This window comes from Salvelinus fontinalis, chromosome 1 (genome assembly GCF_029448725.1).
Source record: "Salvelinus fontinalis isolate EN_2023a chromosome 1, ASM2944872v1, whole genome shotgun sequence".
Classification (NCBI taxonomy): Eukaryota; Metazoa; Chordata; class Actinopteri; order Salmoniformes; family Salmonidae; genus Salvelinus; species Salvelinus fontinalis.
In genome coordinates, this window is record NC_074665.1 from 88,973,346 (window position 1) to 89,117,524 (window position 144,179).

Sequence of the window (144,179 nt, forward strand, 5' to 3'; positions counted from 1 at the left end):
TGTTAACAAACTATAGTTTTGACAAGTCGGTTAGGACATTTTTATTTATTTATTTTTATTTAACCTTTATTTAACCAGGTAGGCAAATTGAGAACACGTTCTCATTTACAATTGCGACCTGGCCAAGATAAAGCAAAGCAGTTCGACACATACAACAACACATAGTTACACATGGAGTAAAAACAAACATATAGTCAATAATACAGTGAAAAAAATAAAAAAAAATAAGTCTATATACAATGTGAGCAAGTGAGGTGAGATAAGGGAGGTGAAGGAAAACAGATATATGTATAAATAAATAAAAATATAAAAAGGCCATGGAGGCGAAGTGAGTACAACACAGCAAGTAAAATAAAAACTAAAAAAAACACTGGAATGGTTGGTTTGCATTGGAAGAAAGTGCAAAGTAGAGACAGAAATAATGGGGTGCAAAGGAGCAAAATAAATTAATAAATAAATACAGTAGGTAAAGAGGTAGTTGTTTGGGCTAAATTGTAGATGGGTTATGTACAGGTGCAGTAATCTATGAGCTGCTCTGACAGCTGGTGCTTAAAGCTAGTGAGGGAGATAGGTGTTTCCAGTTTCAGAGATTTTTGTAGTTCGTTCCAGTCATTGGCAGCAGAGAACTGGAAGGAGAGGCGTCCAAAGGAAGAATTGGTTTTGGGGGTGACTAGAGAGATATACCTGCTGGAGCGCGTGCTACGGGTAGGTGCTGCTATGGTGACCAGCGAGCTGAGATAAGGGGGGACTTTACCTAGCAGGGTCTTGTAGATGACCTGGAACCAGTGGGTTTGGCGACGAGTATGAAGCGAGGGCCAGCCAACGAGAGTGTACAGGTCGCAGTGGTGGGTAGTATATGGGGCTTTGGTGACAAAACGGATGGCACTGTGATAGACTGCATCCAATTTATTGAGTAGGGTTTTGGAGGCTATTTTGTAAATGACATCACCGAAGTCGAGGATTGGTAGGATGGTCAGTTTTACAAGGGTATGTTTGGCAGCATGAGTAAAGGATGCTTTGTTGCGGAATAGGAAGCCAATTCTAGATTTGACTTTGGATTGGAGATGTTTGATGTGGGTCTGGAAGGAGAGTTTACAGTCTAACCAGACACCTAGGTATTTGTAGTTGTCCACATATTCTAAGTCAGAGCCGTCCAAAGTAGTGATGCTGGACAGGCGGGCAGGAGCAGGCAGCGATCGGTTGAAGAGCATGCATTTGGTTTTACTTGTATTTAAGAGCAGTTGGAGGCCACGGAAGGAGAGTTGTATGGCATTGAAGCTCGCCTGGAGGGTTGTTAACACAGTGTCAAAAGAAGGGCCAGAAGTATACAGAATAGTGTCGTCTGCGTAGAGGTGGATCAGAGAATCACCAGCAGCAACACTACATCATTGATGTAAACAGAGAAGAGAGTCGGTCCAAGAATTGAACCCTGTGGCACCCCCATAGAGACTGCCAGAGGCCCGGACAACAGACCCTCCGATTTGACACACTGAACTCTATCAGAGAAGTAGTTGGTGAACCAGGCGAGGCAATCATTAGAGAAACCAAGGCTGTCGAGTCTGCCAATGAGGATGTGGTGATTGACAGAGTCAAAAGCCTTTGCCAGGTCAATGAATACGGCTGCACAGTATTGTTTCCTATCGATGGCGGTTACGATATCGTTTATGACCTTGAGCGTGGCTGAGGTGCACCCATGACCAGCTCTGAAACCAGATTGCATAGCGGAGAAGGTGTGGTGTGATTCGAAATGGTCGGTAATCTGTTTGTTGACTTGGCTTTCGAAGACCTTAGAAAGGCAGGGTAGGATAGATATAGGTCTGTAGCAGTTAGGGTCAAGGGTGTCCCCCCCTTTGAAGAGGGGGATAACCGCAGCTGCTTTCCAATCTTTGGGGATCTCAGACGACACGAAAGAGAGGTTGAAGAGGCTAGTAATAGGGGTGGCAACAATTTCAGCAGATAGTTTTAGAAAGAAAGGGTCCAGATTATCTAGCCCGGCTGATTTGTAAGGGTCCAGATTTTGCAGCTCATTAAGAACATCAGCTGACTGTATTTGGGAGAAAGAGAAATGGGGAAGGCTTGGCCGAGTAGCAGAGGGGAGGGCAGTGCTGTTGTCCGGGGTAGGGGTAGCCAGGTGGAAAGCATGGCCAGCCGTAGAAAAATGCTTATTGAAATTCTCAATTATAGTGGATTTGTCGGTGGTGACAGTGTTTCCTATCTTCAGGGCGGTTGGAAGCTGGGAGGAGGTGTTCTTATTCTCCATGGACTTTACGGTGTCCCAGAACTTTTTTGAATTTGTGTTGCAGGAAGCAAATTTCTGCTTGAAAAAGCTAGCCTTGGCTGTTCTAACTGCCTGTGTATATTGGTTTCTGGCTTCCCTGAAAAGTTGCATATCACGGGGGCTGTTCGATGCTAATGCAGAACGCCATAGGATGTTTTTCTGTTGGTTAAGGGCAGTCAGGTCAGGAGAGAACCAAGGGCTATATCTGTTCCTGGTTCTAAATTTCTTGAATGGGGCATGCTTATTCAAGATGGTGAGGAAGGCATTTTTAAAAAATGACCAGGCATCCTCTACTGACGGGATGAGATCAATATCCTTCCAGGATACCCCGGCCAGGTCAATTAGGAAGGCCTGCTCGCTGAAGTGTTTCAGGGAGCGTTTGACAGTGATGAGTGGAGGTCGTTTGACCGCTGACCCATTACGGATGCAGGCAATGAGGCAGTGATCGCTGAGATCTTGGTTAAAAACAGCAGAGGTGTATTTGGAGGGCAAGTTTGTTAGGATGATATCTATGAGGGTACCCGTGTTTACGGAATTGGGGTGGTACCTGGTAGGTTCATTAATAATTTGTGTGAGATTGAGGGCATCAAGCTTAGATTGTAGGGTGGCTGGGGTGTTGAGCATGTTCAAATTTAGGTCGCCTAGCAGCACGAGCTCTGAAGATAGATGGGGGGCAATCAGTTCACATATAGTGTCCAGAGCACAGCTGGGGGCAGAGGGTGGTCTATAGCAGGCGGCAACGGTGAGAGACTTGTTTTGGCCTGCTGGAGGTCATTTTGCAGGGCGCTGGCAGTGCACCTCCTTGCACAAAGTCGGAGGTAGCGGTCCTGCTGCTGGGTTGTTGCCCTCCTACGGCCTCCTCCACGTCTCCTGATGTACTGGCCTGTCTCCTGGTAGCGCCTGCATGCTCTGGACACTACGCTGACAGACACAGCAAACCTTTTTGCCACAGTTCGCATTGATGTGCCATCCTGGATGAACTGCACTACCTGAGCCACTTGTGTGGGTTGTAGACTCCGTCTCATGCTACCACTAGAGTGAGAGCACCGCCAGCATTCAAAAGTGACCAAAACATCAGCCAGGAAGCATAGGAACTGAGAAGTGGTCTGTGGTCACCACCTGCAGAATCACTCCTGTTTTGGGGGGTGTCTTGCTAATTGCCTATAATTTCCACCTTTTGTCTATTCCATTTGCACAACAGCATGTGAAATTTATTGTCAATCAGTGTTGCTTCCTAAGTGGACAGTTTGATTTCACAGAAGTGTGATTGACTTGGAGTTACATTGTGTTGTTTAAGTGTTCCCTTTATTTTTTTGAGCAGTGTATATACACACACACATACACATATATATATACACATAGATATTTTTATATATAAATATATACAGTGCATTCGGAAAGTATTCAAACACCTTGACTTTTTCAACATTTGTTACGTTACAGCCTTATTCTAAAATTGATTAAATTACTTTTTTCCCTCATCAATCTACACACATTACCCCATAATGACAAAGCAAAAACAGGTTATTAGAAGCTTTTGCAGGTAGCCTAGTAGTTAGAGCGTTGGGCAAGTAACCAAAAGGTCACTGGTTCAAATACCCGAGTCAACAAGGTGAAAAATCTGTCGATATGCCCTTGAGGAAGGCACTTAACCCTAATTTGCTCCATGGGCACTGTACTACTATGACTGACCCTGTAAAACAACACATTTCACTGCAGTGTGTGAATTCAGTGTGAATATTTAAATTTTTAAGAGGATCTGATTGAATAGAGCCCTAAGTCAACATATTACACCGTTTCAGTGGCCATGGGGTCACATTTATTCTATGTAGCTAATACTGAAGGGTTATGGCATCTTCTTCCTGAGCATACACCGTTGATGGTTCGCATAAATGGTATCTATGTATGTGATCAACAACGGAACAATAAAGCAATTTAGAGGCATATAATGCACATATAGACCTCCTATATGCATGATGGATATGGGAGTGGCAATACATGTACAGTACCAGTCTAAAGTTTGGACATCTACTCATTCCAGGGTTTTTCTTTATTTGGACAATTTTCCACATTGCAGAATAATAATGAAGACATCCAAACTATGAAATAACACATATGGAATCATGTAGTAACCAAAAAAGTGTTAAACAAATCAAAATATATTTTATATTCTTTAAAGTAGCCACCTTTTGCCTTGATGACAGCTTTGCACCCTTGGCATTCTCTCAACCAGCTTCATGAGGTAGTCACCTGGAATGCATTTCAATTAACAGGTGTGTCTTGTTAAAAGTTAATTTGTGGAATTTTTTTCCTTCTTAATGCATTTGAGCCAATCAGTTGTGTTGTGACAAGGTATGGGTGGTACACAGAAGATAGCCCTATTTGGTAAAAGACCAAGTCTATATTATGTCAAGAACAGCTCAAATAAGCAAAGAGAAACGACAGTCCAAGAACTTTGAAAGTTTCTTCAATTGCAGTCGCAAAAACCATCAAGCGCTATGAAACTGGCTCTCATGAGGACTGCCACAGGAAAGGAAGACTCACAGTTACCTCTGCTGCAAAGGATAAGTTCATTAGAGTTACCAGCCTCAGAAATTGCAGCCCAAATAAATGCTTCAGAGTTCAAGTAATAGACATCTCAACATCAACTGTTCAGAAGAGACTGCGTGAATCAGGCCTTCATGGTCGAATTGCTGCAAAGAAACCAGTACTAAAGGACACCAATAAGAAGAAAATACTTGCGTGGCCCAAGAAACATGAGCAATGGACATTAGACCGATTGAAGTATGTCCTTTGGTCTGATGAGTCTAAATGTGAGATTTTTGGTTCATTCAAGACTGTTGGAAAAGCATTCCTCATGAAGCTGGTTGAGAGAATGCCAAGAATGTGCAAAGCTGTGATCAAGGCAAAGGGTGGCTACTTTGATTAATATAAAATCAAAAATATATTTAGATTTTGTTTAACACTTTTTTGGTTACTACATGATACCATATGTGTTATTTCATAGTTTTGATGTCTTCACTATTATTCTACTATGTAGAAAATAGTCAAAATAAAGAAAAACCCTTTAATGAGCAGGTGTGTCCAAACTTTTGACTGGTACTGTATATACATGAATATTATGTACAGGCATAATTCAAAGATACAGTACTCACATATGAACAGTACATAGCGCCATCAATAACAAACTAATCCTGTACATCACATCACATGTAAAAATCTATCGAGTAATTGGCAGTAAACTTGTGATCATGCATCTGATATACATTATGTACAAAAAATCCATAGAATGAGAAAAACATTGGCATGAATACTATGGTTCCCCTCCTATATTCTACAGCTGCCCTTAGCAGTCTGAAATGAATGTAAATTGATTGGTGCACCTCATCACAGAAATATCAAAGAAATGCTTCACATTTTATGACCAGGAAAAAAGCTCAATGGATTCATCTGGGACCGTAAAATACTAACATTTATCATATACTTTCAAACTACACAGACCATCCATTATTAACAGCTCAACCAATCTGAAGGGCAGACCAATGTGTTCTGAACTTGCTCTAAATTTGGAAAGAGAGAATGGAAGAATAGCCTACATAGATCAATAGGGTTCACTCTGCTCTGTCTCTGTAAAAGATATGCTCAATAATGGTAAGTGTTCCAGAAAACATGACAAAAACAGTAACGATACATATTCCTTACTATCTAGGCAAAATTCATGTTGTCCCAGCCACTTTGAGATCAGCATCAACAATCACCCCTTAAAACAAGACCCACACACCTTAATTTCCACCATCAAGACCACGTGGCGGTAAACGTAACCTTTTCTTCCTAACACCTTTCCATGCACTTCCATGATTACGTTAAGTTAAGGACTTTGTGTCTGATTTGGTTATATTTGTCATTTAACTGTTGAGGAAGCTTGCAAGTAAGCATTGCATTGCACGGTTTACGTTATATCCTGTGCATATCACAAATAAACATTGATTTGATTACTGTTACCTTTGGCTGGACTTGCCTAACCTACAACATTGTCATAGTTGCAAAACCATTTCCCTTCCAGTCCATGGGGACTTGGTCAGGGCCTGTTAAGGTGCTTTAGGGAAGCCAAAAAGTATGTGGGTAATGAAATCAGTGCTGTGTTACAAAGTGCAACAGTTTTGTCCTTCATGGATACTGGCCTCTCTCTCTGTCACTTTTCACACAGCACTAAAGCCCAGTCTGGTCTGTGTAAGCAGGTGTGGCCCAATGTAATCAACCTCTATTGATCTGTAGAGCTGGAGACAGGTTGGCCCTGGGAGACGGTGTCCATGTGTCCGTGCCTAGGGGCATCCAGGCCCCAGGCTCCGGGGAAAAGCCCGATGGTGAAGCCCGCAGCGGGGAGAGAGAGCCTTTAGGCAGTGCCGGCAGCTGACCAGCACCCCCACTGGAGAGAGAAATGCCTCAGGGCCGATGGAATCTGCCAAGGCACAGGGAAACAGACACTGTTGGATCAGAACTGCAGTATGCACCTTATAGCACACTGTTACTAGGCCTAAATCAAACAGCAGTTTATCTTGTGTGACTCATAATGAAGTGTAATGGCTGGGGATCAATAACGTTCAAGTTGTCATTACCTGGTAAATTGCTTGCTTTCTTCATGAACTTCCATCTCTTTGCTTTTGAACTCATTCAGTTCTTTACGGATAGCAGCCTGAGGGAATATAAACATTCAGTTCTATATGGATAGCAGCCTGAGGGAATATAAACATTCAGTTCTATATGGATAGCAGCCTGAGGGAATATAAACATTCAGTTCTATATGGATAGCAGCCTGAGGGAATATAAACATTCAGTTCTATATGGATAGCAGCCTGAGGGAATATAAACATTCAGTTCTATATGGATAGCAGCCTGAGGGAATATAAACATTCAGTTCTATACGGATAGCAGCCTGAGGGAATATAAACATTCAGTTCTATATGGATAGCAGCCTGAGGGAATATAAAAATTCAGTTCTTTATTGATAGCAGGATTCATAGATTAATTGTCAAATTTATGGATTCATTGTCAAACTATCAGACCATCAATAGCTTTAGACAGGCAACATATTTAATATAACTGAAGATGAAATGGTATATAACTCATTATCTGTGAATAATATATTTATAGCATTGTTCAGGTAGCTGGAATACACGAGGAAGAAAATGCTACAAAAAGTTTTTTAATTATGCCTTTTTATAACCTCTCTTATTCCAAGTATTTAATGGCATTGTGAATGTCAAGTGTTTTAGTCGCTTTAGCAATAACATTATACAGTAGGAGTCTGGAACCCACTTTGTCAGCTGGCGTGAGCCTGGCCCAGGGCTTGTCTGCGCGACGGTCATAGTCCTTAGCATCTGTGCACTCCACGTACTCATTGAAGCGCAGAATCCGCCGAGCCACCAGCTCTGCTACTGTCGGCCTCACACTCAACTATACAAACACACAAAATATACAGAGTGGACAAAACATTAGGAACAACTGCTTTTTCCATGACATACTGACCAGGTGAATCCAGGTGAAAGCTATGATCCCTTATTGATGTCACTTGTTAAATCCACTTCAGTGAGTGTGGCTGAAGGGGAGGAGACATGTTGAAGAAGGACTAAGCCTTGAGACAATTGAGACATGGATTGTGTATGTGTGCCATTAAGAGGGTGAAAGACCAAGACAAAAGATTGAAGTGCCTTTGAACGGGGTATGGTAGTAGGTGCCAGGTGCATCAGTATGTGTCAAGAACTGCAACGTTGCTTGGTGTGTATCAAGAATGGTCCACCACCCAAAGGACATACAGCCAACTTGACACAACTGTGGGAAGCATTGGAGTCAACATGGGCCAGCATCCCTGTGGAACGCTTTCGACACCTTGTAGAGTCCATGCCCTGACGAATTGAAGCTGTTTTGAGGGGGTGTTCCTAATGTTTGGCATACTCAGTGTAAGTAGCCAGTGATTGACAACTGTAAAGTGTGACTTCTAGACAAGACAGCTGCGGCATGGGAGATGGATAGAGAGTTGTTGGAAGAGTTTAAGTCCTTCCACAATGCCATACAGGAGCATTGTGTTGAAACTACACTCCAGTTCTCATTATATCTAAGGTCAAGCAGTGTTGGCCTAACCCTGGAAAATTCCCTCTTCCCCCTGCCACCACAGGGGCGAGCAATCAGAGGAATTTCAAGCAGCCTGATACTACACTGAAGCATGCTTCTCACACAAAGCTGGAATGCCCTACAGTATGCACTGTGGCAACTGAGTCATACAGTTGCTGAATTTTGGCTTGTCAAAAAACTCTAAAATGATGAGTTTGTTATTTTCTATTATACTTTTTGAAACAATGGAATAAACACAATAATCTGCCTCCACCTTCAATGTGGGTTCTGAATGTGACCATGTGTGCACCCCCTCACGTTGTATAACCCTAAATGAGTTTGACATTTGTTTGGTAATTCATAAATTAAGAAATTGTTTGGTAATTCAGTCAATGAGATTGACATTTTATTGGTAATTCAGAAACTAAGACGTTATCTGGTAATTCAGTGAATGAGTTTGAAATGTGTTTGGTTCCAGTTTATTCAGTTCCGGTTATGTCCACCAGATGGATATGTGTACCACAAATATCAACACAAGTCATCAGACATAAAATCAATGAGATGCAGACATTCAGCAGGCTTACCTAAACATAGAATAAATGACAGTACCTTTCGGGAGAGCCTCCTTTTAATCTCTTGTATGGCTTCATGTTGATCAGCATCATTTGTCTCTGCAGTGAAATTAAAAAGAAGTTGTAAGTTGGCTGGGGTGGTACTTTACTACCCAATATAGCGATTATTCATTGAGCAATGTGGTCATCTACAAATGGATGGAAAAGATAGATCTGGAAATTATACGGTGCTTATCTTTCCAATTGATGTTGGAGTGTGCCTTATGGCTACATCTACAAAACAGATGTCCTGGAATATGGAATTATCTCAACAGAAGTCTGCTTTTGAGGTCTGAAAACATCTTACAAACTTTGATTTTAGAGTTGTATTTTGTTAACCATACATAGTCAACCCTTTAAACCCAAGCCCAGCATAGACCATTGTTCTATTCTTCAACAGGTAGTTGTTGAGAGTCTAACAGATGTGCATAGCGTCCCTGAGAGGCTATGCGACCTTCGCCGTTAGCGGTTCCGCTGGAGGGCTACTCATCTGCTTTCAATAAGGCAACAGCCAGTTAACGGTTCTCTCTCTTAGCCACATGTATTATGATTCCACCATAAAGATCTCATAAATAATGCAGTAACACCCAAGCAAGATGACAACAACAAAATGGCCCCCTTTCACTGCTTCCTGTTTAATAGACAGGAAGTCTCCATGTGAACATTGACCGTATTACAGGAACATGTTTGTGCCTGTTCATCAACTGGTATTAGGATTTTTCTGTGAAGTGTTCCGATGCACTTCAGATAAAGTTTGATTTGATTAGAACAAAGTTAGCTTCTAGCAGATATAGAGAATGATCAGGTAAACATACATGTAGGATCTTTATTTGAGCCAGTTTGCTACAGCAGGAAAATAATCCTGCAGCAACAGAAAATGTGCATCCTCATGTGGATTACACTTAATAGACACTTTTCTAGGGGTTGATACATTTTTCGTAAGGGAAAATCAATCAGAAGTTTCAAAGTGGAAATTACAAACTTCAGAAACCTTTTAAAACCTAATATGCACTAAGTTCTACTGCAACTGGGTGATCAAGTTAAGATTCTAGATCTGTAAAGAACACATTCCTATTGACTTTTATCCTGCCATTCTCTGACCAACATTGTTTTAACTGTCTGGCACAATAAGAGCTCAAGATGTTGTCCTCTCAAATTGTTTTATTTTGACTGGTCATACTCAATCTGGCGCAATGTGTTTCCCCACATTGATTTACTAACCAATAAACTGGGCAAGCAGATGGGCCATCAGTCGATAACTGGCCCCCTCCATATCAATGGACCACAGGAGGTACGTAGGCACCTTAATTGGGGAGAACTGGCTCGCGGTAATGGCTGGAGCGGTTTCAGTGGAATGGTATCAAATACATCAAACACATGGTTTAATGCCATTCCATTTGCGCCGTTCCAGCTATTATTATGAGCCGTCCACCACTCAGCACCCTCTACGGCAATGCACCAATAGACTTTGATACACAACTATCCAAGCCAGAAGAACAACTTCACCTTAGTCTTGGATTCTAGCCGGGCTAATTCTTTCACATACAATGTCTTCTAATGAAAACCTGTAAGGCTAATTCATTCACATACAACCTCTCCTTATGAAAACCTATAAGGCTAATTTCTACACTACCGGTCAAAAGTTTTAGAACACCTACTCATTCAAGGGTTTTTCTTTAGTTTTACTATTTTCTACATTGTAGAATAATAGTGAAGACATCAAAACTATGAAATGACACATATGGAATCATGTAGTAACCAAAAAAGTGTTAAACAAATCAAAGGATATTTTACATTTGAGATTCTTCAAATAGCCACACTTTGCCTTGATGACAGCTTTGCACACTCTTGGCATTCTCTCAACCAGCTTCACTTGGAATGCTTTTCCAACAGAGTTGTTGACCACTTGTTGGCTGCTTTTCCTTCACTCTGTGGTCCGACTCATCCCAAACCATCTCAATTTGGTTGAGGTCGGGGATTGTGGAGGACAGGTCATCTGATGCAGCACTCCATCACTCTCCTTCTCTGTAAAATAGCCCTTACACAGCCTGGAGGTATTTTGGGTCAATGTCCTGTTGAAAAACAAATGATAGTCCCACTAAGCCCAAACCAGCTGGGATGGCGTATTGCTGCAGAATGCTGTGGTAGCCATGCTGGTTAAGTGTGCCTTGAATTCTAAATAAATCAGTGTCACCAGCAATGCACCCCCACACCATAACACCTCCTTCTCCAAGCTTTACGGTTGGAAATACAGAGCAGATTATCCGTTCACCCACAGCATGTCTCACAAAGACACGAAGGTTGGAACCAAAAATCTCCAATTTGGACTCCAGACCAAAGGACAGATTTCCACTGGTCTAATGTCCATTGCTTGTGTTTCTTGGCCCAGGCAAGTCTTTTCTTCTTATTGGTGTCCTTTAGTAGTGGTTTCTTTGCAGAAATTCGACCATGAAGGCCTGATTCACAGTCTCCTCTGAACAGTTGATGTTGAGATGTCTGTTACTTGAACTCTGAAGAATTTATTTGGGCTGTAATTTCTGAGGCTGGTAACTCTAATGAACATATCCTCTGCAGCAGAGGTAATTCTGGGTCTTCCATTCCAGTGGCGGTCCTCATGAGAGCCAGTTTCATCCTAGCGCTTGATGGTTTTTGCGACTGCACCTGAAGAAAAACTTTCAGTTCTTGAAATATTCCATATTGACTGACCTTCATGTCTTAAAGTAATGATGGAATGTCGTTTCTATTTGCTTATTTGAGCTGTTCTTGCCATAATATGGACTTGGTCTTTTACCAAATAGGGCTATCTTCTGTATACCACCCCTACCTTGTCACAACACATCTGATTGGTTCAAACGCATTAAGAAGGAAAGAAATTCCACAAATTAACTTTTAACAAGGCACACCTGTTAATTGAAATGCATTCCAGGTGACTACCTCATGAAGCTGGTTGAGAGAACGCCAAGTGTGTGCAAAGCTGTCATCAAGGCAAAGGGTGGCTATTTGAAGAATCTCAAATATAAAATATATTTTGATTTGTTTAACACTTTTTTGATTACTACATGATTCCATATGTGTTATTTCATAGTTTGGATGTCTTCATTATTATTCTGCAATGTGGAAAATAGTCAAACTAAAGAAAAACCCTGGAATGAGTAGGTGTTCTAAAACTTTTGACCGGTAGTGTACACCGTCTCCTTATGAAAACCTGTAAGGCTAATTCATACACCGTCTCCTTATGAAAACCCGTAAGGCTAATTCATACACCGTCTCCTTATGAAAACCCGTAAGGCTAATTCATACACCGTCTCCTTATGAAAACCCGTAAGGCTAATTCATACACCGTCTCCTTATGAAAACCCGTAAGGCTAATTCATACACCGTCTCCTTATGAAAACCCGTAAGGCTAACTCATACACCGTCTCCTTATGAAAACCCGTAAGGCTAATTCATACACCGTCTCCTTATGAAAACCCGTAAGGCTAACTCATACACTGTCTCCTTATGAAAACCTGTAAGGCTAATTCATACACCGTCTCCTTATGAAAACCCGTAAGGCTAATTCATACACCGTCTCCTTATGAAAACCCGTAAGGCTAATTCATACACCGTCTCCTTATGAAAACCCGTAAGGCTAATTCATACACCGTCTCCTTATGAAAACCTGTAAGGCTAATTCATACACCGTCTCCTTATGAAAACCTGTAAGGCTAACTCATACACCGTCTCCTTATGAAAACCTAACTATATACTCTAGGTTCTGTTAGTCGCTTTGGATGAAAGTCATGCGCACATGCATTTTTCCCGGGACTACCTCAATCCAGCCATTATTATGAGCCATCTTCCACTCAGCAGCCTCCACTGCAATGCAACATTAGACCTTGATGCACAATCCAGAATAACAACTTATTATGAGCCGACCATATTAATGGCTAGATTGAGGTAGTCCCGGGAATCGAACCAACTATCCTGGCATTGCAAACTAGAGGACCACTAGTCTAGCATCAACCTTTGAGTGAATGGGATAACGTCATCAGCCTATTAAGGTCATGTGGAACTGAACTGATCTATAATGACCAAAGACAAACAGGGACTGGGGCCAGTGTGGTCCTATTTGTCTGTGGTCTAACTGGGGCCAGTGTGGTCCTGTCTGTCTGTGGTCTGACTGGGGCCAGTGTGGTCATGTCTGTCTGTGGTCTGACTGGGGCCAGTGTGGTCCTGTCTGTCTGTGGTCTGACTGGGGCCAGTGTGGTCCTGTCTGTCTGTGGTCTGACTGGAGCCAGTGTGGTCCTGTCTGTCTGTGGTCTGACTGGGGCCAGTGTGGTCCTGTCTGTCTGTGGTCTGACTGGGGCCAGTGTGGTCCTGTCTGTCTGTGGTCTGACTGGGGCCAGTGTGGTCATGTCTGTCTGTGGTCTGACTGGGGCCAGTGTGGTCATGTCTGTCTGTGGTCTGACTGGGGCCAGTGTGGTCATGTCTGTCTGTGGTCTGACTGGGGCCAGTTTGTTCCTGTCTGACTGGGGCCAGTGTGGTCCTGTCTGTCTGTGGTCTGACGAGCCAGTGTGGTCCTGTCTGTCTGTGGTCTGACTGGGGCCAGTGTGGTCCTGTCTGTCTGTGGTCTGACTGGGGCCAGTGTGGTCCTGTCTGTCTGTGGTCTGACTGGGGCCAGTGTGGTTCTGTCTGTCTGTGGTCTGACTGGGGCCAGTGTGGTCCTGTCTGTCTGTGGTCTGACTGGGGCCAGTGTGGTCCTGTCTGTCTGTGGTCTGACTGGAGCCAGTGTGGTCCTGTCTGTCTGTGGTCTGACTGGGGCCAGTGTGGTCCTGTCTGTCTGTGGTCTGACTGGAGCCAGTGTGGTCATGTCTGTCTGTGGTCTGACTGGGACCAGTTTGTTCCTGTCTGACTGGGGCCAGTGTGGTGCAGTCTGTGGTGCAGTCTATGGTGCTGTCCGTCTGTGGTGCTGTCCGTCTGTGGTGCTGTCCGTCTGTGGTGCTGTCCGTCTGTGGTGCTGTCCGTCTGTGGTGCTGTCCGTCTGTGGTGCTGTCCGTCCGTGATCACTCACGTTTCAGAATGTTCCTCTGCTCCAGTTCCTCAGTACTGGGCCTCTGACTAAGTCGTCTGTGAGGGACAGAGAGGGAGAAGGAGGTGAGACAACACCACTGTGATTTGTTACCCAACAGCTTTGTAGCACTAGGATCATTTTAAGTCCCTTAGATGAAAGATGATTTTAGTGCTACCAAATTTTCAGGAATCTCACACCAGAACAGTTATTTCAGATTAGATACAATCTTGATGACAAACACATACTGTAGGTTTTGGAGACTTGGCTCCATCACAACTCATTATTCTATCCACAACTTTAATAGCCCAGGGTAATGTTATCAACCCCCCCACTGATGAGTGGAATCTTAGAAGAAGCCTCGGGTTTTACCCACAGCAAGGCATGCCGGGTCTTCTGGAGTGGTGGATCCCAAAGCTAGAGACACCTACTGCTGCTTCAGACAGTGGTGTGTGTCAGTGTTTCCTCTGGAAACATGTGTAGCAGTGGGGGAAAAAGGAGTGAGGGGAAAAGGTTGCGAGGGGAAAAGGTTGCGGAGGGGAGTGGGTCCCTCCTTTAATTTTTATGTAGAAGGACTGAGGAGCTCAGTTCTGGTAACTTTTTAAAAGGATTAATTCAAATAATTATGCTGACAGCATCTAAAATAGAATTTCCACCTCCAGAAATTAGCCCAATAACACATTAGTAAAATGATTTTAACATATTGGGCCTTGTACAGTATATAGCCTATGCATGGTCCATATTACCAGCTATGCTATTAGCAATAAACATTATCCCCTTTAGCCCAACTGATGCTGCCAAGCACAAATAAATAGGCTGAAGCATGGGTTTGCCTATCTGCATTTACCCTATTGGGCTAATCATTAGCCAGATCTCAAATGTGATCTTTTAACTAGTTATCATATTGATTCATTTTATGTCCCAAAAAACTTGCATAAACACTGAATATAATGTAGGCCTACCTGTTAGGGTAACTTAGGGTAACTTGCCACCTGGGGTAAAAAGCCCCCTGCCTGTACTTCTCACAGAAACCACTTCATGTCACAATTTTCCCCCCAACACTTACCCTGTTTCCACTACTCTTGCTCAACAAAAAATATTATCACTCATCACAATTTTTGTATGTCATTCCAAATAAATTATTTTGAGGTAGAGGCCTACAACTAACCAGTGTTACATTTAGCCCCACTCTCCCCTATGCACACTGTGAATTGCGGAGTGGTAATGTGTAACCATGCGTCTGTTAAAAACCCCAGGTTTAAAATGGCGTATTCCGTGCATATTTATGAGTTGAGAAATAAATAAAGTAGGAATGGAAAGCTGGGATTCCCAAACAAAAGCCATTAAAACTGTTGTTTTCACGATTGCAAGAATTGTTGTGCATTGACTACTTGTCAGAATGCATGTTTCCCTCCTTGTGGCACTTATAACATGAATGCACCACGAGAGGAATATTTATTTATCCGACTAGGTAAATAGATTTATCTAGCCGACTAGGTAAATAGATAAACTATTCTACTATGGGGTTGTTCGATTTTTCTATTAATTGTTCGTTTTGTTTTCACAGGAATTCATGTTCCATTGTTGCGTGGCGGCAATGATTTTGCCGTTGCGCAGCACCACAGGAAAATGAGTGCAGCGGAAACACCGGTGTGTGTGTGTCTGTGTGTGTATATGTGCATGACTCCAGGGGTGTACTCTGTACCTCACTAGCTTGGAGTGAATCTGCTGGCGGAGTTCCTGCCTCTCGGTCTCAGAGGTACGAGGCAGGATGTTCTTTTCCTCCAGCTCTCTCTTGCTGGGCCGGTTGCCAAGTCTGATGGCCAGGGTGTCCCTGCGGCGGATCTTACTGGCTAGAGAGCCTACAAAACCAATAATAATCATGTAAATCCAGCTAGCCCCCCAGTTTTATACTGTAGGAAAGTGTTCTGTGCAGACATATAATAGTACATATAAAACCTCCCAGAAAGAAACACAAGAAGTGACATTGTTTTCAATTGTGTTTTGGTTGTTTCTAGTCCATGTTTCTAGTCTCGTTTCAAGGGTGTTTTCCTTATTTCTAGCACTGTAAAAGTGAAATCTAAGCAAGCCTAAATATCTTATAGAGGGATAATTCACTTAAAATGTATTTTTTAGTTTTTTTACCAAGCTAAATTTTCTCACATCATTGGCAAATAATTTGTTGTTGTTAATTAAAATAAGCAAAATTAAGAAATGTTTCAAGATATTTTACCTTAAGACGATTCAAATATCTTGGTTAATAAAATAAAATAAGCAAAAAGATCTTCCGTAAGATAATTTAGCTTGGTAAGAAAAGAACAACACTTATTTGAAGTGAATTATCTCTCAATATAAGATATTTATGCTTGCTTAGATTTCACTTTTTGCAGTGAGTGCACTAGTGGCTATGGATTAATTTGTTGCAAAGGCTGTACAGCATAAATGAAGACTGACTGACTAAAGGCTAGAATACAATTAGCTGTAAGCTTCTATATCTGCGACGGATTCCTTACTTGTGGTATACTCGTCCTCGTCATCCTCGTCCTCTTCTTCGTCTCGGTAGAGGATGGGCCCATCTGAGTCGGAGTCGCTGACTGTGGAGTGGTAGTCAGACTCCGTAGTGCTGTCTGGGATGACTGTAACCTCTGGGCTCTCCAGGTTAACACTGTGGAGCTTCTCACCAATCCCATTGGTAGGCCTGGAATCATATCATCAAAACTCTGATAAAGCGTTCTTACTTGATTGATTCTTGTCTATTGATTGATTTATCATGTCCATTGTTGTCCTTGTTGCATAATGGAAAACGGTGATTAAAAAATCAGATGAAGGGTGTATAGACCAAAACGCTGGTGAAAACAGGCCTTTTCTTTCCCAAAAGGTTTTTCCTCATGAACCTGGCATCATGCAAGATAAACTATCCTCTTTCCAATGGTTGAAGGCATACATCACAGACAGGGTTCTGTGACTTACAGCAGGGGTTCCCAAACTTTTCACTCAAGCCCCCCTTCCAGCATTGGGGAACATCCCACGCATGACCAAGTGCAATACCCCTGGGAAATGATCCAGCTTCTCTGGGAGAATAAGTGTATATCAGTAAATTATACAGTACAATATTCCACACAGAATAGCTTTTTACACTGCTGTGCTGTCTTCTGAATCTGCAGTACTGTTTAACTCCCAATGCTGCTAACCATCAAGCTGGAAAACACTGACAATGAGGGAACAATGTTGTTATTGGGTAGGTTGTCACACCATGCTCCATCCCGTCATCCTGTTGGAACTGTCTGATCCATTTACACGTGCAGTAAGACTTACATCATGCCTTCAATGGAGTTTTGTAAAGGATACTGTATTATTATGGTAATCGTGATTGCGGTAAAGAGCTTTCCCACCAATACCACCTAATTTCATTCCAAAGTTTCGCAAGAGCAATCATGATGTAAGACACCCTTTTATTTTCTTCAGTTACTACCAGCATGGGTCAAATATATAACTCAACTACTTTCAAATACTTGAAATGCGCTTGATTTAATTGGCCTGGTTTGATAGAACCAATGGAATGATCCCAAAAGTGCAGAATTCAAGCTACATCAAGTGTACCTCATATACTTTGAAATATTTATGTGTTTGACCCAGGTCTGCTTCACTTTATGAACTCAGACCTGCTATATGGACCCAAAGTGCACAACTCAAAAGCCTTGTAGCAGGAGACAGCTAGAACTAGTTTCCCTTCCATTCCTGCATGTACAATATGACGGAGTGTGTTTCCCGCATACAGATGTAAGATCTTAATTTGAGCCAGTTTGCTACAGCAGGAAAAGAATCTTGCAGCAACAGGAAATGTGAAATATTATGTGGATTATAATTAATGGACATTTTTGTAGGGGTTGATACATCTTTCGTAAGGGATAATCAAGTCTGACATTTCTAAGTGGAAATTACAAACTTCAGAATACTTTTTAATCCTCAAGTACACTATAAGTTTAAAATGTCCTGCATTGTAAGAAAGTTCTCAAGTAACAGGGTGATCAAATTAAGACCCTATATCTGTAGCAGGATGCTCATGATTAACAAGGCCATGCTTAAATCAGATGCGTCTCAAAACTCTCAACCTTTTCTGATAAATGTCGTTCTGTGAGATGATGAACGAACATTGCCATGCCTCAATATAGATTTTCAGCAAGCATCTGTTCAGCTGCTCCAGTAGGTGTTTGGAGTACAGTAGCTAGCAGAATACCACAGTACAGCCTGGGAACATACTTCAAAAATAATGAAACTTCAACTATATGGTTCTGTCTGCAAGAATGTTCATACAATATAAATGTCATTCTAATTCTGTTGTTCATACCCTTATGAAGTGGCTTTGTGGCATTGCTGAACAATAACATTTTCTGTGCTGTTTTTTCTCTGTCTGAAACCCCATAAAATGGCTTTTCTGCACTAGAGACATACCTCAGATTTTTCTCTAAGTCATGGTCTTCGTCCCCCGACTGTTGCTCATGGTCACCTCCATCTTTCCCAGTCCCCAGGGCTTCCTCCGTGGAGCTCTCGTTTTGAGACTCAGTGAAGGAAGTGTCCTCAGTGGTGCTGTTGACAAGGGGCGCTTTCTCTCCAGGGTCCTGAGGGCCAGCACCTGAGGCATTGTCTTTATCCACCCCAGGCAGAGAGGAGTCATCCTGAGCAGCAGGCCTGCCATCTGGGCCAGAAGAGGGATCCTCCTTACCCCCCTGGTTCCCATCCCCAGGACCCGTGAGCCATCTTTCACCTGGTAGGCTGTCTGTGTCTGGGGAGGCCTTGGGGGCTCCAGAGAAGCGGGAAGGGTCAGTTGCAAGTTGGAGCTCGCGCTTGTTGGTCTTCTCTGTCCCGGTTGGATTGGCAGGCCTGTCCTTCGAGATCTTTCTGGTACACGGTGTGGACGATGAGGAGGATGAGGACTGGGCAGTGGTCTTGGATGTGCCTCCAGTTTTCTTAGGATGAGAGGATTTGGCTAAGAGGAGAGGAAACTGCATTAGGTTTATTTTAAACAACAGCAAAAACTGGCTGATGTCCTGTTGTATTTTATGCGCTTTTGTTTTTGCTGTCATTTTAAATGACGAGCCTAGGGACTTCAGACATGAGCCTTTTGTTTAAATCTGGAACATTAACAGTCAATGATATAACAAATATATATATACGTTCTATAGAATGTTGTGGTCATGTGATAGAAATAGAAGAGTAAGATAATAATAATAATAATAATAATAATAATAATAATAATAATAGTTTGGGTGTATTATAAGCACGCATTTTTTGCATATCCCAACTCTCCCTCCCTCCCTCTCCTTGAGACACTCTCGGAGAGTGGGGTCACGGCCAGGGTCAGGGTAAGATTATTAGTGGCTGTGAAAGAGTTCGCATTGTGGACAGAGTTCGCATTGTGGACAGAGTTCGCATTGTGGACAGAGTTCGCATTGTGGACAGAGTTCGCATTGTGGACAGAGTTCGCATTGTGGACAGAGTTCGCATTGTGGACAGAGTTCGCATTGTGGACAGAGTTCGCATTGTGGACAGAGTTCGCATTGTGGACAGAGTTCGCATTGTGGACAGAGTTCGCATTGTGGACAGAGTTCGCATTGTGGACAGAGTTCGTATTGTGGACAGAGGTCGTATTGTGGACAGAGTTCGTATTGTGGACAGAGTTCGTATTGTGGACAGAGGTCGTATTGTGGACAGAGGTCGTATTGTGGACAGAGGTCGTATTGTGGACAGAGTTCGCATTGTGGACAGAGTTCGCATTGTGGACAGAGTTCGTATTGTGGACAGAGTTCGTATTGTGGACAGAGTTCGTATTGTGGACAGAGTTCGTATTGTGGACAGAGTTCGTATTGTGGACAGAGGTCGTATTGTGGACAGAGTTCGTATTGTGGACAGAGGTCGTATTGTGGACAGAGGTCGTATTGTGGACAGAGGTCGTATTGTGGACAGAGGTCGTATTGTGGACAGAGTTCGTATTGTTGACAGAGGTCGTATTGTGGATAGAGGTATTTGTATTTGTAGTTATTATGGATCCCCATTAGCTGCTGCTAAGGCTGCAGCTACTGTTCCTGGGGCAAAATTAAGGCAGTTATACAATTTTAAAAACATGACAAAACATTCACAACATATTTCACAACCCATTAAGTGTGTGCCCTCAGGCTCCTACTCTACTACCACATACAGTTGAAGTCGGAAGTTTACATACACTTAGGTTGGAGTCATTAAAATTCGTTTTTCAACCACACCACATTTCTTGTTAACAAACTACAGTTTTGGCAAGTCAGTTAGGACATCTACTTTGTGCATGACACAAGTTATTTTTCCAAAAATTGTTTACAGACAGATTATTTCACTTACAATTCCCTGTATCACAATTCCAGTGGAGTAAGTTCAGATACACTAAGTTGACTGTGCCTTTAAACAGCTTGGAAAATTCCAGAAAATAATGTCATGGCTTTAGAAGCTTTTGATAGGCTAATTGACATCATTTGAGTCAATTGGAGGTGTACCTGTGGATGTATTTCAAGGCCTACCTTCAAACTCAGTGCCTCTTTGCTTGACATCATGGGAAAATCAAAAGAAATCAGCCAAGACCTCTGAAAATAAATGGTGGACCTCCACAAGTCTAGTTCATCTAGTTCATCTTTCCAAATGCCTGAAGGTACCACGTTCATCAGTAAAACAATAGTACGCAAGTATAAACACCATGGGATCACGTAGCCGTCATACCGCTCAGGAAGGAGACACGTTCTGTCTCCTAGAGATAAACGTACTTTGGTGTGAAAAGTGCAAATCATTCCAAGAAAAACAGCAAAGGACCTTGTGAAGATGCTGGAGGAAACAGGTACAAAAGTATCTATATCCACAGTAAAACAAGTCCTATATCGACATAACCTAAAAGGCCGCTAAGCAAGGAAGAAGCAACTGCTCCAAAACCGCCATAAAAAAGCCAGACTATGGTTTGCAACTGCACATGGGGACAAAGACTGTACTTTTTGGAGAAATGTCCTCTGGTCTGATGAAACACAAATAGAACTGTTTGGCCATAATGACCATCGTTATGTTTGGAGGAAAAAGGGGGAGGCTTGCAAGCAGAAGAACACCATCCCAACTGTGAAGCACGGGGGTGGCAGCATCATGTTGTTGGGGTGCTTTTCTGCAGGAGGGACTGGTGCACTTCACAAGATAGATGGCATCATGAGAAAATAAAATTGTGTGGATATATTGAAAAAGCATCTCAAGACATCAGTCAGGATGTTAAAGCTTGGTCGCAAATGGGTCTTCCAAATGGACAATGACCCCAAGCATACTTCCAAAATTGTGGCAAAATGGCTTAAGGACAACAAAGTCAAGGTATTGGAGTGGCCATCACAAAGCCCTGACCTCAATCCCATAGAACATTTGTGGGCAGAACTGGAAAAGCGTGTGCGAGCAAGGAGGCCTACAAACCTGACTCAGTTACACCAGCTCTGTAAGGAGGAATGGGCCAAAATTCACCCAACTTATTGTGGGAAGCTTGTGGAAGGCTACCTGAAACTTGTTACCCAAGTTAAGCAATTTAAAGGCAATGCTACCAAATACTAATTGAGTGTATGTAAACTTATGACCCACTAGGAATGTGATGACAGAAATAAAAGCTGAAATAAATCATTCTCTACTATTTTTCTGACATTTCACATTCTTAAAACAAAGTGGTGATCCTAACTGCCCTAAGACAGGACATTTTTACTAGGATTAAATGTCAGGAATTGTGAAAAACTGAATTTAAATCTCTTTGGATAAGGTGTTTGTAAACTGCCGACTTCACCTGCACATTTAAACTCAGTTTTTCACAATCCTGACATTTAATCCTAGTTCAAATGTCCTACCTGGATTATATTGGAGAGGCTTCCATTAAAGAACACCCTCTGTGTTCTGTTAGACAAGTAACTCTTTATCCACAATATAGCAGGGTGTGTAAAGCCATAACACATATGTTTTCCAGCAGCAGACTATGATCGTTAATGTCAAAAGACACACTGAAGTCTAGCAAAACAGCCCCCACAATCTTTTTAACATAAATTTCTCTCAGCCAATCATCAGTCATTTGTGTAAGTGCTGTGGTTGTTGAATGTCCTTCCCTATAAGCATACTGAAATTCTGTTGTCAATTTGTTTACTGTGAAATAGCATTGTATCTGGTCAAACACCATTTTTTCGAAAAGTTTACTAAGGTTTGGTAATAGGCCGATTGGTCGGCTATTTGAGCCAGTTAAAGGGCCTTTATTGTTCTTAGGTGAGAGAATGACTTTTGTTTCCCTCCAGGCCTGAGGGCACACACTTTATAGTAGGCTTAAATTGAAGATATGGCAAATGGGAGTGGCAATATCGTCCACTATTATCCTCAGTAAATTTCTTTCCCAGTTGTCAGACCACCAGTGGGTTGTCATTTTTGATAGACAACAATAATTTGTTCACCTCTTCCACAATCACTTTACGGAGTTAAATATTACTTGTCTTTCATAATTTTGTCAGATATACTTGAATGTGTAGTGTCATCGTTTGTTGCTGGCATGTCATGCCTAAATTTGCTAATCTGATTGAGCAATCTGATTCAATGAATGATGGAAGTGGGAATTTGCCTTTTTACCTCAAATTTCATTTAAGGTGCTCCAAAGGTCGTATTGCGGATAGGGGTCGTATTGCGGATAGGGGTCGTATTGCGGATAGGGGTCGTATTGCGGATAGGGGTCGTATTGCGGATAGGGGTCGTATTGCGGATAGGGGTCGTATTGCGGATAGGGGTCGTATTGCGGATAGGGGTCGTATTGCGGATAGGGGTCGTATTGCGGATAGGGGTCGTATTGCGGATAGGGGCCGTATTGCGGATAGAGGCCGTATTGCGGATAGAGGCCGTATTGCGGATGCAGGCCGTATTGCGGATAGAGGCCGTATAGCGGATGCAGGCCGTATTGCGGATGCAGGCCGTATTGCGGATAGAGGCCGTATAGCGGATAGAGGCCGTATAGCGGATGCAGGCCGTATAGCGGATGCAGGCCGTATAGCGGATGCAGGCCGTATTGCGGATAGAGGCCGTATAGCGGATAGAGGCCGTATAGCGGATAGAGGCCGTATAGCGGATAGAGGCCGTATAGCGGATAGAGGCCGTATAGCGGATAGAGGCCGTATTGCGGATAGAGGCCGTATTGCGGATAGAGGCCGTATAGCGGATAGAGGCCGTATTGCGGATAGAGGCCGTATAGCGGATAGAGGCCGTATAGCGGATAGAGGCCGTATTGCGGATAGAGGCCGTATTGCGGATAGAGGCCGTATAGCGGATAGAGGCCGTATTGCGGATGCAGGCCGTATTGCGGATAGAGGCCGTATTGCGGATAGAGGCCGTATAGCGGATAGAGGCCGTATAGCGGATAGAGGCCGTATAGCGGATAGAGGCCGTATTGCGGATAGAGGCCGTATTGCGGATAGAGGCCGTATTGCGGATAGAGGCCGTATTGCGGATGCAGGCCGTATTGTGGATAGAGGCCGTATAGCGGATAGAGGCCGTATAGCGGATAGAGGCCGTATTGCGGATAGAGGCCGTATAGCGGATAGAGGCCGTATTGCGGATAGAGGCCGTATTGCGGATAGAGGCCGTATTGCGGATGCAGGCCGTATTGCGGATAGAGGCCGTATAGCGGATGCAGGCCGTATTGCGGATAGAGGCCGTATAGCGGATAGAGGCCGTATTGCGGATAGAGGCCGTATAGCGGATAGAGGCCGTATAGCGGATAGAGGCCGTATAGCGGATAGAGGCCGTATAGCGGATAGAGGCCGTATTGCGGATAGAGGCCGTATAGCGGATAGAGGCCGTATAGCGGATAGAGGCCGTATTGCGGATAGAGGCCGTATTGCGGATAGAGGCCGTATTGCGGATAGAGGCCGTATTGCGGATAGAGGCCGTATTGTGGATACAAGCCGTATTGTGGATAAAGGTTGTATTGTGGATACACCATTTGGTAGATTTACAGAAGCTATTCAAAACCAAATGAACTACTGTCACTCAACAAGAGAGCAATGTGAACTCAATAAACTGCTGTCACTCAACAATAGAACAATGTGAACTCAATAAACTGTCACTCAACAAGAGAACAATGTGAACTCAATAAACTACTGTCACTCAACAAGAGAACAATGTGAACTCAATAAACTACTGTCACTCAACAAGAGAAAAATGCGAACTCAATAAACTGTCACTCAACAAGAGAACAATGTGAACTCAATAAACTGTCACTCAACAAGAGAACAATGTGAACTCAATAAACTACTGTCACTCAACAAGAGAACAATGTGAACTCAATAAACTACTGTCACTCAACAAGAGAACAATGTGAACTCAAACTACTGTCACTCAACAAGAGAACAATGTGAACTCAATAAACTGTCCCCAACGAGAACAATGTGAACTCAATAAACTACTGTCACTCAACAAGAGAACAATGTGAACTCAATAAACTGTCACTCAACAAGAGAACAATGTGAATTCAATAAACTACTGTCACTCAACAAGAGAACAATGTGAACTCAATAAACTACTGTCACTCAACAAGAGAACAATGTGAACTCAATAAACTACTGTCACTCAACAAGAGAACAAGGTGAACTCAATAAACTGCTGTCACTCAACAAGAGAGCAATGTGAACTCAAAAAACTGCTGTCACTCAACAAGAGAGCAATGTGAACTCAATAAACTGCTGTCACTCAACAAGAGAGCAATGTGAACTCAAAAAACTGCTGTCACTCAACAAGAGAGCAATGTGAACTCAATAAACTGCTGTCACTCAACAAGAGAGCAATGTGAACTCAATAAACTGCTGTCACTCAACAAGAGGACAATGTGAACTCAATAAACTACTGTCACTCAACAAGAGAAAAATGCGAACTCAATAAACTGTCACTCAACAAGAGAACAATGTGAACTCAATAAACTACTGTCACTCAACAAGAGAACAATGTGAACTCAAAAAACTGTCACTCAACAAGAGAACAATGTGAACTCAATAAACTACTGTCACTCAACAAGAGAACAATGCGAACTCAAAAAACTGTCACTCAACAAGAGGACAATGCGAACTTAAAGATTACTATAGCCAGAGGATAACAATGGACATAAAACAGAAATATGGAGAGGCCAAAATATGTCATTTCTTTACAGAAACTAATAAACAAACAAGTTTGGCAGGCATGCCCATCACATGCAACACTATTGGCCCTGAGTAGCATAGTTTATTGTAATGGGGTCAAATGAGACATGTGCACAGACGCTGGCACACAGACAGACAGACAGACAAATACAACCAGACACACACAAACACGAAATGGCCACACAGGACCTGGGGAACTCCATGAACCAGATCCTCATGCACCAAAGACAAAAAGAAACCACATGAGCAAGGGTTCTCAGAGGCAGAAGAAAGACAGAGGGCAGGCGACAGGCAGGCAGGCAGCAGGCAGACAGCAGGTAGGCAGCAGGCAGGCACCAGGAAGGCAGCAGGCAGGCAGGCAAGCAGCAGACAGGCGCAGGCAGGCAGAAGGAAGGCAGCAGGTAGGCAGCAGGCAGACAGCAAGCAGGGGAACACAAATGGGACACATTGTCTCATTGTAGTGCTCTGCTGTGTAAAAGTATTTGCAGGCAACACTCTGTACACACTCTTCTCACTTCCTTTTTACTACAAGAAAAAAAAAAACCTTTCAACTACTGTAAATCCTCAGCCTATTCTAGTATGGACACTACCATTCATTCCTGAGGGGAGACAAGGATGGATGGACGGAGGGAGGCCTTCCACATGCGAAGACGGGTTTTGCATGCAAACAGGCTTCTCTCTCCCAACCAACCAGCACCACTGATACTCACCGCTCCCACGGTAATTGTTTCGATGGTTTTGTTTGTGGGACAGAGCAGAAGCTTGCTTGCCTGTGCTTTTGGCCAGCTTTTTACCGCCCGTGGTCCCGTCCCTGCTCCCTGCTGTAACCCCACCAGCTGATTTGGGAGGTGCAGTGGTAGGGCTTTTTTGGGGGGCCTCCCGCATTCTGGTCTGGTTCGTTCTGGCCTGGTACCCATTTGGAGTAGCTTTGTTTTCATTTGTCACTACGAGGGTAGAGGGGGAGCAGAGCAACCTCTCCTGTCATTTACCAACCCCCAGATGGATGTAGTCAGACAGACACAGTCTCACTAATAATCGTAAAAGTGGGGAACATAAAGTGGTGCATTATGTGCATATCGGAGGAATGAAGAAAGGTCTAACAAACCCTGCAAAAGTATTCACCCCCTTGGCATTTTTCCTATTTTGTTGCATTACAACCTGTAATTTAAATTGATTTTTATTTGGATTTCATGTTATTGACATACACAAAATAGTCCAAATTGATGAAGTGAAAAGAAAATTTAAAAAAATTAAAAACTGAAAAGTGGTGCGTGCATATGTATTCACCCCCTTTGCTATGAAGCCCCGAAATAAGATCTGGTGCAACCAATTACCTTCAGAAGTCACATAATTAGTTAAATAAAGTCCACCTGTGTGCAATCTAAGCATCACATGATCTCAGTAGATATACACCTGTTCTGAAAGGCCCCAGAGTCTGCAACACCACTAAGCAAGGAGCACCACCAAGCAAGCGGCACCATGAAGACCAAGGAGCTCTCCAAACAGGTCAGGGACAAAGTTGTGGAGAAGTACAGATCAGGGTTGGGTTATAAAAAAATATCCGAAACTTTGAACATCCCACGGAGAGCCATTAAATCCATTATTAAAAAATGGAAAGAATATGGCACCACAACAAACCTGTCAAGAGAGGGCCGCCCACCAAAACTCACGGACCAGACAAGAAGGGCATTAATCAGAGAGACAACAAAGAGACCAAAGATAACCCTAAAGGAGCTGCAAAGCTCCACAGCAGAGATTAGAGTATCTGTCCATCGGATCACTTTAAGCCGTACACTCCACAGAGTTGGGCTTTACGGAAGAGTGGCCAGAAAAAATCCATTGCTTAAGAAACAAATAAGCAAACACTTTTGGTGTTCGCCAAAAGGCATGTGGGAGACAAGAGGAATACCTATGTAAGAATGCTGTTCATCGACTACAGCTCAGCATTTAACACCATAGTACCCTCCAAACTTGTCATTAAGCTCGAGACCCTGGGTCTCGACCCCGCCCTGTGCAACTGGGTCCTGCACTTCCTGATGGGCCACCCCCCAGGTGGTGAGGCTAGGTTACAACATCTCCACCCCGCTGATCCTCAACACTGGGGCCCCACAAGGGTGTGTTCTCAGCCCTCTCCTGTACTCCCTGTTCACCCATGACTGCGTGGCCATGCACGCCTCCAACTCAATCATCAAGTTTGCAGATGACTCTACAGTGGTAGGCTTGATTACAAACAACGACGAGACGGCCTACAGGGAGGAGGTGGGGTCCCTCGGAGTGTGGTGTCAGGAAAATAACCTCCCACTCAATGTCAACAAAACAAAGCAGATGACTTCAGGAAACAGCAGGGGTGGGAAGTTTTAAGTTCCTCGGCGTACACATCACGGACAAACTGAAATGGTCCACCCACACAGATAGCGTGGTGAAGAAGGAGCAGCAGCGCCTCTTCAAACTCAGGAGGCTGAAAAAATTCAGCTTGCCAACAAAAACACTCACAAACATTTACAGATGCACAATCGAGAGCATCCTGTCGGGTTGTATCACCGCCTGGTACAGCAACTGCTCCGCCCACAACGGCAAGGCTCTCCAGAGGGTAGTGAGGTCTGCACAACGCATCACCGGGGGCAAACTACCTGCCCTCCAGGACACCTATACCACCCGATGTCACAGCAAGGCCAAAAAGGTCATCAAGGACAACAACCACACGAGCCACTGCCTGTTCACCCCGCTATCATCCAGAAGGCGAGGTCAGTACAGGTGCATCAAAGCGGGGACCGAGAGACTGAAAAACAGCTTCTATCTCAAGGCAATCAGACTGTTAAACAGCCATCACTAACATTGAGGGGCTGCTGCCAACATACTGACTCAACTCTAGCCACTTTAATAATGGAAACATTTATGTAATAAATGCATCACTAGCCACTTTAAACAATGCCACTAAATATATAATGTTTACATACCCTACATTACTCATTTCATATGTATATACTGTACTCTATACCATCTACTGCATCTAGCCTATGCCGTTCGGCCATCACTCATTCATATATTTTTATGTACATATTCTTATTCTTTCCTTTACACTTGTGTGTATAAGGTAGTTGTGAAATTGTTAGGTTAGATTACTTGTTAGATATTACTGCATGTTCGGAACTAGATGCATAAGCATTTCTCTACACTCGCATTAACATCTGCTAACCATGTGTATGTGACAAATAAAATTTGGTTTGAGAAGATACTCTGGTTAGATAAGAACACCATCATGCTGTGGGGATGTTTTTCATCGGCAGGGACTGGGAAACTGGTCAGAATTGAAGGAATGATGGATGGTGCTAAATACAGGGAAATTCTTGAGGGAAACCTGTTTTAGTCTTCCAGAGATTTGAGACTGGGACGGAGGTTCACCTTCCAGCAGGAAAATTTAATTCCAGGTTGTAAGGCAACAAAATAGGAAGAATGCCAAGGGGGGTGAATACTTTCGCAAGCCACTGTATATCGGAGGTATGAAGAAAGGTCTAACAAACCTTTATTATGTGACTTGACCTCCAACCTAACGTGTGTGTTTATATCGGAGGGGACAAACGTCCATCTAGTATGGACTAATAAAGTATATCTTATGGGGTCAACATAGGAGAATTTCTCTCCACATTCTTACTCATCTGAGCTGACACGACCATGCTCTCGATGCATTCATTAAAGCAGCACATTATTATTGCCAGGCAGTGCCCTCAGTGCTCGGGCACTGTAGATGAGGCACAGCCTGGGTATCTGCCCTGACAGGGCACCAAATGGCTCTGTAATGAACTGAGAACTCAATTGAATCAGTTCTCCTGACCTGCATTGACCAGCTGAACGACTCTGAATGTGTCGTTGGAGAGAGATCTAGCCGGTCATTCCAGTTTTTTTTTGGTCTTAAGTAGGAAGCAGTGGAGTGGCTTACTATTGATCTGAAGAGGCCAGAGCTCTGGCTCCAGTGGTATGATCAGTAGAGTACAGAAGGCATTTGATCATTGCAGAAGTGACAGACTCCTTTGACCTGAAGGTCTTAAGAATAGGGGTCTCTACTCTTTCATTTCTCTATCCAAGCATCAAGGGGATTTAACATCTGGATACATTCTGCTGGAGTGTGCAGCCTTGTGCCGATCAGCCATCTGCTAAAAGATTAACAGCGATGGAGACATCTTAATGGCATGGGATGGAAAAACCAATACAAATTGAATTGAGAAACCCCCACAACACTTTAAAAGCTTCAGATGGCAATACTCCTGCAGGTCTAACAGGGTAATATTGGCCATCAGTGGATGGGTTATTGCTCTGTTCAGACTCATGCTTGGAGGTCAAAGCCAAAATAGGAAGCGCTAGTGGACACATTATTCAATCAATCACTGAATGGGTTTAGACCATGCCATTTCATTTAGCTTTGGCCTGCTTGCAGACAAACATGTTAAAAGCATTCCAGTATACCTGCTTTGTCTTCAGAATTCTCTGACTCTTTGGTCTTCTCCTCTGAAGGCGTTTCAGGAGACTCTATGTCAACTTTGACCTCCTCTGACCCCAGACTCAGCGTGGCATGGCCATTTAGAGTCTCAGGGTTCACTGGGTCCTCTGGTCCTAAGGAAACATTTAACAGTTAGAAGGGGGTGATATGAAGCTATTTTACTATTTTACATCCACTCAGTATACAGTACACACGAGGAATACAAGAAGGAGGCTTCTGGCTTGAGACATTTACGTTTACCATGAGATTAACTCCCTTAACCTCTCTGGGATATGTGGGATGCTAGCGTCCCACCGGCCAACATCCAGTGAAAATGCAGAGCGCCAAATTCAAAATAAATGACTATAAAAATTTTACTTTCATGAAATCACACATGCAATACACCAAATTAAAGCTACACTTGTTGTGAATCCAGCCAACGTGTCAGATTTCAAAAAGGCTTTACGTCGAAAGCAAACAACACTATTATCTGAGGATAGCTCCCCAGCAAACAAACACAGACAATCATATTTCAACCCTCCAGGCGCGACACAAAACACAGAAATAAAGATATAATTTATGCCTTACATTTGACAAGCTTCTTCTGTTGGCACTCCAATATGTCCCATAAACATCACAAATGGTCCTTTTTTTCCGATTTATTCCGTCGATATATCCAAAATGTCCATTTATTTGTCGCGTTTGATCCAGAAAAACACTGGTTCCATCTCGCGCAACGTGACTACAAAATATCTCATAAGTTACCTGTAAGCTTTGTCCAAACATTTCAAACTACTTTCCTAATACAACTTTAGGTATTTTTTTACGTAAATAATCGATAAAATTTAAGACGGTATGATCTGTGTTCAATACCGGAGGAAAACAAAGTGTAGCGAGCGTTCAGGTCATGCGCCTCTGATAAAGAGTACACTTCTATCTACCCTCATTCTGAACAGTGCTACTTCTTAATTTCTCAAAGGAAAAACCTCAACCAATTTCTAAAGACTGTTGACATCCAGTGGAAGTGATAGGAACTGCAAGAAGGTCCCTTAGAAATCTGGATTCCCAATGAAATCCCATTGAAAAGAGTGACCTAAAAAAAAACATCTGAATGGTTTGTCCTCGGGGTTTCGCCTGCCAAATAAGTTCTGTTATACTCACAGACATGATTCAAACAGTTTTAGAAACTTCAGAGTGGTTTCTATCCACATATTCTAATAATATGCATATCTTAGCTTCTGGGCCTGAGTATCAAGCAGTTTACTTTGTACACGCTTTTCATCCGGACGTGAAAATACTGCCACCTATCCCAGAGAAGTTAAGAACAAAATGTTCTTTTTCATCCTTGCAGATTTTAGGTAATGTTACATTAGAATATAACAATGTAGGGGGAGGGGGGTGTTAGTGTGTGCAGCAACAGGGTCCTCTCCTGGGCCTCATTACTCTTGCTCTTCAGTGACTACCAGGAGGACAAACAACTTAGATGGTACTGCAGTTTGGGTTTCTTCCCCATCGTAGCAACAGCTAACATCAGGGAGTTTTCCACTGGTTATAAAAACACAAACTTGTTGATGCAGGTAAATTGTTAGTAGAGGACAGCAGCTCTTGTGAGAGTGGTTTTTGGCATGACAATGCCACAGAGGGAAACAGGGCCTTTAACAAATGCACACTGTTAATTACATTCATTTTCCCACCGTAACTCTCACCTTGATCCGGAATGAGGACTCCTCGTCTTATCAGCTCCTCTCGACTTTGCCTCGTGGAGATTTTCCTCTCCAGAACTATGGAGATGAGCAAGGCAGAGTTAATCATTGGCCAGATGCAGTCATTCATTCTGTGATCTTTGCAATGACAGGGTAGGATATTACCCAGTGTGTACACACACACAGACACACTATATGTACGTCAGGGATGAAATAAAAGTCCAGGAAAAATGACAGAGGAATAAAATTAGAACAGACCATGTGACAGATGGACAGCTTAGGGTCATGGAGCCATGATGCAGTAGGGAAAGTAGACCATTACATATGTAAATTATGTAAAAAATAATAATAACAGCATTTGTGTTCGATTATCACACCAAGAGATGAACTTGAGAATTTATTTATTTTATTTTTCCGTTATTTTACCAGGTAAGTTGACTGAGAACACGTTCTCATTTGCAGCAACGACCTGCGGAGTAGTTACAGGGGAGAGGAGGGGGATGAATGAGCCAATTGTAAACTGGGGATTATTAGGTGACCATGATGGTTTGAGGGCCAGATTGGGAATTTAGCCAGGACACCGGGGTTAACACCCCTACTCTTACGATAAGTGCCATGGGATCTTTAATGACCTCAGAGAGTCAGGACACCCGTTTAACGTCCCATCCGAAAGACGGCACCCTACACAGGGCAGTGTCCCCAATCACTGCCCTGGGGCATTGGGATATTTTTTAGACCAGAGGAAAGAGTGCCTCCTACTGGCCCTCCAACACCACTTCCAGCAGCATCTGGTCTCCCATCCAGGGACCGACCAGGACCAACCCTGCTTAGCTTCAGAAGCTTCCATCGTTGTCAGGCCTTCCTACTACTAGCCAGACAGCTATGACACAGACGACAGAATTGGGTTCCAATAGTATTGTTTTCTTTAAATAGCTATTCCACCCAGCTATCCCACCCAGGCATTCAGACAGGCTCACTCAAATGGTCAAACTATTTGAAATAAAACAAACTATTTGAAGCCAGGTCTAGTATGACATGAATAGCTCAACATGATTGCATATAATGATCAGATATCACTTCATTTAGTTCTGTGTTACATCATACATAGTACAGAAACAGTGGAGGATGCTTGAGAAATTAAACCCATGATTACACTCACTCCTGTCAAACCTGCCCCTAGCCTGCTGATATTCTTTTAATCAAGCTTCAAATTTTAACATAAATGTCAAAACCACAAGATGTACTTTAGTGAGGGTATACACTATTTAGCTTGCCCGTCATGGCAGTCACGCAAGATGCAAACCAATAGATTAAAACTTTGTGGGGATGTTAATCATGTGAGGGGATAGTGAATGGCACAAGTTTCATGTCATGTTTGGCATGAAAACATGTGGAATGACAACGATGGAAGAGTTGGCTACAGCATAATACACGACAACATGTGGAATGACAACGATGGAAGAGTTGGCTACAGCATAATACACGACAACATGTGGAATGACAACGATGGAAGAGTTGGCTACAGCATAATACACGACAACATGTGGAATGACAACGATGGAAGAGTTGGCTACAGCGTAATACATGACAACATGTGGAATGACAACGATGGAAGAGTTGGCTACAGCATTATACATGATAACATGTGGAATGACAACGGTGGAAGAGTTGGCTACAGCATAATACACGACAACATGTGGAATGACAACGATGGAAGAGTTGGCTACAGCATAATACACGACAACATGTGGAATGACAACGATGGAAGAGTTGGCTACAGCGTAATACATGACAACATGTGGAATGACAACGATGGAAGAGTTGGCTACAGCGTAATACATGACAACATGTGGAATGACAACGGTGGAAGAGTTGGCTACAGCATAATACATGACAACATGTGGAATGACAACGATGGAAGAGTTGGCTACAGCATAATACACGACAACATGTGGAATGACAACGATGGAAGAGTTGGCTACAGCATAATACACGACAACATGTGGAATGACAACGATGGAAGAGTTGGCTACAGCATAATACATGATAACATGTGGAATGACAACGATGGAAGAGTTGGCTACAGCATTATACATGACAACATGTGGAATGACAACGGTGGAAGAGTTGGCTACAGCATAATACATGACAACATGTGGAATGACAACGATGGAAGAGTTGGCTACAGCATAATACACGACAACATGTGGAATGACAACGATGGAAGAGTTGGCTACAGCATAATACATGACAACATGTGGAATGACAACGGTGGAAGAGTTGGCTACAGCATAATACATGACAACATGTGGAATGACAACGATGGAAGAGTTGGCTACAGCGTAATACATGACAACATGTGGAATGACAACGATGGAAGAGTTGGCTACAGCATAATGAAGCAGTATGTGACGAGGCTACATCAGACATACATATGGATAGGTCCTGAAACTTGTCGCTGGTTTTCTTCTTGCGCCACTTCCAGGGTTTGAAGATCTTCCCTATAGTGGAGAGCTTCCCCTTCTGCTTAAGTGGAGGAGTCTGGGTGCTGCCCACCACAACATCACAGCTGGCAAGAGAACATTTTTCCAGTCCGTCAACTGTGGGGAATCACACAAGAACACCTGATCAGAAATAATGAACATATTTACTGTTCATTACTATGTGGAACATAAGGCTTCAAGAATCACTGAACACAAAATTAGAAATAGTGGATATTGAACAATGGTATATTCACTTCAGTACATATCAGTAATAAACTGTACTTTAATTTTACTTTCTAGGCCAATAATTCTGTCAACGATTATCCCAACTTTGGTGCATTTAGTAATTTCTCCTCTTTGCAAAACAAATTATAATCTCCATAGCAGAGCAAAATAACAGATGAAGTCTTCTCATACAGCGCTGCACTAGGGTAGAAAATGTAGTCTTCTCATACAGCGCTATACTAGGGTAGAAAATGTAGTCTTCTCATACAGCGCTGTACTAGGGTAGAAAATGTAGTCTTCTCATACAGCGCTGTACTAGGGTAGAAAATGTAGTCTTCTCATACAGCGCTGTACTAGGGTAGAAAATGTAGTCTTCTCATACAGCGCTGTACTAGGGTAGAAAATGTAGTCTTCTCATACAGCGCTGCACTAGGGTAGAAAATGTAGTCTTCTCATACAGGGCTGTACTAGGGTAGAAAATGTAGTCTTCTCATACAGCGCTGTACTAGGGTAGAGAATGTAGTCTTCTCATACAGCGCTGCACTAGGGTAGAAAATGTAGTCTTCTCATACAGCGCTGCACTAGGGTAGAAAATGTAGTCTTCTCATACAGCGCTGCACTAGGGTAGAAAATGTAGTCTTCTCATACAGGGCTGTACTAGGGTAGAAAATGTAGTCTTCTCATACAGCGCTGTACTAGGGTAGAAAATGTAGTCTTCTCATACAGCGCTGTACTAGGGTAGAAAATGTAGTCTTCTCATACAGCGCTGTACTAGGGTAGAAAATGTAGTCTTCTCATACAGCGCTGCACTAGGGTAGAAAATGTAGTCTTCTCATACAGCGCTGCACTAGGGTAGAAAATGTAGTCTTCTCATACAGCGCTGCACTAGGGTAGAAAATGTAGTCTTCTCATACAGCGCTGTACTAGGGTAGAAAATGTAGTCTTCTCATACAGCGCTGTACTAGGGTAGAAAATGTAGTCTTCTCATACAGCGCTGCACTAGGGTAGAAAATGTAGTCTTCTGATACAGCGCTGCATCAGGGTTTTCACAGTGATTCACTTGCTTAGGGACCAGATTCTTGTCCTTCCCTAATTCTTCTCTTTCCTGTTTGAGAGTAAGAAGCCAGGGGAATGGAAACAGACCGGAAACTCTGAGGCTGGAGGGGAAAGATAAGGTGTGGCATTTACTCATGCCTCACTTTTCAAGAATAGGGAGGTTCTATGGCCCATGGCTGCTGAATGTTTTATCTGCACCATTAATTCACACTGTACATACAACACTGCTACCACTGAGGACTGCCACAGAGGACTGCCACAGAGGACTGCCACAGAGGACTGCCACAGAGGACTGCCACAGAGGACTGCCACAGAGGACTACCACAGAGGACTACCACAGAGGACTACCACAGAGGACTACCACAGAGGACTACCACAGAGGACTACCACAGAGGACTACCACAGACACTACCACAGACACTACCACAGAGTACTGCCACAGAGGACGACCACAGAGGACTGCGGAAGTTCTCCACCTACTTTTTCAAAAAGATTAACACCACAAGAAGTGCAATCATCGCCTATGTAAACTCAGACTATGAGAATTTACAATCCGGTTTCAGGCCTAACCAATGTAGAGAAACAGCTAGGACCGGGACGATATCTGTATCGCGATACATTTTAGTATCGTGGCAATGTAACAAAACACAAAGTAGATTTAACTTCTCTAGGAAAAATGTTGGAAACAAACATCATCCAAATTCACAATTATTTATTTTCCAAGCTATAGCACACAATATTTTACATAAGGCAGGTTTTTAAGGATCAAAAAGTTTGGTCTGCTTCGTGTTTTCATTTTGCCATGGAAAAATATTGCAATACTGGTTTCGTCCAGGCCATAGAAATGGCCCTCATCAGCGTGGTAAACAACCTCCTCATGTCAGCTGACAGTGGACTTCCGAACATCCTCATCCTCCTTGACCTCAGTGCCGCCTCCACACGGTTGACCACAGCATCCTCCTGGGCCGATTGAAGGAAAAGATAGGTCTCGACAGTATCGTCCTACACTGGTTCACCTCCTAACTTTCCAAATGCACACAATATGTTGTCATAGGAAATGACAAGTCAGAACCCACCACGATCACCTGTGGTGTCTCTCAAAGCTTCATCTTAGGCCCGTATTCAAAAATTGATTAAATAAAAATAAATGTTTGCAAATGTACACTGCTCAAAAAAATAAAGGGAACACAATGTAACTCCAAGTCAATCACACTTCTGTGAAATCAAACTGTCCACTTAGGAAGCAACACTGATTGACAATAAATTTCACATGCTGTTGTGCAAATGGAATAGACAAAAGGTGGAAATTATAGGCAATTAGCAAGACACCCCCCAAAACAGGAGTGATTCTGCAGGTGGTGACCACAGACCACTTCTCAGTTCCTATGCTTCCTGGCTGATGTTTTGGTCACTTTTGAATGCTGGCGGTGCTTTCACTCTAGTGGTAGCATGAGACGGAGTCTACAACCCACACAAGTGGCTCAGGTAGTGCAGCTCATCCAGGATGGCACATCAATGCAAGCTGTGGCAAGAAGGTTTGCTGTGTCTGTCAGCGTAGTGTCCAGAGCATGGAGGCGCTACCAGGAGACAGGCCAGTACATCAGGAGATGTGGAGGAGGCCGTAGGAGGGCAACAACCCAGCAGCAGGACCGCTACCTCCGCCTTTGTGAAAGGAGGAGCACTGCCAGAGCCCTGCAAAATGACCTCCAGCAGGCCACAAATGTGCATGTGTCTGCTCAAACGGTCAGAAGAAGACTCCATGAGGGTGGTATGAGGGCCCGACGTCCACAGGTGGGGGTTGTGCTTACAGCCCAACACCGTGCAGGACGTTTGGCATTTGCCAGAGAACACCAAGATTGGCAAATTCGCCACTGGCGCCCTGTGCTCTTCACAGATGAAAGCAGGTTCACACTGAGCACATGTGACAGACGTGACAGAGTCTGGAGACGCCGTGGAGAACGTTCTGCTGCCTGCAACATCCTCCAGCATGACCGGTTTGGCGGTGGGTCAGTCATGGTGTGGGGTGGCATTTCTTTGTGGGGCCGCACAGCCCTCCATGTGCTCGCCAGAGGTAGCCTGACTGCCATTAGGTACCGAGATGAGATCCTCAGACCCCTTGTGAGACCATATGCTGGTGCGGTTGGCCCTGGGTTCCTCCTAATGCAAGACAATGCTAGACCTCATGTGGCTGGAGTGTGTCAGCAGTTCCTGCAAGAGGAAGGCATTGATGCTATGGACTGGCCCGCCCGTTCCCCAGACCTGAATCCAATTGAGCACATCTGGGACATCATGTCTCGCTCCATCCACCAACGCCACATTGCACCACAGACTGTTCAGGAGTTGGCGGATGCTTTAGTCCAGGTCTGGGAGGAGATCCCTCAGGAGACCATCCGCCACCTCATCAGGAGCATGCCCAGGCGTTGTAGGGAGGTCATACAGGCACGTGGAGGCCACACACACTACTGAGCCTCATTTTGACTTGTTCTAAGGACATTACATCAAAGTTGGATCAGCCTGTAGTATGGTTTTCCACTTTAATTTTGAGTGTGACTCCAAATCCAGACCTCCATGGGTTGATAAATTTGATTTCCATTGATCATTTTTGTGTGATTTTGTTGTCAGCACATTCAACTATGTAAAGAAAAAAGTATTTAATAAGAATATTTAATTCATTCAGATCTAGGATGTGCTATTTTAGTGTTCCCTTTATTTTTTTGAGCAGTGTATAAAAAAAAGCTTATTTACATAAGTATTCAGACCCTTTGATATGAGAGTCGGAATTGAGCTCAGGTGCATCCTGTTTCCATTGCTAATCCTTGAGATGTTTCTACAACTTGATTGCAGTCCACCTGTGCTAAATAAAATTGATTGGACATGAATTGGAAAGACACACACATGTCTATATAAAGTCCCACAGTTGAACGTGCATGTGAGAGCAAAAACCAAGCCATTAGGTGGAAGGAATTGTCCGTGGAGCTCAAAGACAGGATTGCATTGAGGCACAGATCTGCGGAAGTGGACCAAAAATTGTCTGCAGCATTGAAGGTCCCCAAGAACACAGATCATTCTTAAATAGAAGAAGTTTGGAACCACCAAGACTCTTCCCAGAGCTGGTCGCCTGGCCAAACTGAGCAATCGGGGAAAAGGGCCTTGCTCAGGGAGGTGACCAGGAACCCGATGGTCACTCTGACAGAACTCCAGAGTTCCTCTGGGGAGATGGGAAAACCTTCCAGATGGAGAACAATCTCTGCAACACTCCTCCAATCATGTGTTTATGGTAGAGTGGCCGGACGGAAGCCACTCCTCAGTAAAAGGCCCATGACAGCCTGCTTGGAGTTTGCCAAAAGGCACCTAAAGGACTCTCAGACCATGAGAACCAAGATCCTCTGGTCTGATGAAACCAAGATTGAAATCTTTGGCCTGAATGCCAAGTGTCATGTCTGGAGGAAACCTGGCACCATCCCTACAGTGAAGCTACAGCTACAGCAAACCTGGCACCATCCCTACAGCACAGTGAAAATATCACTGAAGCTGGAGACTCATATCACCCTCACAAGCTTTAAGCACCAGCTGACAGAGCAGCTCACAGATCACTGCACCTGTACATAGCCCATCCAACTACCTCATCCCCATACTGTATTTATTTATTTATCTTGCTCCTTTGCACCCCAGTATCTCTACTTGCACATTCATCTTCTGCACATCTACCATTCCAGTGTTTAATTGCTGTATTGTAATTACTTCACCACCATGGACTATTTATTGCCTTACCTCCCTTATCCTACCTCATTTGCACACACTGTATATAGACTCGTTTTATTTTCTACTGTATTATTGACTGTATGTTTTTTTATTCCATGTGTAACTCTGTGTTGTTGTATGCATCGAACTGCTTTGCTTTATCTTGGCCAGGTCGCAGTTGTAAATGAGAACTTGTTCTCAACTAGCCTACCTGGTTAAAGAAAGGTGAAATAAAAAATAAAATACAGAATGGTAGTGAAAGCATCATAATGTGGGGATGTTTTTCAGCGGCAGGGACTAGGAGACTAGTCAGGATCAAGGGAAAGATGAATGGAGCAAAGTACAGAGAGTTCCTTGATGAAAACCTGCTCCAGGGCGTTCTGGACCTCAGACTGGGGTGAACAATCAGGACAACAACCCTATGCACACAGTCAAGACAACGCAGGAGTGACTTCAGGACAAGTCTCTGAATGTCCTTGAGTGGCCCAGCCATAGCCGGACATGAACCCGATCGAACATCTCTGGAGAGACCTGAAAATAGCTGTGCAGCGACGCTCCCCATCCAACCTGACAGAGCTTGAGAGGATCTACAGAGAAGAATGGGAGAAACTCCCCAAATACAGGTGGGCCAAGCTTGTAGCGCCATACCCAAGACGACTCAATGCTGTAATCACTGCCAAAGGTGCTTCAACAAAGTATTGAGTAAATACTTACGTAAATGTGATATTTCTGTTTTTACTTAATATATGTGCAAAATTTTCAAGAAAACTGTTTTTGCTCTGTCATTGTGGGGTATTGTGTGCGGATTGATGAGGGGGAAAAAACTATTTAATCCATTTTAGAATACGGCTGTAACGTAACCAAATGTGGAAAAAGTCAAGAGGTCTGAATTCTTTCAGAATGCACTGTATCTACATAAAACAGCCCCGGACTCCCTCTCATTCAGAAACACCCTCAGCAGCTGTCTGGATGACATCAAGGCCTGGATGACAACTTCCTACAACTCAACACTAAAGCAGAAGCAGTCCTCATCTGCCCACACCATCATACCACAACCAGTTCCTTCACCACCCTTACCCTTGGCAGCCACTACATCCCACTGTCCTCCTCCGTCTCCAACCTTGGATTGTTACTGGACCCCTCCCTCACTTTCTCTGACCACAATTTTTTTTTTACATTTTACCTCAGAAACATCACCCGGCTCCGTCCTGTTCTTTCAAATTTAATCTGGAAAAACTGGTGAATTCCTTCTTCACCTCCCGACTCAACTGCAATACCCTCCTTGGTGGTCTCCCCTTAAAAAGCATGCACAGGCTGCATCTTGTGCAGAACAACGCTGCCAGGGTCCTTGCAGGAACCCAGAGGTCTGTCCACATCACCCCCATTCTAGTCTCTCTCCACTGGCTACTCATCCAGAAACAACTTCAACATCTTCATGTTAGTCTTCAAAACCCTCAGTGCCTCTGGTCCCTAATACCTCAGTGAACTCCTCAGCGCAAACACGTTCAATCCAGTCTCCTTGCAGTCCCAAAGACACGTTCTACGGTATCGGCCACTGGCACTGGAACTCAAGAATCACTTCTTCAAACTGTCTTCAGCTTAATGTGATCTACGTTGTGTTGTCTGTTGGTCATGTCCGTTAGTTTCAAGGTCTATTATTTTGTCCTTGTTGCCTCCTGTATTATTTAATGTATCTTGGAGAGTACTACTGTAGGCCACTAGCTATCTTTTAATTTCTCGCCTATTGTTTTTTTTAAGCCTTTTTAATAAAGTTTTTTTCTTTGAATGGTTGCTCTGAATGTAAATAACTTTTTTAGCAATTTCCACCTGTAAGTTAAAAGCGCTCCACAAATGCAATTTATTATTAGTATTACAGTTTGTTTGATGTTTGTTTTGATTGCTGAAAGAGCAGATCTTTGCTCAGGACTGTTAATAGCATACAACTGATTCATTCAAACTGAAGGAAAGAATAAAGGGGTGTTTGAACACATTGTGGGATAGAATCCCAGACCATCTCGAGAACAATGCAAGCTCAGTTCAATTTAATGTCCAAGTAGCTGTAAATAAGCAGAACTAATGATTATGAAACCGTTGGTCTCTGTCTGATGGAGGGGAAGTGGATGAAGGCCTGTCCAAATAAAGGAAACACAAGAGCAACACATGGGAGGTTCCCATTGACACAGAAAAAGATGCAAGATTCCAATTGACACAGCAAAACATGGGAGGTTCCCATTGACACAGCAAAACATGGGAGGTTCCCATTGACACAGCAAAACATGGGAGATTCCCATTGACGCAGCAAAACTTGGGAGGTTCCCATTGACACAGCAAAACATGCAAGGTTCCCATTGACACAAAAGAAACATCGACAAGACAGTGTAAAATAATGTGCTTGAGAATCAGGAAGTGTCAAAAATTCAAGCCATGGTACTTACAGCACACCAACGTCTCTGTTACACTTTACACTTCATTGTTTGATTTGCTGTTCAGTGCTGTTCACTGTTGTTCAGTGCAAAATGATGATGCCTGTAAGTAAAATGTTCTCAAGTTTTCAAAAGCAGAAGATAGGTTCAAAGGTCGATTTCTGGAGGCGACAACTTGAGCATCAAAAAAGGCTATATAGGTTAACATTATTACCTCAGGAGGATTGGCTCTCCAAAGATCATGCGAGACCAGAGGGGAATACTACAAACCAGGATCGATGAGTTAGCCAGCTTACTTGCCAAAATATTCAGAAATAACTTTTATTTTTTTAGAAAGATAAGCTTGAAATGGACATGATCTACTTGACTCAACAACCAAAAGCACATCTCTAAGATTAGCATTCTAAATGAACCAGAAAATAAGTGGTTATTTCTGGTTGTTTATCGGAGTTAGCTGGCTAACTCATTGATTCTGCTTTGTTGTATAGCCCTCTAGGGTATCTTTTCCCTAACAACGTCATTACCAGGAACCTTGTGACCGCCACCTTATGATAGATTTCATTAGTGGTTCTATGCTGTGTGAGGGGTCAGACATGGAGACTAAGCAGCACTCCTCCACACCAGTCTGAGAGGAACACACCCACATTCCCTCCCAAGGACACTCCCCCAAGAGCTAGTGAGCAGTCAATTCACCTGCCTGTAAACAACCATAGAGATAGTTAGAGGATGCAACATTGTATTCGTCCCATTATAGTGTCTGTGAGAGCATGGGCAGCGCCAATGAGGCCATCTTCATTTTGAAGTAATCCATTTTCTTATTCTACTACTTCGATGAGTTGGTAAACAAACTGAAAGGGTGTATACTGCCACCTGTAGTGTGTTCTTTGAACAGGTATAATGCCAAGATTGGTGATTTACTGCCAATTTCAGTTTTGGAATGTTTGCTCATGATTATTATGTGATCCTTCCTTAACCCATAGGAAGTCCCATCCAGTTGACTACTTTAAAATGGTGACAGTCCTCAATGGCCCTGCCCATGCTAAATCTGGCATTTGGGCACTAGAGTCCTCTATATATCTCTATGTAAACAACCCACTGCTGATCTAGGTTGCTTTCAGATTCCTAGGCTGTAAAATGTGACCTTATTTCTTTCAATATGACTTTACCTTGAACTAAAACATAATTTGGTTCAAGGTAAGGAACAGTCACAAGGAAAAGACAAGCAGAAAGATAATGGCATTTCAATTGATCAGATCATCCTTGTTCACTCCGTTCATTCAGTCACACACAACCTTATACATACATCTATAGAGTAGAACCTAGTAGTATAAATCTACAGAGTACAACTTAGTAGAATATATTTTATTTCTTTATTTTTCTTTATTTTTTATTTCACCTTTATTTAACCAGGTTGGCCAGTTGAGAACAAGTTCTCATTTACAACTGCGACCTGGCCAAGATAAAGCAAAGCAGTGCGACAAAAACAACACCACAGAGTTACACATAAACAAACGTACAGTCAATAACACAATAGAAAAATCTATGTACAGTGTGCGCAGAGTACAACCTAGTAGTATAGAGCTATAGAGTATAACCTAATAGTATACCTCTATAGAGTATAACCTAGACATATACAGTGTCTTGCAAAAGTATTCACCCCCCTTCGTGTTTTTCCTATTTTGTTTCATTACAACCTGTAATTTAAATGGATTTTATATAATGGACATCCACAAAATAGTCCAAATTGGTGAAGTGAAAGGAAATTGAAAAAATGTCAATGAAATGAAAAAATTCAAAAATATAAAAAACTGAAAAGTGGTGCATGCATATGTATACAGCCCCTTTGCTATGAATCCCCTAAATATGATCTGGTGCAACCAATTACCTTCAGGAGTCACATAATTATTTAAATAAAGTCCACCTGTGTGCAATCTAAGTGTCACATGATCTGTCACATGATCTCAGTATTAGAGGTAGACTGATTAATCGGAATGGCCGATTAATTAGGGCCGATTTCAAGTTTTCATAACAATCGGTAATCTGCATTTTTCGACAGCAATCATGGCCGATTACATTGCACTCCACGAGGAGACTACGTGGCAGGCTGACTACCTGTTATGCGAGTGCAGCAAGGAGCCAAGGTAGCATTAAACGTATCTTATAAAAAACAATCAATCTTAACATAATCACTAGTTAACAACACATGGTTGATGATATTACTAGTTTATCTAGCTTGTCCTGCGTTGCATATAATCAATGCGGTGCCTGTTAATTTATCATTGAATCATAGCCTACTTCGCCAAACGGGTGATTTAACAAGTGTATTCGCGAAAAAAGCACTGTCGTTGCACCAATGTGTACCTAACCATAAACATCAACGCCTTTCTTAAAATCAATACACAAGTATATATTTTTAAACCTGCATATTTAGTTAATATTGCCTGCTAACATGAATTTCTTTTAACTAGGGAAATGGTGTCACTTTTCTTGCGTTCTGTGCAACAGAGTCAGGGTGTATACAGCAGTTTGGGCCGCCTGGCTCGTTGCGAACTGTGAAGACTATTTCTTCCTAACAAAGACAGCCAACTTTGCCAAACGGGGGATGATTTAAGCGCATTTGCGAAAAATGCATAATCGTTGCACGAATGTACCTAACCTTAAACATCAATGCCTTTCTTAAAATCAATACACAGAAGTATATATTTTTAAACCTGCATATTTAGTTTAAAGAAATTCATGTTAGCAGGCAATATTAAACTAGGGAAATTGTGTCACTTCTATTGCATTCATTGCACGCAGAGTCAGGGTATATGCAACAGTTTGCGCCACCTGGCTCGTTGCGAACTAATTTGCCAGAATTTTACGTAATAATGACATAACATTGAAGGTTGTGCAAAGTAACAGGAATATTTAGACTTATGGATGCCACCCGTTAAATAAAATACGGAACGGTTCCGGATTTGATAGTTTCCGGATTTGACCATATTAATGACATAAGGCTCGTATTTCTGTGTGTTATCATGTTATAATTAAGTCTATGATTTGATATTTGATAGAGCAGTCTGACTGAGCAGTGGTAGGCAGCAGCAGGCTCGTAAGCATTCATTCAAACAGCACTTTTGTGCGTTTGCCAGCAGCTATTTGCAATGCTTCAAGCATTTCGCTGTTTATGACTTCAAGCCTATCAACTCCCGAGATTAGGCTGATGTAACCGATCTGAAATGGCTAGCTAGTTAGCGGGGTGTGCGCTAATAGCATTTCAAACGTCACTTGCTCTGAGACTTGGTGTAGTTGTTCCCCTTGCTCTGCTCGGCTTTTGTGGCGCGATGGGTAACAATACTTCGAGGGTGGCTGTTGTCGATGTGTTCCTGGTTCGAGCCCAGGTAGCGGCGAGGAGAGGGACGGAAGCTATACTGTTACACTGGCAATACTAAAGTGCCTATAAGAACATCCAATAGTCAAAGGTATATGAAATACAAATGGTATAGAGAGAAATAGTCCTATAATTCCTATAATAACCTCAACCTAAAACTTCTTACCTGGGAATATTGAAGACTCATGTTAAAAGGAACCACCAGCTTTCATATGTTCTCATGTTCTGAGCAAGGAACTTAAACATTAGCTTTCTTACATGGCACATATTGCACTTTTACTTTCTTCTTCAACACTTTGTTTTTGCATTATTTAAACCAAATTGAACATGTTTCATTATTTATTTGAGGCTAAATTGATTTGATTGATGCATTATATTAAGTTAAAATAAAACTGTTCATTCAGTATTGTTGTAATTGCCATTATTACAAATAAAAAAATTAATTTAAAAATCGTCCGATTAATCGGTTTCGGCATTTTTTGGTCCTCCAATAACCGGTATCAGTATCTGCGTTGAAAAATCATAATCGGTCGACCTCTACTCAGTATATATACACCTGTTCTGAAAGGCCACAGAGTCTGCAACACCACTAAGCAAGGGGCACCACCAAGCAAGTGCCACCATGAAGACCAAGGAGCTCTCCAAACAGGTCAGGGACAAAGTTGTGGAGAAGTACAGATCAGGGTTGGGTTATAAAAAAATATCCAAAACTGTGAACATCCCACAGAGCACCATTAAATCCATTATTAAAAAATGGAAAGAATATGGAACCACAACAAACCTGCCAAGAGAGGGCCGCCCACCAAAACTCACGGACCAGGCAAGAAGGGCATTAATCAGAGGGAAGAAAGAGACCAAAGATAACCCTGAAGGAGCTACAAAGCTCCACAGCAGAGATTGGAATATATGTCCATTGGACCAGTTTAAGCAGTACACTCCACAGAGCTGGGCTTCACGGAAAAGTGTCCGGAAAAAATACATTGCTTTAAAGAAAAAAATAAGCAAACAGCAATATTTAGACTTAGGGTTGCCACCCGTTCGATAAAATATGGAATGTTCCGTATTTCACTGAAAGAATAAACTTTAGTTTTTTCGGAATTATAGTTTCCGGATTTGACCATATTAATGACCAAAGGCTCGTATTTCTGTTTATTATATTAAGTCTATGATTTGATATTTGATAGAGCAGTCTGACTGAGCGGTGGTAGGCTGCAGCAGGCTCGTAAGCATTCATTCAAACTTTACTTCGTTTGCCAGCAGCTCTTAGCAATGCTTGAAGCACAGCGCTGTTTATGACTTCAAGCCTATCAACTCCCGAGATTAGGCTGGCAATACTAAAGTGCCTATTAGAACATATAGTCAAAGGTATATGAAATACAAATGGTATAGAGAGAAATAGTCAACGCGTCATAATTCATATAATAACTACATCCTAAAACTTCTTAACTGGGAATATTGAAGAACTGGGAATATTGAACCACCAGCTTTCATATGTTCTGAGCAAGGAACTTAAACGTTGGCACATATTGCACTTTTACTTTCTTCTCCAACACTGTGTTTTTGCATTATATAAACATTTACAAAAAAAAAAATATATATATATATATATATATATATATATATATATATATATATATATAAAATATATTTATTTTTTAAATCAGCTGATTTAATCAGTATCTGCTTTTTTTGGTCCTCCAATAATCGGTATCGGCGTTGAAATTTCATAATCGGTCGACCTCTACCTAGTAGTATACATCTATAGAGTAGAACCTAGTAGAATACATCTATAGAGTACAACCTAGTAGAATACATCTATAGAGTACAACCTAGTAGAATACATCTATAGAGTACAACCTAGTAGAATACATCTATAGAGTACAACCTAGTGGAATACATCTATAGAGTACAACCTAGTGGAATACATCTATAGAGTACAACCTAGTGGAATACATCTATAGAGTACAACCTAGTGGAATACATCTATAGAGGACAACCTAGTAGTATAGATCTATAGAGTACAACCTAGTAGAATACATTTATGGAGTAGAACCTACTGGAATACATCTATAGAGTAGAACCTACTGGAATACATCTGTAGAGTAGAACCTAGTAGAATACATCTATAGAGTAGAACCTACTGGAATACATCTGTAGAGTAGAACCTAGTAGAATACATCTATAGAGTAGAACCTACTGGAATACATCTATAGAGTAGAACCTACTGGAATACATCTACAGAGTAGAACCTAGTAGAATACATCTATAGAGTAGAACCTACTGGAATACATCTATAGAGTAGAACCTAGTAGAATACATCTATAGAGTACAACCTAGTAGAATATATCTATAGAGTAGAACCCACTGGAATACATCTATAGAGTAGAACCTACTGGAATACATCTATAGAGTAGAACCTACTGGAATACATCTATAGAGTAGAACCTACTGGAATACATCTATAGAGTAGAACCTACTGGAATACATCTATAGAGTAGAACCTACTGGAATACATCTATAGAGTAGAACCTAGTAGTATAGATCTATAGAGTAGAACCTAGTAGAATACATCTATAGAGTAGAACCTAGTAGAATACGTCTATAGAGTAGAACCTAGTAGAATACGTCTATAGAGTAGAACCTAGTGGAATGCATCTATAGAGTAAAACCTAGTGGAATACATCTATAGAGTAGAACCTACTGGAATACATCTGTAGAGTACAACCTAGTAGAATACATCTATAGAGTAGAACCTAGTAGAATACATCTATAGAGTAGAACCTAGTAGAATACATCTATAGAGTAGAACCTAGTAGAATACATCTATAGAGTAGAACCTAGTAGAATACATCTATAGAGTAGAACCTAGTAGAATGCATCTATAGAGTAGAACCTAGTGGAATGCATCTATAGAGTAGAACCTAGTGGAATGCATCTATAGAGTAGAACCTAGTGGAATGCATCTATAGAGTAGAACCTAGTGGAATGCATCTATACAGTAGAACCTAGTGGAATGCATCTATAGAGTAGAACCTAGTAGAATACATCTATAGAGTAGAACCTAGTAGAATACATCTATAGAGTAGAACCTAGTAGAATACATCTATAGAGTAGAACCTAGTAGAATACATCTATAGAGTAGAACCTAGTAGAATACATCTATAGAGTAGAACCTAGTAGAATACATCTATAGAGTAGAACCTAGTAGAATACATCTATAGAGTAGAACCTACTGGAATACATCTATAGAGTAGAACCCACTGGAATACATCTATAGAGTAGAGCCCACTGGAATACATCTATAGAGTAGAGCCCACTGGAATACATCTATAGAGTAGAACCCACTGGAATACATCTATAGAGTAGAACCTAGTGGAATACATCTATAGAGTAGAACCTAGTGGAATACATCTATAGAGTAGAACCTAGTGGAATACATCTATAGAGTAGAACCTAGTGGAATACATCTATAGAGTAGAACCTAGTAGAATACATCTATAGAGTAGAACCTAGTAGAATACATCTATAGAGTAGAACCTAGTAGAATACATCTATAGAGTAGAACCTAGTAGAATACATCTATAGAGTAGAACCTAGTAGAATACATCTATAGAGTAGAATCTAGTAGAATACATCTATAGAGTAGAACCTAGTAGAATACATCTATAGAGTAGAACCTAGTGGAATGCATCTATAGAGTAAAACCTAGTGGAATACATCTATAGAGTAGAACCTACTGGAATGCATCTGTAGAGTTCAACCTAGTAGAATACATCTATAGAGTACAACCTAGTAGAATACATCTATAGAGTAAAACCTAGTAGAATACATCTATAGAGTAGAACCTAGTAGAATACATCTATAGAGTAGAACCTAGTGGAATACATCTATAGAGTACAACCTACTGGAATACATCTATAGAGTACAACCTAGTAGAATACATCTATAGAGTACAACCTAGTAGAATATATCTATAGAGTAGAACCTACTGGAATACATCTATAGAGTAGAACCTACTGGAATATATCTAGAGTAGAACACACTGGAATACATCTATAGAGTAGAACCTAGTAGTATACATCTATAGAGTAGAACCTAGTAGTATAGATCTATAGAGTAGAACCTACTGGAATACATCTATAGAGTAGAACCTACTGGAATACATCTATAGAGTAGAACCTACTGGAATACATCTATAGAATAGAACCTACTGGAATACATCTATAGAGTAGAACCTACTGGAATACATCTATAGAGTAGAACCTACTGGAATACATCTATAGAGTAGAACCTACTGGAATATATCTAGAGTAGAACACACTGGAATACATCTATAGAGTAGAACCTAGTAGTATACATCTATAGAGTACAACCTAGTAGTATAGATCTATAGAGTAGAACCTACTGGAATACATCTATAGAGTAGAACCTACTGGAATACATCTATAGAGTAGAACCTACTGGAATACATCTATAGAATAGAACCTACTGGAATACATCTATAGAGTAGAACCTACTGGAATACATCTATAGAATAGAACCTACTGGAATACATCTATAGAGTAGAACCTACTGGAATACATCTATAGAGTAGAACCTACTGGAATACATCTATAGAGTAGAACCTACTGGAATACATCTAGAGTAGAACACACTGGAATACATCTATAGAGTAGAACCTAGTAGTATACATCTATAGAGTACAACCTAGTAGTATAGATCTATAGAGTACAACCTAGTAGAATACATCTATAGAGTACAACCTAGTAGAATACATCTATAGAGTACAACCTAGTAGAATACATCTATAGAGTAGAACCTACTGGAATACATCTATAGAGTAGAACCTAGTAGAATACATCTATAGAGTAGAATCTAGTAGAATACATCTATAGAGTAGAACCTAGTAGAATACATATATAGAGTAGAACCTAGTGGAATGCATCTATAGAGTAAAACCTAGTGGAATACATCTATAGAGTAGAACCTACTGGAATGCATCTGTAGAGTTCAACCTAGTAGAATACATCTATAGAGTAGAACCTAGTAGAATACATCTATAGAGTAGAACCTAGTAGAATACATCTATAGAGTAGAACCTAGTAGAATACATCTATAGAGTAGAACCTAGTAGAATACATCTATAGAGTACAACCTAGTAGAATATATCTATAGAGTAGAACCCACTGGAATACATCTATAGAGTAGAACCCACTGGAATACATCTATAGAGTAGAACCTACTGGATACATCTATAGAGTAGAACCTACTGGAATACATCTATAGAGTAGAACCTACTGGAATACATCTATAGAATAGAACCTACTGGAATACATCTATAGAGTAGAACCTACTGGAATACATCTATAGAGTAGAACCTACTGGAATATATCTAGAGTAGAACACACTGGAATACATCTATAGAGTAGAACCTAGTAGTATACATCTATAGAGTACAACCTAGTAGTATAGATCTATAGAGTACAACCTAGTAGAATACATTTATGGAGTAGAACCTACTGGAATACATCTATAGAGTAGAACCTACTGGAATACATCTGTAGAGTAGAACCTAGTAGAATACATCTATAGAGTAGAACCTACTGGAATACATCTGTAGAGTAGAACCTAGTAGAATACATCTATAGAGTAGAACCTACTGGAATACATCTATAGAGTAGAACCTACTGGAATACATCTACAGAGTAGAACCTAGTAGAATACATCTATAGAGTAGAACCTACTGGAATACATCTATAGAGTAGAACCTAGTAGAATTCATCTATTGAGTAGAACCTAGTAGAATATATCTATAGAGTACAACCTAGTAGAATACATCTATAGAGTAGAATACATATATAGAGTAAAACCTAGTAGAATACATCTATAGAGTAGAACCTACTGGAATACATCTATAGAGTAGAACCTAGTAGAATACATGTATAGAGTAGAACCTAGTAGTGTAGATCTATAGAGTACAACCTAGTAGTATAGATCTATAGAGTACAACCTAGTGGAATACATCTATAGAGTAGAACCTACTGGAATACATCTTTAGAGTAGAACCTACTGGAATACATCTATAGAGTAGAACCTACTGGAATACATCTATAGAGTAGAACCTACTGGAATACATCTATAGAGTAGAACCTACTGGAATACATCTGTAGAGTAAAACCTAGTGGAATACATCTATAGAGTAGAACCTACTGGAATACATCTATAGAGTAGAACCTAGTAGAATACATCTATAGAGTACAACCTAGTAGAATACATCTATAGAGTACAACCTAGTAGAATACATCTATAGAGTAGAACCTAGTAGAATACATCTATAGAGTACAACCTAGTAGAATACATCTATAGAGTACAACCTACTGGAATATATCTATAGAGTAGAATATGTCTATAGAGCAGAACCTAGTAGAACACATCTATAGAACCTAGTAGAATACATCTGGCAGGTGGCCTAGTGGTTAAGAGTGTTTCTACACCTGCATTCTAGCTGTTTGGGGTTTTAGGCTGGGTCTCTGTACAGCACTTCGAGATATTAGCTGATGTACGAAGGGCTATATAAAATAAACTTGATTGATTGATTGATTGTTGGGTCAGTACCTGAAAGGTTTGGTGGTTTGAATCACCCAGCTGAAAAATCTGTTGATGTGCCCTTGAGCAAGGCACTTAACCCTAGTTGCTCTGGATAAGAGCATCTGATAAATTACAAAAAAATAATATGTTTATAGAGTAGAATCGAGGACAGATATATTTGATAGGTCTGAACTGTATCATGTCTGCATGACATTTTGAGTGAACAAATGACCGGTAACAAGCTAAAGAAATAATCATTATGTCTCAGACAGTGGTTATATATGGCAAGAGTTTCAATGTGAAGAGTAGTACAGCATGAGGCAAGTGTGATTTCCAACAGCTTGAGCTAACACCTCCATTTCAGCTGAGCTTGTTTAAGTCTAACAAGCATTTGTGACACTGTTTAAGCGCAGGGTTTTGATTTGAACACGACATAATTGTCCATCATTCTAAGGCTAATAATACCTTGTTATGTCATTGCAATGAAAACAACATTTAAAGCAATCAGGCAGCTTTATAGCCCAAATTGTATTTACACAGGCGACATATAATTTCCAATTTCTAATCATCTTTCCAACAGAGCTCCAGTTCCAAGTTTAAACATCCTACCCAAATAAAAACGGATTAGCTATATAAAAACAGATAACTATACAACTATATATATATATATATCATTGCAGATGGCAGTTACCAAACATTGATACGATAAATAAAAACACACAACCATGACAACTAATGATTATTCCCATGAATGACCAGACCAGCAGGGATAACAAGTTCTTGCCTGAGGCCTGACATTCAATATTAAAAAGGCCTTAGGTGATGAGCATTGAATAGTGCAGGAACATATCATACACCACTACAGTAGATCAGTTAATACCTTCCTATCAGACTTGGCTCCTCAACTCTGACAAGGAATTTTAAGTGAATGTTAATTTCTGATGCAAATCCAAGTTTTATTAAAAAGATATTTTTCCCTAGCATAAGGGAGGGACAAAACAGTGGACACTGAAGTAGTTGTTAATCAGGTCCTACAAATTTCCCAGAATGACACTCAATACTCCAAACAGCTACCAAAAGCAACGCCAAACTGTTTGGGGCATTTTGGGTTAAGCCTATAGAAGGACTCATAATGTCCTTCCGCAGTTATCACATGTAGCCTCAATTAATCAAGCTAACAAACAAATATGAAAGAGGTGTGGTCCATGAGGGGCCAGCTGCACTCCAAACTTCCGATCCCATGGTTTAATTTCCAGATTGATATAAACTAAGAACAATGGGAACGTTACAGCAGGTTCTTTGTGTGGTTAATGGCAGGAAAATCACTAATGTTCACAATTATCACCATTAAACTCTTCAATAAAAAAGACTAGAACTGCCTGGGAAAAAATGGACAGTGGCTTCACTTGTTGCTGCTTAGTGGAGAGTTTTAGAGAGGTTGACTATTAGGAAGAACTGATTTAGGACAGAGCTTTATATCCACATGACATCAAGTCATTAATAATGTTGTTCTCCTAGCAGATGGGCATTCCGCTGTCACTACTGTCATGTCACCTTTCTTCCATTCTTAGACAAGCTAACTTCATTGACAGAGGAAACAGTAGCCCTTCTCAATTTTTGTTTGGATTGTCTTGTGAATTAATTGATGGTGCTAAACCAACCAAACAATGATTGAGACTGCACTGACAGCACAAACATCTAGGCCATATACAGATAAATGCCCATCTGCTGGGAGAACAACATAATAAATTATGTGTTGTCATGTGGATCTGCTAGCACATTCAGTATACAAAGCCTAAAATGTGTGCAGCGTTAATCTCTGTTATAGTCCAGGCAGCAGCTTTCATGTTGAGGTGGAGGTATAACTCACACACAGTATCAAACAACGTACTGCAGGACAACAATAATTCAAACAGCTGCTGGACAGGGGAGAAAATGGTTTAGGGACACAGATGCAGAAAAAAAGTGAATAGTCCTCGGCTCTTGCATTGCCCAAGGAGAATGGCTTGGAGCCATATGAGTCACAGAAAATGGCACCTCAGAATAGCCCCAGTCATACATCAAATCAATCAAATTTTCTTTGTCACATGCGCCGAATACAACAGGTGTAGACCTTGTCGTGAAATGCTTACTTACGACACCTTAACCAACAATGCAGTTCAAGGAAAAGAGTTAAGAAAATATTTACAAAATAAAATAAACTAAAGTAAAAAATTTAATAAAAAGTAACACAATAAAATAACAATAACAAGGCTATATACAGGGGGTACCGGTACCGAGTCAATGTGCAGGGGTACAGGTTAGTTGAGGTAATTGGGGGGGGGTAGTATATACCTGTATATAGGTAGTATATTTATTTATTTATTTATTTATTTAACCTTTATTTAACCAGGTAGGCAAATTGAGAACACGTTCTCATTTACAATTGCGACCTGGCCAAGATAAAGCAAAGCAGTTCGACACATACAACAACACATAGTTACACATGGAGTAAAAACAAACATATAGTCAATAATACAGTGAAAAAAATAAAAAAATAAGTCTATATACAATGTGAGCAAGTGAGGTGAGATAAGGGAGGTGAAGGCAAACAGATATATGTATAAATAAATAAAAATATAAAAAGGCCATGGAGGCGAAGTGAGTACAACACAGCAAGTAAAATAAAAACTAAAAAAAAACACTGGAATGGTTGGTTTGCATTGGAAGAAAGTGCAAAGTAGAGACAGAAATAATGGGGTGCAAAGGAGCAAAATAAATTAATAAATAAATACAGTAGGTAAAGAGGTAGTTGTTTGGGCTAAATTGTAGATGGGTTATGTACAGGTGCAGTAATCTATGAGCTGCTCTGACAGCTGGTGCTTAAAGCTAGTGAGGGAGATAGGTGTTTCCAGTTTCAGAGATTTTTGTAGTTCGTTCCAGTCATTGGCAGCAGAGAACTGGAAGGAGAGGCGTCCAAAGGAAGAATTGGTTTTGGGGGTGACTAGAGAGATATACCTGCTGGAGCGCGTGCTACGGGTAGGTGCTGCTATGGTGACCAGCGAGCTGAGATAAGGGGGGACTTTACCTAGCAGGGTCTTGTAGATGACCTGAAACCAATGGGTTTGGCGACGAGTATGAAGCGAGGGCCAGCCAACGAGAGTGTACAGGTCGCAGTGGTGGGTAGTATATGGGGCTTTGGTGACAAAACGGATGGCACTGTGATAGACTGCATCCAATTTATTGAGTAGGGTTTTGGAGGGTATTTTGTAAATGACATATACCTGTATATACTAGGTATATACTATCTAGTATATACAGTGCCTTCCAAAAGTATTCACCCCCTTGGTGTTTTTCCTATTTTGTTACATTACAACCTGTAATTTAAAGGGATTTTATTTGGATTTCATATAATGGACATACACAAAATAGTCCAAATTGGTGAAGTGAAAGGAAACTGAAAAAATTGAAAAGAAATGAAAGAATTCTAAAAAGTGAAAAACTGAAAAGTGGTGTGTGCATATGTATACAGCCCCTTTGCTATGAAGCCCCTAAATAAGATCTGGTGCAACCAATTACTTTCAGAAGTCACATAATTAGTTAAATAAAGTCCACCTGTGTGCAATCTAAGCGTCACATGATCTGTCACATGATCTCAGTATATATACATACACCTGTTCTGAAAGCCCCAGAGTCTCCAACACCACTAAGTAAGGGGCACTATGAAGACCAAGGTGCTCTCCAAACAGGTCAGGGACAAAGCTGTGGAGAAGTACAGATCAGGGTAGGTTATAAAAAATACCTGAAACTTTGAACATCCCACGGAGCACCATTAAATCCATTATTAAAAGATGGAAAGAATATGAAACCACAACAAACCTGCCAAGAGAGAGCCGCCCACCAAAACTCACAGGCAAGGAGGGTATTAATCAGAGAGGCAACAAAGAGACCAAAGATAACCCTGAAGAAGCTGCAGAGCTCCACAGCAGAGATTGGAGTATCTGTCCATAGGACCACTTTAAGCCGTATACTCCACAGAGCTGGGCTTTATGGAAGAGTGGCCAGAAACAAATAAGCAAACATGTTTGGTGTTCGCCAAAAGGAATGTGGGAGACTCCCCAAACATATGGAAGAAGGAACTCTGGTCAGATGAGACTAAAATTGAGCTTTTTGGCCAACAAGGAAAATGCTATGTCTGACGCAAACACAACACCTCTCATCACCCCAAAAACACCATCACCACAGTGAAGCATGGTGGTGGCAGCATCATGCTTTGGGGATGTTTTTCATCGGCAGGGACTGGCAAACTGGTCAGAATTGAAGGATGGCGCTAAATACAGGGAAATTACTGAGGGAAACCTGTTTCAGTCTTCCAGAGATTTGAGACTGGGACGGAGGTTCACCTTCCAGCAGGACAATGACCCTAAGCATACTGCTAAAGCGACACTTGAGTGGTTTAAGGGGAAACATTTGAATGTCTTGGAATGGCCTAGTCAAAGCCCAGACCTCAATCCAATTGAGAATCTGTGGTATGACTTAAAGATTGCTGTACACAAGCGGGAACGCATCCAACTTGAAGGAGCTGGGGCAGCTTTGCCTTGAAGAATGGCCAAAAATCCCAGTGGCTAGATGTGCCAAACGTATAGAGACATACCCCAAGAGACTTGCAGCTGTAATTGCTGCAAAAGGTGGCTCTACAAAGCATTGACTTTGGGGGGGTGAATAGTTATGCACGCTCAAGTTCTGTTTTTTTGTCTTCTTGTTTGTTTCACAATAAAAAAATATTTTGCATCTTCAAAGTGGTAGGCATGTTGTGTAAATCAAATGATACAACCCCCCTAAAATCCATTTTAATTCCAGGTTGTAAGGCAACATAATATGAAAAATGCCAAGGGGTTGAATAATTTCGCAAGCCACTATAGGTCGTGGATGGCAGGAAGCTTGGCCCCAGTGATGTACAGGGCCGTACACACTACCCTCAGTAGTGCCTTACGGTCGGATGCCGAGCAATTGCCATACCAGGCGGTGATGCAACCTGTCAGGATGCTCTAGAATAGATGGTGCAGCTGTAGAAGTTTTTGAGGATCTGGGGACCCATGCCAAATCATTTTAGTCTCCTGAGGGGGAAAAGATGTTGTCATGCCCTCTTCATGACTGTGTTGGTGTGTTTTGATCATGATAGTTTGTTGGTGATGTGGACACCAAGGAACTTGAAACTCTCGACCCGCTCCACTACATTTGTCTATGGCTGCGTTTACACAGGGAGCCAATTCCGATCTTTTTCCCAATTATTGGCAAAATAACTGATCTGATGGGTCAAAAGACCAATTAGTGAAAAAAAAAATGTGGAATTGGGCTGTCTGTGTAAATTTCCTCCATAGACAAATGAATGACTGGGACTATACAGAATCCATCTAAGATTTGAGATGACTTACATGTCATCAGTAGTTCTATATCAGCTTCAGCTGTAATGAGACACCAATCAAGACATTTCATAGAAAACAAAAGGCCTATAAGACTTTCAAAAAAGGACCAGCATGCCTCAGTCAGGCTGATAATTAATGTTTATGAGGTATCTAGAGAATCAGCCAAAATAAACATCACAGATGGAGTACACAGAAATCATGAATAGTATGAAATTGATACTTCCACAATGCTACATTAGGAGGGTCAAAACACATGTCCGGTCCTATGTGTTTACTGATGCACTTGCCATACAGTTTAGTAAACACTTTTTGTAAACTCCAGGCTGTGACTCATACTGACGGGATTCTAGTTCTGTGATGACGTCATTGGAAAAGAGTCTCATAAGCAAAAACACCAATACTGTTTGGGCCTTCGAAAAACAGAACTTCGAGTAGCCGAATAACATATGATGAAACTACACACCGAATCAAAAAGCCTTCATTCACATCCATCTGTTTGCTTTAAATGCGATCAGCCATGCTGTTTGCTCACCAGATGTTTTTCCCATTGTCTTTCTTTATGTGCCACGGGCAACAAGAAAAACATTTGGTCAAGGGGAAATAGGGAGAGGTTTCCTCAGTTGAAGCCACTGGGGAGGTTTTATCCAGTCACTGTGGAGGGCCTACACACTTAAACGCCAAAGTTTTTAAGATCACATGCTATTTGACATAAGAATTTTCTCACATTTTGTGTAATTGACCAAACATGTGAAAAGCTGACATTGTTATTACGAATAGTGAAAATGATGGACTATGATTGCTTATAGGAGGGAAGAGAACAGGAAGAGAACAGGGAGAGAACAATTTTGTTAAAGAGAATACTTGCCTTGCAAGGTAAACTCATAACTATAACACCTTAGGTTATGTTTTATTTATTTAACCAGGTAAGTCAGTTAAGAACAAATTCTTATTTACAATGACGGCCTACCCCAGCCAAACCCTAACCCAGATGACGCTGGGCCAATTGTGCGTCGCCCTATGGGACTCCCAATCACGGCCGGTTGTGATACAGCCTGCAATAGAACCAAGGTCTGTAGTGACACCTCTAGCCCTGAGATGCAGTGCCTTAGACCGCTTCGCCACTCGGAAGCCCCAATGTGGCTGCACTATAAGCTTACTCAGGCCCTGGAGAACTGAAAAGTCAGGCATGCATTAACTTGTTAGTAATGTTATTGTTAGAGGTTCAATGCAGCCGTTTTTTTCTCAATATCAAATTATTTCTGGGTAACAATTAAGTACCTTACTGTGATTCAATACCATAGTACCCTCCAAGCTCATCATCAAGCTGGAGGCCCTCGGTCTCAACCTCGCCCTGTGCAATTGGGTCCTGGACTTTCTGACGGGCTTCCCCCCAGGTGGTGAAGGTAGGAAACAACATCTCCACTTCGCTGACCCTCAACACTGGGGCCCCACAAGGGTGCGTGCTCAGCCCTCTCCTGTACTCCCTGTTCACCCACAACTGCGTGGCCATGCACGACTCCAACTCAATCATCAAGTTTGCAGACGACACAACAGTAGTAGGGTTGATTACCAACAACGACGAGACGGCCTACAGGGAAGAGGTGAGGGCACTCGTAGTGTGGTGTCAGGAAAACCAACTCTCACTCAACGTCATCAAAACAGAGATGATCGTGGAAACAGAAGAGGAAGCAACCCCCTATCCACATCGAAGGGACAGCAGTGGATAAGGTGGAAAGTTGTAAGTTCCTTGGAGTACACCTCACAGACAAACTGAAATGGTCCACCCACACAGACAGTGTGGTGAAGAAGGCGCAACAGTGCATTTCTGACTGCACTGGGCCTTTAAGTAAGCTTTGTGGTTAGTATACTACAGAAGTTGCATCCCTGATCCACCCTGTTGAACATCTCCCACTGCATTAACTGTGCCAATACGGACCATTATTCAACACCACTCACATACCAACTTTGACATCAATACAGTAATGTCTGTTTGCTTGGCCATGTGTGACCGACTGGGTATTGAACCCAGGTTAGGTTATCGGCAAGACTACTGTGTTATCCCACTGGGCTAAATAGCCTTAAGGCTTAAGCTCTTAGGTCTCAGTCAAGGTTAGGCTACTTTTGTGTAGGCTAGCTTGTTCACCAAACCTATATGTCCCTGCTCTCTTTTGAAACGACAACAGATGTGTTGATCAGTATCACTTCCAATGAAGATGTAGTTGATAACGCTGTAGCCCTGGGGTGGGCAAACTTTTTGGCTCAAGGGCCACATCGAGATTGTGAAATTCAACATAAGGCCACATTTTTTGGGTGACCAATTATTTGTTAAAATCAGTTTGCAGGGGCCTCATGAGTGGCGCTGCGGTCTAAGGCACTTTAACGCAGTGCTTGAAGTGACACTACAGACCCGGGTTTGATTATAAATATTTGTATTTTATTTTTTTGTCTCGCGGGCCAGATTGAAGAGCAAAACATTGATTGTTTGTTCAATAGTGAACTGTTATTGCGACGTAAAAAAATCGAGTACAACACGTACGTCCCCCGAGCCAGAGCTGTGTTGTACTCGATTTTTTACGGGTTAGGGTTAGTTCACTACAATCAATGTTTTGCATGTCTTCCAGTTTGCATTGTCATTTAGTTGTGTCTATATTAAACAGGTTTCAAATATTAGTAATTGTTGAGTCCATCACTGATGACCAAAACGTAACCGTTAGTGATACAAAGTATCCGATTCTTGTAAAAGTAAATGTTACTTTCGTTTTGCCTGATGGAAGACAATTACTTCCAGCAGCTTGTTACATGTACATGTATTCAGAATCAGCTGCAATGATGTAGCTGCATATGCACGAGCACATTGGAGTGATGGAAAATAAGACAAATCCTTTCCGGCAAACCAACTCAAACTTGTTGAAAAGCTACATTTCAATAGGGGTAAAGTTAGAAAAAATTATATAACGAGTGAAAGTTGTCAGACATCGACTTCCTAAACAATAAGATAGCGGTACGCGCATGAACGAGGAAAGCAGACTCACCACCGCTCGCATTTTGAGACAAGGTAGAGACAGACGTCTGGCCCATTCTGTCTTCAATTGACCGAAAAAGCAACAATCACGCGGTCCCCGAGGAACTTTTTTTTTCACCACAAAATCGTAGCCATCGCCTAATCCTAAAGTTCATTTCACCTACTTCAGGCAGTAGACAATTGTTGGGATAAAACTCTTGAAAAAACCCGCTGGGTCTCAAAGCTCAAGAATGCCTGTCAATCCTTTATGCAGATGAGTCTACTACCCGTCAGAGGTCGAGGGGAGGAAGTCTCTGTAGCCTACCTCCCCGACAGTCTACAACTGAGATGTAGATTCCAGGATTTCATCCATACAGTTTAGAGACATTTTTCTAACACACAGTTACTGACACCACAATATCATTCCAGTGTTCAAGATCTTGAAATTCATGGCAGTTTGATGTTTGCAAACATACATTTCTAAAATCCAAATAATCATGGCATAGTTTTAGTAACTCAGTAATACATATAAAATCAACACACATCTTCAAACAGGTCTTTGAAAACTGAATAGAAAGTTAGTTTAATACTCTATTTGGCCAATGGAAATCTTAAATCTACATATTATGGCTACCTGCAAAACTTTCTTACACTGTTACAGCCATCTGAATTGTTCCTCTTAGGCTACGGTTTCCTGAGAAGAAGAACAAAGCCCTGAGTGAGCTATATGGTCAGTGGGTGGGAACCTCTCAGGAAAGATCTCCAATTCCTGCCCAGAGCTGACGGAAACCAGCCCTCTCCTGCCTCCAGACCCTCCCTGAGCATTTTGTCACAGGCAGCTACACTGTGAACGCCTCACCATAACCCATCTCCTCGTCCTCCCACCTCCTAAACCGTCCTACTAAACCGTGTACAGTATCTCTGTTATTACAGCACACAAAGGCAGCACTGTACGATGAGCATATGCTGTTACTTTGGCCCTAAATGCTAAGACTAAACTAAAAGATCACCGGCCCTGAGCTTATTCACACCACTTAAAAATACACCAAAGATGGCTGGCTCTATTTCCTTTCGAGGCATGAGGCTCAACCCCTGAGTGTATCTCTGTTGCAGTGAACTCCAGCTTTTGACATGGGCGATACCATTCTGATGTCATAGTAGTCGCAGGGGCTCAGCTGACACTCTAGCTGTGTGATGTGTGTTATCAGGAGATAAAATACTTTCACATACCAAAACATGGATATACATGGATATATATTCCATCCAGCACTGTCGCACACACTGATTACAGCCTACATGTTGAGTAAGAGCATTGCCATTGTACATATAGGGTAACTGTGAGTGTAGATACATTGTAATGTGCAAACTACTATATATAGAAGCTCATTTAAATAACTATTGTAATATTGACAAGAGGGATCATTATAATCATGATTAATGACATGAATGTATGTACACAGTAGGGTCTATGGTGAGTTGATAAATACAGAGTATCTGAGAGAGGTTGTAAAAATCCATTGACCTTTGCAGACTGTTTGGTTTAGGTGCAAGGCTGACATCTACTGTTCAATGAACATTCTGTCAACATTGATATTCTAGAAACCACACCATCAATCAATTTAACGGCAAAAAGGTACGGACAAATCTTTAAGTAAAAGGCAAAATCTTTAAGAAAAGTCTTACCAAAATGTCCCAAAGTACATAGAGAAACATAACATTAGCCTTATATTATCAAAGCATTGGCAGTCAGCTTTAAGTAAAGTGGCACATTGCTCTTGAGATGCAAGCCTGCCGTGGCATAGGGAGGAAATCACTAATGACTATAACCAAAGTGCAGTATAAGTGCATATGGCAGACTAGATCCTCTACCACTCAACCTCTCCACAAGAACCCAAATACAGCCCTATGAATCTATCAATGCTAATACAGCCTCACTACTTATCCCCGGTGCCTTCCTTCAGTTCCTTAATCTATTGATAGGAGATGTTGGCAACACATAGCCTACTTTTACAAATCACTAGGTAAATACTTTAAATACTAGGTTATAATCCGTACAAAAAGTATATTGTTTCAATACGTGAAAGGTAGTTCTGTATGGCCTAATCACTATTCTAGTATCAATTCCTATTTTTTTATTTTTTTTATTTTACCTTTATTTAACTAGGCAAGTCAGTTAAGAACAAATTCTTGTTTTCAATGACGGCCTAGGAACAGTGGGTTAACTGCCTGTTCAGGGGCAGAACGACAGAATTGTACCTTGTCAGCTCGGGGATTTGAACTTGCAACCTTTCGGTTACTAGTCCAACGCTCTAACCACTAGGCTACCCTGCCGCCCTACTCAGTATAATCCTAGTTATTCATTACGAAGAAGGTCCAATAGTAGGAAGGGAAATGGATATACAGTACCAGTCAAAAGTTTGGACACACCTACTCATTCAAGGGTTTTTCTTTAGTTTTACTATTTTATACATTGCAGAATAATAGGGAAGACATCAAAACCATGAAATAACACATACGGAATCATGTAGTAACCAAAAAAAGTGTTAAACAAATCAAAATATATTTTAGATTTGAGATTCTTCAAAGTAGCCACTCTTTGCCTTGATGACAGCTTTGCACAGTCTTTGCATTCTCTCAAACAGCTTCATGAGGTAGTCACCTGGAATGCATTTCAATTAACACGTGCCTTTTTAAAAGTTAATTTGTGGAATTTATTTTTTCTTAATGCGTGTGACAAGGTAGGGGTGGTATCCAGAAGATAGCTCTATTTGGGAAGTACATTTATGTCAAGAACAACTCAAATAAGCAAAGAGAAACGAAGTCCATCATTACTTTAAGACATGAAGGTCAGTCAATACAGAAAATTTCTAAAACTTTGTAAGTTTCTTCAAGTGCAGTCGCAAAAACCATCAAGCGCTATGATGGAACTGGCTCTCATGAGGACCGCCACAGGAAAGGAAAACCCAGAGTTACATCTGCTGCAGAGGATACGTTTATTAGAGTTATCATTCTCAGAAATTGCAGCCTAAATAAATGCTTCACAGAGTTCAAGTAACAGACACATCTCAACATCAACTGTTCAGTGGAGACTGCATGAATCAGGCCTTCATGGTCAAATTGCTGCAAAGAAAACACTACTAAAGGAGACCAGTAAGAAGAAGAGACTTGTTTGGGCCAAGAAACACGAGCAATGGACATTCATTCGGTGGAAATCTGTCCTTTGGTCTGATGAATCCAAATTTGAGATTTTTCCAACCGCCGTGTCTTTGTGAGATGCAGAGTAGGTGAACGGATGATCTCCGCATGTGTGGTTCCCACTGTGAAGCATGGAGGAGGTGTGATGGTGTGGGGGTGCTCTGCTGGTGACACTGTCTGTGATTTATTTAGAATTCAAGGCACACTTAACCAGCATGGCTACCACATCATTCTGCAGCGATACGTCATCCCATCTGGTTTCGCTTAGTGGGACTATCATTTATTTCTCAACAGGACAATGACCCAAAACACACCTCCAGGGTGTGTAAGAGCTATTTGACCAAGAAGGAGAGTGATGGAGTGCTGCATCAAATGACCTGGCCTCCACAATCAACTGACCTCAACCCAATTGAAATGGTTTGGGATGAGTTGGACCACAAGACTGTTGGAAAAGCATTCCTCATGAAGCTGGTTGAGAGAATGCCAAGAGTGTGCAAAGCTGTCATCAAGGCAAAGGGTGGCTACTTTGAAGTATCTCAAATCTAAAATATATTTGTTTAACACTTTTTTGGTTACTACATGATTCCATATGTGTTAATTCATAGTTTTGATATCTTCAATATTATTCTACAATGTAGAAAATAGTAAAAATAAAGAAAAACCCTGGAATGAGTAGGCGTGTCCACACTTTGACTGGCACTGTATGTCTTTACGATGTTACAGTATACCCCACTCATTGACTAATGTATACATGTCTTTATGTTGTTACAGTATACCTCACTCATTGACTAATGTATACATGTCTTTATGTTGTTACAGTATACCCCACTCATTGACTAGTGTATATATGTCTTTATGTTGTTACAGTATACCCCACTCATTGACTAGTGTATATATGTCTTTATGTTGTTACAGTATACCCCACTCATTGACTAATGTATATATGTCTTTATGTTGTTACAGTATACCCCACTCATTGACTAATGTATATATGTCTTTATGTTGTTACAGTATACCCCACTCATTGACTAATGTATATATGTCTTTATGTTGTTACAGTATACCCCACTCATTGACTAATGTATATATGTCTTTATGTTGTTACAGTATACCCCACTCATTGACTAATGTATATATGTCTTTATGTTGTTACAGTATACCTCACTCATTGACTAATGTATATATGTCTTTATGTTGTTACAGTATACCCCACTCATTGACTAGTGTATATATGTCTTTATGTTGTTACAGTATACCCCACTCATTGACTAATGTATATATGTCTTTATGTTGTTACAGTATACCCCACTCATTGACTAATGTATATATGTCTTTATGTTGTTACAGTATACCCCACTCATTGACTAATGTATATATGTCTTTATGTTGTTACAGTATACCCCACTCATTGACTAATGTATATATGTCTTTATGTTGTTACAGTATACCCCACTCATTGACTAATGTATATATGTCTTTATGTTGTTACAGTATACCCCACTCATTGATCAAAAAGGTAACAGGATGTCCAAGTGGAGGAAAAAGGGAAAGAGTCATGAATGATTAACCAGCAATCTCAGCAAAAATCAAAGGTAATTATTGTTTATGTGGTGCTTCTTAGTTCTTCCTCTTTTTAGATGATTTCTTTATTAACCTCAAACTTCGAGGTGAGTTCCAAAGTGTTGGTAAACTGTGTTTTATATTACCTAGACTGTATCTGTCTAAAATGACAGTAAAACCATACTTCTAATCTGTATTGTAGAGTAGAGAGTATCATACTTTGTCTTTGATGTAGTCTACATTAAGGCAAATATTTTCATAACAACATTTGATACATTCAGATATACTATAGGATCTGTTCTGCATATAGATTAAGTGGAGCAGACAGGGCCATTTGTCCATACAGGTAATTAGATCTGAAGAGCAAAGGTCTAGCTTCTCTATCAAGCACTGGGAAATAATGAGATGTTGTTAGTAGTTGTTAGTCACTGAGTACATTCAGATTACCGGCTGCAGTACAGTACACATTGATGTGAATGTATGTGATGGACCCAGCGAATATTATCTGTTATGGAGGTTTTTAAGAAATGATACATACCACTGCTGCATGCCATTCCATAGCTAGCCACAGGTAAAAGGCAAAAATGACTATCATAATATGAGACAGAGAGGTGCAAGCATGTCCTCATCCCAGTGGTAGAGACTTGATGGTAGTTGTGTATGAAACACTTTTTTATTTTTTATGTCATATAATTGAAACAATTGTATGTTTTGGATGTGCAATTTGCACCATATTTTGAATTGTCTCACCATTGTCGGACAATTCAAAGTATGCTGCAACCTCAACTTTTCATATAATTTTACACACACAAATCAAAAGTGATTACATACAAATACTGTATGTATGGTATTGTACAGTATGTTGAGAAAACCTTAACATTGACATATCAGAATGGGTTACTTTATACACAGATTAGATTTGACCTTCTCCACAAGCAAACTATTATTGAAACTGATATCAGTTACTTTGTTACTTTGTTTGGATAGCAGGTATCTCTCATTACTGGACCTACACTGAAATGTTGTATGTACTGTATACAATTCAATGCATCATCCTGTCAGTAAGTAGCTTATTTTCCCTGGTCTGGATGGCTCTTATTTTGAAATCTAGGCTATCTATAAATAGCTCATTGCAGAGCGAATCGAGAGCATTATATTTCACAGCGCAGCGACATCGGGGCTGATGATCACATAAAGGTTCAATATGAGAGAGAGGAGAGCAGCAGCAGACAGCCAGAGACAGAGGTCTACCCACCCATTGCTCATCCACATCAAAATAAACCATGACGATGTCGGACTGTTTGTCTTCATTGAAAAATCGCTACCACTATCTGTAGCAAATGACAGATCTGATTTTCCTCAATTAGAATCCAATTGTTCTTGTTCAGACATGCTGCTAAGCTTATTGATGTGTTGTACATTAAAGATGTGGATTGGCTCAAAACCGTCGGCTTAGTGTCATTGACTTTCACGATTCTTACAGTTACTTTGGCTATTTGCACTGTTTGGACTGAGACTGGTCTGCTACTTCATATGCTGTCACACTGTACTAAACCCAGACTGGTCTGTTACTTCATACCCTGTCACTAGCTGCGACTACCCTGTCACTAGCTGCGACTACCCTGTCACTAGCTGCGACTACCCTGTCACTAGCTGCGACTACCCTGTCACTAGCTGCGACTACCCTGTCACTAGCTGCGACTACCCTGTCACTAGCTACGACTACCCTGTCACTAGCTGCGACTACCCTGTCACTAGCTGCGACTACCCTGTCACTAGCTGCGACTACCCTGTCACTAGCTGCGACTACCCTGTCACTAGCTGTGACTACCCGGTCACTAGCTGTGACTATATAATATGTTATGAGATGATGAATATAATATTCTTAGAGGTAATCTCTCTAAGTGATAAGGCTTTATGTGTATCTTTAAATAATCAAATAAGTACAAAACAAACCAGGTTTTTAAACAATTTAGGCACAAGCTAAGTTATTTAAACAACTCTAATCCAACAAAATGACCTTACAGGAATGGGGTTTTGCCTGGCAGTGTTCCCTAAACAGCTGATCTGAATACACAGAGGGAAAGTCAAAAAGTTTCCCCTCAATTAGTAGGGTAGATAGCAATCCCAACCGTCTCTAGGTAACCCTCTACATGTATAGTCCAGGGGCAATGTATCCAACATAGAACATTTAGAGAACTCCTACTACCAACTACTGTAACAGCACACACACAACAATCACAAAGACAATAAATTCTCTCTCACACACAAATACACACAGAAACACAGATACACATAAACATAGAAACACACAGAAACATAGACACACACAGAAACATAGACACACACAGAAACAAAGACACACAGAAACAAAGACACACAGAAACAGACAGACACACAGAAACAGACAGACACACACAGAAACAGACAGACTAAAGGGGACTCACGAGCATGCTCCATGACTGGAAGAAAATGATCACCCTTGTGAGCTGATCCTTTCTTTTCCTCATAACTCTCTTTCCCTCCCTCTCTCCCTCTCTCTCTCCTCCTAGCCCTCTCTCGTTGCCTCCCTCTATCTCTCCCTCCCTCTCTCCCTCCCTCTATCCTCCTCCTCTCTCTCTCTCTCTTTACCTCCCTCCCTCTCTCCCTCTAACCCTTCCTGTGCAGGGAGCTGGCTCTCTAATGTTCATCAGTGTTCCTTGCTGCATGCCTCTCTGCAGTGGACCTGACCATGAAGCCAGTGGAGGCTGCAGTGGAGCTGCAGTGGAGCCAATGGCTGGAATGGAGCAAATGGAATGGCATCAAACACATGGAAACCATGTTTGATGTATTTGATACCATTCCACCTATTCCGCTCCAGCCATTACCATGAGCCGTCCTCCACAATTAAGGTGCCACCAACCTCCTGTACATGAAGCAGCCCAGTGAGCACAGTCAGGGGACACAACAACCATTACCTCCATTAGCAAGGCTTGATTGAGCCAGTCTGGAACCATCAAATGGATCCTCCCTGTCCACTGAGGCTTTTAGCTGCAACCTGAGGCCACAGGGAGGAAGATAGAGAGGGGGGGGGGGGGGCTCTGCAACCATCATTAAAGCCAGACTAATTTCATTACTGCTATTCACCTAAAAAAAAAAATATTCTCTCTGCACTCCAGACTCCATGTGTCAATACGCATCACGACGTTCAGAGGCAGAATGGAAAGTTATGTGAGGTTGAAGTCGGTGAACAAGTGGGTTTTAAGGGCTGTGTGGAAAATCTCTGAAAAAAACAGTTCAGTCTATTTTGAAGCGCAGTGTTGAAATTAGCCAACGTTCTAAAAGGAATGAGTCATAGTAGCTGATATTTTCTTCTCTGGCAGCAGACACTTCAGAGTGGGCTTTCAGAGAAAAAACACTTGAGGGTATTTAGATCTCTGGCTCAGCCAGGAGTCTATAAGAAGGCTGTAATGGCATTGCACTATAGAACTGAGCAAGCATACAGTATGAAGCCTGGGCAGGTAATAGTACATTTCATTGTTAGGATAATCTCTCATGGACAGATGCAAGTAACCTAATCAAGAATCTTACGCAATAATGCAAGATTTTAGTTCCTGGTGTCCTAGATTATTGTTCGGCTATTGACAAGATAACGACTCCAAGTGCTGCCACATGTATTTCACTCACAACCTGTCTAGTCTCCCAGGAACCAGCACCTGATAAGGTAGCTAGTAGCTAAAGAGCCATGGGGGTTGAGATGAGAAGAGGCCTCCAAGGCTTCCAAAAGCTGCCAAGTCCGTAGCCCTTTATGGTCCTAACAAGTCCGTAGCCCTTTATGGTCCTAACAAGTCCGTAGCCCTTTATGGTCCTAACAAGTCCGTAGCCCTTTATGGTCCTAACAAGTCCGTAGCCCTTTATGATCCTAACAAGTCCTTAGCCCTTTGTGGTCCTAACAAGCTTGATGACTAATTTAGAACGTCAAGTAAATTATAGCAATCCGAACAAGGTGCAAACTTGTGCCCTGCTAACTCTCCCTGATGGTGCTACAACTGAACTGCATTATTAAAGGAGCTGCATATACTCAATACTCACATAGGTCATATTTCAGAGTCAAAGTCCATGTTAAATTTCTGCCAGTGTTTCAACACATGATGTAATTGAATGTATTTAATCATTATTGTCTGAACAGCATTATTACAAGTTATGTTGACAATATCCTCTATGTCCTTTTGGTCTTGCGGATATTAATGACCAACAGTGTGACATTAACTGAGCTATGTTACTGTTTGATAACTAGGTCAGCTCGACTGGGATGGAAATTTAATTTACATAGTTTTGAAAGTGACAGCGGAAACAACTTTTTATTTTTAGACTCTTTAAGGAATGATAAACACAGTGAGCCACTGACCTGGCACAGTCAGGTTGTTGTGTAACTTAAAGTCACACCGTACCGTATTAAAGGTTGAGTTTTACCATGTTGGAACTTATAACCCATGGTCATTGGACAAAGTATGTGGCCGCAGAATAGATGCAGACCCATGATGACGAGTCTTAACTATATATCTATAAAGACATCAAAGCAAAATAAACCTTTTATAAGCAACTGAAAAACATAAGGGAAAATATCCTATCGGCTTTCAAACATAACCAGGGCAGCATGGAAATCAGTGATGAAAGACCCCTCTCACAAAGATAACCAGGGCAGCATGGAAATCAGTGATGAAAGACCTCTCTCACAAAGATAACCAGGGCAGCATGGAAATCAGTGATGAAAGACCCCTCTCACAAAGATAACCAGGGCAGCATGGAAATCAGTGATGAAAGACCTCTCTCACAAAGATAAGCAGGGCAGCATGGAAATCAGTGATGAAAGACCCCTCTCACAAAGATAACCAGGGCAGCATGGAAATCAGTGATGAAAGACCCCTCTCACAAAGATAACCAGGGCAGCATGGAAATCAGTGATGAAAGACCTCTCTCACAAACATAACCAGGGCAGCATGGAAATCAGTGATGAAAGACCCCTCTCACAAAGATAACCAGGGCAGCATGGAAATCAGTGATGAAAGACCCCTCTCACAAAGATAACCAGGGCAGCATGGAAATCAGTGATGAAAGACCTCTCTCACAAAGATAACCAGGGCAGCATGGAAATCAGTGATGATGTACTTAACCCAGACTGGTCTGTTACTTCATATGCTGTCACACTGTACTAAACCCAGACTGGTCTGTTACTTCATATGCTGTCACACTGTACTAAACCCAGACTGGTCTGTTACTTCATATGCTGTCACACTGTACTAAACCCAGACTGCTACCCTGGTTACAAAGATAACCAGGGCAGCATGGAAATCAGTGATGAAAGACCCCTCTTACAAAGTGACCCTTTGTGTGTTTGATGCTGAGTCTTTTGGCATCGCCGTCTCACAGGGCCACGATTTTGCATTCAAGGGAGCACTTTAGGCTTGGAAAGATGAGCAAGGAAGATGTTCGAGGTGTTTCCCTGCCTCCCCCAAAGGTCAGTGGGGGTAAAGCCAGGAATACATGTCTTCTCATGTTGCTGCCTGAGGTACAGGCTCAAAAATACTTATTTACTGTAACGTTATGCAGGGAGACAGAATACTTCATAATGGCAGGCCCTTCAAAACAGAGGAGATATTGAAGTTTGAACTTCAATGTCTTTATTCCAGAAGCTTTCCTCTATATGTGTTGATCATCACAACTCAAGATGAGGATATGACTCCAAAATATTGACAATGTAACAGGAATGGAATGGATCTGGAATGAATATCAGCCAAGTCCTCAAATCGATGAGCGCATATGATCGACATCTGAGGGAAGATCATTTCAGGGGAAGGGAATTATGTGATGTTGTTCAGCGGCATTGAAATAGTCCCAGTCAGCTAGAGACAAATTAATATTGTGCTTCAGTCGGAATCACTCTGAACTGATCTAAGTTAGAGGCAGCCATCTGCACCCACACAGCTGCCTGCATAGAGATACTGTATCACGTTCTAATTATATTTTTATGGCCAACTGCTTAGATTACCCCTCTTTCACTTTCAGTTCCTTCCCAGTCTAGAGATTGATTAGTGTCAGAGGAAGATCACTTCCCTTGGCTCCACTCTACCAACACTGCAGTGACTACAGGTCCTTGTGAAGGGTTGTACTTTCCCAGAAAATGGGGTTACCTTAACTAATCCAGTTGTAACCATAGTAATTAACACACAAACATAGCATCCGCCAACCATCCACCCATATGTAACTGCAATCAGAAGTACCTAGGAGCAGGGTGCTCTTCCATACTGTGATAAGAGAGAGAAAGTGTGTGTCTGTGTGCGTGTCTCAGAGAGTTGTGTTCTCAAAGGGGAGAATGAATGCTATTGGTTAACTTATGAATTGATTATGGTGTCTGTGGGGCGCTCTGAAAAGAGCAATGTAATTTATGGAGGACACATCATGTATTGACTAATTTTAAACTTATCAGACCAGTTAGCCTTGTTGAAAAACCAACAAGACTGCTACAGTACAAACTCTCTCAGAATGTAGTCTGAGAATCATTTACATGATATGCAGTACCAGTCAAAAGTTTGGACGCACCTACTCATTCAAGGGTTTTTCTTAATTTTGACTATTTTTTACATTGTAGAATAACAGTGAAGACATCAACATTATGAAATAGCACATATGGAATCATGTGGTTACCAAAAAAGTGTTAAACAAATCAAAATAGGTTTTAGATTCTTTAAAGTAGCCACCCTTTGCCTTGATGACAACTTTGCACACTCTTGGCATTCTCTCAACAAGCTTCACCTGGAATGCTTGTCCAACAGTCTTGAAGGAGTTCCCACATATGCTGAGCGCTTGTTGACTGCTTTTCCTTCACTCTGTGGTCAACTCATCCCAAACCATCTCAACTGGGTTGAGGTCGGGTGATTGTGGAGGCCAGGTCATCTGATGCAGCACTCCATCACTCTCCTTCTTGGTCAAATAGCCCTTACATAGCATGGAGGTGTGTTTTGGGTCATTGTCCTGTTGAAAAACAAATGATAGTCTCACTAAGCGCAAACCAGATGGGATGACGTATCACTGCAGAATGCTGTGGTAGCCATGCTAGTTAAGTGTGCCTTGAATACTAAATAAATCACAGACGGTTTCACCAGCAATGCACCCCCACACCATCACACCTCCTCCCTCATACTTCACAGTGGGAACCACACATTTAGAGATCATCATTTCCATCAGTCTAATGTCCATTGCTTGTGTTTCTTGGCCCAAGCAAGTCTCTTCTTCTTATTGGTGTCCTTTAGTAGTGGTTTCTTTGCAGAAAATCGACCATGAAGGCTTGATTGACGCAGTCTCCTCTGAACAGTTGATGTTGAGATGTGTCTGTTACTCTGAAGCATTTATTTGGGCTGCAATTTCTGAGGCTGGTAACTCTAATGAACTTATCCTCTGCAGCAGATGTAACTCTGGGTCTTCCTTTCCTGTGGCGGTCCTCATGAGACCAGTTTCATCATAGCGTTTGATGGTTTTTGCGACTGCACTTGAAGAAACTTTCAAAGTTCTTGAAATGTTCCGTATTGACTGATCTTCATGTCTTAAAGTAATGATGGACTGTCGTTTTTCTTTGCTTATTTGAGCTGTTCTTGCCATAATATGGACTTGGCATTTTACCAAATAGGGTTATCTTCTGGATACCACCCCTACCTTGTCACAACACAACTGATTGGCTCCAATGCATTAAGAAGGAAAGAAATTCCACAAATTCACTTTTAAAAAGACACACCTGTTATTTAAAATGCATTCCAGGTGACTACCTCATAAAGCTGGTTGAGAAAATGCCAAGAGAGCCCAAAGCTGTCATCACGGCAAAGAGTGGCTACTTTAAAGAATCTCAAATATAAAATATATTTTGATTTGTTTAACACTTTTTTGGTTACTACATGATTCCATATGTGTTATTTCATAGTTTTAATGTCTTCACTATTATTCTGCAATGTAGAAAATAGTAAAACTAAAGAAAAACCCTGGAATCACTAGGTGTTCTAAAACTTTTGACTGGTACTGTATATTGTTAATGACCTGGCTATGATTGAATGCAATGCTGGATATGTTGGAAACACAATTATGACCAGCTGCATTGTGTTAAACACAGGCAGTAGTAAAGGGCACAGAAAGTGTGATACATAGTCATTTGGAGTGTCAAATTCAAACTGAATGTCTATTTTGGGAGTATTGTCCAGAAAGGGTACAATGTGCTCAGCGTGCTACACTGCCTAGCTCCCTTACAGTGTAATTACATGACTAATTGATTGTAGGGAGGAACAGTATTCAACCCCTCACTGATTCTGAAGGGGCAAAAACCTATAATGATCACAACAAATCATTACTTCCCAGAGCTTCTCTAAGAGTCGGAAACCCTTTCCATTATTATTTGAGAGAGCGTAACAACTCTGAGTTGGAAAGGTCAGAGGTACTCAAATGAGAGACAAAGATTACGCTTTCAAGACAAGTTCTTATTAAGCAAAACAATATATAAATGGTATATTAACTAGATCATTTCCATGTAGGCCTTTATTGTGGTGATGTGTGGCCCTGTACTGTTATATTTATTAGAAGACCACATACTGTATATATATTGAGAAACTGGGTGGTTCCAGCCCTGAATGCTTATTGGCTAAAAGCTGTGGTACATGAGACCGTATACCACGGATATGACAAATCATTTATTTTCACTGTTCTAATGACATTGGTAACCAGTTTATAATAGCAATAAGACACCTCAGGAGTTTGTGGTGTATGGCCAACAGACCATGGCTAAAGGCTGTATCCAGGCACTCTTAAGAACAACTCATAGCCATGGTATATTGGCCATATACCACACCACACCCCCTCGTGCCTTATTGCTTTAATATACATTACCGTTCAAAAGTTTGGGGTCACGTAGAAATGTCCTTGTTTTTTAAAGAAAAGCACATTTTTGGTCCATAAAAATAACATAAAAATTGATCAGAAATACAGTTTAGACATTGTTGTAAATGACTATTGTAGCTGGAAATGGCAGATTTTTTATGGAATATCTACATTGGCGTACAGAGGCCCATTATCAGCAACCATCAGTCCTGTGTTCCAATGGCACGTTGTGTTAGCTAATCCAAGTATATCATTTTAAAAGGCTAATTGATCATTAGAAAACCCTTTTGCAATTATGTTAGCACAGCTGAAAACTGTTGTGCTGATTTAAAGAAGCAATAAAACTGGCCTTCTTTAGACTAGTTGAGTATCTGGAGCATCAGCATTTGTGGGTTCGATTACAGGCTCAAAATGGCTATAAACAAAAAACTTTCTTCTGAAACTCGTCAGTCTATTCTTGTTCTGAGAAATGAAGGATATTCCATGCGAGAAATGGCCAACAAACGGAAGATCTCGTACAACACTGTGTACTACTCCCTTCACAGAACAGCACAAACTGTCTCTAACCAGAATAGAAAGAGGAGTAGGAGTCCCCGGTGCACAACTGAGCAAGAGGACAAGTAGATTAGAGTGTCTAGTTTGAGAAACAGACGCCTCACAAGTCCTCAACTGGCAGCTTCATTAAATAGTACCCGCAAAACACCAGTCTCAACGTCAACAGTGAAGAGGCTACTCTGGGATGCTGGCCTTCTAGGAGCTTTCCCCCCCTCTTGTGGCTATTTGAGAAACTACCAGACAATAGCCAGCATTTCCTGCCATTACTCTACATGTGTTATCACACTTCCTGCTGCAATAAAGTGCAAAGAATGAATGATGGCAATACATAACACAACTTTTGTCTGCTAAATATTTCTAGGTAATGTGATCTAGATAATTTAGTTTCAAGTTATTTTATTAACAAGGCAAGGCAATATCACACAGACACCAAATCGGCAGACTTTGGCTAGATACAGACTATGATAATATACAGATGTAGAATCTTAATTTAAACACCCTGTTGCAGGAGGAGTTACCTGCAATGCAGGACATTTAAAACATGTTGTGTATTTGAGGTTTAAAAGGACTTCTGAAGTTTGTAATTTACATTTAGACATTTCTGACTTGATTTTCCCTTACGAAAAATGTATCAACCCCTACAAATGTATAATCCACATAATCATTCACATTTCCTGTTGCTGCAGGATTCTTTTCCTGCTGTAGCAAACTGGCTCAAATTAAGATCCTACAGCTGTACTGCAGCATGCATGAATTCAAGATCCACTTAACTAGACTACTCTGAAAGGGCAGATGGACGGAAGTGGAAAACAAAGTTGACTGATGACAGGAAGTGGACTGTCAGTAGACATAATGTACTGATGTGACATTTGATAGAGGAGGCATGGTAAAGCTGGGGACTAATGTCAGTAAATTGTTTGCGAAAGCCTTGACATTGTACGTACTGTATGAGAACCTTATGCCCACATCAATGTGAAATATGTGAACATTAAACCCACACAGCTGTGACAGTTAAGAAATAATATAGATATGGTGTTCATAATGCACTTCTGAACGATATGGAATATCTCACAAAGTCCTTATTCTATAGGAAATAATCTATGTGGAATAAAGAACATGGCCTTTACTGTGACGATGAACAGCCCCTTCTCACCAGAGCCTATTAAACCTCAGAGGAACACAGCTCCATAGGACATCAAGACTAGAGGCATTATAGCTCTTTGAAGGTCTGTGCACTTTGCAGAAATGACAACAGGAAACCACTGCAGCATTGGGCACCTTAGTTCTATGTAAGGGCCATTCTAGAGAAGGGGCCTCAGCAACTTCTCTCTTGGAAACGTGATCTCATTATGCTATCTTTGTCATTGTCAGTTCATGATATCAAGTACATCCATTCATTGAAAAACATGAGGGCAGTGGTGGGAAAAATACCCAACTGTCATACTTGAGTAAAAGTAAAGATACCTTAATAGAAAATGACTCAAGTAAAAGTAAAAGTCACCCAGTAAAATTCTACTTGAGTAAAAGTATAAAAGTATTTGGTTTAAAATATACTTAAGTATCAAAAGAAAAAGTATAAATAATTTCAAATTCCTTGTATTCAGCAAATTAGATGGCACTATTTAATTTATGGAAAGCCATGGGCACACTCCAACACTTATACATAATTGACAAACAAAGCATGTCGGTTTAGTGAGTCCGCCAGATCAGAGCCAGTAGGGATGACCAGTGATGTTCGGTTGATAAGTGCATGAATTTCATTATTTTGCTGTCCTGCTAAGCATTAATAATGTGACAAGTACTTTTGGGTGTCAAGGAAAACGTGTGGAGTAAAAAGTACAATATTTTCTTTAGGAATGTAGTAAAGTAAAAGTAGTCGAAAATATAAATAGTAAAGTATAGTTACGATACCCCAAAAAATGACTTAAGTAGTATTTTTGTTCACTTTACAAGGGAAATCATATTTTCATGATTGATTGTTAATCAGCAACAACACATTGTTGATCTTTTTAGGTCGAGGCCTGCCTATATTAGATAGAAAACATAAACGTAGGTGTTTTAAAGTTGAAGTTTGTGACTGGAATTACAATGGGGAGCATCAGATGCCTTGCATGTTTAAACAATTATATATATATATATATTTACAGTTGAAGTCAGAAGTTTACATACGCCTTAGCCAAAAACATTTAAACTCAGTTTTTCACAATTCCTGACATTTAATCCGAGTAAAAAGTCCCTGTTTTAGGTCAGTTAGGATCACCACTTTATTTTAAGAATGTGAAATGTCAGAATAATAGTAGAGAGAATGATTTCTTTCAGCTTTTATTTCATTCATCACATTCCCAGTGGGTCAGAAGTTTACATATACTCAATTAGTATTTGGTAGCATTGCCTTTAAATTGTTTAACTTGGGTCAAACATTTCAGGTAGCCTTCCACAAGCTTCCCACAATAAGTTGGGTGAATTTTGGCCCATTCCTCCTGACAGAGCTGGTGTAACTGAGTCAGGTTTGTAGGCCTCCTTGCTCGCACACGCTTTTTCAGTTCCGCTCACACATTTTCTATAGGATTGAGGTCAGGGCTTTGTGATGGCCACTCCAATACCTTGACTTTGTTGTCCTTAAGCCATTTTGCCACAACTTTGGAAGTATGCTTGGGGTCATTGTCCATTTGGAAGACCCATTTGCGACCAAGCTTTAACTTCCTGACTGATGTCTTGAGATGTTGCTTTAATATATCCACATAATTTTCCACCTCATGATGCCCTCTATTTTGTGAAGTGCACCAGTCCCTCCTGCAGCAAAGCACCCCCACAACATGATGCTGCCACACCCGTGCTTCACGGTTGGGATGGTGATCTTCGGCTTGCAAGCCTCCCCCTTTTTCCTCCAAACATAACGATAATCATTATGGCCAAACAGTTCTATTTGTGTTTCATCAGACCAGAGGACATTTCTCCAAAAAGTACAATCTTTGTCCCCATGTGCAATTGCAAACCGTAGTCTGGCTTTTTTATGGTGGTTTTGGAGCAGTGGCTTCCTCCTTGCTGATTGGCCTTTCAGGTTATGTCAATATAGGACTCCTTTTACTGTGGATATAGATACTTTTGTAGCTGTTTCCTCCAGCATCTTCACAAGGTCCTTTGCTGTTTTTCTGGGATTGATTTGCACTTTTCGCACCAAAGTACGTTCATCTCTAGGAACGCATCTCCTTCCAGAGCAGTATGACGGCTGCGTGGTCCCATGGTGTTTATACTTGCGTACTATTGTTTTACTGATGAATGTGGTACCTTCAGGCACTTGGAAATTGGTCCCAAGGATGAACCAGACTTGTGGAGGTCTACAATTTCTTTTCTGAGGTCTTGGCTGATTTCCTTTGATTTTCCCATGATGTCAAGCAAAGAGGCACGGAGTTTGAAGGTAGGCCTCGAAAGACATCCACAGTTACACATCCAATTGACTCAAATTATGTCAATTAGCCTATCAGAAACTTCTAAAGCCATGACATCATTTATGGAATTTTCCAAGCTGTTTAAAGGCACAGTCAACTTAGTGTATGTAAACTTCTTACCCAATGGAATTGTGATACAGTGAATTATAAGTGAAATAATCTGTCTGTAAACAATTGTTGGAAAAATGACTTGTGTCATGTACAAAGTAGATGTCCTAACCGACTTGCCAAAACTATAGTTTGTTAACAAGAAATTTGTGGAGTGGTTGAAAAACATACACCTAAGTGTATGAAACTTCCAACTTCAACTGTATGTAAATATATAATAATAATAAAGCCACAATGAAAATGACTGCATATCCTCATTTGATCACAGAGAGGTGTAGCATAATGCATTCAAAAACTTGAATTATGAATCCTATGCATGTCAAGCCCTGCCATTCAATTTCTTCCAAATACACTTTTAACTAACTCTGCTTTCATCTGTGGTACAACCATTTTCAGTGTTGTTCATTAAGTTCCATCTTTTTCATTTTGACTGCAATAATTAACGATTATTTAAACTTAAGCAAACAAAACAAAATTTGCGAAATACGGACGAGGTTATACATATTTGGCGCGTGTAGGCTATTGAAATACTCACCTGAACGTGCGCCTCGCAGTCTGAACAATATTCTCGACCTGAAACCAGAAGTGTCACTGTGAGAACGAACTCTGCAAATCGGAGAGAACGTCTTCAAATCGGGGAAACTGTCTTCATTGGCCATCTGATCGATAGAACACCGAGCGATATATACAGTATTGTGGGGTGTGCTGAAAGTGACAGGGGACAGCGACAGCTTTTTAGAAGATCAGTAACCCCTCCCCTCGACTTGTTGTTCCGCTCTAGAAGATTGCTGTAGAATTCACTCAATTCACTTTCAATGTACTTGTACAAAAATACAGTATTTGGGTTAATAGTGTGTCATAAAGTTGGGAATTAAAAAGATATGAGAGAGGGAATATGATCTGTCTAGAAAAAATTACCAAATAAATAAATATATAGCAACACCCCTCCTTCACTTGCTGTTCCGCCCTAGAAGATTGTTGTTGATACAATGTTAGAGTGGGCCTGTCTATTCAAAGAACAATTTTACAGAGAATATCCTGCTTGTCACCGTGTAGACTTTAAATGAATGTTTCTGAGTCATAATATCTAGATTAGTGAAAAAGACAAAATAACATAATCCACCCTAAACTATTAACATAATCCACCATAACCCAATTTTATATTACAATAATTTTATCAATAAGGGATTTAGGCCTGCCATTTTAATTGTGGTATAATTTGCCACAAGTGAAGTTACCGAAACAATTCATTTGGTGGCAGTATTGTTTCAGCAAAAAGAGTCAGATTTTTGACAGTTATTATTATAACAATTTTGTGTGACACTTATTGGGGCCCTTCTGGGGCTATTTTACAAATGATTTAATAAGTAATGCATAACATGTAGTGGTTGACATAAGCTGACATTGGCAGTTATTGTATCGATAAATAAAATGCGTGATATAAACCTTTTTAGGGCGCTGACAACAAAGTGTTTTTTTGATGTAAGTACAATAGATATTCAGAGGGGGTAGCCAAACTATAATGTTGACCTTTTCCTATAAAGGTTTGCAGCAATGAACCAAGAACGTGTGGAATTTTTCAATAACACTCCTTCAACAGATATACACAAACATGCTGTATTCTTCTTACACACGTTGTGACTCCAACCCAAGATATAGAAAACCTGGCTTTGACACAATTTTCTGGTTTCCTCTTGTCAAAACCAAACTCCTGCTTGGGTCATGTTTTGAGTAGCTACTGTACATTGGGCACAAGGACAACTGGGTGGTCTTCTGCTCTGACCCATTTATTTTATCAGCAAGTACAACCCACATGAAAAGAGCAAATAGTATACTATGGTATAAATCAGAGGAGGCTGGTGGGAGGAGCGATGGGAGGACAAGCTCGTTGTAATGGCTTTATTCCATTCCAGCCATTACAATGAGCCCATCCTCATGTAGCTCCTCCCACCAGCCTCTGTTATAAATACCATACTATTCACTGTAGTGTTTTGCGGACTAAAGTGTACTGTAGTGTACTGTAGTATTTGCACTTAACTATAGTATAAATACTGTAGTAAAAGAAAACTGTAGTATATGCTATAATAATTGCTGTAGTGCTTTTACAGACTGTAGTATACAGTGCCTTCAGAAAATATTCAGAAACCTTTGACATTTTCCACATTTTGTTACGTTCTAAAATGGATTAAACAAATAAAAAATCCTCAGCAATCTACACACAATACCCCATATTGACAAAGCGGAAAACAGGTTTTTAGACGTTTTAGCAAATTTAAAAAATATATATAAACAGAAATACCTTATTTACATATGTATTCAGACCCTTTGCAATGAGCCTCGAAATTGAGTTCAGGTGCATCCTGTTTCTACTGATCATTCTTGAGATGTTTCTACAACTTGATTGGAGTCCACCTGTGGTAAATTCAATTTATTGGACATGACTTGGAAAGGCACACACCTGTCTATATAAGGTCCCACAGTTGACAGTGCATGTCAGAGCAAAAACCAAGTCATGAGGTCGAAGCAAATTGTCCATAGAGGTCAGAGACAGGACTGTGTTGAGGCTCAGATCTGGGCAAGGGTACCAAAAAATGTCTGTAGCATTGAAGGTCCCCAAGAACACGCCAAACTGAGCAAGGGCCTTGGTCAGGGAGGGGACCAAGAACTCGATGGTCACTCTGACAGAGCTCTAGAGTTCCTCTGTGGAGATGGGAGAACCTTATAGAAGGACAACCATCTCCAAGATTCGACTCTTTGGCTTGAATGCCAATCGTATTTTGCCAAATATTCTAACAACCTGATTTTGCTTTGTCATTATGAGGCATTGTGTTTAGATTGATGAGCAAAAAAATGTAATCAATTTTAGAATAAGGCTATAACGTAACAAAATTTGGAAGAAGTCAAAGGGTCTGAATACTTTCTGAAGGCACTGTACTCTATAGTAAATACTGTTGTGTTTTTACAGACTGTAGTATACTGTAATATTTACTGTAGTGTTTTTGCAGACTTATTTGTAATATTTACTATGGTGTTGTCACGCCCTGACCTTAGAGGGCTTTTTATGTCTCTTTTTTGGTTTGGTCAGGGTGTGATTTGGGTGGGAATTCTATATTAATTTTTCTATTTGTTGTATTTCTTTGTTTTGGCCGGGTATGGTTCTCAATCAGGGACAGCTGTCCATCGTTGTCTCTGATTGGGAACCATACTTAGGTAGCATTTTCCCACCTGTGTTTTGTGGGTAGTTATTTTCTGTTTTGTGTTTCTGCACCTGACAGGACTGTTTCGGTTTCGTTCATTCTCTTTGTTATTTTTGTTATAGTGTTCAGTTTAAATAAAAAGCATGAACACTTACCATGCTGCGCTTTGGTCAGATTACTCCTCATCCGACGACGACACCCGTGACAGGTGTTTTTGTTTTGTTATCTTTGAAATAGAAGTGAAGGTTTTCTTCTTCAAGAAATCTACTGGAGAAATACTGAAAGAGCTAATTTTCCATAACCTGTATGTCGGTAGGACTGGGGTCTGCATGGACAGTTCAGCACTTCTGCTTTTTTCTATAACCTGGGTGGCACAAAATGTGATTTGGGGGAGGGGAATGGGCAGGGTATATGTAAATTGAATACTGTAGTATTTACTATAGTTAAACAAGTGTAGTGTTTTTGCAGACTGTAGTGTTTTTGTACATTACTGTAGTATTTACTACAGTTTTTTTGTGTGGATAATACTGTAGTATTTAGTGTAGTATTCTACAACATTATATAGTACGTACTATACATGATTAAGGGATACTACAGTGTACTACAGTTTACTATAGAATTCTATAGTAAGTACTGTGGTATGCTATAGTAAACTGTAGTATTTTTCATGTGGGAAAAGACTCTGGATCACCACAGAATACTCAGTGACTCAATGGTTAAAGAGTAACTCAGGGGGGTGACTTAATTTGTTAAAACAGAAAGCAAGTCCACTGGTGATCTCAGTTAGGCTACAGCATCAGCAAGCCATCCACAAGGTAAGGAAAAGCATTCTCAATTCACTTTCAATGTACATGAACAGAAATCGTTTTGGGTTTATAGTGTGTCATTAAGTGGTGATTGAGGAGACATGTCCACTGTTTATCAAGATAGTGAATGTCTTCATTCTAGCAATATTTCTGGGGTTTACTTAGTAATACTGTATTTGTTGGAAAAGTATTGTGTGCCTTGTTTTAGAAAATGTAAGGAGAAGGGAAACATTCAAACAAAGTGTAAGAAAAAAGGAATTTCAGAGTTTTTACTTTGCTTGCTGTAAACCTTATCCAGGCCATGTACTCCTAGAATGAGGAGGATCTTGTGTTTGTTCTGTATTTCCAGCACTCTCATCACTTGGTAGTCATCCATTACAAAGAATAAAGTACATTTCATTGGCTATGTTTATGTAACAATATGGAGTGAAGTGATCATTAAAAGTTAAAGGTGGCATCTATGGATAAGAAGGCCTATTTAATCACCAGTATAAAAAACATGTTAACACCACCTTTTCACATGTGAAGAGAAAAACATGTTTATTTAAAAATATATATATTGCAGTTTCACATGTGTACTGTGTGAGAGAGCCATAGATCGTTTTGCGAACCTGAAAGAGAGGATGGCATTGGCGTTCAACTACTCTACAAGTAGGGTTTGAGTCTAAAAATGTTTTTTAATTACTGTGTGAATACACACACAGAAATCAGTACCATGAAGATTCACATGATATTGAGCCATATTGATTGGGCTAAATTGTTTGTGGTATATTTAAAGTTTGCTTTCAGTGTATTAAACTAAGCATATATAGCCTTATTGATTTAATGATGTTTAAATTGAAACAGTGCTGGAATAGCGGTGCTCCTGTTGTCTTTGAGTTGACTTGTGGTAACTCTGTGGTTCTAAATCAGTAGTTGTTTAGTAAACTGTCGAAAACATTAACTTGTTTGACCATGCAGCAGGTGATAGCTGTTTTTAGTCACAGCAAATATTGCATGCACCTGACAGATGTTGCTCTCCGGTTTTGGGATTAAACAAACGTATGCGTAGTTGAATTTATTCCGCCACTGTGTGTCGGTTGTCCTTTTGTTGTATGGCCTTATTGTATATCACGTGGTGTATGAACAAATGGGTTATTGAGCAAACAACGCAATTATCACAAAATACACTGTACAGTGCATTCGAGAAAGTATTCAGACCCCATGACATTTTCCACTGTGTTACGTTAATCTTATTCTGAAATGAATTTATTTTAAAATAATCCTTGTCAATTTACACACAGTACCCCATAATGACAAAGCAAAAACTGGTTTGTAGAAATTTTTACAAACGAATGAATAAAATGAGAAAAGAAAAAAGAGGAAACCCGCACACTGCTCTTGATAGTTGTCACGATCGTCTATGGGTGAGAGAGAGGACCAAGGCGCAGCGTGTGCAAAATACATTCTCTTTTATTGAGAGAAGGGAAAACACGAAACGAACACTGAATACAAACTAAACAAAACAACAAACGACCGTGAAGCTAAGTGACGTAAGTGCATAGACAAGCAACAAACATTCAACATAGACAATTACCCACAAAACCCCAATGCCTATGACTGCCTTAAATATGGCTCTCAATCAGAGACAATGAACCACAGCTGCCTCTAATTGAGAACAAATCTAGGCAGCCATAGATATACAAACACCTAAACAAGACACTGACCCCTTTACCATACAAAACCCCTAGACAATACAAAAACACATACCTTCCCCATGTCACACCCTGACCTAACTAAAAAAACATAAAGAAAACAAAGAATACTAAGGCCAGGGCGTGACAATAGTATCACTAATCTTTAATAAGCTTTACTTATCGGCCTCACGGCCTTCATCAGAACTTTTGTGAGTTTTTTAAAATTAGCACCCTTATGTAGACCTAGCCCCACCCACATCCGCTCCACGCAACGAATGGAGTTGGAGTCGAGGGAAAATAAATAAGTGCTACCAAATATAACAATATGCATTTCATCAATATTTGAATAAAGTGTGTACATAAAATGTATTAAACACGTCTGTAAAACCACAATGAGGACACAGACCTACCAAGAAAGTTTTCATAAATCATTGGGTACAGCGCAAGAAAGACGTCAGAGTCATCTGAAATAGGGGCATAATTCATGTTAAAATTTACAACATAACACACGTAGGCATTTCATCATTAAGACCTTTAGGAAATAATGTCTGGAGGGTGAAAAATCACAAAACATTCTCTTTTGCTCAGAGTATTATTCATATCACCTCCCCTGTCTGATATCTTAACTTTCTCTATGCCACAAAATCTAAAGGTAGAAATGTCATGTTTTAGGTCATTCAAATGTACTGCGACTGGATAATTCCTATAATTTCTCCTAATTGAACTTCATGTTCACAGATTCTCTGTTTGAGAGAACGGGAGGTTTTACCTACATAGCAGAGCCCACATGGACATTTAATAATGTAAATAACATGGGTGGTGGAGCATGTAATAATGTCATTTATTCATAACCGTTTTCCTGTATGTGGGTGGCAGAACTATTTACACTTCATTATATGGTTGCACTGTGCGCAACCTCTGAATTTATAGCTACCATTCGGAAGAGGGCGTAAAAGAGCCTGGCTGATTTTCTTTTGAGGCTGGCAGTTGGCATGGACCAATTTATCTCATAAATTGCGACCTCTCCTATATACAATAAGTGGTGGATTCATAAATTCAGCTGGAAAAGCTGGGTCCCGATGATAAAACATGCCAGTGTTTCTTGACAGCATCTCCCATTTTTCGCGAGTTGAAAGTGGTTGTAAACATTAGATATTGTTCTTTAGCCCTAGTGGTTTTTATTTTATTTTATTTATTTAACTAGGCAAGTCAGTTAAGAACAATAAAGGCTTTCAAAAGGCAAAAGGCCTCCTGCGGGGACAGGGGCCTGGGATTAAAATAAATAAATAAATACAATATAAATATAGGACAAAACACACATCACAACAAGAAAGACAACACTACATAAAGAGAGACCTAAGACAACATAGCAAGGCAGCAACACATGACAACACAGCATGGTAGCAAGACAACATAACAACAACAACATGGTAGCAACACAACATGGTAGCAGCACAAAGAAATAGTACAAACATTATTGGGCACAGACAACAGCACAATGGGCAAGAAGGTAGAGACAACAATACATCACACAAAGCAGTCACAACTGTCAGCAAGAGTGTCCATGATTGTGTCTTTGAATGAAGAGATTGAGATAAAATTGTCCAGTCTGAGTGTTTGCTGCCGCTCGTTCGTCACTAGCTGCAGCGAACTGAAAAGAAGAGCGACTCAGGGATGTGTGTGCTTTGGGGACCTTTAACAGAATGTGACTGGCAGAACGGGTGTTGTATGTGGAGGATGAGGGCTGCAGTAGATATCTCAGAAAGGTGGGAGTGAGGCCTAAGAGGGTTTTATAAATAAGCATCAACCAGTGGGTGTTGCGACAGGTATACAGAGATGACCCGTTTACAGAGGTATGTAGAGTGCAGTGATGTGTCCTATAAGGAGCATTGGTGGCAAATCTGATAGCCGAATGGTAAAGAAAATCTAGCCGCTCGAGAGCACCCTTACCTGCCTATCTATAAATAGGAAAGAGGAGCGATTACGATAGAGGAAACCAAGTCTAGATTTAACCTTAGCCTGCAGCTTTGATATGTGCTGAGAGAAGGACAGTGCACCGTCTAGCCATACTCACAAGTACTTGTATGAGGTGACTACCTCAAGCTCCAAACCCTCAGATGTAGTAATAACACCTGTGGGAGTAGGGGCATTCTTCTTACCAAATAAATAGGAAAGAGCCTTTGTTTTGGAGGTGTTCAGAACAAGGTTAACGGTAGAAAAAGCCTGTTGGACACTAAGAAAGCTTTGTTGTAGAGCATTTAACACAAAATCAGGGGAGGGGCCAGCTGAGTATAAGACTGTATCATCTGTATATAAATGGATGAGAGAGCTTCCTACTGCCTGAGCTATGTTGTTGATGTAAATTGAGAAGAGCATGGGGCCTAGGATTGAGCCTTGGGGTACACCATTGGTGACAGGCAGTGGCTGAGACTGCAGATTCTGACTTTATACACTGCACTCTTTGAGGTAGTTAGCAAACCAGCCCAAAGACCCCTCAGAGACACCAATACTCCTTAGCCAGCCCACAAGAATGGAATGTCCTACCATATTAATAGCTTTGCCCAAGTCAATAAAAATAGCAGCACAATATTGCTTAGAATCAAGGGAAATGGTGACATCATTGAGGACCTTTAAGGTTACAGTGACACATCCATAACCTGAGCAGAAACCAGATTGCATACCCGAGAGAATACTATAGACATCAAGAAAGCCAGTCAATTGATTATTGACAAGTTTTTCCAACACTTTTGATAAACAGGGCAAATAGAAATAGGCCTATAACAGTTAGGATCAGCTTGATCTCCCCTTTATTTAAAGGACAAACCGTGACTGCCTTCCAGCAACGGGAACCTCCCCAGAAAGGAGAGACAGGTTAAAACAGTTGGAGATAGGCTTGGCGATGATAGGAGCAGACCCCTTAAAGAAGAAAGGATCTTAACCATCTGACCCAGATGACTTTTTGGGGTCAAGTTTAGGGAGCTCCTTTAGCACCTCAGACTCAGCGACTGCCTCCCTGCCTGCAGGGAGAGGAAAAAGAGGGAGAATCATCGGGGATAGTCACATTAGAAGGGGTGGGAGATTAAGAAATGTTGGACAGGCAAGGAGGCCTGTCCAAGAAGCCATGTGCTTCTTGTCAGTAACAACCACATCAACATTAAGGGACATGGGCAGCTGTGAGGAGGAGCGTTTATTCTCCAGGTCTTTAACCATTTTCCAGAACTTATTGGGGTTAGACCCACAGAGAGAGAACTGCTCCTTAAAGTAACTAACTTTGGCCTTCCGGATAGCCTGAGTGCACTTATTTCTCAATTGCCTGAACGATAGCCAGTCAGCCTGAGTATGCGTGTGCCGAACCTTTAGCCAAATGCAATTGTTGAGAGGGAGTAACTCTGCAAGATTACGGTCCAACCAGGGGCTGAACCTGTTTTTAATTCTCATTTTCTTTATGGGAGCGTGTTTGTTAACAATACCACTGAAAATATCAAAAAAGAAGGTCCAAGCGTCTTCGATAGAGGGGATCAAGCTGATTCTATACCATTTTACAGAGGCCAGTTCATGAAGGAAGGCTTGCTCATTAAAGTTTTTTTAGCAAGCGTCTATGGCAAATCAGGACAGGTCATTTCACTGAGCAGCCATTACGAACACAAGCTGTAAAACAGTGATCACTAAGGTCATTAAAGAAACACCACACTCATACCTATCAGGGATATAGGTGAGGATAACATAGAGGAGAGTAGCCTTTTCTGGGTACTTGGAGTCATACCTTGTGGGTTTGGTAATAATCTGAGAAAGATTTAGTGAGTCCCATTGCTTTAGGACTTGGTCAGGTGGTTTAAGCATGTCCCAGTTTAGGTCACCTAGCAGGACAAATTCAGACTTAGTGCAAGGGGCCAGGAGAGAGCTTAGGGCAGGTAGGGTACAAACCGGTGCTGATGGAGGACGATAGCACCCAGCAACAGTCAACAAAGAGTTATTTGAAAGTTTAATGATTAAAACCAGCAAATCAAATTGTTTGGGGACAGACTTGGTGGAGACAACCGAGCATTGAAGGTGATCCTTGGTAAAGATTTTCACTCCCCCACCTTTGGAAGATCTGTCTTGCCAAAAAAGGTTATAACCAGAAAGGTTAACATCAGCATTCAAAACACTCGTCCTTAACCACGTCTCAGTAATTACCAACACATCTGGATTGGAGCAGTTCACCCACACTTTCAATTGATCCATTTAAGGTAATAAGCTTCTAGTGTTAACATGCAGAAAACCCAGGCTTTTACGAGAGCAGAAATCAGTGAAGCAGATATCAGAACACAAGTCAGAATTGCAGCAAGCAACAGTAGATGGGCCAGAGTGTACATGCACATTTCCAGATATCATCAACAGTAATACAATCAAGGCATGGCAGAGGACAGGGAGAGCTCTGCATTGCTGATTTAAGACATCTGAATGTGCATCAGATGGCAACAAGATCATATTGTACAGCAATTTCATCAGGTAAAAAAAAAAAGCCAGCAAGAGGTGGTTAGAATGGGATGGGAGGCCAAAAGTCTGTGTAACCAATAGAGAGTCAGGGTCCCGAGTGTGGGAACAAACAGTCTGTCCCACGGTTGGGTAAAGAAAGTTTGTAGTCAACAAAGTATGAGGCAAATAGCAAAATGTCATGAGTCATGAGGCAAATAGCAAAATGCACAAGAAAAAAAATATACAGTATATATAATGACATGGGGCTAGCCATTGTAAGTTCAGAGTCACTCGCCCCAACAGTGCTTGTGTGCTGGAGGCGAGTGAAAGCTCGGGAGAGAGGGGTGAGTGTGGAGGGTTACCTGTACCAGATATGGGGTGAGAGGCCAGGGCAGACGGTGAACAGATCAGCAGGTGGAATCCAAGCAGCAGTGCAGCAGGTAACGGGAGTAGGTGTCACACCCACTTCGGAGAAGCTTTTATTTCTGGAGGCAGATTTCTTGTAGAAAATGCCAGTGACTGGTTTTTAAACAGCAGGAGGGGGCTTCGGAGGATGCTTCAATAACTACTGCCACTTGTTGGGCCTAAATAACTTTGCTGCACATTTACAGCAAAGTTATTCATATTCAGGTTTTGAGATAAGATAGCTCAGATGTGCGAGTGCCTTATGAATTTTGCAAATGTATGAATAAAACCCCCCTGAAATATCACATTTATATACAGTGGCAAGAAAAAGTATGTGAACCCTTTGAAATTACCTGGATTTCTGCATAAATTGGTCATCAAATCTGATCTGATCTTCAATAGACAAGCATAGTGTGCTTAAACTAATAACACACCAATTATTGTATTTTTCATGTCTATATTGAATACATAATTTAAACATTCACAGTGTAGCCTAGGCTAATGAACCACTAGGCTAATGACTTGTCCAAAAGCTAATTGAAGTCAGGAGTCAGCTAACCCGGAGTCAAATCAATGAGACGAGATTGGAGATGTTGGTTAGAGCTGCCTTGCCATATAAAAAACTCACAAAATTTGAGTTTGCTATTCACAAGAAGCATTGCCTGATGTGAACCATGCCTCGAACAAAAGAGATCTCAGAAGACCTAAGATTAAGAATTGTTGACTTGTATAAAGCTGGAAAGGGTTACAAAAGTATCTCTAAAAGCCTTGATGTTCATCAGTCCACAGTAAGACAAATTGTCTATAAATGGAGAAAGTTCAGCACTGTTGCAACTCTCCCTAGGAGTGGCCGTCCTGCAAAGATGACTGCAAGAGCGCAGCGCAGAATGCTCAGTGAGGTTAAGAAGAATCATAGTGTCAGCTAAAGACGTACAGAAATCTCTGGAACATGCTAACATTGCTGTTGACGAGTCTACGATACGTAAAACACTAAACACTAATAAGGTAAGATTTAGAGTTCCTCTTAGTGTCATAGGAACAAATAATCTGGTTTCACCTAATGAGTGAAATATGTTTACATAAACCTGTGATATAGAGCAGATAGATACTAAACTAAACAGTACCTTTACAAACTGTAGTTTACTATGTGTGGTGAACGCAAATAGACAGAAAAGATAGAATTGAAAATACCTATTGGTACTCTTAGTCTTTTTCAACAATTTGTTTGAATCTAATGGTGACTTTGAGCTTAGAGTAGTTTATCTTGTAGGTGTTCAACAAAGTCATGTTTGAGATGTTCAAGATGGAGGGGTTCCCCTCAAACTCACTGTCCACAGGCCCTTCTTCACTATAGTAGAGGGAAACTCCAATGCCATTCTCTTGCTGGGGAAAATAAGAAACCCAACTCTAGGGCTTTCTACATCAACACAATATTTTTTTTAATTTCACCTTTATTTAACCAGGTAGGCCAATTGAGAACAAGTTCTCATTTACAACTGCGACCTAGCCAAGATAAAGCAAAGCAGTGCGACAAAAACAACAACACAGAGTTACACATAAACAAACATACAGTCAATAACACAAATGAAAAATCTATGTACAGTGTGTGCAAATGTAGAAGAGTAGGGAGGTAGGCAATAAATAGGCCCTAGAGGCGAAAATAATTACGATTTAGCATTAACACTGGAGTGATAGATGTGCAGATGATGATGTGCAAGTAGAGATACTGGGGTGCAAAAGAGCAAGAGGGTAAGTAATAATATGGGGATGAGGTCGGGTGTGCTATTTACAGATTGGCTATGTACAGGTACAGTGATCGGTAAGCTGCTCTGACAGCTAATGTTTAAAATTAGAGAGGAAGATATAAGACTCCAGCTTCAGATATTTGTGCAATTCGTTCCAGCAGCAGAGAACTGGAAGGAAAGGCAACCAAAGGAAGTGTTGGCTTTGGGGATGACCAGTGCAATATACCTTCTGGAGCGCGTGCCACGGGTGGGTGTTGCTATGGTGACCAGTGAGCTGAGATAAGGCAGGGCTTTACCTAGCAAAGACTTATAGATGACCTGGAGCCAGTGGGTTTAGCGACAGATATGTAGTGAGGGCCAGCCAACGAGAGCATACAGGTCGCAGTGGTGGGTAGCATATGGGGCTTGGTGATAAAACGGATGGCACTGTGATAGACTACATCCAGTTTGCTGAGTAGAGTGTTGGGGGCTATTTTGTAAATGACATCGACCGAAGTTAAGGATCGGTAGGATAGTCAGTTTTACAAGGGTATGTTTGGCGGCATGAGTGAAGGAGGCTTTGTTGCGAAATAGGAAGCCGGTTCTAGATTTGATTTTGGATTGGAGATGCTTAATGTGAGTCTGGAAGGAGAGTTTACAGTATAACCAAACAACTAGGTATTTGTAGTTGTCCACATATTCTACGTCAGAACCGTCCAGAGTAGTGATGCTAGTTGGGTGGGAGGGTGCGGGCAGCAATCGGTTGAATAGCATGCACTTAGTTTTACTAGCATTTAAAAACAGTTGGAGGCCACGGAAGGAGTGTTGTATGGCTTTGAAGCTCGTTTGGAGGTTTGTTAGCACAGTGTCCAAAGAAGAGCCAGATGTATACAGAATGGTGTCGTCTGCGTAGAGGTGGATCAGAGAATCACCAGCAGCAAGAGCGACATCATTGATATATACAAAGAAAAGAGTCTTGAACCCTGTGGCACCCCCATAGACTGCCAAATCTGTAACCAAATGCAGAAGAGTACAAAACATCTGGATCAGCAGACATGCTGGTTTGTACTAACAGTAGTTCTGGACTGCCCGTTCCATGATCTCGCCATCACGGTTGACAACTCCATTGTGTCCTCCTCCCAGAGCGCTAAGAACCTTGGCGTGATCCTGGACAACACCCTGTCGTTCTCAACTAACATCAAGGCGGTGGCCCGTTCCTGTAGGTTCATGCTCTACAACATCCGCAGAGTACGACCCTGCCTCACACAGGAAGCGGCGCAGGTCCTAATCCAGGCACTTGTCATCTCCCGTCTGGATTACTGCAACTCGCTGTTGGCTGGGCTCCCTGCCTGTGCCATCAAACCCCTACAACTCATCCAGAACGCCGCAGCCCGTCTGGTGTTCAACCTTCCCAAGTTCTCTCACGTCACCCCGCTCCTCCGCTCTCTCCACTGGCTTCCAGTTGAAGCTCGCATCCGCTACAAGACCATGGTGCTTGCCTACGGAGCTGTGAGGGGAACGGCACCTCAGTACCTTCAGGCTCTGATCAGGCCCTACACCCAAACAAGGGCACTGCGTTCATCCACCTCTGGCCTGCTCGCCTCCCTACCACTGAGGAAGTACAGTTCCCGCTCAGCCCAGTCAAAACTGTTCGCTGCTCTGGCACCCCAATGGTGGAACAAACTCCCTCACGACGCCAGGACAGCGGAGTCAATCACCACCTTCCGGAGACACCTGAAACCCCACCTCTTCAAGGAATACCTAGGATAGGATAAAGCAATCCTTCTGCCCCCCCCCCCCCCCCTTAAAAGATTTAGATGCACTATTGTAAAGTGGCTGTTCCACTGGATGTCATTAGGTGAATGCACCAATTTGTAAGTCGCTCTGGATAAGAGCGTCTGCTAAATGACTTAAATGTAATGTAAATGTAAATGTACTTAAGCTGTTCTTGTCTATTGATGTTCTGTATTGTGTCATTATGTCATCAGTATTTCATGTTCCCTTACTGGTATGATAATTTATTCCTGGAGTTAGAATTTACACTTTTATTAAGTATACCACCCTGTTCACGAAAATGGTTAGCTCCGACAGACAGTGAGTCAGGTGGCCGTGGCTTGCTAAAAAAGCACACAGACAGGTATCGAGGCAATCAGTTACTGTTTGACTGAACGTTAGAATTGGCAAAACAAGTTTCCAGGCGCGCCGGTCCCAGTATCTCAGAAACGTCTGGCCTCCTGGGCTTTTCACGTATGGCATTGTCTAGCGTTTCCTGAGAATGGTGCGACAAACAAAAAAACATCCAGTCATTGGCAGTCTTGTGGGCGAAAACAGCTCGTCGATGAGAGGTCGAAGGAGAATGGCAAGAATTGTGCAAGCTAACAGGCGGGCCACAAACAGGCAAATAACAGCAGTACAACAGTGGTGTGCAGAACGGCATCTTCGGAGCGCACAACTCTTTGATCCTTGTCACGGATGGTCTATTGCAGCAGACGACCACACCGGGTTCCACTCCTATCAGCGGCTCCAGTGGGCAAGCCAAATAATTTCATGTTTTGAAAAGTTATCCTAGATCCTAGTTATCCTAGATCAGGATTCATTGTTTGAATGGTAAGATGCCAATCATTTGACACTGAACAACTGAGGAGTGGAAAAACATAACCTGGTTCCTGTTGCGTCATGCTGATGGCAAAGTCAGGATTTGGCGTAAGCAGCATGAGTCCATGGCCCCATCTTGCCTGTTGTCAACGGTAAGACTGGTGGAGGTGGTGTAATGGTGTGGGGAATGTTTTAATGTTTTTTTTAGCTTCATGAAATAGTACCCGCAAAACACCAGTCTCAACGTCAACAGTGAATGCTGGCCTTCTAGGCAGAGTTGCAAAGAAAAGCCATATCTCAGACTGGCCAATAAAAATAAAAGATGAAGATGGGCAAAAGAACACAGACACTAGACAGAGGAACTCTGCCTAGAAGGCCAGCATCCCGGAGTCGCCTCTTCACTGTTGACGTTGAGACTGGTGTTTTGCGGGTTGCCAGTTGAGGTCTTGTGAGGCGTCTGTTTCTCAGACTAGACACTCTAATGTACTTGTCCTCTTGCTCAGTTGTGCACCGGGGCCTCCCACTCCTCTTTCTATTCTGGTTAGAGCCAGTTTGCGCTGTTCTGTGAAGGGAGTAGTACATAGCATTGTACGAGATCTTCAGTTTCTTGGCAATTTCTCACATGGAATAGCCTTCATTTCTGAGAACAAGAATAGACTGACATAAGGACATGGTAAAATAAATATATAATAGACAAAATCAGTGGATTAATTTCTCTCTGAAGACATGGTTTAGGGTAGTTAAGCAAAATAATTTAGACAGAGATATCAAACTGCTGAGTTGGCCCGCATACGACCCCAGCTTCATCCCTGCAACTCAGGACAGCAGATTTAAACAATGGACGCAGAAAGGCATCACATCATTCAGTACAATTATAAGAAATGGGAACCTAGATAACTTCCAGGACCTAAGTAAAAAAACATGGCTTGGATAAACAAGATTTTTACAGATACCTACAAGTCCGACTATTTCTTAAGGGAGATAAAAGTGACTGACCCTCGAGCACCTCCAAAATTAATCCAAGTATTCACTAACGCATACAACTTGGGGAATAACAAAAAAAACTATTTCAAATCTCTACTTGGGTATTCAATCCTCAAAGATACATTCTACAAACTATATTAAAAAGAAATGGGAGGATGAACTTAACATTGAAATAACTGATGAAACATGGTTGAACATATTAGAGACTCAACAAAGCTCCACCAACTCAAGATCATGGAGAGAATTCTGTTGGAAGAATGTTATACGTCTCTTCATAACACCTAAACTGAAATCAAAACAGACTGGCTCACCACACCCTTGTTGGAGAGAATGCGGTCTATTGAGGGCGGACCACTCTCATATCTTTTGGACTTGCCCCGCAATCGAAACTTACTGGGTAGAAATATGATCTAACATTGGAAAAATAATGGGATTTGACATAGAACAAACATTCATTTCTTTGTACTTGGGTGAAATACCTGATAACTTACACAATAGAGAAAAGTACCTCTTGAAGGTCCTACTGGCAGCCAGTAAAAAGGCTATCACTAGGAAATGGCTACAAAAAGACCCTCCCACAGTCACACAATGGATAGACATTGTAGAAGAAATACACCACATGGAGCGTATGACCTTTGCTTTAAGAACTCAACAGGAGAGAGGTCAGGAATACTGGGAGAAATGGGTTTCATACTTGGAAAAGTTCTAATTCAAAGATGCTAATGTAACTAATATGATGATGAAAGTATGAAGTGCACTGTAACTGCCAAATCTTTAATTTTACTTTATTTGTACTTTCTTTGTGTTCCTACAATAAAAACAAAGTATATATATATATAAAAAAAAAAAATAGACTGACAAGTTTCAGAAGAAAGTGCTTTGTTTCTAGCCGTTTTGATTCTGTAATCAAACCCACAAATGCTGATGCTCCAGATACTCAACTAGTCTAAAGAAGCCCAGTTTTATTGCTTCTTTAAATCAGGACAATAGTTTTCAGCTGTGCTAACATAATTGCAAAAGGGTTTTCTAATGATCAATTAACCTTTTAAAATGGTAAACTTGGATTAGCTAACACAACGTGCCTTTGGAACACAGGAGTGATGGTTGCTGATAATGGGCCTCTGTACGCCAATGTAGATATTCCATAAAAAAAAATCTGCCGTTTCCAGCTACAATAGTCATTTACAACATTAACAATGTCTACACTGTATTTCTGATCAATTTGATGTAATTTTAATTGACAAAATTTGCTTTTCTTTCAAAAACAAATTTCTAAGTGACCCCAAACTTTTGAACGGTAGTGTACATTGTAGGTTACAGCAGTGTACTGTACGCTATGATAAAGCTGGACAAATGATTATTGAAAGGTCTGAATTTATATATTTCTATTATCCTAAGAATTTTTGTTTTGTGGTTGCAAAAATATTAGTTTCTGAATATTGTGGATCTCCTTTTTTTGGGACAACTTCTCTAGAAAAAAAATGAATAGCTTGTGACTATATTTCTCCTGAGACTTAAAGGTTTTGATAACATAATAATGAACAACCTTTTCCCAAAACCAGACGGAAAATAATTATGGTTGATCCCTGTCTAGCAAATGAACTGAGTGTCACTGAACTTAGAGAGATACTTTATTAGGTCACCCCTCATAACAGCTGAACGTAGAGATACTTTATTAGGTCACCCCTCATAACAGCTGAACGTAGAGATACTTTATTAGGTCACCCCTCATAACAGCTGAACGTAGAGATACTTTATTAGGTCACCCCTCATAACAGCTGAACGTAGAGATACTTTATTAGGTCACCCCTCATAACAGCTGAACGTAGAGATACTTTATTAGGTCACCCCTCATAACAGCTAAACTTATATATATATATCTCATCATTCCCCAACTCTGTTCACCACATACAATATATTTAAAGGGGTTAGGGTTAACTCCTTTAGGCCCCATTAAAGTAGACATTTGCTGCTATGAACAGCCAGGGAGCCAGTAGGAAATATTTAATTGCTATTGTACAATGACATTTAGAAATTCCCCTGATTTTCAATGTCATGTCCCATATGATCAATGTTCAACATAAATATGACCCAGTCCTTCACTGGGCTTTCTTCCTCCTAACTACAAGCATACAGGTACATTTGTGCAGGATTATGGTCCAGCCTGCTCTGATGGAGTCCCGTCCTGTGCTCCTTGGACCAAGTCATTTAGTGTTGAGAACATGGTGATGTCGGCAGGCTGCAGACCCATCTTCTGAATCTATCATGGGAAACAAACATCAATATGGTATTAGAAGCTTACCATCACAACAATCATTCTGGGGATTTTCCTGACATGCCTTCCTTCCCACTGTTTGAGTTAAACAGAATGTCTTTCTAAAACATAGTCAAAGGACAATTACAAGATACGGTTGGTGTTCTCTAACAGGGTGATCCCTACCTGTTCTCCCAGGTACTCCACATCCAAGGCCAGCTGCAGGCGGATCTTGCTGTCGTCTGTGGGGCCTCCCGTGGTTCCTGTCGTGTTGGTGGTCACTGTTTTCCTTGCTTGCTTCAGTCTCTTTAAACTCTCCTCCATTTTTTTCACAGAACTCAAAACATCTGATATGGTTTCAAAATATCTGCCCAAAGTCAAGATGGAAAATTACAGACTTCTGTGCTTGGTGGAGCAGAACAAAAAGCTACTTAAGTTAGTGCGTTTGACTGCCACGGAATTCAATTCAATGTTAGTTGGTGTCCTTGTGTGGTGCCATTCTTTGGACAAAACAATACAAGGACTAAAAACTAAGGCATGCATTCAGTGTAGAATCTTTATATGTGGACCAGAATTCGCCTTACAAGATCTCCCTTTCACATTCAGCAGTCGCCAGTATACTGTAGTTATGTGTTTCCCAACTCCGGTCCTCCAGTATCCCCAACAGTACAAGCATACCTGATTCTACTTGTCTGAGGTTAAAAACAAAAGCGTGTGCTATTGGGGATACTGGAGGATTGGAGATGAGTAACACTGCTCTAGTTGCCTACACAGGAAGTCTAACAGACAGCAGAGTCCCCCTACCTGTGAGTGCAGTCATTGAGTGTGATCCGTAGCCAGTCCTGGGCGATGGAGGGCTTCACCGTGTCTTTTGAGTCGCTCAGGAGCTGGTGCAGCGGCCGCAGGGCGTTGTCCATGTAGGCAGAGGCTCTGGAGGGAACTTCCTATACAAGGGATGAAGAACAGTCACGTTTTCAATCAAGCCTGTGAGTGTGGAGTGTGGAGTGTGGTGCACTCTTCAGTATTTTGGTACTGTACAGCAGATGTCCTCTAATCATCTCAGCAACGTTAAAGCCTAATGGGAGCACTGCTCCATTGTTCTGAGAGGATGGGCCTGAGGGGCGGGCCGTCTCACCTTGTTGGTCCTGCGGTACAGTCGGGGGACTTCAGAAGCACTCTTCAGGAAGCGGAAGCACCTCTCGGTTAAATGCTGAGTCATCTTGCTGTTTAGGGTGGGAATGCAGCCAGACAGGGAGGCTTTGGAGTCTTCTAGGGCCTCTGGAGAGAGAACACAAGGCAGGGAGGGACACTTGTCAAAAAGGCAATATATCAACTAACATGCAGTAAGAGCTGATGGTACTTATTCCATGATTAAACACTTGTCTGGAACAACGTATCAATGTGTGCTTTTCATCTTTCAAGCATGACGATGACATACCTGCAACAATTACAAAGTTGTTGTACCCAATGATCTCCAGTCTCTGCTTAATCATCTCAGAAAGTTCCGTAATCTGTGAGAAAGGCAAACTTTTAATAGTCGAGAAAAATATGAACAAATAAGGTTCATGCAATAGCATGTCTAATGTTGCCTAACCCTAAAAGCAATAGTTAAAAACAACATTATTAAGATTTGTGCCAACTCCGTTTGGCTTCTTGGAAGGTAAATACAATACAAAACTGCATTGGCTTGTTGTGATTGGCCCATATCACTAACTGGTCTTGTGATTAGTCCATATCACTACCTGGTCTTGTAGTTGGTTCACATCAGAGGCTATAAAGACCAGCTGTTTGGTGGAGAGGGTTGCTGGGCTGCCGCTCTCGCTGCCCCCATCATCCTGAGAGGTGCGACTGGACGTGGAGGAGGCGGAGCTGGGGAGGAGCCTCACAGGGTCTTTACTGACGTCCGTGGAGGGAGATTTAGTCAGCATCTAGGAGACAGGGTCCAGAAACACCAATCATGACAACTTAACCAGCATTTCCTTTTATAGTACTCATTTAAAATACTGGAATACTGACACTGCAGGCTACGTTGATCACTAGATTAATAGAGGTATCACTGAATCTATAGACACTAGCATTAATATTGTAGTGGAAAGGTTGTACTGCCATGTTGGAGGCTGTACCTCAGTGAGGAACTTGGAGTAGCGTGAGATCAGCTGCAGGGTGAGCTTCCAGAAGCGGTGAACCAGCGGGGGCAGGTACACCTTCTCCGCCCAGCACCTGACCAAGCTGTTCCACAGCACTTGGGACACCAGCAGGTGATAGGAGCTGCCCGCTGAGGAAGAGAGAGTGTGTAGGGAGGAAGAGAGAGTGTGTAGGGAGGAAGAGAGAGTGTGTAGGGAGGAAGAGAAAGTGTATGGACGAGGGGAGAGTGTGTTGGGAGGGGGATGAGTGTGTTGGGAGGGGGAGAGTGTGGTAATGACTAATAAAATAACTTATCCATTTGTATATGTAAACATTTTTTTTTACAACTGTTATTTAACTAGGCAAGTCAGTTAAGAACAAATTCTTATTTACAATGATGCTAGTGCCTACCCCGGCCAAACCCTAACCTGGATGACGCTGGGCCAATTGTGCACCGCCCTATTGGACTCACAATCACGGCCGGTTGTGATACAGCCTGGAATCGAACCGGGGTCTGTCGTGTTATTACAGTTGGATATAGCTACTAACCTGGTGCTGCCTCTAACCCATCAGCAATAGCATTCTCTAAACATGCAGCAATTTCCTTGTACCTGTGACAGAGATGGGGAACAATAGGTCAATGCCTGGCTGTTGAACACATATAAGCTAGCATGCTGTTCTATAAGCAAAACAGTTGGAATTGATCAAAAACATGTTGTTGGTTTTTTTACACAGTGTTGAGTATGTGCAGCATGATGTACATTCCATTGTAAAATGTGCAGGGGGTGACAAACAGTGCAAGGCAGTGTGTCCAACAACCTTCACGTTGACTCTAGAGAAAATCAATATTCCCTTAGAGGGAGTATTCATCAGGCCTTACGCAAAAAGCCAGACTTGTGTTGGACACAATGCTAAGGTACCTCTCAAATCTGACAACATATTATGATGCATAGCCTGTAAATATCTTCTTATCTGTAACAACATATAATGTGGACAGCACAATATAGAGGAAGTAAAATGGATGACTGGACATCAGTAGGGTAGGTGACAATTATAAAGGGAGCAAAATCCAAAGCATTTTTGTTGTAGATATTCTTGTTAATAGATTTCAGAATACATAAATTCATGCAAGTTTTAAAAATAACATGAAATGAATGAAATAAAAGGGAAACACCCCCTGCCAGGGAGGTTACCAGAGCATATCAGTTCTGACAGCACTGTGGCAGATTGAGTTGTTGAGTGGACACTACTGTAATACATGCACATAACTGGGTCAGTACAGGAAGCACAGAGGTCAAAGGTCATGGAGCAATCAATCAATCGTATTTATAATGCCCTTCTTACATCAGCTGATGTCACAAAGTGCTGTACAGAACCCCAGCCAAAAACCTCAAACAGCAAGCAATGCAGGAGCACACAGCTATTCACCTGAGCTGGAAGTAGATAGGTAGGTTCCACTTGTTGTGGAAGCTCTGATAGGAGGTGTGAGCTCTCAGTCTCCTCACACTGGTTTGGGAGCCACACTGTCTCTCAAACTTTCTCACAAAGTCAATGCTGATAGTGTACCTCTGCAAAATAGATACAAACATGAACCGAATGAGAATGTAGTCTCCCTCTCCTACTTGTACAGAGTAGGACTTCTCAGGGTCAGCGTTTCCCCTACTATTGTATTTCCAAGCTCTGTTGGATTTTTGTTGATGTTGATTTGACAGTTTTGATGCCAGAGGAACATGATTGGGTAGTTAGAGTACATACATCATAAAAGGTGTCAGGGTTGCCCGCGTTGAAGAGAGATGCGATTCTCTCCTCGATACCTTTGATGATTTCCGGCCACACTGAGTTCACCAAGAAGTCGTATCCCGGCACTATGTCTGCCTTCTCACTGGACAGTCAGCCGAAAGCAAAGACATGAGAAAGAACAAACAAGAAATTCAGAGATAATGAATGGTTAACCACCATTCTACCATATACTTTCTGGGTTATGAACGCGTAACTACTATTTTACCACATACTTTCTGGGTTATGAACGCATAACTACTATTTTACCACGTACTTCAAGGTTATGAACGCATAACTACTATTTTACCACGTACTTCAAGGTTATGAACGCATAACTACTATTTTACCACGTACTTCAAGGTTATGAACGCATAACTACTATTCTACCTTCTGGGTTATGAACGTGTAACTACCATTCTACCTTCTGGGTTATGAACGTGTAACTACCATTCTAACGTGAACTTTCTAGGTTATGAACACGTAACGACCATTCTACCTTGAACTTTCTAGGTTATGAATTTTACCACATACTTTCTGGGTTATGAACGCGTAACTACCATTCTACCGTGTACTTTCTAGGTTTTAAATGCGTAACTACCATTCTACCATTTTACCACATACTTTCTGGGTTATGAACGCGTAACTACCATTCTACCGTGTACTTTCTAGGTTTTAAATGCGTAACTACCATTCTACCATTTTACCACATACTTTCTGGGTTATGAACGCGTAACTACCATTCTACCGTGTACTTTCTAGGTTTTAAATGCGTAACTACCATTCTACCATTTTACCACATACTTTCTGGGTTATGAACGCGTAACTACCATTCTACCGTGTACTTTCTAGGTTTTAAATGCGTAACTACCATTCTAGGTTTTGAACGTGTAACTACCATTTTACCACATACTTTCTAGGTTATGAATGCATAACTACCATTCTACCGTGAACTTTCTAGGTTATGAATGCATAACTACCATTCTACCGTGAACTTTCTAGGTTATGAACACGTAACAACCATTCTACCGTGTACTTTCTAGGTTTTGAAAGTGTAACTACCATTCTACCGTGTACTTTCTAGGTTTGAACGTGTAACAACCATTCTACCGTGTACTTTCTGGGTTTTCAACGTGTAACTACCATTCTACCATGTACTTTCTGGGTTTTCAACGTGTAACTACCATTCTACCATGTACTTTCTGTGTTTTCAATGTGTAACTACCATTCTACCATGTACTTTCTTATATCTGAAGGGAGAGAAGCCTTTAAAACTTTGACTGTGGACAGCTATGGTGCTTACCTTGAAATGACCATTCCAGTCACCTCGCGCAGCAGTCTACAGTGATGTGGCACAAACTGTAGGAGCTTGGTGTACATTATTTGAAGGCCATTGGGGGTGGACTTGACAAACTGTTCAACAATGACCTGTTGATAACAAAATAGTAACTGAAGTACTGTTTCTATAGCGAGGGAAACATGGAATTCATCTCTGAAGCAGAACACAGTACATAATGTTATTGAACTGTCAATTTCTGCATCGTTTCACAAAGATATTGGTGAGCTGGGCACTAAGAGCCGGATTATCAGAAACAAGATAAAGCCTATTTCCGGATTTAAAAGCAAATAAAATTAAGTTTTTAAGTCCAGGAGTAGGTTCAATCTGGGTACGGGACACCAGCACTAAATGCTCTTCTGATCTTGATAGTTCCGATGAAACACAACCTCACCATGTCCATGTAGGGCTTGACCAGGACTTGTCCCACCAGTGCCTCTGCGTCCCTGGTCTTGTCGATGGTGGCGTAGGTGCGTAGGCAGTGACGCACAATGTCCACGTTGGAGGTCTGGAGGCCCTGTATGAGGAGCCCCTCCAAAGACTGCTGCAGCATGGACGTGATGCCAGAAATACGCTACAATAAAAGTCATTCACAGACACAGTGTCAGTAAAGGGATGTTTACAATGGACAGGCACAGTGTCAGTAAAGGGATGTTTACAATGGACAGGCATGGACAGACACAGTGTCAGTAAAGGGATGTTTACAATGGACAGGCATGGACAGACACAGTGTCAGTAAAGGGATGTTTATAATGGACAAGTATGGCCATTTTCAACCATTAACCTTAGTCTAGTTTGTGTACTGAAAATTAACTCCACAAATCCAATGGAGCCGTCAATATTGAATGATGTGACAGAACGTACAGGCCTGACTTTGTCCAGCAGGGGCATGCCCTTGCTTTGGACAGCATGGAACTGCAGCTGGTTGAACTCTGTGGCAATCCGCTCCAGAATCTGGCCAGCTAAGAGAGGACTACAAAGCAAAAGAAACGGCAAACTTCATCATTAACTGAGATACAGTTGAAGTCGGAAGTTTACATACACCTCTGCCAAATACATTTAAACTCAGTTTTTCACAATTCCTGACATTTAATCCTAGTCAACATTTCCTGTCTTAGGTCAGTTAGGATCACCACTATATTTTAAGAATGTGAAATGTCAGAATAATAGGAGAGAATGATTTATTTCAGCTTTTATTTCTTTCACATTCCCAGTGGGTCAGAAGTTTACATACTAATTGAGTGTATTTGGTAGCATAACCTTTAAAATTGTTTAACTTGGGTCAAACGTTTAAGGTAGCCTTCCACAAGCTTCCCACAATAAGTAGGGTGAATTTTGGACCATTCCTCCTTACAGAGCTGGTGTAACTGAGTCAGGTTTATAGGCTTCCTTGCTCGCACACGCTTTTTCAGTTCTGACCAAATATTTTCTATAGGATTGAGGTCAGGGCTTTGTGATGGCCACTCCAATACCTTGACTTTGTTGTCCTTAAGCCATTTTGGCACAACTTTGGAAGTATGCTTGGGGTCATTGTCCACTTGGAAGACCCATTTGTGACCAAGCTTTAACTTCCTGACTGATGTCTTGAGATGTTGCTTCAATATATCCACATAATGTTCCTGCCTCATGATGCCATCTATTTTGTGAAGTGCACCAGTCCCTCCTGCAGCAAAGCACCCCCACAACATGATGCTGCCACCCCCGTGCTTCAGGGTTGGGAGGGTGTTCTTTGGCTTGCAAGCTTCCCCCCTTTTCCTCCAAACATAACAATGGTTATGGCCAAACAGTTCTATTTTTGTTTCATCAGACCAGAGGACATTTCCCCAAAAAGTACGATCTTTGTCCTCATGTTCAGTTGCCTGGCTTTTTTGAAGGTTTGGAGCAGTGGCTTCTTGCTGAGCAGCCTTTCAGGCTATGTCAATATAGGACTCGTTTTACTGTGGATATAGATACTTTTGTACCCGTTTCCCCCAGCATCTTCACAAGGTCCATTGCTGTTGGTCTGGGATTGATTTGCACTTTTCGCACCATGGTACGTTCTTCTCTAGGAGACTGAACAAGTCTCCTTCCTGAATGGTATGACGGCTGCGTGGTCCCATGGTGTTCATACTTGCGTATTATTGTTTGCATAGATGAACATGGTACCTTCAGGCATTTGGAAATTACTCCCAAGGATGAACCAGACTTGTGGAGGTCCACAATTTTCTTTCTGAGGTCTTGGCTGATTTGTTTTGATTTTCCCATGATGTCAAGCAAAGAGACACTGAGTTTGAAGGTAGGCATTGAAATACATCCACAGGTACACCTCCAAATGACTCAAATTATGTCAATTAGCCTACCAGAAGCTTCTAAAGCCATGACATAATTTTCTGGAATTTTCCAAGCTGTTTAAAGGCACAGTCAACTTAGTGTATGCAAACTTCTGACACACTGGAATTGTGATACAGTAAATTATAAGTGAAATAATCTGTCTGTAAACAATCGTTGGAAAAATTACTTGCGTCATGCACAAAGTAGATGTTCTAACCGACTTGCCAAAACTATAGTTTGTTAACAACAAATTTGTGGAGTGGTTGAAAAACAAGTTTTAATGACTCCAAACTAAGTGTATGCAAATTTACGACTTCAACTGTAACAACCAATATAACAATATTACAACCAATACAGCAACCATAAGTGTATGTAAACTTCCGACTCCAACTGTACATCCGTATGGTAAATAGACTGTATTCATCATTAACAGATACATCCATATGGTAAATAGCCAATGTAAAATCAGCAAAAAAGCTGATGCAATCTCTTTTTAAACAGACCTGCTCATCTCAAGAGATGTCCAGTCTTTTGAGTTCTGAGAATGTAGGATTTTTTCAATCTTCTCTACTGATCGAACAACTTGTATGAGTTTCATGACATTGATCTGGTTTAAACGAAGAAAAGAGACACATGACAGTTTAAAGAAACTCGTCTAACTTTTCTTTGAATCATCATCTTTTGTCTAAATGAATTGCAAAGGTGTAAGCATCCAGCTACACACATACAAATGTACTGTATGTTATAGAAAAACGATTGTTTGAAATGGTAGACATAAGGTTAACAAACCTTTTTGTTTTGCAAGTCATCTTGCTTGGATAGCTGGTTGTCAACGGCTTGGACCACCTCACTTACAGATGTTCTCAAGTTCTGAGAAGTAAAAAGGAGACCAACACAACACACAAAAATAGGATAACATGTGTGGCCAAGTCAACAGAAATAGGACAGCGTGTGTGACCAAGTCAACAGAAATAGGACAACACGTGTGACCAAGTCAACAGAAATAAGACAGCGCGTGTGACCAAGTCAACAGAAATAAGACAGCGCGTGTGACCAAGTCAACAGAAATAAGACAGCGCGTGTGACCAGGTCAACAGAAATAGGACAGCGCGTGTGACCAAGTCAACAGAAATAAGACAGCGCGTGTGACCAAGTCAACAGAAATAAGACCGCACGTATGGCCAAGTCAACAGAAATAGGACAGCGCGTGTGACCAAGTCAACAGAAATAGGACAGCACGTGTGACCAAGTCAACAGAAATAGGACAGCGCGTGTGACCAAGTCAACAGAAATAAGACAGCGCGTATGGCCAAGTCAACAGAAATAGGACAGCGCGTGTGACCAAGTCAACAGAAATAGACAGCGCGTGTGACCAGGTCAACAGAAATAGGACAGCGCGTGTGACCAAGTCAACAGAAATAAGACAGCGGTGGGGACCAAGTCAACAGAAATAAAACAGCGCGTGTGGCCAAGTCAACAGAAATAGGACAGCGCGTGTGGCCAAGTCAACAGAAATAGGACAGCGAGTGTGACCATGTCAACAGAAATAGGACAGCGCGTGTGACCAAGTCAACAGAAATAGGACAGCGCGTGTGACCAAGTCAACAGAAATAGGACAGCGCGTGTGACCAAGTCAACAGAAATAGGACAGCGCGTGTGACCAAGTCAACAGAAATAGGACAACGCGTGTGTGTGACCAAGTCAACAGAAATAGGACAGCGCGTGTGTGTGACCAAGTCAACAGAAATAGGACAGCGCGTGTGTGTGACCAAGTCAACAGAAATAGGACAGCGCGTGTGTGTGACCAAGTCAACAGAAATAGGACAGCGCGTGTGACCAAGTCAACAGAAATAGGACAGCGCGTGTGACCAAGTCAACAGAAATAGGACAGCGCGTGTGACCAAGTCAACAGAAATAGGACAACATGTGACCAAGTCAACAGAAATAGGACAACATGTGACCAAGTCAACAGAAATAGGACAATGTGTGTGACCAAGTCAACAGAAAAAGGACAACAAGTGACCAAGTCAACAGAAAAAGGACAACAAGTGACCAAGTCAACAGAAAAAGGACAACATGTGACCAAGTCAACAGAAATGAAGGTAAATCCAATTGATCATAATATGAAAAAATAGAGTGAAACAGAGCACATACCAGCACCTCTTCACGCAACTGACCCAGTGGTACTGATAGCTGGTTCAGGGCTTTGTCCATTCCAACCTAAATAGATGATATCCATTATTATCTAGCTACTGTAGCTATTAGGCCTATTTGACATGTAAAAGTCCTGATCCTAGCTGGAACAACTGTTAGGAAGAACAAACATCATCATTATCCCACATCACATCTATTTAGATTGCTACATCTATATTGAGCAGATTCCTGCTGTTGCTCTCAGTTGCTTCTAGTTTCTTTTGAGTGACATCATCGTAAAATATGATTGCTATCTTGTTATTTGGTTGAAAATGCATGGTTGTAAACATTCCATAATGCAGCTTATGGGTGGGGGACACTGCAGCATCTTGAACGTGTCAGCCATAGAAACTCACCAGATTGGTGGAGAGGTTGACAAAGTCAGCATAGTCTTTATTGATGAGCTCAACCATGGCTGTTTTGAGCTGTTTGTAATACATCTCAAGGTCCTCGCGCATCTCCTCCAGTTGGACATGCTTTCTGCAATCTGCAACAAACTGATCCACGTCGAAGTCATCCTGAATGCAACAGATGATGAAAACATGTCATGAGTGATCATGTAGTTAGTTAGTTACCTAGCTAGCTAAGATTATGCAAATGATGTACAGCAGAAACTAACTTGCCATTTCTTATAGGGTTTAGGTAGATAAATACTACGAGACAAACGCGTTTCATAACAAGTGATGAAGCCAGTTTGGCTGATCACTGCTAGCTAACCTATGGCATTGCTAGCCAGCTAGCTAGTTTCAAAAGTCAAATTCTTACCTTCATAAACACATCCTTGTCGAAACACAGAGAATCCGGCCCCTTTGGCAGATTCATCTTTCTTTTGTACTATCCTTGAAATCAGAAAAGGCTGGACATGTAGTTATAATATAAAGTAACGAATGTTGCTAAATACTTTCTGAAGAATGACAGAGGGGAGAAGACAAATTATACTTCCGCAAACATGACAGGGTACCACACCAAAAAGCAAGATGACTTCCGCGAACCAGTCTACTGCACCCCCACAGGGCACCAAGGGGAGCGCTGCTTGGTTTAAAAAAAAATATGGTGTTCTTAAAAACAAAAATCCTGTCCTGCTGTTGCTTTCCTTTCCACATAAATTCATTAAACGTTTTCAAAACTGTTTTGAAAGAGTTCCTGTAAGTACATTGTCTGAATAAAGGAATGCATTAATAATAAATTAATAAACGAACGCATTAGTCATACATGTGTTTTATATTCGTATCATAAGCAATTGATGGGGTATATGCATTTTCTAACCGCATCAGAAGACAATTCTGCTTTAATACCATAAGATTTTACATTACAGTGAGATATACAACGCTATTATCAACGCTATTGGCCAGCACATGAGAGCAACCCAGGTCAGCTGATCATGATGCCGCGTATTCATTGAAATCTCTACACAGTACGAGCCCATTTTACGAGCCACCAACGAAATAGCTGGCCCAACCCGGATGCGCAGAGGTGTGATCAATATTGATAATTTCGGTCTCTGTGCATAGCGCCTAGGGGTATTTAAATACCCTTGATGAGGACAGCTCCTCTCCGGCACATGCTTTGAAGAAAGGGGAGAATAGAAGTTATCACATCACAAGTCTGCAGTAGGCCTAGCGTAATTCTAAAAACGTACAGTGGGAGTGGACGTAGGTAGGTGTGTGTGGTACGAGTTTTTCCCAGTCGTGGATAGTTGCATGCCGAATATTGTGCCGTGTTGTAAGCAACAAAAAGCATCGACGAGAGATGGCGGAATGTGGGAGGAAGGCGCTGTCTGTCCTGGAGGCGGCTCGCTCACGCTACGAGAGCTTGCAGATCTCAGATGATGTTTTTGGGGAATCGGGAGATGACAGCAGCGACAATCCCTTTTACAGCACTTCGGGTGACTCGAATTCGGATAACTGCTGCATGGAGGCCGGCGACGATCAAAGGTCAGGTGAGACTGTGAATTGTCAAAGCGGAGGTCCACCCGGGTCCGTCTCAATAACTCAAGCAGAAGAGGATGGATGGAGCGACACCCTGCAAGATATCACGGTGGCCCCATACAACGAGACATATGGTATTTCATTTTAAGAATAAAGCCTCCCTTGACATAAAGAATAGGATCATGATCTGATCTTCTCCATCATCTAAGGTGTGTGTGTGTGTGTGTGTGTGTGTGTGTGTGTGTGTGTGTGTGTGTGTGTGTGTGTGTGTGTGTGTGTGTGTGTGTGTGCACGCATCTAGTAAGTAGCCTATGATTGTAGGTCCTAACTCCTGATAGAACAGCAGGTCAAGAAAAAGAGGGAGAGAGAAAGAAAGCCCAAGTGTCCTTTAATAAAGGATCATGTCACAATATGGATTAATTTCTTGGAGAATTGTGGCTTATATGAATTTGGCTATTTAATTATCCAAATGAAATAGCCCACACTGCACTGCACTGGGGACCGAACAGTAAATGGACATAGGGGACAAGTTGCAGAGGAGCCTAAGAGAACTCTGTCTGCTTCTTTGTTCCTCTCCCTGCATCTCCAGAGACTAATATCGTTGTGCAACATCTTTGGCTGTTCAGCCACACGTATTTGCCAACTAAGGCATTGAAGTATGCCAATCTGAATTTTGGACCTCCAAGAAAGGTAAAAATACGATAGAGGATGTTCATTGGCAGGAATATGTTGTATTTTTTACATTGGCAATATACTGTAAGGTGACCTAGGTAGTCTATGGCGGTATAGTAAGAGCTGCTGTGTAGAACATGTTAGTGGTGCACGTCTTGAAAGCACCCCTAGATCGCTGTTTATAGTGCAGATTGTAGGCCTATATGTGTGGCTGCTGGGTATGGACCAGGGAGCACTGTTTGTTCAAACATCATGGGTTGAGAGAGAGGCGAGGCACTGGCAGCCATGACAAATTAACTCTTTAAGTGGAGATGAATGACCATCTCCCCTCTTACATCTTCATGGAAGGTTCAGCTGCTACGATCAATGATGGAGGGCCTGTAAAGTAATGGTAATGTTTATTCCATTATCTCAGTCTCCTATTGCATGCCCATGGCAGAGTTTAAAGGTCCAATGTAGCCTTTATTTGATCTCAATATCAAATAATTTCTGTGTAACAATTAAGAACCTTACTGAGATTGTTTAAGATTAAATTGGTCAAAAATAGCTTCTTAGCAAAGAGCAATTTGTTAAGCAAGAATTTTGCTAGGACTGTCTGGTAGTGGTCTGTGTGGGGAGAGGAAAACTGAAAACTTGCTGTTATTGGCAGAGAGGTTTGGATCTCTCATTCTTATTGGTCTATTAAGTAATTTACCGCCTGGAGATGTCACCAAGCAGGCCAAAACTCCATCTCAGCAATACAGGCTGATATTTCAGGCAGTCTTTTCCAACAGCTCTTACACTAAAAGGGCATTAGCATCCTTTTCACAATTTCAAAGTATTAATCCAACTTCATAGTGTGAAAATATATATAAAACACCGGTAATCATGTTTTTGACTGCACTGGGACTTTAAAGAGAATAAAAAATAAAAAAAACGTTTCCCAATGTTGCCACTGTAAAGTAATACCTAGTAGTTACCAGTCATACTTCAGGAGTTAAACCCATTCTAACAACCTAACCAAATGTCATATTGTTATCCTTACAAATGTCCTGTAAAATGATCAATGTATTACAGTTCTGGTCAGTCGTATAATAGGTGTTATAGCATAGATACTGTATGTCAAACTAAAGCATGTGTAGGTTGAGGTTCCTCCCTTCATCATTACTCTGTTTGAACACTCTCTCACTGACTTGCAAATAAATGCCTCCCTCTCTCTCCAAGGTGGTCTGGGTGGTGCCTTGTGCCACTGTCACGACGTGAGAGAAAATCATGCCATCTGCCTGTAGGCTTTGGTATAGGCTTCATCACAGGCAATGACAGGTGGTGGCGTTAGCCAATACATTTCAGGCACAAGACATTGCCTTGGGAATCACTTCAGTATACAGAAGTCTTTATACTTTATAGTCTACACTACAGTATGTGTGGCGGTCTCTGTCTCCACTAGAAAATGGTTTGCTTTCTCACAATCACCACAAAGTTATTTGAGACTGTTGACAAACAATAGTGTTGGCAGGTGTATTTGAAACAAATTCCTCAGCCAAATTGCAGTAAAAGCTTGACTGTGTCCAACCCATTAGTATATGAGCAAATAGGCAAGACACAGTGTGGCCAGGAAAGATGAACATGAGGTGGTTTTGTCATTAAGGTTAGGTCAACGGAAGGTTTCCATGCAGCAAACTGGTGCTCACTGAGGAGAAGACTGTCCAGTACAAGGTCCGCATGTCTCAAGGAGAAACTAGAGTTAGAACATCACTTCTACAGGACACTAGCTATCATACATAAATAAACCACAATATACATTTTTCATTGGGAAAATGAGAGATGGAGTCTGTATAATTGATATTTAGTCCGATATGAAAATCCCACAGTTATAGCAGGGATAGGCAGTACTTAGTAAGCATGTCCATGGGTCTGAAATGTCATTCTATTAGTTAATTTCATTATCCTAATAAAATCTCTGCAGTGTGTATATGCACGTTAGGACAACCTCCGTGGATTACAATATAATACTGTATAATCTATTACCGTATAATGTATTATGTAACATAATTATGATAGAAAAGGCTGTAGAATCAAGCTCCATTTCACTTTATTGAATGGCACATACATTATCTACAGTATGTTTGTCTTAGACATTCTACTGCGGTGTTGTCAGGAATTTCCCACAATGGAATTCTTAATCAAGGGAATAAAACCATTCTATACCATAAGTTCATTTTTGGCCAGACTTCTGTTTACTGTATTGATTTTATGGCATCTGTCTTTGGAAATTCCTGCCTCTAAGACAGTCATCCTGTATTTTGCACTTTGCTGCCAGATTTGAAAGTCTACTGGATTAAAGAAGTGGTTTTTGAAACCGTGTCTAGGTCTGTAGTGTGACCCACCCTTTGGCCTGTAGCCTAATTAGATGTATCTCTCTCACAGTCTGGGTTTGAGGAACTAAGGGCCCAAAAGTAACCATTTTTAGCTCTGTCAACCTGACATGTACACTCATTGCAAGAGTAGTAAAATAAAAAGTATTTATTTCTTCGGCAAACCAAACTAGTTGATTATGGTCCTTTTGAGACCCAACATTTTCCTTATCTCTAGGCTGGACGTAGAGGACATGAGATTCTTCATTTTAGCCAAATGGCTTTTAGCAGTTGGCCAATCCAAACTTCCAGATATAGTTTGTTTCAGATATATCAATTTGTTCCAGAAAATGAGATAAATACTGGTTTACTGGGCCTGAACTTCTACTTCTGTTTAGAGACGCCTTCTCACTCCAGTGAATGTGCATACTTTACAAGTGTGCCAAGAAAAATAGGTGTGACTCTCTCTTATAATTAAAAGCGGATAATTTTATTACATATTTTGGTTCATCAGCTTTTAATTGAGAGCTCTTAGATGAGCTCTCTTGTGATTTATGGCTGCACCTTGGTTGAGGTGCTCTACTCCCTTACTGACTTTACAAGATTAGAGAGCGACAGTTCAATGAGTTTCATCACTGGTTTTGTGATGTGTCATTAATTAACCTTTATTTAACTAGGCAAGTCAGTTTAGAACAAGTTCTTATTTACAGTGACGGCCTCCCAGCCAAACCCTCCTCTAACCCAGGGCCTGCTTAAGTCCAGAGATACTTTACACCCACAGCTTACACAGTTAATTAACAGATGTGATGATGACCTGTGACAGCTCAGTGCTGCAGTTTTAATCAAGGTTCTATTCTTGGGTTTACGGTTGATATACAGTGGGTATACAGTGGATGTACACATTTACAGTATCAGTAAGAATATACACTCAGTGGCCAGTTTATTAGGTACATCCATCTAGTACCCCTTTGCCTCCAGAACAGTCAATTCTTCGGGGCATGGAAACGTTGCTTGGTATCAAGGGACCTAACGTGTGCCAGGAAAACATTCTCCACACCATTACACCACCTCCACCAACCTGTACCGTTGACACCAGGCAGGATGGGGCCATGGACTCATGCTGCTTACGCCAAATCCTGACTCTGCAATCAGCATGACGCAACAGGAACCGAGATTCGTCAGACCAGGTGTCGGACCAAATGTTTTTCACTCCTCAACTGTCCAGTGTTGTTGATCATATGCTCACTGGAGCCACTTCTTGTTTTTAGCTGATAGGAGTGGAATCTGGTGTGGTGGTCTGCTGCAATAGACCATCCATGACAATGACTGACGAGTTGTGCGCTCCGAGATGCCGTTCTGCACACCACTGTTGTACTGTGCCGTTATTTGCCTGTTTGGTCCGCCTGTTAGCTTGCATTCTAACGTTCAATTGAGCAGTAACTGAATGCCTCGATGCCCGTCTGCCTGCTTTATATAGCAAGCCACTGCCATGTGGCTCAAATGTCTGTAGGAGCGAACCATTTTCGTGAATGGGGTGGTATACCTAATAAACTGTAGCATAGAGTGCATAGTCTCTATGGGCCAGATGGCTGGTTGGTGAGGGCCACAGCCCGGGGGAAGAAACTGGCTGGTTGGTGATGTGATGTTGTCCTCCCACTTGAGACTGTGGGAGATGATGGTCCCCAGGAATTTGAATGATTCAGCTGTGCTAACACTTGAGCCATCAATCTCGATGGGGAGAGATGGTGAGGGGCGTTTTCTGAAGTCAACTACCATCTCCACGCTTTTATCTGTGTTTTAGGTTATTGTGACTGCACCAGGCCACTACCCACTGGGCAAAAACTGGTTGAATCAGTTGTTTCCATGTCATAAATAAATAAATAAATCAATGTGGAAAACTGATTGGATTACAAAAAAAGTCATCAACGTAAGAAAATGTTGTCTTTTTTTCACCCAACTTTTAACCTAATCCATTGACGAGGTAACATTTTTTGTTGATTTCGCGTTGAATTCACGTTAGTTGACAACTCAACCAAATTTAACTGACGTCTGTACCCAGTGGATAGCCGGTCGATCTCTCCACGGTACATGGACTCATTGCCGTCGGTGATGAGACCGACCAGAGTGGTGTCATCTGCAAACTTGAGTAGTTTGGAGGTGCGGATTACAATGCATTGGAAACTACAGTATGTCAATGTCGATGAGTGGGCTTTTCCAAACGGTTATAGTTGTCGGCTTGCATAAGTGGGAATGTTCATCTGACACGTTCGAGACAAGACTTTTTCTATCCACTATAGTGTAGCACATGACAATAATGAACCCTTCCCTCAAGCCCAAAAAGCTTGATTCTTGTTTCGATTACATTATGGTTACTGTCATGTTGAATAGAAGTTGATTGCAGCCCTAGGGTTGACAGCACAATCCAAATAACAAAGACTGGAAAGAAATGCTACACGTTGTGCTTTTTTAATTTACTAAATAACTCAATGCACAAAATAGCTCCATACTGTCAAAGTAATGTAATTCCCTTTTTAGAAATCATAGTCGTTTACACAGTAAGACTCAATTTACAAGTAATGTGTGATTTGATGCTGTCAAATGAAAATAACAATCTGAGAGGCAGGTTTTAATGAGCGAGTGATGCTTTGACTGCAGCTCCATCATCTGTCTGTCTCTCTCCCTGTCACCAGGCCCTACCCAGAGAATGCCAGCCACAGCCACTTGCATGGACTTCTTCCAGCTCTTTGTGCCCGACAACGCCATCCAGAACATGGTGACGCAGACCAACATGTACGCCAAGAAGTACCAGGAGCGCTTCGGCAGCGACGAGGGCTGGCGAAACGTGACGGCGGCCGAGATGAAGGCCTTCCTGGGCTTTGTGACTTCCACCAGCGTTCACCGCTGTGAGTCAGTGCTCAGCATCTGGAGCAGTGGCTTCTTTAGCAACCGCAGCATCGCACTCAAGATGAGCCAGGCGCGCTTCGAGAAGATTCTCAAGTACTTCCACATCGTGGCCTTCCGCTCCAGCCACGGCAGCCATGGCCTCTACAAGATCCAGCCCTTCCTGGACTCACTGCAGCAGTCATTCGGCTGCAGCACCTTCCGCCCCTCACAGACTCAGGTATGGCAGTAGGCTGCTGTGTGTACTGTTCAGCTTTGGACATGTTTAGTACAGATGACAGGGCTGGGGTCAATTTGAGTAAACTTGAATTTTATTTAAAGTTTTTCCTTTTTTAAATTATTTAAAATAAAATAAAAATCACTTCCTGAAGTGACTGCCTTCAATTCAAATGTGTTGACATTTGTGCCCAGCGGGCAGCTTGGTGTGTTCGGCTCTGGGTACTTTTAGACCAGACTCAGGTAGGTTGTCATTTGGACAAACATTTCTGGAACACAGTACGTTGTGTTCATGTTTGTTCTAGTTTAGAACAGACTCATAGTTAACTTCTTTGGGAGCTGAATATTTATCTGTGAAGAGTAAACTTGTTTGTCTAATTAAACTCTATTCAAATGTTAATCTGATATCTGGCAGCAGCTGAATAACGTGTATTTGGGTCATTTAATTAAGAGGGATTGGTTAAGATTAAGTTCAGAAACAAGCCAATGCACACTGAATATCCTTGCTGCAATTTGAATTGATTGACATGAGCCAATTTGCACCCTCCCATGGGAATTCCACCAACTCTTTCAGAATCTTGGCAATGTGAACTTTCCTGAAAGGAGGACAACCTGTCTTCTCTTTCTGTGCTAGGAAGAAGTGGGCTGGGAGGATGCGAAGTCGAAATGTTGTTGCCTTCACAGAAATAATGACATATGACTGCCTCTGTGTTACATGTTAGAAGGTTATGCTGTATTTTGGTATCAAAGAGAGGGTCAGATTAGTGATCCATTTTTTTTATCCATAGTGACTAAAGACTGCAATTTCTGAGCCCAAAGTGTATTTCTAACTGATTTAGAATGTGTCCCTAAGCCTACTAGTTACTGCACAGGGTATTTTCACTAAATGTCAACGTAGCCATGTCAGGGATTTCTCCACCTGTCATCTGTTCTAGTTCAGTTTTAAGTTACTACTTTGACACAGACAGACCCAACTTTGTAAAATAGCCAACCAATATAACAACCAGTATCACAACAAATATACCAATATTACGACCAATATAACAAGCACTATCATATCCAGTATCACAACAAATACACCAATATTACGACCAATATAACAAGCACTATCACATCCAGTATCACAACAAATATACCAATATTACGACCAATATAACAAGCACTATCACATCCAGTATCACAACAAATATAGCAATAGAACGACCAATATAACAAGCACTATCACATCCAGTATCACAACAAATATACCAATATACCAAGCACTATCACATCCAGTATCACAACAAATATAGCAATAGAACGACCAATATAACAAGCACTATCACATCCAGTATCACAACAAATATAGCAATAGAATGACCAATATAACAAGCACTATCACATCCAGTATCACAACAAATATAGCAATAGAATGACCAATATAACAAGCACTATCACATCCAGTATCACAACAAATATAGCAATAGAATGACCAATATAACAAGCACTATCACATCCAGTATCACAACAAATATAGCAATAGAATGACCAATATAACAAGCACTATCACATCCAGTATCACAACAAATATAGCAATAGAATGACCAATATACAGTTGAAGTCGGAGATTTACATACACTTTGGTTGGACTCATTGAAATTCATTTTTCAACCACTCCACAAATTTCTTGTTAACAAAACTATAGTTTTGGCAAGTCGGTTAGGACATCTACTTTGTGCATGACACCTTTAAAACGCTTGGAGAATTCCAGAAAATGCTTTAGAAGGTTCTGATAGGTTAATTGACATAATTTGAGTCAATTGCAGGTGTAACTGTGGATGTATTTCAAGACCTACCTTCATTCTCAGGGCCTCTTTGCTTGGCATCATGGCAAAAAATCTAAAGAAATAAGCCAAGACCTCCAAAAAAATTTTAAAACCTCCACAAGTCTGGTTCATCCTTGGGAGCAATTTCCAAACGCCTGAAGGTACTACGTTCATCTGTAGAATCAATAGTACGCAAGTATAAACACCATGGGACCACGCAGCCATCATACCACTCAGGAAGGAGACGCGTTCCGTCTCCTAGAGATGAACGTACTTTGGTGCGAAAAGTGCAAATCAATCCTATAACAACAGCAAAGGACCTTGTGAAGATGCAGGTACAAAATTATCTATATTCACAGTAAAACGAGTCCTACAATTGACATAACCTGAAAGGCTGCTCAGCAAGGAAGAAGCCACTGCTCCAAAACCGCCATAAAAAAGCCAGACTACGGTTTGCAACTGCACATGGGGACAAAGATCGTACTTTTTGGAAAAATGTCCTCTGGTCTGATGAAACAAAAATAGAACTGTTTGGCCATAATGACCATCGTTATGTTTGGAGGGAAAAGGGGGAGGCTTGCAAGCCGAAGAACACCATCCCAACCGTGAAGCACGGGTGTGGCAGCATCATGTTGTGGGGGTACTTTGCTGCAGGAGGGACTGGTGCACTTCACAAAATAGATGGCATCGTGAGGAAGGAGAATTATGTGGATATATTGAAGCAACATCAAGACCACAGTCAGGAAGTTAAAGCTTGGTCGCAAATGGGTCTTCCAAATGGACAATGACCCCAAGCATACTTCCAATGGTGTGGCAAAATGGCTTAAGGACAACAAAGTCAAGGTATTGGAGTGGCCATCACAAAGCCCTAACCTCAATCCTATAGAAAATTTATGGGCAGAACTGGAAAAGCATGTGCAAGCAAGGAGGCCTACACACCTGACTCAGTTACACCAGCTCTGTCAGGAGGAATGGGCCAAAATTCACCCAACTTATTGTGGGAAGCTTGTGGATGCCTACCCGAAACATGTGACCCAAGTTAAGAAATGTAAAGGCAATGCTACCAAATACTAATTGAGTGTATGTACATTTCTGACCCACTGGGAATGTGTTGAAAGAAATAAAAGCTGAAATAAATCATTCTCTCTACTAATATTCTGACATTTCACATTCTTAAAATAAAGTGGTGATCCTAACTGACCTAAGACAGGGACTTTTTACTAGGATTAAATGTCAGGACTACCAATATTACTGTCACGTTCATTTGTAGAGATGGACCAAGGCACAAATGTAGAGTTCCACATAATTTATTATAAAGTGAAACAAAATAAACAATAAACAAACAACAAACTGTGACTACAGAGGTGCAACGTGCACTACTCAGAACAAAACAATATCCCATAACACACATGTGGAAAAAATGCTACTTAAGTATGATCCCCAATTAGAGTCAGCGATAGCCAGCTGCCTCTAATTGGGAATCATACTAAAACACCAACATAAAAAAAAAACTAGAACCCCACATAGAAAATATAAACTAGACTAAACCCTAGTCACGCCCTGACCTACTCTACCATAGTAAATAAAGGCTTTCTATGGTCAGGACGTGACAGTACCCCCCCCCCCCCCCAAAGGTGCGGACCGCAAAACCTGAAACAAAAAGGGGGGGGGGGTGTCTAGTGTCGGTGGCGGCTCTGGTGCGGGGCGAAGTACCCGCAGATCCAGCCATGGGCCCAGGCTGAACACTGTGCCTGGACTGGATCTAGGTGCAGAAGAAGACTCCTGCCATGGAGCGGGACTGGACGCCGTGTTCGGACCAAACATCGGCGCAGAGGAAGAATCCTGCCATGGAGTGGGACTGGATGCCGTGTCTGGACTGGGCATCGGCGCAGAGGAGGGCTCCTGCCATGGAGCTGGAGGTTCCGGATCGTGAACCGTCGCCGGAAGCTCCGGACCGGGAACCGTCGCCGGAAGCTCCGGACCGGGAACCGTCGCCGGAAGCCTGGTACGTGGGGCCGGCACTGGTGGTACCGGGCTGGTGACACGCTCCTCAGGGCTAGCGCAAGGAGCAGGCACAGGACGTACTGGACTAGGGAGGCGCACTGGTGGAAGAGTGCGAGGAGCAGGCACAGGACGTACTGGGCTGTGAAGGCGCACTGGAGACCTGGTGCATATAGCCGGCATCAATTGTACCAGAACTTTAACATACTTCTCAGGACGAGTACGGGGAGATGACTCAGGTGGCATCGGACGGCTAACACGCTCCTCAGGGCGAATGCCGTGCATACTACGCCAAACCAACGGCTCTCTCTCATCACTCTCCTCAACTTTCGCCAACCACTTCTCACTCAATCTATCCCAATATTCCTCCTCGGTCTCTGACTCACCCCTCAACTTCGCCGATTACCCCGTGTGTCGCTGTCCTTCCTTCACCACTTGCGTCTCCCGCCATGGAAGGTGATCCTGTCCTGCCAGGATTTCTTCCCAAGTCCAGGATCCCTTCCCATCCAGAATCTCTTCCCAAGTCCAGTATACTTCCTCCTCCTGGGCACGCTGCTTGGTCCTTTGTTGATGGGATATTCTGTCGCTTTCATTTATAGAGATTGACCAAGGCACAGCGAATGTAGAGTTCCACATAATTTATTAGAAAGTGAAACTTAGCCAAACAAACAAACAATAAACGAACAACAAACCGTGACTACAGAGGTGCAACGTGCACTACTCAAAACAAAACAATATCCCATAACACACATGTGGGAAAAATGCTACTTAAGTATGATCCCCAATTAGAGACAACGATAGCCAGCTGCCTCTAGTTGGGAATCATACTAAAACACCAACATAGAAAAAACAAACTAAACCCCTAGTCACGCCCTGACCTACTCTACCATAGAAAATAAAGGCTTTCTATGGTCAGGACGTGACAATTACAACCAATATAACAATATTACAACCAATATAACTACAAATATAACAACACTTTTACAATCAATATAACAACCAATACAACAATATAACTACCAATACAACAACCAATATAACAATATTACAACCAATATAACTACAAATATAACAACAATATTACAACCAATACAACAACCAATATAACAATATTACAACCAATATAACACTATAAAAGGCAATACAACAACCAATATAACAATATTACAACCAATACAGCAACCAATACAACAACCAACACAACAACCAATATAACAATATTACAACCAATACAACAACCAATATTACAATATTACAACCAATACAACAATACAACAACCAATATAACATATAACAACCAATATAACAATATTACAACCAATACAACATATAACAACCAATATAACAATATTACAACCAATACAACATATAACAACCAATACAACAACCAATACAACATATAACAACCAATATAACAATACAACAACCAATACAACAACCAATACAACAACCAATATAACAATATTACAACCAATACAACAACCAATACAACAACCAATATAACAATACAACAACCAATACAACAACCAATATAACAATACAACAACCAATACAACAACCAATACAACATAACAACCAATGTAACAATATTACAACCAATACAACAACCAACACAACAACCAATACAACATATAACAACCAATACAACATATAACAACCAATACAACATATAACAACCAATATAACAATATTACAACCAATATAACAATATTACAACAAATACAACATATTACAACCAATACAACAATCAATACAACCAATATAACAATATTACAACAACCAACACAACAACCAATACAACATATAACAACCAATACAACATATAACAACCAATACAACATATAACAACCAATATAACAATATTACAACCAATATAACAATATTACAACAAATACAACATATTACAACAAATACAACATATTACAACCAATACAACAATCAATACAACATATAACAACCAATATAACAATATTACAACCAATACAACAACCAACACAACAACCAATACAACATATAACAACCAATACAACATATAACAACCAATACAACAACCAATACTACAACCAATATAACAATATTACAACAAATACAACATATAACAACCAATACAACAACCAATACAACATATAACAACCAATATAACAATATTAAAACCAATATAACAATATTACAACAAATACAACATATAACAACCAATACAACAACCAATATAACAATATTACAACCAATACAACAACCAATACTACAACAAATACAACATATAACAACCAATACAACATATAACAACCAATACAACATATAACAACCAATGTAACAATATTACAACCAATACAACCAATACAACAACCAATACAACAACCAATACTACAACCAATATAACAATATTACAACCAATACAACAACCAACACAACAACCAATACAACATATAACAACCAATACAACATATAACAACCAATACAACATATAACAACCAATACAACATATAACAACCAATATAACAATATTACAACCAATATAACAATATTACAACAAATACAACATATAACAACCAATACAACAACCAATATAACAATATTACAACCAATACAACAACCAATACAACAACCAATTTAACAATACAACAACCAATACAACATAACTCCCAATACAACAATGAATACAACATATAACAACCAATATAACAATATTACAACCAATATTACAATATTACAACCAATACAACAGCCAATACAACATATAACAACCAATACAACATATAACAACCAATACAACATATAACAACCAATACAACATATAACAACCAATACAACATATAACAACCAATACAACATATAACAACCAATACAACAATATTACAACCAATATAACAATATTACAACCAATACAACAACCAATACAACAACCAATTTAACAATACAACAACCAATACAACATAACAACCAATATAACAACCAATACAACAATGAATACAACATATAATGACCAATATAACAATATTACAACCAATACAACAATATTACAACCAATACAACAATATTACAACCAATACAACAACCAATATTACAACCAATACAACAACCAATATAACAATATTACAACCAATACAACAACCAATATAACATATAACAACCAATATAACAATATTACAACCAATACAACAATACAACAACCAATACAACAACCAATACAACAACCAATATAACATATAACAACCAATATAACAATATTACAACCAATACAACAATACAACAACCAATACAACAACCAATACAACATATAACAACCAATATAACAATATTACAACAAATACAACATATAACAACCAATACAACAACCAATATACCAATACAACAACCAATACAACAACCAATACAACAACCAATATAACAATACAACAACCAATACAACAACCAATATAACAATACAACAACCAATACAACAACCAATACAACATATAACAACTAATACAACAACCAATATTACAACCAATACAACAATACTACAACCAATACTACAACCAATACAACAATACTACAACCAATACTACAACCAATACAACAACCAATACAACAACCAATACTACAACCAATATTACAACCAACACAACAACCAATACAACATATAACAACCAATATAACAATATTACAACCAATACAACAATACTACAACTAATACAACAACCAATATTACAACCAATACAACAATACTACAACCAATACAACAACCAATACTACAACCAATATTACAACCAACACAACAACCAATACAACATATAACAACCAATATAACAATATTACAACAAATACAACCTATAACAACCAATATAACAATATTACAACCAATATAACAACCAATACAACAATCAATACAACATATAATAACCAATATAACAATACAACAACCAATATTACAACCAATACAACAATACAACAACCAATATAACAATACTACAACCAATACAACAACCAATACAACATATAACAACCAATATAACAATATTACAACAAATACAACATACAACAACCAATATACCAATACAACAACCAATACAACAACCAATACAACAACCAATATAACAATACAACAACCAATACAACAACCAATATAACAATACAACAACCAATACAACAACCAATACAACAATATTACAACCAATACAACAATACTACAACCAATACAACAATACTACAACCAATACTACAACCAATACAACAATACTACAACCAATACTACAACCAATACTACAACCAATACTACAACCAATACAACAACCAATACTACAACCAATACAACAACCAATACAACAACCAATATTACAACCAACACAACATATAACAACCAATATAACAATATTACAACAAATACAACCTATAACAACCAATATAACAATATTACAACAAATACAACCAATACAACAACCAATATAACAATATTACAACAAATACAACCAATACAACAACCAATATAACAATATTACAACCAATATAACAATATTACAATCAATACAACATATAATAACCAATATAACAATACAACAACCAATATTACAACCAATACAACAATACAACAACCAATATAACAATACTACAACCAATACAACAACCAATACAACATATAACAACCAATATAACAATATTACAACAAATACAACATATAACAACCAATACAACAACCAATATACCAATACAACAACCAATACAACAACCAATACAACAACCAATATTACAACCAATACAACAATACTACAACCAATACTACAACCAATACAACAATACTACAACCAATACTACAACCAATACAACAATACTACAACCAATACTACAACCAATACTACAACCAATACAACAACCAATATACCAATACAACAACCAATACAACAACCAATACAACAACCAATATTACAACCAATACAACAATACTACAACCAATACTACAACCAATACAACAATACTACAACCAATACTACAACCAATACAACAATACTACAACCAATACTACAACCAATACTACAACCAATACAACAATACTACAACCAATACTACAACCAATACTACAACCAATACTACAACCAATACAACAACCAATACTACAACCAATATTACAACCAACACAACAACCAATACAACATATAACAACCAATATAACAATATTACAACCAATACAACAATACTACAACTAATACAACAACCAATATTACAACCAATACAACAATACTACAACCAATACAACAACCAATACTACAACCAATATTACAACCAACACAACAACCAATACAACATATAACAACCAATATAACAATATTACAACAAATACAACCTATAACAACCAATATAACAATATTACAACCAATATAACAACCAATACAACAATCAATACAACATATAATAACCAATATAACAATACAACAACCAATATTACAACCAATACAACAATACAACAACCAATATTACAACCAATACAACAATACAACAACCAATATTACAACCAATACAACAATACAACAACCAATATAACAATACTACAACCAATACAACAACCAATACAACATATAACAACCAATATAACAATATTACAACAAATACAACAACCAATACAACAACCAATACAACAACCAATATAACAATACAACAACCAATACAACAACCAATATAACAATACAACAACCAATACAACAACCAATATAACAATACAACAACCAATACAACAACCAATACAACATATAACAACCAATACAACAACCAATATAACAATATTACAACCAATACAACATATAACAACCAATATAACAATATTACAACCAATACAACATATAACAACCAATACAACAACCAATACAACATATAACAACCAATATAACAATACAACAACCAATACAACAACCAATACAACAACCAATATAACAATATTACAACCAATACAACAACCAATACAACAACCAATATAACAATACAACAACCAATACAACAACCAATATAACAATACAACAACCAATACAACAACCAATACAACATAACAACCAATGTAACAATATTACAACCAATACAACAACCAACACAACAACCAATACAACATATAACAACCAATACAACATATAACAACCAATACAACATATAACAACCAATATAACAATATTACAACCAATATAACAATATTACAACAAATACAACATATTACAACCAATACAACAATCAATACAACCAATATAACAATATTACAACAACCAACACAACAACCAATACAACATATAACAACCAATACAACATATAACAACCAATACAACATATAACAACCAATATAACAATATTACAACCAATATAACAATATTACAACAAATACAACATATTACAACAAATACAACATATTACAACCAATACAACAATCAATACAACATATAACAACCAATATAACAATATTACAACCAATACAACAACCAACACAACAACCAATACAACATATAACAACCAATACAACATATAACAACCAATACAACAACCAATACTACAACCAATATAACAATATTACAACAAATACAACATATAACAACCAATACAACAACCAATACAACATATAACAACCAATATAACAATATTAAAACCAATATAACAATATTACAACAAATACAACATATAACAACCAATACAACAACCAATATAACAATATTACAACCAATACAACAACCAATACTACAACAAATACAACATATAACAACCAATACAACATATAACAACCAATACAACATATAACAACCAATGTAACAATATTACAACCAATACAACCAATACAACAACCAATACAACAACCAATACTACAACCAATATAACAATATTACAACCAATACAACAACCAACACAACAACCAATACAACATATAACAACCAATACAACATATAACAACCAATACAACATATAACAACCAATATAACAATATTACAACCAATACAACATATAACAACCAATACAACAACCAATATAACAATATTACAACCAATACAACAACCAATACAACAACCAATTTAACAATACAACAACCAATACAACATAACTCCCAATACAACAATGAATACAACATATAACAACCAATATAACAATATTACAACCAATATTACAATATTACAACCAATACAACAGCCAATACAACATATAACAACCAATACAACATATAACAACCAATACAACATATAACAACCAATACAACATATAACAACCAATACAACATATAACAACCAATACAACATATAACAACCAATACAACATATAACAACCAATATAACAATATTACAACCAATACAACAACCAATACAACAACCAATTTAACAATACAACAACCAATACAACATAACAACCAATATAACAACCAATACAACAATGAATACAACATATAATGACCAATATAACAATATTACAACCAATACAACAATATTACAACCAATACAACAATATTACAACCAATACAACAACCAATATTACAACCAATACAACAATACAACAACCAATATAACAATATTACAACCAATATTACAATATTACAACCAATACAACAGCCAATACAACATATAACAACCAATACAACATATAACAACCAATACAACATATAACAACCAATACAACATATAACAACCAATACAACATATAACAACCAATACAACATATAACAACCAATACAACATATAACAACCAATATAACAATATTACAACCAATACAACAACCAATACAACAACCAATTTAACAATACAACAACCAATACAACATAACAACCAATATAACAACCAATACAACAATGAATACAACATATAATGACCAATATAACAATATTACAACCAATACAACAATATTACAACCAATACAACAATATTACAACCAATACAACAACCAATATTACAACCAATACAACAATACAACAACCAATATAACAATATTACAACCAATACAACAACCAATATAACATATAACAACCAATATAACAATATTACAACCAATACAACAATACAACAACCAATACAACAACCAATACAACAACCAATATAACATATAACAACCAATATAACAATATTACAACCAATACAACAATACAACAACCAATATAACAATACTACAACCAATACAACAACCAATACAACATATAACAACCAATATAACAATATTACAACAAATACAACATATAACAACCAATACAACAACCAATATACCAATACAACAACCAATACAACAACCAATACAACAACCAATATAACAATACAACAACCAATACAACAACCAATATAACAATACAACAACCAATACAACAACCAATACAACATATAACAACTAATACAACAACCAATATTACAACCAATACAACAATACTACAACCAATACTACAACCAATACAACAATACTACAACCAATACTACAACCAATACAACAACCAATACAACAACCAATACTACAACCAATATTACAACCAACACAACAACCAATACAACATATAACAACCAATATAACAATATTACAACCAATACAACAATACTACAACTAATACAACAACCAATATTACAACCAATACAACAATACTACAACCAATACAACAACCAATACTACAACCAATATTACAACCAACACAACAACCAATACAACATATAACAACCAATATAACAATATTACAACAAATACAACCTATAACAACCAATATAACAATATTACAACCAATATAACAACCAATACAACAATCAATACAACATATAATAACCAATATAACAATACAACAACCAATATTACAACCAATACAACAATACAACAACCAATATAACAATACTACAACCAATACAACAACCAATACAACATATAACAACCAATATAACAATATTACAACAAATACAACATACAACAACCAATATACCAATACAACAACCAATACAACAACCAATACAACAACCAATATACCAATACAACAACCAATACAACAACCAATATAACAATACAACAACCAATACAACAACCAATACAACAATATTACAACCAATACAACAATACTACAACCAATACAACAATACTACAACCAATACTACAACCAATACAACAATACTACAACCAATACTACAACCAATACTACAACCAATACAACAACCAATACAACAACCAATATTACAACCAACACAACATATAACAACCAATATAACAATATTACAACAAATACAACCTATAACAACCAATATAACAATATTACAACAAATACAACCAATACAACAACCAATATAACAATATTACAACAAATACAACCAATACAACAACCAATATAACAATATTACAACCAATATAACAATATTACAATCAATACAACATATAATAACCAATATAACAATACAACAACCAATATTACAACCAATACAACAATACAACAACCAATATAACAATACTACAACCAATACAACAACCAATACAACATATAACAACCAATATAACAATATTACAACAAATACAACATATAACAACCAATACAACAACCAATATACCAATACAACAACCAATACAACAACCAATACAACAACCAATATTACAACCAATACAACAATACTACAACCAATACTACAACCAATACAACAATACTACAACCAATACTACAACCAATACAACAATACTACAACCAATACTACAACCAATACAACAACCAATACAACAACCAATACTACAACCAATATTACAACCAACACAACAACCAATACAACATATAACAACCAATATAACAATATTACAACCAATACAACAATACTACAACTAATACAACAACCAATATTACAACCAATACAACAATACTACAACCAATACAACAACCAATACTACAACCAATATTACAACCAACACAACAACCAATACAACATATAACAACCAATATAACAATATTACAACAAATACAACCTATAACAACCAATATAACAATATTACAACCAATATAACAACCAATACAACAATCAATACAACATATAATAACCAATATAACAATACAACAACCAATATTACAACCAATACAACAATACAACAACCAATATTACAACCAATACAACAATACAACAACCAATATAACAATACTACAACCAATACAACAACCAATACAACATATAACAACCAATATAACAATATTACATCAAATACAACATACAACAACCAATATACCAATACAACAACCAATACAACAACCAATACAACAACCAATACAACAACCAATACAACAACCAATATAACAATACAACAACCAATACAACAACCAATATAACAATACAACAACCAATACAACAACCAATACAACATATAACAACCAATACAACAACCAATATAACAATATTACAACCAATACAACAATACTACAACCAATACAACAATACTACAACCAATACTACAACCAATACTACAACCAATACAACAACCAATACAACAACCAATACAACAACCAACACAACATATAACAACCAATATAACAATATTACAACCAATATAACAATATTACAATCAATACAACATATAATAACCAATATAACAATACAACAACCAATATTACAACCAATACAACAATACAACAACCAATATAACAATACTACAACCAATACAACAACCAATACAACATATAACAACCAATATAACAATATTACAACAAATACAACATATAACAACCAATACAACAACCAATATACCAATACAACAACCAATACAACAACCAATATAACAATACAACAACCAATACAACAACCAATATAACAATACAACAACCAATACAACAACCAATATAACAATACAACAACCAACACAACAACCAATATTACAACCAATACAACAATACAACAACCAATATAACAATACAACAACCAATACAACAACCAATACAACATATAACAACCAATATAACAATATTACAACAAATACAACAATACAACAACCAATACAACAACCAATATTACAACCAATACAACAATACTACAACCAATACAACAACCAATATTACAACCAATACAACAATACTACAACCAATACTACAACCAATACAACAACCAATACAACAACCAATACTACAACCAATATTACAACCAACACAACAACCAATACAACATATAACAACCAATATAACAATATTACAACAAATACAACCTATAACAACCAATATAACAATATTACAACAAATACAACCAATACAACAACCAATATAACAATATTACAACAAATACAACCAATACAACAACCAATATATCAATATTACAACCAATATAACAATATTACAACCAATACAACAATATTACAACCAATATTTATTTTATTTATTATTTTATTTACCGTTATTTTACCAGGTAAGTTGACTGAGAACACGTTCTCATTTGCAGCAACGACCTGGGGAATAGTTACAGGGGAGAGGAGGGGGATGAATGAGCCAATTGAACAACAACCAATACAACAACCAATACTTTTTTTTTTTTTTAATCTTTATTTTAACAGGGAAAACAGACTGAGACCTGGATCTCTTTTACGGCTGTGCCCTGTGTAAACATGTTGACATGTACAGTTTTAGACATACAGACAAGAACATTTCAAAACATACACAATTCAACAGAAACAATCACAGACAACATCATATTGATCCTCCATAAACATTTTAAAATGGGCAAGGGACACCAGAGTGTCTAACTTAAGTTGGATCTGCAGTTTGTTCCATAAATAAGGTGCAAAGGAACTGAAGGCAGTCCTACCCAACTCTGTGGAGACCGCAGGAGTCTCTAATGTAATCCACATCTGTGATCTGGTTTTAAAATTAGTACATCTTGTGGAAATTAATGATGATATATATGGAGGTAGTTTTAAAAGAAGTGCTTTATAAATAAACAAGAGAGCATGTTGCTCTCGCCTCACAGATAGAGAGACCCAACCCACATGTTGATATAGGATACAGTGATGAGTTCTGTAACTATCACCCGTGATAAACCTGAGTGCACAATGGTAAATAGCATCCAGTGGTTTTAATGTGTTTGCCGATGCATGCATATAGATAATATCACCATAATCTAAAACGGACATAAAAGTAGCCTGCACAATGTTTTTCCTATTTACAGAGGACAGACAAGCCCTGTTTCTGTAAAGGAATCCTATCTTAAATTTGAGCTTTTTTCCCAATTCAGTAACATGTTTTTTAAAAGAAAGCCTATCATCTATACTACAACCAATATAACAATATTACAACCAATACAACAACCAACACAACAACCAATACAACATATAACAACCAATATAACAATATTACAACCAATATAACAATATTACAACCAATATAACAATATTACAACAAATACAACATATAACAACCAATACAACAACCAATATAACAATATTACAACCAATACAACAACCAATACAACAACCAATATAACAATACAACAACCAATATAACAATATTACAACCAATACAACAACCAATACAACAACCAATATAACAATACAACAACCAATACAACAACCAATACAACATAACAACCCATATAACAATATTACAACCAATATAACAATATTACAACAAATACAACATATAACAACCAATACAACAATCAATACAACATATAACAACCAATATAACAATATTACAACCAATATAACAATATTACAACCAACACAACAACCAACACAACAACCAATACAACAACCAATACTACAACCAATATAACAATATTACAACCAATACTACAACTAATATAACAATATTACAACCAACACAACAACCAATACTACAACCAATACTACAACCAATACTACAACCAATTTAACAATATTACAACCAATACTACAACCAATATAACAGTATTACAACCAACACAACAACCAATACAACAACCAATACAACTGTCACGTTCCTGACCTGTTTTCTGTTGTTTGGTATGTGTTTAATTGGTCAGGGCGTGAGTTTGGGTGGGTAGTCTATGTTATGTGTTTTCTATGTTGGGTTAATGGGTTGCCTGGTATGGCTCTCAATTAGAGGCAGGTGTTTGCCGTTTCCTCTGATTGAGAGCCATATTAAGGTAGGTTGTTTCACATTGTTTGTTGTGGGTGGTTGTCTCCTGTGTCTGTGTCTATGTTGCGCCACACGGGACTGTTTCGGTTTGTTTGTCCGTTCGTTCGTTTTGTGTAGTCAGTTTTCCTGTTCGTGCGTTCTTCGTGTATATGTAAGTTCATTAGTTCAGGTCTGTCTACGTGGGTTTGTTATTTTGTAATTATCAAGTGTATTTCGTGTCAGTGTTCGTCTTGTCAAATAAATCATTATGTATTCATCACCCGCTGCGCCTTGGTCCACTCTCTCACCGAAAGACGACCGTTACAACAACAACCAATACTACAACCAATACTACAACCAATATTACAACCAATATAACAATATTACAACCAATACAACAACCAATATAACAATATTACAACCAACACAACAACCAATACAACAACCAATACAACAACCAATACTACAACCAATATAACAATATTACAACCAATACAACAACCAATATTACAACCAATACTACAACCAATACTACAACCAATACAACAATCAATACAACAACCAATATAACAATATTACAACCAATACAACAACCAATACTACAACCAATATAACAATATTACAACCAATATTACAACCAATATAACAATATTACAACCAATACTACAACCAATATTACAACCAATACAACAACCAATATAACAATACAACAATACAACAACCAATATAACAACCAATATAACAACCAATATAACAAGATAACGACCAATATCACAACAAATATACCAATATAACAACCAAAATAAAATATTACAACCCGTATAACAACCAACATAACAACCAATATTACAACCAATATACCAATATTACAACCAATATACCAATATTACAACCAATATACCAATATTACAACCAATAAACCAATATTACAACCAATAAACCAATATTACAACCAATAAACCAATATTACAACCAATAAACCAATATTACAACCAATATACCAATATTACAACCAATATACCAATATCACAACCAATAAACCAATATCACAACCAATAAACCAATATCACAACCAATAAACCAATATCACAACCAATGCAACAACCAATATAACAAGATAATGACCAATATCACAGCCAATATCACAACCAATTTAACAACCAATATAACAGCTAATATAACCAATACAACAATTTAACAACCAATATAATAACTAATAACCAATACAACAATTTAACAACCAATATAATAACTAATAACCAATACAACAATTTAACAACCAATATAATAACTAATAACCAATACAACAATATTACAACCAATATAACAACTAATAACCAATACAACAATATTACAACCAATATAACAACTAATATAACCAATACAACTAATATAGTAATATCACAACCAATATAACAATATACAGTGCATTCGGAAAGTATTCAGACCCCTTGATTTTTTTTACATTTTGATATGTTACAGCCTTATTCTAAAATGGATTACATAGTTTTCCCCCTCATCAATCTGCACACAATACTCATAATGACAAATCAAAAACAGATGTTTAGATTTTTTTTCAAAACCCCACCCCCCCAAAAATCGGAAATATCACATTTACAGAAGTATTCAGACCCTTTACTCAGTACTTTGTTGTAGCACCTTTGGCAGCGATTACAGCCTCGAGTCTTCTTGGGCACACCTGTATTTGGGGAGTTTCTCCCATTCTTCTCTGCAGATCCTCTCAACCTCTGTCAGGTTGGATGGGGAGTGTTGCTGCACAGCTATTTTCAGGTCTCTCCAGAGATGTTCAATTGGGTTCAAGTCCAGGCTCTGGCTGGGCCACTCAAGGACATTCAGAGACTTGTCCCGAAGCCACTCCTGTGTTGTCTTGGCTGTGTGCTTAGGGTTGTTGTCCTGTTGGAAAGTGAACCTTCGCCTCAGTCGGAGGTCCTGAGCACTCTGGAGCAGGTTTTCATCATGGATCTCTCTGTACTTTGCTCCACTCATCTTTCCCTCAATCCTGACTAGTCTCCCAGTCACTGCTGCTGAAAAACATCCCCACAGCATGATGCTGCCAACACCATGCTTCATCGTAGGGATGGTGCTAGGTTTCCGCCAGACGTGATGCTTGGCATTCAGGCCAAAGAGATCAATCTTGGTTTCATCAGACCAGAGAAGCTTGTTTCTCATGGTCTGACTCCTTTAGGTGCCTTCTGACAAACTCCAAGTGGACTATCATGTGCCTTTTACTGAGGAGTGGCTTCCGTCTGGCCACTCTTCAATAAAAGCTTGATTGATGGAGTGCTGCAGGAACTCTGGAGCTCTATCAGAATGACAATCACCTCCCTGACCAAGGCCCTTCTCCCCCAATTGCTCAGTTTGGCCGGGCGGCCAGCACTAGGAAGAGTCTTGGTGGTTCAACACTTCTTCCATTTAAGAATGATGGAGGCCACTGTGTTCGATGGGACCTTCAATGCTGCAGACATTTTTACGTACCCTTCCCTAGATCTGTGCCTCGACACAATTCCTTCCACCTCATGGCTTGATTTTTGCTCAGACATGCACTGTCACCCGTGGGGCCTTATATTGACAGGTGTGTGCCTTACCAAATCATGTCCAATCAATTGAGTTTACTACTGGTGGACTCTAATCAAGTGGTAGAAACATCTCAAGGATGATCAATGGAAACAGGATGCACCTGAGCTCAATTTTGAGTCTCATAGCAAAAGGTCTGAATACTTATGTAAATAAGGTATTTCTGTTATTTATTTTTTATGCATTTGCAAAAATTTAAAAACTGTTTTCGCTTTGTCATTATTGGGTATTTTGTGTAGATTGCTGTGATTTTTTGGGGGGATTTTTTTTTAACCCATTTTAGAATAAGGCTGTAATGTAACAAAATGTGGAAAATGTAAAGGGGTCTGAATACTTTCCGAAGGCACTGTAACAACCAAAATAAGAACCAATATAACTGCCAATATAACAATCAATATATCAGCCAAAATAACAACCAGTACAACAATATAACAACCAATACAACAACCAATATAACATTTTAGTAAGGCAATAATAAGGCTGCATTGTCTTATTTGAAATGCCTGTTCAAATGTTCTAAATTGAATAACTCTGGGATGTGCCCAAAGTGTCAGTCAAGGTGTAGTGTACTCTCAACTATATACATAGTGTACAGGAGGCTGACAGTTTGCCTCGGCGTGTTCCCTGGTGACCATCAGGCGTTCCGCATGGCATGTAAATTCCCTGTCAGACATGGCGGATCAAATCAGCACGCTGCTGCCTCCCAGAGCTGACAGGGGAGGAAAGGAGTGTTGACTGGGCACCTTCCTTCTCCTCCACTCCCCTCAACTTCAATCCCCTCTGTTCTGCTCCCCTCCACTCTGCTCCCCTCCACTCTACTCCTAGGAGTCTAGATGGAAATGAGGCAGACCCACTCAGTCAGAGCATAGCATTGCACATCTGGTTTCCTTGTTCTCTCTCTCTCCCCCTGTCTCCCTCCCCTCTCTCTCTATATATATATACACTGCTCAAAAAAATAAAGGGAACACTTAAACAACACAATGTAACTCCAAGTCAATCACACTTCTGTGAAATCAAACTGTCCACTTAGGAAGCAACACTGATTGACAATACATTTCACATGCTGTTGTGCAAATGGAATAGACAAAAGGTGGAAATTATAGGCAATTAGCAAGACACCCCCAATAAAGGAGTGATTCTGCAGGTGGTGACCACTGACCACTTCTCAGTTCCTATGCTTCCTGGCTGATGTTTTGGTCACTTTTGAATGCTGGCGGTGCTCTCACTCTAGTGGTAGCATGAGACGGAGTCTACAACCCACACAAGTGGCTCAGGTAGTGCAGCTCATCCAGGATGGCACATCAATGCGAGCTGTGGCAAGAAGGTTTGCTGTGTCTGTCAGCGTAGTGTCCAGAGCATGGAGGCGCTACCAGGAGGCAGGCCAGTACATCAGGAGACGTGGAGGAGGCCGTAGGAGAGCAACAACCCAGCAGCAGGACCACTACCTCCGCCTTTGTGCAAGGTGGAGCACTGCCTGAGCCCTGCAAAATGACCTCCAGCAGGCCACAAATGTGCATGTGTCTTCTCAAACGGTCAGAAACAGACTCCATGAGGGTGGTATGAGGGCCCGACGTCCACGGGTGGGGGTTGTGCTTACAGCCCAACACCGTGCAGGACGTTTGGCATTTTCCAAAGAACACCAAGATTGGCAAATTCGCCACTGGCGCCCTGTGCTCTTCACAGATGAAAGCAGGTTCACACTGAGCACATGAGCACATGTGACATGTGCTGCCTGCAACATCCTCCAGCATGACCGGTTTGGCGGTGGGTCAGTCATGGTGTGGGGTGGCATTTCTTTGTGGGGCCGCACAGCCCTCCATGAGCTCGCCAGAGGTAGCCTGACTGCGATTAGGTACCGAGATGCGATCCTCAGAGCCCTTGTGAGACCATATGCTGACACATGCACATTTGTGGCCTGCTGGAGGTCATTTTGCAGGACTCAGGCAGTGCTCCACCTTGCACAAAGGCGGAGGTAGCGGTCCTGCTGCTGGGTTGTTGCCCTCCTACGGCCTCCTCCACGTCTCCTGATGTACTGGCCTGTCTCCTGGTAGCGCCTCCATGCTCTGGACACTACGCTGACAGACACAGCAAACCTTCTTGCCACAGCTCGCATTGATGTGCCATCCTGGATGAGCTGCACTATCTGAGCCACTTGTGTGGGTTGTAGACTCCGTCTCATGCTACCACTAGAGTGAGAGCACCGCCAGCATTCAAAAGTGACCAAAACATCAGCCAGGAAGCATAGGAACTGAGAAGTGGTCTGTGGTCACCACCTGCAGAATCACTCCTTTATTGGGGGTGTCTTGCTAATTGCCTATAATTTCCACCTTTTGTCTATTCCATTTGCACAACAGCATGGGAAATTTATTGTCAATCAGTGTTGCTTCCTAAGTGGACAGTTTGATTTCACAGAAGTATGATTGACTTGGAGTTACATTGTGTTTAAGTGTTCCCTTTATTTTTTTGAGCAGTGTATATTAATATATATATCTCTGTAAAAACCAGCAGGCATTGTTCAAAACCCTCATCATTTTCCAATGCAAATACTTTCACTCAGACATTCACTTCATTATCTGCACTTACTGCTGAGTTCCAGGGACATTTATATCACTGAGTCCAGTAGCTGTAGAGGTATGAGGTGAAATATGCCCTCCATAGCTCCACAGTGGGGGGTTGGTGATATCCTGTCTCTGATTGGGCTGCCTCTGTCTGGGGCTCTGATCAGCACAGCCTGGGGATGGATGTTCTGTCTGAATAATGAATGCCTTTTCCCTGGCTGTGGCCAAGAAAAAGTGTCTACCAAAATGTTCCAGGTAGTGTTTTTTTCTGTCTGTGAAGCCTAACTCCTTCCGCCTCTGCCTGTTATAATGAGAATAACAGAAGCCTTTTTAGAAATGTTTTTTCTTCCCCCTTTTAGACAGCTCATTAAGTGCAGTTTCTACTTTAAGACGAAAGAAAAGGTGCATGTCAAAGCCTTCCAGTGCATCTCTGGCATAGCAGGGGTTCTTTGGAAATTACATTCAAATTGCTGAGCTTTGTGGCACTAACAATTCTGCTTAGGTCCAATGCTACTCTCTCTCATTAACGTACACAACACAAACACCTCTGTTTAGAGATCTAGCACGTCTGGCAAATAGAAGGTGTACCTTTTTGTTTCCATCTCTGTCTTCTCAGACACTGTGTGTCTCTCTCAGGTAGGTCATGGCTCTCAGAATGCCACCTATCTTCGCTAATGCAGTAGCTGTCAGACAGATAGAATTCATCTTTGTCATGGCCTCCACTGAGATGAAGTCATTGGGGTTGAGAAATGGGTTTGATACCCATCCATCCTCCACAGGACAAAGACTAACAGAGCATTAACAGATGGTAGTATTATCAGTAGAGTACAGGGTCTAAAGGACAGGTCTATAGCCATACTGTCATATTTCAGGCAGCAGTGAAAAGTCAGACAATACACAGATTTGTGACTGATTTTACCCATGTAGGAATAACTGAATAATTTAGAAAATCCTTCTGTGAATCCTTTTGATGCTCAAGATCTGTTTAATGAGGGAGACCTGTAGATAACTATCAACAGCTGCTGTTTGTTTCCAACGTAATAATTAATATCTCAAACACAGTGCTTATAACAAATTCCTCTGGTCAACTGTCACCATGTCTCTGTGTCTTATTGACCTATTGGACTCCATGTAAAGGATCCAGGTGTTTCTATCACCAACGTGACATTGCATCAACAAAACAAATCACTATAGGGGAAAAACAACCTGGAACAACCAGTCACATCATGCCTTCTCTACAGTGCTCAATACATGTCTGAAATACCTGCTCCCTGATCAGTTCAGGTTCTCCTGCAGACCTAGAAACCATTTTTCGGTACTTCCTCAGTCAGGCGGCCTGCCGTGTGTCTGTCTCCCCAGTGGTAGGAGGTGTGAGTTAACAGAGATGTAGCAGGCAGCACATCTACAGTACTCAATATGGCCTGTTCTGTTCTGGGCAAAACAAACACCACCTGTGCCTCGTAGTGGCTCCTTGGTCTGGTGCAAAATCACTGTGGCGACGCATGCCGGGGCCGTCCAGCCAACTTGACATTCTGCAGACTAGAAAGCCAGCCAGACAGATAGAGGGGTTAGACACACTGTTTCATTAACAGTAGGATGTTAAGATGCTCCCTAGCTTTTGTCTGTAGTCCACACACATAGAGTACGATCAGTCAGCAACAGCTACCATGCTGCCACCCTCAGGCATTTAATGGGTCAGTACCCCCACATCCCTGGTTATATACCTGCTCTTGGCTGAAGGAGACATCCCTGGTTATACACCTGCTCTTGGCTGAAGGAGACATCCCTGGTTATACACCTGCTCTTGGCTGAAGGAGACATCCCTGGTTATACACCTGCTCTTGGCTGAAGGAGACATCCCTGGTTATACACCTGCTCTTGGCTGAAGGAGACATCCCTGGCTATATACCTGCTCTTGGCTGAAGGAGACATCCCTGGCTATATACCTGCACTTGGCTGAAGGAGACATCCCTGGCTATATACCTGCTCTTGGCTGAAGGAGACATCCCTGGCTATATACCTGCTCTTGGCTGAAGGAGACATCCCTGGTTATACACCTGCTCTTGGCTGAAGGAGACATCCCTGGTTATACACCTGCTCTTGGCTGAAGGAGACATCCCTGGTTATACACCTGCTCTTGGCTGAAGGAGAGGTTTCCTTTATGTTTTGTTGTTGCATTGTCCAGAAGGAACCTGCAAGTAAGCATTTTGTTGGACGATGTATACCATGTGTATCCTGGACATACTGTACGACTAATAAACTTGAGGATGCCTTTGAATATGAACTGTACAAACTGCTAGGGGAAAGATTGACATGTTGGAGAGGTGATGCTGTCCCAAAGGTACTCCATGACGTAATACTGATGCTTTCCCTCTGTCCCAAAGGTGCTCCATGAGCCCCTTATTGACGAGGACCCGGTGTTCATCACCACCTGTACGGAGAGAGAGCTGAGGAAGAGGAAAAAGAGGAAGTTCAGTCTGTGGGTCCGCCAGTGCACATCCACTGGTTTCATCTGTCAGGTACTGTGTGTGCGTGCGTGTGGGCGCATGAAAGAAGAAAGGGAGATGGCGAGAGCACTGGAGGAAGAATGAGGGGAGGGAGGGACTGCAGCCTCTTGGTTTTCTACTCTTATATCTGGGAGCTAGCCCAGATTTGTGACAAAGACTGTCCACCTTCAATTACGCCCAGTACAACCACCTTGGGGCTTTCACAAGACTAGTTGCAATTGGTCTAGACTGTAGAGGACACCAACACTGCAGGACAGGACAATCAGACCATGCCCTTCCCCCTCACTCAGACACAGCTGAGAGATCCAGACAAACTGTGATTGGATGACTGATGTGGGACATCCAGTGCCTCAATCAGTCTCCAGAAACAAATGTTTTATTACTGATTCCCAGGAGAAGGCGCCAGTCCACTTAGTATAATTGCTCTCTGTTCTTGGTGAGAGTATGATACGTCAAATGACTGCTGCCCCATGCCTCAAACAGATCCAGGAAGACATGAGAATGTATGGATATGCACGGGCCGTGTCCCAGTTGGTGGGAAGAAGAATAAATCGATTATGTCCTTTTTTTGTGTAGCTTTCTCTTACTTGAAAACAACAGGGTTAGTATTATTGTCAATAGAAAACTACAGGGTTAGTATTATTGTCAATAGAAAACAACAGGGTTAGTATTATTGTCAATGGAAAACTACAGGGTTAGTATTATTGTCAATGGAAAACTACAGGGTTAGTATTATTGTCAATGGAAAACTACAGGGTTAGTATTGTCAACTACATTGTGTGATGAGAACTAGCGTATCAATCAACTTGTCTGATCAGAAGTATTTAAATGTAAATGGTAGTCAATGGAGCTAAGCCAGCAACTCAGATTGTAGGAGCCACATCAATGTGGCTAATTGGAACACTAGCCACTACACAGACCATTCCTGAGATCATTATGTATTCATTTGTATATGTCAGTGTATGACATTTTACATTTGACATTTTAGTCATTTAGCAGACACTTTTATCCAGAGCCACTTACAGGAGGAGCAATTAGGGTTAAGTGCCTTGCTCAAGGTCATATCGACAGATTTGTTTTGCCTAGTCGGCTCAAGGGATTCGAACCAGCGACCTTTTGTTTACTGGCCCAATGCTCTTAAACGCTAGGATACCTGATTACGTTGTGGTGGTATTGACTGTCTCTGTCTCTCTTCCAGATCTATGTGCATCTGAAGGAGGGCCAGGGTCCTGATGGGTTGGCCACCCTGAAGAACAAGCCTCAGCTCCACAGTATGGTGGCCAAGCAGCTGTGTCAGAACCTCTCTGGCCGCAACAGCATCATCTTCACCGGGCCCAGCATCACCAGCCTCAACCTGTACCAGGAGTTTGAGAAACAGGGTAGATCTTAATCTTTCATCCCATTTATCTCTTTACTCCTCATTCTTTCCATCCACCTCTTTCTTCTCTTTCACTCTCTCTCTCTCTTTACAGTACTGTAATCTCCTTCCTGCTCATCCTCTGCCGTTTTTAATTGCCATAAACGACCTCCGGCTACTGTAGCACTGAAATTGAAGACTGTCAATTGAAGTTCACCTTGAGACTCCCCTGAGAACCAAGATGTAAATTGTGTGTATTCTGCTTCCATGCCTACCACCCACTAAGCTGCGTAACTGGCCATACAGTAAACTGTGAAGATGACGTACATTAAATTCTCCTGATTCTTATTTTGGAAACCGAGAGCACCAGTATATCCTACTGTTAATGAACAGAGCAAACAGCCTAGTGAGATATGAATAATTTTAAACTCCATAAAAATTTGAAATGCCATTGTCTTTCTTTCACCCCTTGTTGAGTAAGAGGTGGTAGAGGGAGAGTCTGTCCTCAGTGCCCTCCTCTAGGCTTTATCCTCTGATCTCAATCTCAACACTGACTGGGCACCTGTAAGGCCAGACAAAATTGATTCACTGTTTAACAGATTTTCCCCCCAGAAAAGTGAGGCGAGCGAGCAAAAAAAATCACAAAAAAATCGAATTTGTTCATGAGTTGGATAAGGAATAACAGTACTTTACAACATTGTCCTTGGCTATATGGACATGAACAATAGGCGAAATATTTAATTTCAGACTGATTTTCCGATTATTATTATTATGAATACACAAATGAACAGTAATGAACATTATTCACATAGAATATTGCATTCTATTATACATCCTATCATATTCAAAAATGATAATACATTCATACATAATTTTATTTTTTATCAGTTCATTAATCTACTTAATTGTATAGCCTAACAAATTCAAGAATGATTGACAATAAATAATTGTAATCAAATGTAAAATGTTGCATAATAACGAGTTAATTACGTGAATGCATCTCTATAGCCTAGGCGTTAACAAAATATTCATACAAATATGATTAGGTCTCTCAGACTAGTAGGTCTTGTAGAAAGAGGATCAATCAAGTTAGGTCTGCAAAATTAACGTAGCATTGGAAAAAATACATAAATCCAGCCATAGCGTATAACCCTTAATCATAAAGCGTTACAAAATAAATTTAGGAATATATGTTATTCAATTATTGCACTCACACTGCTCGCGCGCGCCAACGAGAGTCTGCGTTGCCAAGAGCTAAAATAGAAGTCATTCGTATTTCTGATGCAGATCGCGCTGCAAGTCCTGCCTCTCCCATCTCCTCATTGGTTTATAGAAGCAGGAAGCATCTCTTGGTTATACCCACGTGGGTGATTGAAAGAAGAACTGTGTTGCCGGTTGTCTGGTAATACTATGAAAGATTAGATGCCAATCACCATATAAGTTCAAAGATGAAAAAGCCTGGAAGGAGGAGAGATGACTAGAAACGATTCGGTTGACCGTTTTTATGTGTGGATTAATTGTTGGAGTAGAGGACCTTGTGCATTTCAGGTAAAATAACCTAATGTTTATATCCCAGGACAAATTATCTAGCAACAGCAAGCTAGCTAAATAGGACAAATTAGCTAGCAAGTGCAAGCTAACTAGCTAAATTGCCATAAATGTTTAATGCTTTTCGACCTGTCCCCAAATTAATGTCATTGGTTCAGAGTTTGTTTTGATATTATAACCTGCGTGTCGTGATCGCGTAGCCGGTTTGTGTTCCGAAGAGTGACTAAATTCGAGCCCAGTAACTTTGCTCACCGCATTCTCCTTCGATTGTCTGGTCTGGCTGCCACGAAAAGCCCCACTTGCTGATCTGTACGAAGTGTGTGCGTGCCACTGGCGATGTACTTGCTAGCTGTTCTCCGCGGCGCATCTTCACTTCAAACGCATTCCGTCTTGGTGTTATCAGTTGGTTTACTACTACTGGTCGTACCGGTAAAATGTAAGTTATGAATCGCAAATCACCATACAGCTTACACACTTCAATTCATTAATCATTTTGAGTTCAATTTGGTTGTCCAAAATACTGTAATGACCTGACTAGATCATAAAAGAACAACTGTACAGACAGAGGATTGAGTTTACGAATGGACGGTTTATTAAACCAACTTTACACAGGCTACTGTTTGGCCGTAGCCCACGCCAAATAAATGAAAGATAACCCACAAGCCAATCGTGACCTTCTCTTGTGAAGCCCAGACGTAAGAGAGAGAACAAAGGCGAAACCTGGTCTTAACTTCCAATGCTCCATCCCCCTGCCCAACCCCCCTCCACGCCACTCCGCCAACCGCCAGGATGCCCGGCATCAGAACATTCCAGGCATTCCCGTGATTGGCAGATAGCAGGTTGATTGACATGTCGGACACCGCGAACACTGGGTACTGGTCAGTACAACACAACCACCTACTAGCCTAACACATAACACACAGATGTCTGTGCGGGTCGCTACACAGCCCCCCCACCACAAAGTCCCTCGTCCCCGAGGGAACAAACAAAGTCTCTGAAGCGACCCGGAGGTCTCCTTTGCCTGCGTGGCCGTGATGGTCGCAGAGTGCCCCTCTGGGAACCAGGGGATGAAGGCAGGGATATGGGGGACAAGGAAGCGGGAACGGGTAATACAGTCCGTGGCTCTGGGGAACCACGCGGTGACACAGGGGGGAAGACAGGGGGAGTGGGCTGTCTGGAGCCTTGTCTGCGGCACCTGGGGGTGGGTGCCTGGAGAATGGCATTGCCAGAGAGGGGAATTGTGGGGGTTCCTGGGGTTTGGGGAGAAGAGGCCCCTCTGTATGGGGCTAACCTGTCCCGGTGCAGTGCCACCTTTCTCCCCCTGGGAGGAAGCTGCACCCGGTAAACAACCTCCCCTACCCTCTCCAGGACACTGCAGGGTCCCACCCAGTGACTGTCCAACTTGGGGCATCTGCCTTTTTTCCTTAGCGGGCTGTAGACCCAGACCAGCTCCCCAGCCACAAAGTGCCTTCCCCGGGTGTGCACGTCATAGTTCCTCTTCTGCCTCACACCTGCATTCACCAGCTGCTCTCTGGTGAAGGTGTGGGCTGTCTCCAGGCGGTCCTGGAGTCTCCGGGCATACTCCGGCCCCGGGGGAACATGAGGGCTATCCAGGGGCCGACCAAACGCCATCTCCGCAGGGGTGCGGATCTCTCTCCCCAACATGAGGAGGGCAGGCGTGCAGGTGGTGGAGTCTTGGACAGCGGAGCGGCATGCCATGAGGACCATAGGCAGGTGCTTGTCCCAGTCACGCTGGTGTTTGGAAGAGACGATGGCCAGCTGCTGTCCAAGCGTTTTGTTGAAGCGCTCCACAAGGCCATCACTTTGAGGATGGAGAGGAGTAGTGCGGGTCTTGTGCATACCCAGCCTCTTACACATGGTGGCGAACACACGGGACTCAAAGTTTCTGCCCTGGTCGCTGTGGATGGACTCTGCAGCTCCAAACCTGCTGAACATCCCCGCTGTCAGGGCGTCGACGATGGTCTCTGCCTCCTGGTCAGGCAGAGCATAGGCCTCGGGCCATTTTGTGAAATAGTCCATGGCCGTGAGCACCCAGCGGTTTCCACTGTCTGTGGTGGGGAACGGCCCAACTACATCCACTCCCACCCTCTCCATGGGAGCCCCCACGGGGAACTGTTGGAGCTGAGCATGAGAGCGGCCTGGGGGGCCCTTTCTCGCTGTGCAGTTGTCACAGCGGCGACAAAAGTCCTCCACATCCCTCTTGTGCTGCCCCCAGTAGAAGCCCTGACGGAGACGGCGCAGTGTTTTTGTGACCCCAAAGTGTCCAGTCCCCACCCCGCCATGAGTACTCTGGAGCACAGCCTCCCGCAATGCTTTTGGGACCACCACCTGCCACCTCTCCTCTCCCGTAGCTGACTCCTTCCATGCCCGCTGTAGCACGCCATCAGCCAGCCGCAGTCTCTCAAACTTTGACCACAACCCTTTGGTCGCGAGTGAGAGCGCTGTCACCTCTTCCCATGGTGGCCTCACCTGCGCCTCTACCCACTGTAGCACTGGCTGTAGGTCTGTGTCCCGTCCCTGCTGCTGCCGCCATTCAGCCACGTCGACAGTCTGCAGCTCACAGCAGACAGGCCCGCTCGCCCGACACACTGTGGCACAGACCCCCTCTGCACACAGCTCTCTCTCCCGTCCCTCTCTCCGTTCACAGTGGCGGCAGCCGTCTGCAGTACAGGGCCGACGGGACATGGCGTCGGCGTTGGAGTGGCGTGCCCCTGCCCTGTGCAACACCGTGAAGTCATACGGCTGAAGCTCCTCCAACCAGCGTGCCACCTGGCCCTCTGGCTCTCTGAAAGACATGAGCCACTGGAGAGCAGAGTGGTCAGTCCTTACAGTAAAGGGCAGACCACCCAGGTAGTACTTGAAGTGTTTGACGGAAGCCACAACAGCCAAGAGCTCCCGCCGGGTGACACAGTAGCGGCGCTCATGTTTGTCAAATGTTTTGCTGAAGTACGCCACCACTCTCTCCCCCGCTGGCCCCACCTGGGCCAGCACCCCACCCATGCCCACATTGCTCGCGTCTGTGTCCAGGATAAAGGGCAAGGTGAGGTCAGGGGGGGAGAGCACGGGGGCCTCGATCAGTGCACGTTTGAGGGTGTTGAACGCCTCCTCACACTCCACTGTCCAAGTGAAAGCTTTGTCCTTCGGCAGCAGGCGGTTCAGTGGAGCAGCAACGCTTGAGAAGCCCCGTACAAACCTCCTGTAGTACGAGGCCAGGCCCAGGAAGCTCTTCAGCTGACGCTGGTCGGTGGGGGTGGGCCAGTCTCTGACAGCCCCTACCTTGTCCTCCATGGTGCTGATCCCCTCCTTCCCCACTCGGTGGCCCAAGAAGGACACCTCTCTCCTCACGAAGTGGCACTTCTCGGGGTGGAGCTTCAGACCTGCGGCAGCCACCCTCTCCAGCACACGCCGTAGCGCCCCCAGGGCTGACT

The 144,179-nt window shown here is 40.8% G+C and overlaps 3 protein-coding genes across 7 annotated transcripts in view; 1 reads left to right on the forward strand and 2 right to left on the reverse strand.

Moving 5' to 3' along the window:
* Positions 1–3,243: 3,243 nt before the first annotated feature.
* On the reverse strand, positions 3,244–78,186 carry LOC129863410 (phosphatase and actin regulator 2-like). 4 transcript variants are annotated; one of them, XM_055935380.1, is made up of 13 exons: positions 78,012–78,186; positions 33,852–34,019; positions 31,423–31,497; positions 29,704–29,850; positions 25,953–26,186; positions 18,500–19,034; positions 16,561–16,745; positions 15,753–15,909; positions 14,051–14,106; positions 8,996–9,057; positions 7,595–7,732; positions 6,895–6,971; positions 3,244–6,737 (listed from the first exon to the last, which is right to left on the reverse strand). In XM_055935380.1, the coding sequence occupies exons 1-13, from the start codon at positions 78,133–78,135 to the stop codon at positions 6,722–6,724; spliced, it is 1,974 nt and encodes a 657-aa protein (XP_055791355.1). In that variant the 5' UTR covers positions 78,136–78,186; the 3' UTR covers positions 3,244–6,721. The 4 variants fall into 4 exon arrangements, with proteins under 4 accessions (XP_055791355.1, XP_055791372.1, XP_055791363.1 ...); XM_055935397.1 differs by lacking the exon at positions 78,012–78,186 and adding an exon at positions 66,917–67,022 and having other exon boundaries at positions 3,245–6,737; XM_055935388.1 differs by lacking the exon at positions 78,012–78,186 and adding an exon at positions 59,746–60,027 and having other exon boundaries at positions 3,245–6,737.
* A 16,748-nt stretch (positions 78,187–94,934) lies between these two features.
* On the reverse strand, positions 94,935–106,344 carry LOC129863431 (conserved oligomeric Golgi complex subunit 2-like). Its single transcript, XM_055935418.1, has 18 exons — positions 106,080–106,344; positions 105,671–105,832; positions 105,276–105,341; positions 103,911–103,991; positions 103,625–103,728; positions 101,676–101,784; positions 101,206–101,385; positions 100,779–100,903; positions 99,455–99,581; positions 99,128–99,267; positions 98,249–98,310; positions 97,699–97,850; positions 97,318–97,503; positions 97,014–97,086; positions 96,711–96,853; positions 96,380–96,519; positions 95,762–95,942; positions 94,935–95,581 (listed from the first exon to the last, which is right to left on the reverse strand). Exons 1-18 carry the CDS (start codon positions 106,134–106,136, stop codon positions 95,474–95,476), a joined length of 2,196 nt encoding a protein of 731 aa, XP_055791393.1. The 5' UTR covers positions 106,137–106,344; the 3' UTR covers positions 94,935–95,473.
* Positions 106,345–106,667: 323 nt separating this feature from the next.
* Positions 106,668–144,179, forward strand: part of LOC129863440 (piggyBac transposable element-derived protein 5-like) — a 53,149-nt gene continuing 15,637 nt past the window's right edge. Inside the window, exons 1-4 of one of the 2 annotated variants that reach the window (XM_055935430.1) lie at positions 106,669–107,376; positions 112,938–113,368; positions 137,703–137,837; positions 139,024–139,204. In XM_055935430.1, coding sequence (XP_055791405.1) covers positions 107,064–107,376; positions 112,938–113,368; positions 137,703–137,837; positions 139,024–139,204 — 1,060 coding nt within the window. In that variant the 5' untranslated portion in view covers positions 106,669–107,063. Of the gene's footprint in view, positions 107,377–112,937; positions 113,369–137,702; positions 137,838–139,023; positions 139,205–144,179 lie in introns of both variants that reach the window. The other variant, XM_055935438.1, reaches the window with a different exon arrangement.

Bases quoted from the DNA above. Each gene is read 5' to 3' on its own strand.
- LOC129863410 (XM_055935380.1), bottom strand. From the start codon at position 78,135: ATGGCCAATGAAGACAGTTTCCCCGATTTGAAGACGTTCTCTCCGATT. The intron at 26,187-29,703 runs GTATACTGGAAT...CTACCCTCGTAG, and splicing joins GAATTCTGAAGACAAAGCAG to TGACAAATGAAAACAAAGCT. The intron at 19,035-25,952 runs GTGAGTATCAGT...CTCTCCTCTTAG, and splicing joins AAACAATTACCGTGGGAGCG to CCAAATCCTCTCATCCTAAG.
- LOC129863431 (XM_055935418.1), bottom strand. From the start codon at position 106,136: ATGAATCTGCCAAAGGGGCCGGATTCTCTGTGTTTCGACAAGGATGTG. The intron at 105,833-106,079 runs GTAAGAATTTGA...TGTTGCATTCAG, and splicing joins ACAAGGATGTGTTTATGAAG to GATGACTTCGACGTGGATCA. The intron at 97,504-97,698 runs GTACAGCCTCCA...CCTGTCTCCTAG, and splicing joins ACTCCAAGTTCCTCACTGAG to ATGCTGACTAAATCTCCCTC.